Below are 140028 nucleotides of genomic sequence, written 5' to 3'. Positions count from 1 at the left end.
TGAGAGTAGGTAGGGAATAAACCCCGATGTGCAGCTCAGGCTCTGGAGCCGCGTCCCCGGCGGACATTGGGGTTTGGGAGAGCGGCTGTTACAGCTTCATCCATCCAGCAGAGAGGTGGAGCCTGTGCCACGCACGTCATCCCCACCTCCACAGTCCCACCTCCTGGGAAATGGCCCTTGGAGAGCAGGGATGGAAGCACCGACCTGGCTCTGGGCTGGACGTGCAGGGAGGGAAGAGCAGCAGAGCAGTGGCAGCGTTACAACCTCCCACGAGGGGCCTGGCGTGGCCGTGGCACCTGGGACATCACCATTCCCCTGGGATGTCATCTCCCACCACGTGCTCCAGGGCTGGAGAAAGCTGCTAAAACCCTGGGCCGTGTTCTCCCCACCTGGATCCCGCAATTCCTGTGCGCAGCTGCCGATGAACGAGAGTCCTACGACCACCACAGGCACGTGCTTCCCTCCTGGAATCCCCTCCAGAGCCTGGGGAGCTGGGGGCTGATGGCTGAGGTGACTCTGGGGTGGGTGGGGGAAGGATTGTGGGTTTGTTTTAGGAGTTGTCCCAACTGTCAGAAACTTTGCGCTGTGCGCAAAAACAAAAAAAAACCCTGCGGTTAAAAAACGATACTGGAACGTTCGTGCTGGAATTGTACAGGCTCTGCAGCCAAACCCTGTGTAAGTAGTTAGTACCATGGAAGTACGGTATCAATTAAAAAATCTATCCAACAACCAGCGTGGCTCTTTGTTCTCTTTATTATCCTGCCTGTTCCAGAGTCCCCTCTCCCATTCCAAACACACACACACAGAGTCTTTGCTGGGAGCATCTCTTCCAGGTCTTGATAAATCACTGGTATTTAATTATTATCCATTTTTCCCTGTGAGATCCTTGAGCAAGACTTTGCACCCCATTTCCTTCTGCTTGGAACGCCACGTGGCCATGGTCACCCCTGTCTGCAGGAACTGGAAAGGTGAAAGATTTGTCCAAAAGAAGAGCATCTGCAGAAGATGCCTGTGGGATACGGGGAGGTGCGGGACAAGGGGATGGCCCTTCTTTGCCACCTGAGGTAGCTCTCAAGAAGTTCTTGGGTTCACTCCCTTTTTCATTGAAGTGTGACACCAGAGGGTGATCCACGGTTCACGGGGACTGAGGAGCAGAGCTGAAGTGGGAGAGAGGTGTCCTAAAAATCACCATGGGCTCAGTGCCATGGCCAGTGCTGGAAACTCCAGAGTTACAACCCAGTCCCTCCTCTGTTGAGTTCAGGATTCTGCCAGGCAAAGTGGGATAGGGAAAAAGATGAGATCCAGCTGAATTCAAAGAGGAGCTGCTTGGATATCCCTTTTGGATGTTAGGTTTTTTGGGAACTGGTGCCCAGACTACAAGTGTGCTTCGTCTGGAAAATGTGCTCCCCTTGCCAGGCTTGGCTCTGGGTTTGGGAGCAATCCTACTACCAACACTACACTGGAGTAGTTTACTAAAGTTGACACCCAGTCTGAAAAAAGGATTTTGAACAAGTGCCAGCTGGAAATCTGGCCTGGGCCTGACTTACAAACGGGGTAATTTCCATGATTTTAGCAAACACATAAAAAGCAGCAGAACAAAGCAGAGGGGATTCCGTGGGCGGGGAGCATGCCTGGAGTCACGAGCACTTTGGAACTACTTACAAGCGGTCAGTGGAGCAGAACTTGTCAGCTCTGGCAAAGCAGCACAGGCTCCATTGCAGCAGGGATGTCACAGCCTCTGCCATACAACAAACCCAGAGCTTCCCGCCCTGGTCTAACAGCAGAATTCCACCCTGGCCAACGTTTCTGCCTTTTCCCCCCTTCCAATCCCAGCTGCTCAGCTCAACTGATCTACACTGAAGGACAGAAAACGAATTTTACTCTGCTTAACCCTCAGAAAAGGTAAGTTTGCGTAGGGATTTCCAGGGTGATTCCTGGGCAGCAGGGGATCATTTAGGATGAATGCAGACTATTTATACTGGTGATTAATTACCACAAGAGAGAATTAGGATTAACCGGGCAAAGTGGGTGTTTTCTGTCCATCCCTCTAGATGGTGCTGCTACAGCACCGGAGAACTGTCACAGTTACAAAAACTACAACCATTTTACTCGGCTGCCATCCTTCTGTGAGGGCTTTGCATCCTATTTATTTCTCCTGCCTGCCAGCATGAGGCTGCCTTCCTTTCCGGAGTTTCCCAGGAAAAGGTGGATCCCGTACCCTGTCCTGCTGCCGTGCCAGCTGCTGCAGGACATGGCTCTGCAGGTTCCTCCTGCCGCTGTGTACTCCAGGAGCAAACCTGCTGTGCCAGGCAGGTGGAAGGAGCTGAGCGTTTTGACACTTGATAAATGAGAGGGACGCAGGGGATTCTCATACTTACGTCATCCTGCTTCCCAGCAGGAATAATTCAGGATCCGGATTCTCAATCCCCTCCAGAAGAAAGTGTGAACGTGGCACAGGGACCTGTCCTCACTACACATTTCTAGTGCATTACAGTCTTCACCCTATTCTGCTTGTGCATGGACAGCCCCAAATCCAGAGTGATTTCATTCATTAATTAAATTCTTCCTGTTTGAACACCAGTGAAACTGCTTGGGCCACAGTATGTGGTGGAATAACCCCCTAAGAGAACCTCATTTGCAGTCCTGCAGCTCAGAGCAGCGTGCCATACATACCCTTGACCTCTGCAATGGAGAAGTAGCGTATTTAGCAAATAAAGGTGGTGGTGAGAGCAGCTGAGAAGTGACAGGTAACATTTACAAAGCCATTGAGGTGATGATGGAACCGAAACTGGGGAAGGAGCCGTGCTGCCCACACCCCTGTGCCATTTGCTCAGCGTGCTTCCACGGAGGAGTCCTTCAGCACGCGGGCTGGCACTCGGGATGGGGTCATGGGGCCAAAGTCAAGGCTGTACAGAGTCCAAGGCAAATGGAAGAGAATTTACACTTCCCTGTGTTCCTCCCGACGGCGCAGAGCTCCCCCTCAAACCTGGCTGGCGTGGCATGGTCCTTCTGTCTTCAGAGCCCCTGCAAGGGAGACAATTCCTCTTGGAGCTCACTGGAGTGAGGATTGCAACAGAGTTAGCACAGGAACTGATGGGAGGTGAACGAGAGAGTAAAAGATCCAGGTTTTAATCTTTAGCACACAAACTCCTTCCTAGATGTTTGCTTTGGAGACAGAGCCCTGACAGTCCTCATGGGCACAGCTGCCCTTGTGCAGGGGAAAATGAAGATTCCCAACTCCACAGCAATGGGCAAAGGAGGCATAAATACATCATGGCCCGTGCTGGTTTGGGGGTTCAAGCGATACAAGTACACCCCACACCTAAAGACACCTGTATTGCTTCTAAGGTCACCGGGGAAGCTCCAGAGGAGCGCAGCCACAGCCCAGGAGTTTCCAGCCCCACCACAGGGAGGCTGAGGGGTGGACAGACACGAGCAGTGACCATTTTCTCATCACCCACCTTGGTGCCGTTCGCTCCGCTGACTCCTCTCTGCTACTCCTCCACAGGCACAGCACAGTTTTCCTTGTTTTCTGATGGAATTGCTAGATAGTCTGTCCTGTAGTTGGAGGGAAGGAGGAGAGCACTCAGTGTAAACCCCAGTTTGGGTAAACTCACTTTTGCTGAATGCCTGGCAGCACCTCTGAGGTAACAAACGTCACCTGTAGAAGATGCTCACAGTAGGAGCTCCTTGGCAGGAGCAAGCACCGACTCTACCCTGCTCTGAAATCCTACGCACCCAGCCATCCTATGTACAAAGAGTGCTCTAATCCAAGGCAAGTGCTTGGAAAGATGGGAATGGGCCAGGATGAAACCAGACCTTCCAGGAGAGCATCTCCACAGGGTCCAAACCGGGCCACCCTGGAACACCGTGCACTCCCTCCCTGGTGTGTGGCGCAAGGGGGCACAATCTTGGTGTTCCTAAACACTGCGAGGACTTTGGGCAGAGCAAACACCAACCAGACCGTGCCATAGCAAAGTTCAGTCTTCCTGCAGTCTGCTCTGGGAAATGTGAAGAGCTCTTGCAGGTCAGATCTCATCTCCAGGGGTTCCACACTTACGCGTTTTCCTGGGCAGCCTCCTCTGCCTTGGAGACCTTCCTGTAGCAATAGACCATTTCAATCAGCAGCCACAGCGTGAGGAAGACCAGCAGAATATACATCATGATTTCTGAGATGACGGAGGTGAAGTCTTCTCCAGCTGTTGATACAATGAAAATATTAAATAACCCCATCTCATTTTCATGCAGCTCCACAGACGCTTTCCACCCTTGTGTCATCCCTCCTAACCCGCCTTGCCAGAGATCTCCAGGTGCCTTTAGGCTGTGAGGGGGCAAAAGAGAGGGAACTGCAACAGGCAGGGATCCCAGTGCGTGTCTGCAGCGGGATCCAACATGCACAGCCCTGTCTGTGCCACCCCCACATCCTCACGGATTGCTCACCTCTCTTCACGCTCTGTTTCCTCCCCGTGTCCCACTCGCTGGCGTTACTCGGCTCAGTTGTGCCGCCAGCGATTTGTAAGGGGTCAAAACACCGAGGTGCTTGTGGGGGAGAGGGAGGGGAACAGGGCACACAAAAGGGCTAAAAGCTCGCGCCCCTCTCTGAAGAGAGCAGCAGAATTCCCAGTGCTCTGTAACATGCCGGGATTTCAGCACTGAACCCAGCAACACCAAGAGGAACAGAAAGACTCGGGAGCACTCCAGAGGGAAGCAGGAGAAGCAGGAGACTGGTATCAAAATGGAGAATGAGTCGTTGTTCCAGGAGGGAGGGGGCGGCAGCAAGGAAACGCTGCGGCTCCCTGGGAAAGGCGTTGCTGTAGCATCCCAGAGCCGCCACGGGAGGAGCTGGAAACCTCTGCTCGCGCCTGCCCAGCTGTGCCCAGCTGTGCCCAGCTCATCGTGCCTTCCCGCAGTCGCACACAACCAGCCCGTGCCTAAAAAGAGCCTCCAGCCGTCAAACAAGGGACAGGTTTTTCCTCCTGAGCCCCGCGTTTGTTGCTGACAAACTCAGAACCCTCTCCTGCGGTGCTGTGACAAACCCTATCCCCGGGTGACAACACCCACGGCCAGTGACAGCACAAAACACTTTCTGGCAGCCCTTCCTACCCTCCTCCACCACGGTGAGGTGGATCACCCTGGAGCTCTGGAAGAGGGGCCGGTGGATCTCAAACTCAAACTCGCGGGTGATGTTGCAGGTGTAGATGCCTGAATCATTCAGGGTCACGTTTAGCACAGTGATGGACACGTCCTGCATGTCTTTGCTCCCATTCCACTGTATCCGGCCACTGAAGCGGCTTGGAAATTCGTGGTTCATCTTCCTGTGCTCGTAGATCTGTGAGGAAATGGGAAAGGGTGCTCTGGTTAATCGCTGCCTCGGACAACACCGTGGCATGAGCCAGGGACAGCATCCCCCTCTAGCTACACTCAGGGATGTGCTGAGCTCCCTTGGTAACAGCAGCTATTCATATTCCATCATCCTTTGCCTCAAAATATCAGGTGACTTCACAAAAGACAGGAAAATGAGTTATCAGGAATCCAATATCTCCATCGGAGAGGGAGAAAAACTGAGGCACAGCAAAACACAGCCACACGTGGACAATGACACAAAAAATCAGCCACGGAACTAAGAACTGGGATTCTGTAGTTGTCGTGGCCAGCAAAGTGCCTGTCGGTCAGTGCAAAGAACCACAGGATATACCCAGTGAAGACAAACAGCCCTTTTTGGGAAGCCCTGGGATGTTCAGCTGAGATGGAAGTGCTGCAGGACAAACATGACCGTGTGACGTTCTGGCTGAGCACCGTCCCCATCGTGGCCCTGCCCGCCCCAGCTCACTTTGGTTGGTGTTCTTTGGGTTGCCACTGGCAAATAGATCACCCAGGGCACTGGAAGTGAATTCCCATCTCATTCCTTAGCCTGGCCCCTTTAGTTCTCAGACAGAAGGAGAATATTTGTCATCCTGCCCAGCCCTGCTCAATCACATACACTGATTTAATGCTTCAGACCCCAGATAAAATAGCTAAAGAAATGTGAGCTCAGCCTTTATCTTGTTCTCCATTTTACCATTCTCTCTTGAATTCCAGCTGCCCCTTATCTGTCCAATTTCCATTTTGATTCACTCTGAAAATCAATTTTACCTTTTCCTGTCAGGGAGCCAGAGCAACTCCCAGAGATCCTCCCACAGTCGGGATAACGCTGCTTTCTCTGAGGCAAAAAGAAGTAAATCCTGTCCTGCAGATTTATTGGAGGCCAATTTGACCTCCAAAAGAACAGCTTTGGGGTTCAGAACTGATTCAGACAAGGGTACCAAGTGTCAGTCATATCTGACATCCTTAGATACTGAGCTTGAGGTACTGAAGGAATGGGACTGGAAATTGGTGTTGCTGAATCTACAGCCCAAATGTTTGAGCTCAAGAACTGATTCTTTTCCTGCCAGGAGTTCACGCTGTGGCCAGGTGTGGAAATGGGATAAGCAAGGAAAGAAATGGAAAGGGCTTGGGTGCCAGACATACATACAGGCTCATCCTTTCCCCCATTGGGCCTGTAGAACCATTCCACCACCGTGGTGGCCGTCACCTCTTCCCTCTTCATGCAGGAGATGCAGAGCAGCTTCATGTCAGTCCCTTGGACAGCCTCTGTCTCAGATGGGACTTCCACACACACTGAGGAACAAAATCCAGCTGGGGGAGAGGAGCAGCAGAGAAAGAAACATTAAGACAGAATTAGAGAAACATCAGTTATTCACATCTTGGCATTAATGTCCCCAGTGGAAATGGTTTGATTTATTACTAGCACTGCCTGATAACAGATTAAGTCTCAAATGTCAGATTTTACCAAGCTTCCTTCTCTGAGATATTAATAATTCATAATAATTAACAGAGGGTGAACACTTCACACAGACTCACCTCTCCCAGCATCTGCTTTGCCATAACTTTCATCTTTCCCTGGTAATTAATGCCACTTTAAAGGCATTGTTCATTCCCTCCCATGCATGCTGGGCATGCTCTTGTTAGAGCAGCAATTACAGTCTGGGATGAGGGGCAGCCCAGAATTCCAGAGTGGAGGAACAGCTCACTCTTTGTGCTAAGCTGGAAGGTCTGGATGCTTTAATTCAGCAAAAGCTGGGAGGGTCCAGCTCCCTTCCTGTCCCTGGGCTCCATGGGCACTACTGGGAACCAAGGGGCTTGGACAGGAGTAAATTTGGCAGCGGGAGGAGTTATTGATTTCCCAGGCATTCCTGCTCAAAACGCTTCCAATCAAAGCTGTGCTAACGCTGGCAACTCTCAAATCCTGCTCTTGCAAAGAGGGCAGAAATCGTTGCATGTGAAGCCACACGCTCGAGCAGAAAGGGATCGTTTGAGTACGACATCTCCAACCAAATCCCTGCTGACATTTGTCCCCTGGGCTAAACAATCCCAGGCTCTGTCTGTCCAAGGCTGTCTCCAGAGCCCAGACGCTGACTTTGCTGGCTGCTCCCTCCTCCCCAGCCTCTGAGGCACCATTAACCCACTCTCTCAAGCAACATATTATCCCGGGACTATTCCTGGAAGCAGCCTGGTTCCAGGTCTCCTGTACTACCAGCTCCACGGGCAGCAGCAGCTTTCAGGGAAAAATAAGGAAAAAGCTCCTGGATCCTGCTTTACTCTGAGAAAGGAAATCTGTACACACAGACGGGCACCCACACACAGGGCTGAAGGCACACGCGCATTAAATGTGGCAAAACCGCCCAACCTTTTCCCATGGCAGGAATCAAACTGCAGTTGCAATCGATTGATTAACTCCAGTTTACACAGACTGCACGGAAAACCGGCACTAAACCAGCGCTTAGCGGGCTGCACACCCTCCCCGAGGCAGCTCGATGTTAAATCCCGCTGCAAACCCCAGACCACCAGCAATCAGTAAGGGACCAGCACATGCTTCGTGCCGTGACTCTGCTCGGCACTGAGGTGTTTTCTCCGCTCGCGTTCACTCCCTCACACTCACACTAACTCTGCACGAGCGTAATTCCCTTCTCACGGCAACAAAAAAAGCCACTCGGAGGGCAGGCGTGAAGGGAGCATTCTCCCTTCTTTACGGCAGCATCCCGAGAGCCGCAAGCCCCAGGGGTGCCGGGGTGGAGGCGACAGGGAACGGCAGCACCTACCCCAGAGCAGCAGGGCGAGCGCGGCCGCGCAGAGCAGCCGCGGCAGCGCAGCCATTGTTCCGAGCCGGGCCGGCGCTCAGGCTCCTCGGCAGGATGCTCTTCCCCCGCTCGCCGTGCTCCCGGCGCAACAGGATGCCGGGCGAGGAGCGGCCGGGCCGGGCGCGGTCCGGGGGCTGCGCTCGGCCGCGGGGGCGGCAGCACCACGGACAGAGCCCGGGCCCGGACAGCTCCGCCGGCTCCGGGGCTCCGCGGGCGCGGCCGGCGCTGCGCAGGGCGCGGGCGGAGCAGCAGCGGCGGCGGTGGATCAGCGGCGGTGGATCAGCGGCAGCGGCGGTGGATCAGCAGCAGCAGCAGCAGCAGCAGCAGCAGCAGCAGCAGCAGCAGGTGCCCCGCGCCGGGAGCGGCTCCGCGGGGCGCGGCCGCGGCGCTGCTGTTCCGCGGGCTGCGGGGCGCAGCGCCCGGCGGGGAGGATGCCGAGGATGCTGGAGCAGCCCGGGCGGGGGGCACGGCCGGCACATGCGCGGCCGCCTCCCCCGGCCCCGGGCGCGCCGGGCTCCTCCCGGCTCAGCTCGAGCAGCCTGGGGCTCCGGGGGTCCCGCGGGCAGCGCCCAGCTTGGCTGGAGACATATCACACAGAGGCTATCGCACAATCGTGGGGTGTTAAGGCGTTGGAATGGACCTTAAAGCTCATCCAGTCCCACCCCCTGCTGTGTGCAGGGACAACTCCCACCAAGCCACATCCAACCTTCCAACACGTCCAGGGATGGGGCAGCCAGAACCTCCCCGGTCACCCTGTCAACATCCTCACAAAACAGCGTTTCTTCCCAAAATCTGAATTTCCCCTCTTTCCATTTGTAGCCCTCACTCCTTGTCCTGTCTCTAGAGATCAACACCACAGATCAGCATCACTGTCCTGCCTCCAAAAAAAGCCAAGGGGGGGGAAATGGGGGGAGTTATCCCTGCAGGGTCACAGAAAGGCCTCTGCTGCTAGTAAGTTTAATACTAACATTTGCACAGCTCTGAAGGTCAGAGTTGGAAATACTGGGAAATCCTCTCGCCTCATGTTCCTGTCTGATTCCAGGGAATTTAATGCCAGCAGCAGGCTGGGCTTTCTCTCCTTGGATGGGGGCCACCATGCCCTGGAGAGCTTCTGCAGCTTTGAAGGTCACAGTGGACAGAGAGGGGGAAATGAAGCGTTTGTTCCGTGTGCTCCTTTTAAAGCACCTGCAGCTCGATACACAGCACAATCTATGGAGTTAAACCTGGCCAGCCCCACCAGAGAGTGACACTGGAGCAACTGCCAGTGCCAGAGCTCAGCGTGCAGGTGGCCAGACCCACCCAGAGACGTTTGCAGCCAGCAGAAAGCATCAGCTTCAGCTGCACCCAGGCTCTCGGCTGCGCACACGCCGCTGGTGGTGGCCACTGCCACAGCTCCGTGGCCTCCCAGGGGTGGACGCAGGGGTTTGGTGCTGAAGGCACACACGTGAGATCAGATCCCCACACTGCTCGAGTGGGCACAGAACAAAGCCAACACTTTTTCTAGACATCATCTATTTGTGTTTGTGTCAGCAGGCTGCATTCATCATCTGCCAATAGCCACATGCAGCAGCTGCCTGCACGTCACCCTTCACAGGCTCTGGTGACTGCTCCAAGTAATTCCCAGCTAAGGACACCCTCCTGAGCCCTTGTTCTGCCTCACGGTGCTGACTGCACCGGTTGCTCTGCCCTGTTCCAGCCCACGGCAGACTGGGATTCCTGAAACCTTTGCAGCCTGAAGTATTCCAGCAGGGGCTGACCAAAGCCACATGCTGGCTGTCAGGTTGTCCTCGCTGTCCCCTCTGCTCCCAGGCTTCTTTGGGTTCCTGTGCACTCTTCCAGCAACCCACCAAAAAAACCTCAAACCTATTTAATGTACCTCCAGCAGCCAGATGTGACCAGGGAGACCAACAGCTTGCAAGCTGCTGATGCCAGCACCACAATTCCAATCCCCCCTTAGAAGTCCATCATGGATACAGAGATCTTAAAATCTGACTTTTCTCCCTGGGAAGACAGAACAGCAAACATGATACCCAGAGCTGCACGAAGGACACTGAGCCATTTCTTTTGTCCCATTGCCCCTTGTTATCATCACAACACCACGAAGGGAAGGGCAGGTTAAGCCACGAGGATTTGCTCCTAACCCTTCTGGAACAATCCATCCCATGCACGGCAGATGAGTGCTGGGGGTGGGTTTTTTATGGGCACAGAAGCTTCTGGACAACGTCCCCGGCTCTCTCCTTTGACAACCACCTGTTCCACAAAGCGCCATGGAAATCACAGCTATTCCCAGGCAGCCAGGTGCTCTGCCAGAATGCAGAGCAGGGATCAGCAGGGCTGCACTGTTTGTGCTGCTGCAGCTCTAATTACATCTATTACGGAGACTTCTGCCAGGGATGAGACACAGGGGCCAAGAGGATTAAGAGGAAGCAGCAGCTCTACCACACTGAGTCAGTCAGAGCCACTGAGTGACCCCCCAGCCCTGTCTGCTCCTGCCTGCTGCTCCCCAGGTAGAAACAGAAGCCTTTTCTCCCCTAACCCCAGGCACTCCAGAACCCGCCTGCCAAGCAATTCAAATTACAGTGGCAAACATCCTGAAAAAGTCATGAGCTTTCCCTCAGAATCACTCATGTACCAGCCTCAATTACTTCATTCCAGACCAGCGTTGTAGCTGCTATTTAAAGAAGGGAAATGGGGCCCTGAGGTGAAGAAAACTTCAGGTGAAACTGGCCTTGGATTTGGGTGGATTTTGAGATGAAAAGTTACAGGACAGGGAGGTCACAGCCTCTTCTGCTGCTCTGGAGAGGTTTTTTCTTCACCTGTGATTCTTCACCTTGAGCCTGCTTCTTGTACCACAGACAAGATCCAAGGTGACTTGGAACAAATACCTGTAGCCCATCCAGTTTCCTAACCTGCCACAGCCTGTGCTGGGTTTTGTTTTCAAAGCAAACTTCCCTGGGCTCGCTCAGAGGGACTGAATGAAAGGATAAGATCATTTCACTCTTGCTACAATCTGGGAACCACTCCAATGTCACCCCGTGCCTGTTTAGGACAAGCAACGAGCACCTCCCTGCCCTCTTCAGGGAGACTTGCAAATGAATGGGGTGTCACACTGCAAGCCTGTTTTAATTTTGAGCACTGCACAAGCGATGGAGAGCAGAGATTCTTCCAACCCCATCCCACGCCAGCATGATGCACAAGCTGCTCCTCCCTGCTGCCCCAGCCCTGGTGCCTCCGGTGAGCTGGCCAGAGGGCAGGGGTGGCCTTTAGGGCACCACAGAGGGCACTGGCACTCCAGGGGAAATGGGGAAGGGGATGCAACGTTGAGAGAGAGAAATCTTGACTGTTGAGGGAGAAATCTCTGCAAGAAGCAGCCCAAGTTATCATGCGGGAGTTGCTATGGCAACCCACCCAGTTAATGCTTCACAGGAGGAAAAAAAAGAAAAAAAAAGGCTGAAAAGGCTGGCACTTGTGCACAGGCACAACAAGACGAGGAGATAAAAATAATTTCAGCACCCTGCCCCCACTAATCCCTCACTGTCATGGTCCCTGAGGCTGGGATAGGGCAGTGGGAACGGAGCCCTGCGTGTCTGGGCTCCCTGGCACGGCCACGTCGGCAGCTCCCTCTGCCATCCCCATCACATCGGCTCGGTCCCTCCTGGCTGCCGGGGGCCAGAGCACGGCCACCGCCGGCATCAGCTGCTCCCAGACCGCCGGCCCAGCCCTCCAGGGCTCCCACACCCAGCCCTGCAACCCCCGAGCCTCAAAACCGAGAGACCTCCTTTGTACTTCTCACTGCTGCTCCCCCCCATCAGCCTCCAGCCAGGGTGAAATGAGCAGGGGTTTGCAGAGGAGCCTTACAGGATAATGAATGCCAATTTAGAGATGTTGGATTTAATAGATGTAGGCACCCTTCCCACGCACTCCAACATCCGTGCCACACAAATCCATGGCAAGGGAGGGCTGCTCTGGTTGCCTTCACGGGGTGCCCCGGGGGGTTGGAAAGGCTCATTCAGTTTTCTCTCCACACCCTAAGGTTTAAAACCATGTACCTGCCAACACCTGGATCCTCTGAATGTTCTAAACGAGAGGCAGCTCCAGCTTTGCTCTTCACACACCTTTACACCTGCATTTCCAGCTGATGCACAGATCCGATGCTGGGGACTTGATCTGCAGTTTCCAGCCCCTTCCCACCCCATATTCCAGAGGGTAGGTCCTCATTAATGCCTTAAGATGCAGGTGCCCAGGGTGCCTCTGCTGCCCAGCGTGCTCTCCCCACACAAATACCCGCCTGCATTTGTGTTGCACCTTTTTTTTTTTGCCAGATCTACCTCCCCGTGGAACGTGGCAGGGTGTGAATATCCCCACGATTCCTGAAAACTCTGCTCCATCCTGAGCAGCCTCTGTGTTTTCTGTCACAAGCACACCGCAGGACCTCTCTCCATTCGATACAGACCATGCTTGTTCTTGATTTACTGCTCTCCCTTCCTGCTTCCCCCGAGGGCCCACAAGTCACGGTGCCTTTGCCATCCCTCTCTCCCAGAGAAAACCCAGAGGCGTGTTCAACCTCCTCTATTTATCCTTGGCTCTGGGGATTGTTTTTCCATCAGGACAAAGAACGAGAAGGGCTGGATTTCTGCGAGCCCTCCCCTCTGTGAGCAAGAAGTGGCTGCCCCTGTGAGCAGCCTGCCCTGCCTGTGAGCATTCCCTGAGCGTTCCCTGCCTCCCAGAGCCAGGGAAATGCTTCCTCAGATGAGGAGCAGCCTCACGTCAGGCAGAGCCTGCGCATGCACGGAGGCCTGGCAGGGTCAGGGATTCCTTGGAACAGCAGCCACGCTCCACAGGCTGAGCTCAGAATTCCCCCCTCCATGTCCAAGACAAGCACAGAGCACATTCCTGCACGCTGCAAACAGGTTGTGGTCATCAATTAAATAATTCTTTTCTCTCCCCCCAGAGCTTTAATACAGGCCGTATTTAGAGGAGTGTTGTTGTATACATCCTGGAAATTCTAAGCCCTGGTGTCCCTCCAGGTGCTTTTGGGCATTGTTTTCTGGGACTGGATGCCAAGAAAATCAAGCAGTGCCTGTGCAGGTAGAGAAGCCTTTGTGTCCATGTCCAAGACAAGCACAGAGCACATTCCTGCACGCTGCTAACACATTGTGGTCATCAATTAAATAAACACTTTTTTTCTCTCCCCTCAGAGCTTTAATACAGGCCGTACTTAGAGGAGTGTTGTTGTATACATCCTGGAAATTCTAAGCCCTGGTGTCCCTCCAGGTGCTTTTTGGGCATTGTTTTCTGGGACTGGATGCCAAGAAAATCAAGCAGTGCCTGTGCAGGTAGGGGAGCCTGTGTGTGCTGGCACCGAAGGGCTGCTTTACCCATCCCAGCCTAATGAGGTGGCACTTGCACGGATTTGCTTTTAGGCCTCTCCTCAGCTCGTTCACCTCAGCACTGGTTGGAAACCCATTAGCGTGTCAGGTTGCCACACGTATTCATTCACATCTGCTCATTTAATTTCGGGATTCTCGCTGCTTGTAAAACACTCAAGAGCCTCAATTAGTTCAGCTCCGTGTGACGATTGCATTTTTGTGGAGAAAAGCTTGTTCAGGAAATGTCACTGTCTTACCTTGGCTGCTGCTTTTCCTTAAACAAGATTAAAGCTGAATCTCCTCCCAGCTGTCAGTAAACATGGACATAAATCATCTTCAAATCCCTTAAGAGACCAGGAGAATTTGCAATGGAGACTTTTGGTTGGATGCCCCTTATTGCTTTGCACAATCAGCTCTCCCATTGTGAAACAGAAACTTTTTGGGTTTTGGCTGCGTTCTGCACCCTCCATCTGTGGGCTTCCAGCTTTGTCTTCCTCGTAGCACATTGTCAGCATCTTTCATCTAAAATGACAAACACATTTGCAGTAAATTAGACACCACAGAAGAGAGGGAGGGCGAGGGAGGGCGAGGGAGGGCGAGGGAGGGCGAGGGAGGGCGAGGGAGGGCGAGGGAGGGCGAGGGAGGGCGAGGGAGGGCGAGGGAGGGCGAGGGAGGGCGAGGGAGGGCAGTTTTCCAGCTTAAGCACAACAGAATCGAAAGGTTTTTTGTTTTCTGTCAGTGAGGAACATCTCCCTGGTCATATTTAAAGGCACTGTGTAAAACAGCAGAAGCTACCCAGAGCCTTGAACCTCTAAAATATCATTTTCTTCCCCCGAAACACGGATTTTCCAAAGGGAATTCCTTGCTGGCACTTCAGTGTCTAAGCAGGCACCTCCTCCTGGCTGGGTATTCTGCTATAGTTTGCTTATTTTAGTGGTGTTTTATTAACTTTAAACGAAGAAACAATTAGAAAAAAACAACAACAAGCAATTTAAAGCCATCGTAGGTTTCCATCCCGAGCCCAAATAATCCGAGGGAAGGAGAGATTCGATGGAGAAATGCCTGGGTGGGGTTACGTGGGACGGGAAGGAGCACACCCGTGTGTGTGTGTGTGTGTACATCCATGTCCCGCTGCGGGCGCAGGGAAGCGTTCCCGGAGCTGTGCGGTGCCGGAGAGCCCCGGCAGCATTCCCGCATCCCCGGCAGCATTCCCGCATCCCCGGCAGATAGCGCTGTGCCTCCGGGGCCAGCCGGGCTGCGCTCCCAGCCCCGACACACCTCAGAGCCCTGTGTCCCTGCCCTCCTCCTCCTCCTCCTCCCGGCCGCACCTGCTGGCACTCCTGTCCATTACCCAGCGCAGAGAGTCCCCGCCGCCCACAAGATGCTGCACAAAGCCCGGACTAAGGGCTCGGTGCAGCCTTTCTAAATCCCAGGATTTAGCGACTGAGATCTTCAGCTGGAAATCACTTCTCTAGGAAAACTCTTTAATTTGCCTACAAACAGCTGAGGTGTCTGCATCACACTTTTTCCCCAGCTGCTGTGAAACGCTACAGAAATACATTAATTCTCTTCAAAAAAGCGCCCAAATTGCGGGTGCAAATCTACATTGAAGTGTCACATGGCAACTAATCAGCCGCAGTAATTAATATGTGGTGAGCAAATGCAAATTGTCCCTTTCCAGACCAAAGATTTGGGCTTCTTGATTTAGCAAAGCCAAGAAATGTCTGCAACAGAACAGCTCTGACACATTCTAAAAGCATCTGGCCATAAAGGACTTAAGTGATGCATCATCTCCGAACAACCTTCAGGACTGCATTTCCACGGCACAATAAAAGCAAGAGGGATGCAGAAATTCCTCTCCAGCCTGAGCCCTGGCATCCAGGACCAACCCTGCTCCACTCCACGTGCTTGCCTCGCCGTCCTCTCCTTGCTCCTCCTGCTTCCCCTCGCTCTCCCGCAGGAATGGTTTTCTTGGGAAGGCGCAGGGAATAACTCAATTCCAGCAGCAGAGCATCCCCAAAGTAGAGCCAGCTGCCAGGAGTCACGGAATTGCCTGGAGGCTGCTGTTCCAAGGGCAGCTGGAACGAGGTCAGCAGCTCAGGCCGCTGTTTTGGCAAGGATTAAAATTGGTGCCAGCTGCCAGCGATGTGTGGAGGATGGATCAAGGGATCCAGGAGCGTTCCTGGCCCTAATGGGGCCGTGATTGCCTGTCCTCCCTCAAAATTAACACCACCAAAGTCACCTTTTTGGGTGGTACTTTGGAAAAACAGAAGGAAAAACTTTTCCTTCTGGTGCTGGAGATGCTCCAGGACAAAGGGACACTGTGATGGTCAGTCCTGATCACCCTCACTCACAGAGAAATGCAGACTATCAGCACCATGCTCCCAGAAGGCTGTTATTGTGAGCACAACTTCCCACTAAGGGGAAAAATACAGGTTTTTGTTTTTGCTCTCCTGAGAGAATGAAATTTTATGGGCTACTTTCATAACATTTTCTTTATCTTAATGCATACATTTGAATTATCAAAATGGAAACCACTTGGGCTCTAATCTCTTTTTCTTCCCTGCTTGTGTAGATTCAGCACCAAAGGATCCATGTCCAGGTGCAATCAGGCAGTGATAACAGCCGAGCTGTGACCGGGAGCCACACTGATGATGGCACAGAGAGAACACAATGCAATGTATTCACACTGATAAAACCTTTTATATAAAAGTGGCTATCTCGGGAGTATCCACAGGGCCATAAATGCCCAGGAAGAACGAAGAGAAAGGTCACTGGTGTGACCCACTAAGCACAGCCATTCCCATTCCAATGGCACTACGCAGCACCAGCCCCAACAGGACAGGAGTTATTAAATTCTGACCATTCCTGCACTAAGGGTGCTCACAGCACGTCCACAGCACCTAATTCAGACTCACCTCATGCAGTGCAAACGATCCTCGATTACAAACATTTCTGGAAGTACAGTTTTCATTGGAAAACCCCAGATCTTTTATATTATCAAGGCTTTTCTGCACAGGATCAGCAGAGCAATACTGGGAGGCTGAGGAAGGCAGAGCTCAGAACCCTCAGGGATGGTGAGCAAACCACGGGGAGATGTCCACTTTTTGTCAGAATTGTGTTTGAACAAAGCCTTTGGGGGGAGAGGAAAAAATTACCTTTTTCTATAAAACATAGAAGCTTTGTGCCAGAAATTTCATTACAAAAAGAGCCAAGCAATGAACTATAAAGAGCCCTGAGAGACGTGCTCAGTCAGCAGCACTAAATGGGATCTGTTTCTTTGGCAAGGATCAGGTTCTCATCTCCTGCACGGAACCCTTGTCCGTGTGCTCCACCACGGAGGGCAACTCCCTGTCCCCGGCCAAAAGTCCTTCCTCCTCCTCCCTCCCATCCCGATGCAAATCAGACAAGGAATGGCACTTCTCTAGAAAGGAGGTGTTCCACAAAAAGCCTTTTTCTCACATACCACAGGCACCACCACCCTTTCCCAGCACCTCAGGGCAACAACACACAAATAAATACCAAGTGTCTGTTTCTGCGAGAACCGAGCAATGAAGCACATTAGTGCACGCTCTGAAGGCACAGGCGTGAAGCCGTTTCTGAGGCAGCTGCAATAAAACTTCACACATCCTCGAGAAAAGCTGGAAGCTCATTTCAATTTAGAGAGAAATGTGCTCTCTCTAAAATGCCAGAGAGCTCCTCAGCTGGAATGAAGAGTATTAAGTATTAAGAGTATTAAGGATGATTTTCTTTTCCCAGCTCCTGTGGGGTCTATAAATACTGAATTTGAAAGATGGAGACAACACAGACAAGGAGAGTCAATGCTGCACCTCCTTCTGGGTTCTGCGGGCACTGGCTGTACATCCACCAATAAAATAATAAAGTCCTTTATCTCCTGAACCCACGGGGTGTCAAACCCTCCCTCCCAGGAGGAAGAGTGGAAACAGGGGTAAAGCAAGATGAGGTGATTTGCTCAAGGCCACACATTAAACCTGGGCTTGGGGTGAGGGCCCTGCACTTCCCGTTTCCTGCTGTAATGACCAGTTTATGGCACCTCCGCCCCCTCAGTGACCCCCATTCCTTCATTGCTGCCCCATGACCACACCAGGGCTGCTTTAGCAATGTCAGTCTCTCCCCTTCCCTTATTCATCTTGCTCAGCAAAAACCTCCTCACCTCATTTCCCTTTCTAGGCAGAGCTTTACAGGCACTTCCCCACCTCATAACGCGCTCCTGGAGCAGACAGGAGCCAACGCACAGCAGGGAGCACTATAGTGCTTTAAAGTACTGAAAACTTTTGTCTTTTTAACTCCAGAGAGTTCTTCACTGACTGGGTTCCAGCACTAAAATCAGCTTTCCTCTTGGCAATATGTTTCATGGTGGTTTTTGTCCTCTTCCCACACATTTCTCCTTCTTGAGGCATCAAATCACCTGCATTTCATGATTTACAAGGTATTAAACACGCAAATAGCCACAATTCCCTAGAAGCTGACTCCATGTCCTGCTAATTTAGTGTTTTCCAGCTAAAAATGCTCACCAGGCAGCTTGAAAGGCATCCCACAACTCGCACTCAGCACGGAATGGAGCAAGGCTGACCCCAAGTCTAGGAATCCATGGCGTGATTCCAAACACAGGCTGAGGTTTTCAGGAAGATCTACTGGAGCCAGGAGCACTTCCAGCAGGGTATAGATCCTCCTGTGGGTTATTTTAGTCTCAAAGCCAAAATGCTGCCTCAGGAGGTTCATACAGGACAGACAAAGCTCTGAGGAGGAGCTGCCTCATTGGCTTGTCCTGGTTTTACTCCAAGTATTGGCATCGTCACCAAAGGGATCTGCTCATGCTGACAATGGCATTTCCTGATCCCATGGAAGCTCTATCCCAGAAAATGACAGAGCTCAGCTCACTTGGAAGGGTCCAACCCAAACCCCAGCCCTGTCTGGCCCAGCAGATCTCAGGTTTAGCCATGGAAAGAACCTGCCTTTAATCAGAGCAGGAAAAGTCCCCAGGTGCAGGATAACATTGCTAGTTCATAATTCCTTATCTCCAGCTGTTCTAAAGCTAATTTAAAACCACTTCCTTAGAAAAATAATAATTTGTGCTGATCCCCCCCTCACCAATGTAATTATTAAAAATTTGAAAAACATCATGCAGTTTAAATTCCACCAACTCGTATTTCATGGGGTGGCTCTAAATTCCTCAAAAATCTCCCTGAACACCAAAATGCAAATTCCTTTCAGCTCCAAATGTAATAAAATGGCAGTGCCACCAGACTGGATGTGCCAAACTGCATCCAAGAGCTGAGCAGCTGCTGAGAGGAAACTTCAGAAGGGAAAAAAAGCAGGAGAGAGAGACGTGACTAAAGCGGGCTGTGGGAGAAGCCAAAATTCCTGCTCACGAGAAATGCCTGGAGGCATGGAACAGTAGACCCCAACACTCACCTCGGCAGCAAGAAAGGTTTCTTGGGAAAGGAGCTGTTTTGTTGCCTCTAATGAGGTCAAGCCAGCCTTGGCTTCCACTGGAATTTCCTCCTGCAACCCCAACAAAGCTCCCCAGCCTTTGCCCGGAGCCGCTCACATGTGCTGGAGGTTCTTGTTTGTGGTGCAGCTGTCGGAAGTGGGGAGGAAGCAGCATTCCCACAATCCCATCTCCATCAGCAGCTGCCTGTGCCTTATCAGCCACCTGCCTCACATGGCTGGAAATACTTTCCATGAGGAGGCAGCCGGCAAACAGCTCTGAAATAGGGCACAGAGATGAGCAGCAGGGCAGAGATGGCAGAAACCCCGCTGCCAGTCAGGATTCCAAACACAGAACCTACCTGCTCTGGTCCCGTGGGGATGTTTAACCCTTCCCACACCTCCAGTTCTGCAGGGAAATTGATAATTTGCTTTTTCTTCCAGCAAATTCTCCAGGGGCAACCTGACACCCCCAAGTCCAAGCCACTCTCACCATCCTTGCTGAGCTGCTCATTTTTCCCTTTCCCATTTTCCCATGTCTCCCTCACTGCTTGTAGGCAGGGATTTTTCCAAGTCCTGGATTTGCAATCCACCTCTTTGTCCTTGGGGTTTAACAACCTGCACAGCCCAAGGTTTCGTCCAGAGGGAGACAAATTAGTCTAATGGGAATAGCTAGGTGTGCCAGGATTTATGGCACTGAGACAGTGACCAGACCATGGAGCACATCCCCACAGGGTCACAAGAGATCCCTGCAGGCAGCAGAGTATTCCCAGGGGAGCAAACACCTCAGAACTGGGATGAATTTCTGGTAGGGAAGGAAGGAAGACACGGAGAAGCAAAGAATCAGGCACGGAATTCAAAAATTAGGAGGCAGCACCATGGTCTGGGACAAGCTTCAAGGCAGCCCTGACATGCTCCAGGTTACTGCTGGAATCAGTGCCCAAATCAGCACCCAAATCTCATCTCTCCCCAGGAAACAGGCTCAGAAAAACCCGTGGAACCCATTTTAACCAGCAAGAGAGTCCTGAATCAGGACTGTTCACTGCCCTGAGCCTCAGTGCAGGTGCTGGCAGCCCTGGCAAGCCCCGGGGAAGGGATGATGCCACTGCCAGACATGCACGGACTGGGAGGCCAAATTTTGCTGTTTATTGACTTATAAAGCAAGAACTGAAAGTAGGTCAGCAGGCAGGACACCCCAAAGGTGGAACCATCCTCCAGTCCCTCCTTCCAGGAGGGTTCTGCCTGAGGGTTCTGATTGATGGTTCTGCATAAGCAGAGCTGGTTTTTAATGGAAAACCAGAAATGGTTTGAGCCCAAGGCTGCAGTTTTCTCCTCCAGGCAAGTCAGCACTCAGGAAAAAAAAGGAAAATGTTCACACCCCACTTCCTGGGGGCCCCAGGCAGAGGCATGTAACCAAGCCTGCATCAAAACTGAATCAAAAATCCACCCCATGTGCAGCAAAGCAGAGAATATAACATCAGATCTAGCCCAGCACACAGAGCTTTAAGCTATTCTTCCTGAGTGTCCTACATAACAAACCCAAACAAATTAAGGAATGAGTAATGAAAAGGTAGGAGGTGGCAAGGCTTGTTTTGGTTCAGGAAAGGATTCCCATCCCTTGCTTGGAATCTAAATTAGATTCTACTTAGATTAGAGTGAGGCAAGGCCAAATTCCCCTGATGAATGAGCTGCTGCAGTAAATCACTCAGATTTTGCAGCCATTCTTCAACAAATGTGTTTTTCTTTTTCCTTCTTCTCCTTTTGTATCTGAGCTTGTCAGCCCCATGCCACGGCCCTGTTCCCCTGGGTTAGGATATCCCTTTTTATCTCCCTCAGAAAGGGAAGAACTAATTTGTTGTCTGGTAGGGAGAGAAGGTGTTCTTGGCCTGATGAGTGGATTATCTCCCTAAACAAGCTCTGTAATGCAACAAACTCCACACACTCACAAAACCAAAGGAATCCTTCACAACCAGGGATCTGACATCCAAAAGTGAAAGTTCCCTCTCCTGCACAGCATGCTCAGTGCCATGGCCAGGCTTTGGCTAGAGCAAAAATCCAGGGAAAATGCACAAAATTAAATCCATATTCAGGCTTTCCATAGCTGCAAATGGATCTCTGAACACATAGCAGCATGTGTAGGCTCGCAGCACCTGCATGTGATTTCTCGTCCAGCTGAAGAGTGTTGAACAGTCTAGAAACTGAAAAAGAGAAATGATATCAGGAGTGCAGCATGAGAACATCCCAAAACCAGATGGGAATTGGGCAAGTGGAGTCATCTACCCCCAGGAACTGGGCACTGCTCAGCCTTTGTCCATTTGCTGCAGTCCAGGCTTGGGATTTTTCCTCTGCTGCCGCCCTGCACCCCACAGATTATCACTGGAGATGTCAGTGATATCAGCTGCGATATCCAGTCCCTCTCAGGAGGAACCAACGACGTGTAGCAACTTAAAATAGATACTGGGCTGAAACTCTTTAGCCTCTGACTCACCCCAGAGGAAGCCAAGCAGGTGTAAACCAGCAGCTGATCCAGAACCTGGGACCTGACAGACCTTCAGGTGCCACCTGCTGCCGCAGAACAGGGACTCATTCATTTAATAGTTGCCAGGCACTGATTTACAGCTTGTTCTCCCTGGCTGGTAGGGCTTGTGTGAACCCAAAGCCGTTGCTGACATGTCCTGCAGGTGGCTGGAGAGCTGGAAAGCTCCTGGCTCCTAATTTGAATCCACAATCAGGTGCCTGAGGTAGCTGAGATGATTTGGTGTAAGCCAGGGACTTCTCCAGGGATAATCTCTCTCTCTGATGGATCAAAATGAAGCTGCTTTATTTCCCTGGCCCAGCTTCCTCTGGAACCACCCTAATTTCTCTTAGAGAAGCCAATTTCACAAAGGGCAGCTGCAGAAACACGGAGCTTTCATTTTTAGTGCTTACCTTGTGCTTAAACACACTCCCTTAGGCAGAACCAGCCCATTCATCACCCTGATGAGAAGAAATACTCAGAATTACCTCTCAGAGTACAAGACAATTCCCACAGGACTGGTAATTCATTAAGCCTGATTTTCTTTATGATGCAATTTTCCTTTTCTGAACGTTGCAGAACTGTTTCACTGCTGTGTTCCAGCCTTTGTTTCCTGCCAGCATTGCATATAATTCCTCCTTTCTGCTGGTTGGTTCCACGTGCATTCACTTGGTGATAAAATGATGCTCATTTTGTAGTATCACTTCAGCAGCTGAATAAAATCCTTCAGGGTGATACTGCAAGACAGCAATATCTGAATGCAATGCTGATTTTGTGCAATAACCTGATAAAACCAGACATTGTTCCAAGGAGCTGTTCTCTTGAACGGATGCCCAGAAACTTCTGAAATTATTAATCTTAAAATATGTTATGTTAAAGAGTAATCTGCTTCCAAATGATGCAGCAGCAGCCTAAACTCCTACATGTTGGGAAGCCAGTGCCAAGAAGTGTAAATTTTCAGGGTTCTGGAACAGCTAAAATGAAAGTATTATTCTATGCACATGAAATATCAAAGTATCTGACTTCCCTTGCAAGGAGGAAAACGCTACCTCATGTATTTTAATTTGCTGTGATTACAGTTTTCATAGGAGAGAGGAATAATAATAATAATAATACACATTTTGGATCTTTTTTAGTCATCCCACTGCACTCTCTGTGCTGGACTGCAATTTGAAACAATCACAAGGAGATAAAGATGGAGTTTGTTATTGCTGAGGAGCACGTGGTTCACATCCAGTAAATCCCTGGGTCGGTCCCTGAGCTGTGCACATCCCCAGATTTAAATGGATGTTGGCACCAAGGGTGAAAACTCCAGCACTGCAACCCTCACGACACGGGAGCTCACATGGAATTAACCACAGGCTGTTTCCATGGCTCTTAGGGCACTTTGTGGAATCAGGATCCCAAAATACTGCACATTTCTCTCCTCAGAGTTTCCTAAGCTCAGCTGCTTTCCCAGCCCATCCACACTTTGGAAGGGGGATGAGCCCGTCCAGACAGACCCCACTGCAGATATTTGATCCAATCCCATATTTTACACTCATCCCAAGCGCCTGCCTGCCTCATTAGCAGCGAGGGCAAGCTCCAGAGGCAGGCTGGGAGCCAGCCTATTTATCATTCGCGTTTAAGCAATGCTTTCATATTTGCAAAGTGCTGTGCAAACACCAATTACTGCCGGGAGCTGATTAACCCCGGCACGGCGCTGGTGGGACCGTGCTGCTCGCAGCTCCGGAACCAGCTGCAGCTCCATCCCTGCCAGTACCCAGCTGGCCATGCCCTGCCTCCTCTTGTGACACCCCCAGCATCCTCACACTGCCCTGGGAAGTGGCTGCACTCAGAGCCTCTCAATGATCATCGAAATCAGCATCCAAAAAGCACCAAGGTTGGACACTCTGCAGCACCCCGGGGCTGGTGCTGCACGGGAGCTCTCCAGGACAGGCTGCAAAGCAGCCAGGGAAACGTAACAGAGCTCGTTGGACAGGATAACTCAGTTACCCCCTGCTGTTTCCATATTTTCCCAGGGTTATCAGGAACATAAACATCTTTTGCACCTCACAGTCCTTCACCTTATTAAGCTCAGAGCATCTTCTGTAACTCAGCTCTCTTTTGACTCCTCTCTTCCACTTCCAAAGCCACGGAGCACCTGGCATTTGTCCCAGGAGAGGAACAACCTCCTGCACACTGGGAACCACCCGGCTCAGACCCACCACCAAAAGGACTCTGTTTTGTTTTCCCTCTTGTCCAAAAGCCTTAAGCTGAAGGAGATCAGGTTTAGATTGGATATTCAGGAAGAAATTCCTCCTTGTGAGGGTGGGGAGACCCTGGCACAGGGTGCCCAGAGAAGCTGTGGAGATAATTCCCATCCCTGGAAGTGTCCAAGGCCAGGTTGGACAGGGCTTGGAGCAGCCTGGGACAGTGGAAGGGGGTGGGATGAGATGATTTTTAAGGTCCTTTCCATCCCAAACATGTGATTCTATTTTGGCTCTTAACTCCCAACAGAGTCACTTACTCATCACAAAACTTTGCACGCTGAGATGGATTTGGTGACACACGGGGAACCTTTCATTCATCCTTAGCTTTTCCACAAACCATCTCACCCCAGATGCATTCAAAATATTTGACTCTTGGAGCAAAACTTGATGGGATTTGCCAGATCCTCTTTCAGTAAAAGTCAGCATTAACTGCAAGTATTTCTGCAGCAAATCAGTGTGACCAGCACAAGCTCAAGTCCCAGAAAATGTGTTCCCAGGAAGCCCAAGAACACGCATGCTCCCATCTGGGGCTGGCTCAGACACGTCTGTGCGCAAAAGCCAAATCAAAGCCGGTTTTAGTATTGAAATGGTGTCATCTGGACTCATCCCTATGCATTTGTTCCTCAGGACAGGAGTCATCTGCCGGCCCTGAAAGCAGCTCTTTCATCTGGAGTGTTCTCCCTTTATCCAGGCAGAGGACAGGATGCCTCCGCAGGGTAATTATCATCTCATCTCTGCCTGCCACGGTGAGAAACCGCTGTCTGGAGGTGCTGCTTTCTTCCTCCTGGCTACAAAGACAAGCTGAGCGATGAGTGCAGAGTTAAATGAGATGAGCTGCATCCGTCCCAGGCAATTTGGCACTCGTGTTTTGCAGCTATTTAGCAAATTAAGCAGGCAAGGGGCACACACAGATCAGGCAAGGAGAAGAGTCAGGGCTCATCCTTTCGCTGGGACCCTCCTGCCGAGGGTCACACAATTCTCAACCAGATTTCCTGGCTGATCCTGCTCAGGTTGCTGCCTCTCCATGACTCCCTTTCTCCATCTGCAGAGTGGAGATGATGCTCCCAGCCTCCTCTGCCAATTCCTCTTCGATCTACTGATGCAAAGATCCCCAATCCTAACATAGATGTTACTTCACACTCACTAAGGGCATTTAAAAATGCCTCTTTTTAACCATGATAATAAAAACCTGCGACCTTCCCCGAGCTGAGCACAGCAAAAACAGATACCACAGACACGACTTATAAAACAAAGAGCTGCAGGGGAAAAATTCTAAACCCAGCTAACCTTTTCTATTTAACACTTCAGGGCTGCTCAACACAAAATGCTTCACTAAAACAAGGCTAGGAAACACTGAACACATCTCGCAGCTAAAAATTTTGCATTCTTTGTGGGTAGAAGAGCTTTACAAAACATTATCCGCCTATCCTGAGCCACTTCCAAAGCCAGGCAGACTGAAAATGAGGGAATTCATTGCTAGCCAAGCCCCAAGCCTGTAACCTGATGTATTTCTTACTTAACTGACTTTATTCCAGTGTGCATGGAGCGGGTGGTTGGACTGGTTCTCAGCAGCACTCAAACAAGATCCTGTGTAAATCACAGACAAGGGCATTTTCCCAGGAGGAAAGGAGGGGAAAGGTGAGGCTGGATTTTCCTGCAGCATGAGGGGCCCCAAGACTGAAAACAGGAGGTGAAAATGGCCCACGGATGGGGACAAGTTCAGGTTGGCACTGCTGGGCAGAGCTGGAGGCTCTTCCTCTCTTCACAGCCACAGCAAACACCCGGCTGTGGCACCTCTGCCACCTTCCAAGGGGCTGGGAGGGAACTGGCACTCCAAGGGAAGGGCATTCCAAGGGAATGTCAGCGTTAATCCCTTCAGCTCCACGTGTGGGGACCTACAGCACCTACAACTTCTCCTTCCCTCAGTGCCAGGGGAGCTGTTCCATGGTGATTTCTGCACCATGGCAGAAGTTGGAATGCCCAGCCAAAATGTTTGGCCTTCTAGAGACAGGGGAGGATTTTCACTGTGAATTTCTCATGCTCAACCTCACGGCACCAGCATTTTGTCCACATCCTCATTTTACCTTTAATTCCTCAAGTCCCACGCCAGGCTGTGGCACCTGAGCAAGGCACTGGGTTAAAGGATGCTGTGGCACCTTTAGATGCCCTGGCAGGCAGCATGGAGATGTGCCCAGCCCCTCCACGTGGCTTTGACAAACACGAAACAAGTTTTTCTTGACCCAAAGTATTTTCTGCAGCAGGCTGAGTGCAAGTGCAGGTAGGATTAAACACCGAGCTGTGCAACAAACCCATGTGACCCTCAAATTCCACAGGGAAAATGCTGTTTGCAGCCTCGGATCACAGACCAGTTGTGCAACACCTTGAACTAATTCAAAGCCATTTTCTCTGACCCCAGGAGCCTTCTGTGAATTTTACTCAAGAGCACAAACGTGACCATTACAGTGCTAATGTAACTTCTGGAGGATGGAATTTCTGGAGGATGGAATTTCAGGAGGAGATACAAATGAAAAATAAAATCCATATAGGTTGTCTGAAATACCTTCCCAGAAGGTATGAGGAGCTGAGTGGAGAATGTTTTCCTTCCTTTCCCTGGAAGCAGCCAGCAGAATTCCACTGTGATGATACTGCATGGAAATGGAAAAAGAAATTTAAAAAAAAAATCAGGAAAATTAAAGAAAAGGGGAAGCAGCCTTCTCTTTAAATGCTTCCATAGATGCCTTCCACTCTGCCTGCTCTGGGAGCAGCTCCACAGAACCCACCCACTTTTCTGGGAATGCAAAAACGCAAAAATAGCTTTAAACCAGGCATTTCTAAACGTGGCTCACCTCCTTCTCCCACTGAGCCACCCAAGCCCACAGCTCTCCACACCCTTTGCAACTCTTGGCATTTTAATTTTGCTTCCTCCTGCAAACCTGGCAGTGCCAGGGCTGGGGATGGCAGAGGCGAGGCTGTGCCAGCACTGGCAGCTCCTGTGAGCTGTGAGCCACCCCTGGGCCAGTCCCAGCCTCTGCAAGCCGTGACTAAAGGCCCTGCCTGGCTCTGCCAGCACCTGTTGCAAGCTGTGAGCCAGGATTTTGGCATTCCCAGCTGAAACCCTGGGCACTTGTGCCCTCACCAAGTGACAAGTTCAGCGGGGTGACACCGTGGGGTGGAAGGGGATCGTGCTGGGGTGACCCACATCCAACCTACTGAGTCAGGTGTAATCCCTTTCCAGGTCATCCAGCTGGTAAACAGCTGGCTGTGGCACCCCAGCCACCTTCCAGGGGGAATTATCCTGCCAGGCAACCTCTTGTCCTGCTGCAGCCGTTGCCAATTGTTTGTGCAGTCACATTGCTGCAGTGACCTGCTTTTCATCACAAAAATGCCCCCGAAATGCCCCAGAACCAAAATTTTCTAAGCAAGTCTTTGCCAGATAGTGCTCAGTCTGGTTCCACATGAAATTAGGAAGTAATTCTTGCCCACTCCAAGTGGTTTTTGGCAGATAATGGATGTGAGTCTTGCAGAAGCTGGATATGGAAACTCTGCTGACTGCACACAGCTGTTTCTAGACAGCAGCACAGGCTTGGAGCACCCTGGGACAGCAGGAGGTGTCCCTGCACATGGCAGGGGTGGAATGGGATGAGCTTTAAGGTCCCTTTACCCCAAACCATTCCAGGATTCCGTGAAGCTGTGATTGCTCAGAACACATCACACATACCAGGGCTTTTACAAGCCTGGCCACTTCCTCACCTGGATTTGCAGAGGTGCTTTGGTGTCAACACACCCCTGCAAAAACCCATTTTCTCTTCCTGTGTGTCCAGATTCAGCTACACAGAAGCCCAAGCTCACATCCCTCTTTGAACCATCCCGTTCTCCTGACTGCATCCCGAAGAATTCCTGCCTCTGCCACTCTCCAGGCTGCGATGTCCATCAGGAATGAGGCTGGGTGTGTTCTAGAGGAGCAGATTCCTCTAGAATGCAAACCACAGCCTGGCTCTGTGAGTTCCTTACCCAGCACATCAGATAACATTTTGAAAGGAAAAATGCTTTTTTTTTTTACCTGAGAATGATCAAAGCATCAAGACAGCAGCTGTTTGAAAGACTGGAATTTACAAATCCCTATAAATCATGAAATGTTGGGAATATCACCATGCTTAAAGAACGTTCTGCTGTGGTTTTGCACCAGTTTCCAGCCCTGACTGCTCCTGAGAGCTCCAGGAAGTTACAAAGAGGAAAATCAATTTTCCTTACTGTATTTTTAAACCAATATGAATCCAGTAAGGGTTCATATTTAGGAGCATGAGGAAGCAGGAAGATAAAATATTAAGAAGAGTCAGATAGTCCGGGATGCTGTGACTCACTTGTGACTTGCTTTTCTTCCCCACAGACAGAAAATGTCAACAGAAAATTGATTCTCAATAATACTGCCTGTAACAAGAAACGTGCAAATTCTGATTTTTGAACTTTCTTTGGGCAGGCAGCGGCGAGCTCAGCACACCCTGATCTATAAATTAAAGACAGCCATGGCTTTTTGATGGCCCACATGAAAATGTTTGGAATGAGCACCTTTCCACATCAAAAAGTGACCAATATTGTTGTAGAAACCCAAAAAAAACCTTCAGCAAACGAGAACTAGAGATGAAAAACCAGTCCCTTTCCCCAGGATTCACCAGCTCTTTTTCAAGTGGTGAGAAGAAATAAAGGATACGTTGAAATGTAGAGATATGAAATGATGAATTCATCTCTTTGTGGTATTCAGAATCCACCTCAGCAGCGTCTCAGCTTCAAAAGGCTGAGGGAAAGGCCAGATCCTTCTGTAAAATCCAAACCTTGCCCCGAAATGACCTAAAGCTGAGGTGGCCGTGCCAGGTCTGTAGGGACACCAAGCCATCATGGCATTTATAATGAGGCTATAATATACTCCAGCATTTAAAATGCCAGCCTAAAAGCTGGGAATTAACCCCTTTGCTCCTCAGCATTTCCTGCTCCTCTCTGATTTACAAGAATGGGAAAAATTAAGGGGGAAAAAAGCACAGAAATTTCGGTTTTCCCGAGCTCCATGAGCACCACGAAAGCAGAATGTGCAATTCCCCCTCTCGGGAGGTGGATGCTCAGACAAGGAGTGGTTTACAGCCAATGCCTAAATTACCACTGTCCTAATACCACTTAAGCTTTGTCTTAATTTGGCTCCTGGGAGGTTTTTACAGGTGCTTGGCTCATCACTTGTGGCCTCTGAATTACGGTTTAACATCTTTGGGCTAAATTGGGGAGAAAAACAGATAAGATTTAGCACTTGGTACTCCGAGGAAAGAGGAGTTTCTGCTCTCCACTGAGCAGAGAAACAAGGCATCCTCACAACTTCCCTCCTGGGTAAAGGACAGACCCAGAATAAATTCTCAGCCCCTTCCACTTGTCTGTCTCTGGAGAGTTCAGGGGCTGTTTTACCCTTGGCCTTGAGGGAGGGAACAAACAAAAAAACAACCCCCCCCAAAACCCAACAAATCCTTTCTCTGTAGAATCACAGAACCCCAGACAGGTTTGGGTTGGGAGGGACCTTAAAGCCCATCCAGTGCCACCCCTGCCATGGGCAGGGACACCTCCCACTGTCCCAGGCTGCTCCAAGCCCCGTCCAACCTGGCCTTGGACACTTCCAGGGATCCACGGGCAGCCACAGCTGCTCTGGGCAACCTCAGGGCCTCCCCACCCTCACAGGGAAGAATTTCTTCCCAATATCCCATCTGAATCTTCTCCCTTTCAGCTGGAATCCATTCCTCCTTGTCCTGTCACTCCAGGGTCTTGTAGAAATTCCCTTGTAGCTCCTTCAGGCACTGGAAGGTCACAGTGAGGTCACCCCTGGTCTCTTCTCCGGAAAGGCAGAATAATCCCAATTTTCTCAGCCTTTCCTCCCGGCAGAGCTGCTCCATCCCTCTGCTTATCCCGGAGCCTCCTCTGGCCTCGCTCCCACAGCTCCACGTCCCTCCCGTGCTGCGGCAGCACTCAGGGCTGGTGACAGGGCTGTGCCGGGACACCAAGGCAGACACGCGCTCATTCCTGGCGAATTCAGGGAATTTTCAGGAATTGGCGAGGGAATCGCTGAGCGCACAGGGCCGTGCGCCCTCTCCCGGCCTGCCCGGGAAGTGCAGCCAGAGAGCACCACCCCTGCCAGAAGCAAATTTAAGCAAATTTTAAACAAATTGTAGCAAATGTACGCAAACTTTAGCAAAATTTGGCATCGTTTTACCGCCCTCTCTGCGGCTTCAGGTCCCTCCACCGCTCATGCTCGTCCGGCTTCATCCAAGACATGTAAATAACACGGCAAATCTCATCAGGCAGAGACATTGCATTCTCCTTAGCCCCAAATCCTTTGCAAACATTCACACTTTTACTTTGAAACCTGAAGGAATTTGACAGTCTGAGCACTGGGATCAGCCCCTACGAGCTAAGAAATGCGGCCTCCCTGTGCTAAATAACATCCAAACATTCTCCTGGCTGTCTTTTTTCACATAGGAACTACCTCGGATCCAAAGAGGTGAAGAAATGTGAGACACAACGATCCAGAAGAGCCACGTTGTTTTTCTAGACTGATGTTTAGAATCAGCACAATACTAACTCATTTTCCCCTCTCAGCAGGGCCCAGCTGTGGCTGTTGTGACATGCCAGGAGCACACGTGACAATGCCAGCCCTCAGGTATGTTCCTCTCAGGACATGCCACGTCTTGCCAAGCCAGGGCATGGGGCAGGATTTGGTTGTGCAGCAGCCTTCACCCAGAACTGCAGCCCAGGTTCACATCTGGGTTCTGTTCCTGGGACTTTTTTGGCAGAGCCAAGTGACAAAACACAAATGTTGTCAGTGGCAAGGGACCCCAGCTAACAAGGAGGATTCCAGCTGTGCAACCATCTTATGCTGGCTCATGAAAAACAAGAGAGTTGTCTTTTTACAGTGCTCCTCATCCTTGCTGTGTAACTCACAGAAAAAAGCCCTTCAGCTGACAGACTTAATGGAATTTTGGCCACGGAATTCTAACATCAAATTTGCCCTTTGAACTTGGCAGCTCCACACAGGCGGTTTGGCAGCAGCAAAGCCAGCTCGATCCTGTGTAAATCCTGAGCCACGGAACTGTCCACAGAGACTTTCCCAGCTCAGTCCCTTGGCTGGAGAGCACATCCTTCAGCAGACAGATGTGTCAGGTAAATATCCTGCAGGGTTACCAGGTGCTTTGTTGCCAAACACTTCTCTCATTTGCATTTCTAACATTCGTCCCCAGGCAAAAGCCAGCACGGTTTATAGAAGGCAAATACAAAATCTGCCCAAATGACCCAGATAAAGGTCCTGAATCACAAACCATTGCTAAAACGCACACGCTGGTTGCTTTGATGGATCTGGGAATTGTAGCATGCCCATTCTTGTTTTCCATCCAGCACCAGATTAGAGCTCTCAGTTCCAGTTAAGAGCTGTCAATGAACAGGGGGAGATGTGCTGGGTTTCACATTTTGCAGCCCACTGCTTTTACCCACAGACCTGATGGCATGCGAGCACATTCCTGGAAGGCATTTCCCCATCTCCAAGTCCATTTCCCTTCTCATACCCCCAGATTCCAGCCAGAGCAGTCCAGCTGGACGTCAAATCAGCTCCTCTCCATTACCCTGCTCTGGATCTTTCCCAGAACAGAGGGGAGGATCTCGGTGCTATCACACAGATTCCCTGGATACAGCCAATACATCCGAGCTCCTCCTCACGCTGGGAAACCTCCAGCACTTACAGACGTAGGGGAAGGTTGATATTCCAGGGCAAAACCCAGCTCTGAGTACATCAAGGAGCAGAAACTGAACATGAAACCTTTCCAGACCCACTCCTGTGCCTTGCGCAACGTCCCGGGATTAAAGAATGCCGTGGAAAAAGACCAACACACAGAAACTGCGAAGTGGGAACAGCTTAAGGAGGTCTGATACTCAAATTCCTGGGAACTTGAATTGAATATGAATTATTCCTGTTCCTGTTGAGGTAATAAATGATGTGCCTTGGATTTTCCTCTCCGTTAACAGCTTCTATCTATGATTTGATGAAGTCAGCATTGGTTATCTCCATTAACATGTCATATCTCTGACCACAATTTGAGTCACTTGCTGGTGGCATCACACGGTATCTCAAATTAATTTAAAGTTTATGGATTATATAGGATTAAAGACTATATATAATATTAAAGACTTAAGATCACATAGTGTTAAAGAGCAAATGCTGGTCAGCAAGGTCAGGCGGACGAAAGACAAGTCTTTCCCCAAAAAATGTTAAACTGCAGAAAACCATTCCCCATGTTTCACTCAGTGTTTCATCAGCTCAGTCTCAGAGGTGAAGAAGTCAGCTTCACTCCTAAGTGATGAGAGAAGCCAGGTACCAAAAGTGTCACAAAGCTCATTATCACTCCTGCCTGGAAGCTGGTAATTGGTGCCAGACAAACCAAGAGCTGCTCAGGTGAGTGCCCTGCTGAAAAAGCACCAGGAAGTTCACTTCTCCCAGCTCAGCACCAAGGTGAAAAACACACGAAATGCAAGGCAAGGATTCAGAGTGAAGTCCAAGCTATGAAGCTCCAGAGAGCAGCACTCCACTAAATCCCTGCTAGCACCTAAACGGGGAAGGGATTCGACTTGAGGGACCTCAGGCAAAGAGAACATCACCTGGGCAGGTGAGACAAAATGTGCAGAGCTCTCCTTTAGCCCAGGACAGCGGGGATCCTGAGGGGAGCCCAGAGCTGGAAAGTCTCCGGAGGAAACTCCTTGCTTCCAGCAAGATGAATAATACACCTGTTCCCTACTTGTGAGCAAACACTACAAAGGAATAATTAGAACCTATCTGACCTGAAACCCACATGCCCATTACTGTGGTATTTTTCCACCTACTCCAGGTGAAACAGAAGATGGGCTGGACTTGGAAGGGGAGGGGTGGAGTGGCAGCACAAGATGCTGATTTATAAAGCAGCTGCAAGCAGAGCTCTTTCTCCACAGGCTTGGGACAGGGAGCTTGTCCTGCCTGGAGGATGCCGAGGTGGGAGCAGCATTCCAGCTAACACCTGCTGGCCACAGGAGAGGGACCCACCACCTCGGGGAGCTTCTGCACTCCAGGACTGCTCTGAGGCACCTCAGTCCCCAGCTGGGCTTGGGCTTTTCATCCAGAGGCTTGGGCTTTTCATCCAGAGATTTTGGCTTGGCTGCTTCCCTCCATCAGGAAAAGAATAAATTCACCAAGATGGTCAAGGTGGGTACAATGCCCAGGGAACTGCCCCTTGGGTTTCTCCTTAAGTTTTAATTTGTAAATCTGTACTATAAGTACAGGCTAAGTGAAAAATTGAATTAATACCAGACATTGCTGGGCATGAACAGTTTGGATTGGGAAGAATTCTTGGACTGGCTGAGCCAAAAATCTGAGCCAAAATGTGAGATTTTATGAAACTCTGAAGGTTAAAGGTTAACATAGGCCATGCTTACAAGTAAGCAATGAATTTTACTAACTTCACCAATTTTCTTTATTTTCTCCTCCATCTGCTAAGTTCTCCCAGCAGAGAGCTCTTGCCTTTCTCTCCTGGTTTCTCTCCTTTATAGGGATTTGAAAAGCTGAACAGATTTTTGGGTGGGAAAGTTAAAGAGAAGAGGAGGAGGAGGAGGAAGGTGAAGAAAAAAATCCCAATAGATAAAACAGATTGTGAATCTTCAGCACAGCAGAAAAAAAAAATAAAAAGAACAGGCATGTCCTGTCTCTGGGATGAGCATCACAAAGAAAAATCAAGGGTTTAGGAATAGAATTTCAGTCTTTTAAGCCCTCAAACTGCTCAGCAGCTCTTTGCTTTCCCCTTCATCAACAGACAAGATTTAAATATTCCTTTAGTTTAAGGGCAGCTAAAGATAAGATGCCAGTTTTGAGTTCCGAACAGTGTTAAATATTAAGATATCCAAATTATTTTTGTTTTTTTTCTTGTTGTTTCCATTATTTGAGCTCTCTTTATGTCACGGAGAGCTCTTCCTTCATTGCTTTGAGCCCTCACAGGAGGCCAAGCCCTGGCAGAGCTCGGGGCACTGTCAGCTCTGCTGTCCCACCAGGAAACATCCAGGGGGCTCTCCTAAACCTCCGGGGTTTAATCCATAAGGAAACCTCTGGAATGGGGTCAGCCAATGGCTCTGCCAAGGCCTGGCCTGTGGTTTCCAGGATAATTGGGAGCTGGAACGTTATGATTACGCAGCTGCTGCATCAGCGGCACGGGAAGGTTGCCCTGCACTCTGCAGAGTTAACTGAGGGTTTGGAAACAGCACAGCTCCCAGGTTATCACTGAAAGCAAAACATTCCCTGAGATCCAGCAGCCTCCCTGGGTCAACAGCTTCCTGTGCCTGGTATTCCACTGGCAAAAATCAGTGAATTGTTGGTGAAATCCCTGCCAGTTCTGAGCTCTGTGTGAGCAGAAACAGAGCAGCTCCTCCTTGGCATTCAGTCTGCTGCTTGCCTCCATTCCTCACTTTGATTTGGTGCAAATATAAATTTGTAAATGTTAATTTTAATTTAAAAAAGTAAATCTTGGAGTTATGGATCTGAAAAGCTCCAGGAATAAGCAAGTTCTCAATGGATAACTTTTCCCTCCCCTTTCCTTTCACAAATATTTTGCTTTTCCACTGATCTCTTCTTGGACCTGATAAATAAATTAATCATTTTCACTGCTGAGGTCCTGGGCAGTATTTTCCTACAGTTGTTTTAGATCATAAACTGCTGGAAGTGTTGCACGTCCCTAAAGGAATCCCTGTAATTTGCACCTGATGAAGTCCTGAAAGTTCTGACCACAATCACAGTAACAGAAACTGGATGGATCTGTGGATAAGACAGGAAAAACACCTCAAGTAACCAGGAGAAAGGGATAGTAGCAACTTGTAGCTTGCTAAAGCTGCTAAAAAATGTAGATCTGCCAAAGTTTTGACTTTTTTGTGGTCTTTTACAGAAAAAGTCCGATGTTTACTCGGTTGAGATCTATGGGACAAAAGATCTGCACAAAAGAGAGATCGAAGATGAAGAAGAGAAGTACAAAGACTTAAAAGGCAACAAGAAAAAAAAGAAGGCAGAAGATCTTAAGAAAGAACTGGACCTGGTGAGTGTTGCTGAGCTTCCATTACACATTCCATGAAATCCAGGGAATGTCCTGCACTGAACATCGTGGCACAAGGATTTGCTTCCTCACACTCCTGGAGTGTGTCGGAAAAATGCTGTGCAAGATTGATACCTACAATGAGAGGATGATTCTGATATAGTTAAGCCACCAATGGTACAGAACATTGTACCATGCCCAAAAAGGAGTCATTCCCCAGATGGAATCACTGCCTTCAGTATTTCCTGACAACTTGCACAGCCAGCCAGGAATCAGAGGGGAAGGCAGAACCATGGCGTTGTGCTCCAGAGATTCCAGAGCTGAGAGAATTTCTCAGCTTTAAACCCAGGGTTTTTTACCCAAACCAACTGCTCTGGCCTTGAAGAAATCTGTGTTTTCCTCCTGGCTCTCCACTGACCTGCTGGCTGCTCTTGGAAATGTTGCTTCCTCTCCACACATTCCAGTTTCCCAATCTGAAACATGAGGGTAATTATGCTGACCTCTTTTCGGGATTGCTGTGAGAGCAGCTCAGAGGAGAGGCTATTTACGGGCTGAATGGCATTTCAAAGCTCTAGAACCCCAAAATAAGATATTGATTCCATGATTCTCTGATCAACTCACCCATCACGTTTCCAAGATCTGCCCAGCAGCAGGTAAATATTTCTCAGCCCATGTTGTCTTTGCCACCAGGGGATGTAACTCCACTCCCGTGTTTCTAAAGAGAAACCAAAGCACAGACAGGAGAATTGACTCACCCCAGTACCCATGAATCACTCTGAGAAAACAATTGGGAGATCTCTCAAATTCTTGGCTTCTAAATCCCAGTTCAACACAAGATATAATTAGGCCAGTGATACCACAAAGGTGTCACTGCAGGCCAAGGAGAAGAGCTTTGAGATTTCCCTCTCCCACACCCTTTTTCACTGTGGTTAGAACCTGTTGCCTCTTTCCACCAGACTGTGGACCCTACCCTGGCAATCAAGGGCAGAGGTTGTTGTCACACATGCTCTGAGCCCTGCAGCATGCAGAGAGAAATTTTTTATCCGAAAGAAGCACAGAGCCTCGTGGCAAGCAGCAGAAACATGAACACACCATCCTGTTGGTGTGACAGATTTGCTGGAGGAGGAAGCTATTTACAAAAGTACTCTGCAAATCAAAGGGAAAAAAAAAAATCATCTTCCAGTGGAAGATACTTTGCTTATCAATGTGCGGGTTTGTCTAATTAATGAAAGTGGGGTGTCATACAAGCAGCTGCATCCATAGTCCCAGATCCAGGCAGTTTGGAAATAAAAATTTCAACAGTCTGATGTTCTGCTCACTGTAATTTTCCCTCTCTCGGAATGCAGGATGACCACAGGCTCAGCACCTCGGAACTGGAGAAGAAGTACGGTACCAGCATTGACAAAGTAAGTCCATGGGGCATCGTTAAGGAGCTGCCTCAATCAGTCGCCTCTGGCCTCCCCAGAGCTCCCCAGGAGCAGGAATTTTGTTATTAGATGTGTGGTGTGCCTGCTTTGGTGCTCCCAGTACAGCCTAAACCAGCAAGCCAATGTGCACTGACCTGGACTTAAAGTGGAGTTTCTCTTGAGTCTGAAGAACGCTGAGCTACTGCTTTGAAATCAAAAACGGGACCTCAGGGTTTTGCACCAGGACCTCATTTTTTTTAAAGCTTTTATCTGATGTTTTGGTTTCACCACAATTCACTTCTCACTGTAGCAATTTATAGCCAAAGACTGCATGGGATGAGCTGATTCTGAAGGAAAATCTAGATTTGAGAAACAACACCTGAGCCCTTTTGACACCTGACATTTGAATACCAAAGCACTGAATGTGGCCAGAGCACAGACAAGAATTTCAAGAACCCCCTGAGCTACAAACATCTTGTGGAAATGCAGAAACAGCAGCAAAAGAATGTCAGTTTTCCCCTGGCTTTCCAAACACTTAGTCCAGGTATATTTGACTGACAACCAACAGAATGGAAACTCCTGGTGCTCCAGTAAAGAAACAGCTGTTTCTCCATAGCAGATAATTCATAGCAACCTCTCTGAAACCAGGAGGTTTGGAAATCAGAGTTGCAGCTCCCTTGTAACACAAACAACCTTTAAAGAAACAGCAGCACGTGAATTTTGTTCTGAGCTGGGGTAAAAATCTCTGTTTCTGTGATTTCATTCTAAACGTGCCACCTCCTTTTGCAGGGTCTCTCGAGTGCAAGAGCAGCAGAGATTTTGGCTCGGGATGGCCCCAACGCGCTCACTCCTCCCAAAGCCACCCCTGAAATCGTGAAGTTCCTCAAGCAGATGATCGGGGGGTTCTCCATCCTGCTGTGGATCGGAGCTGCCTTCTCCTGGATCTCCTTCGGCATCCAGCTGGCGCAGGGAGTGGACTCGGCCTTTGACAACGTGAGTAGATGAGTAACCACAGAGCGAGTGTTTGACCCCGTGACCATCTGGGTGATTTAAACACTGCACAGTTACTCAGTAACTACAAGGAGGCCTCTTGTTCTCACAGGACTCTCCTCCTGCTGCTGAACATTTCTGATAGAAGCCCAAACACTGCGCACACCACTTGTCTAAAGAGTGCCCGTGCAAAGGTTTTATAACCACCGGGCATAATCACAATTCTTGAGAGCAGCAAAAAAGTCTGAAGAACCCCAGAGTCTTTGATTAATTCCCTTTTGAGTCATATTCTGCTTTATTTTTTTTTTTAATTGTTTGTTACACTCTAATTTGGTCAGGTTTGAGTCAGTTTAGAGAAGGATTTTAGATAGATGGGAAAATCACCATTAAAAACCTTTTTTATACGCACCAAAAAAGCTTTGACTGATCACTTGCAGGCCAACACCGGAACGTCCTGTTCTTAACCTTTTAACCTGACCAACACTTCATTTTAGAAGCCTGCTGAAACATCACAGAACTGATTTATTCTAGTAGAGGAATTGCTGAAAACTTGTCCTAAATTAACCAGATTATGTCTTTTATTGATCAGCTCTACCTCGGAGTAGTCCTGGCTCTGGTTGTCATCCTCACTGGGATCTTTGCTTATTATCAAGAAGCCAAAAGCACAAACATCATGGCCAGCTTCAGCAAGATGATCCCACAGGTGAGAACCACCAGTGCCTTTCAACTGAGGCAAAAATCCATCCTAGCAATGCATGAAGGGAGCCCAGCAAGCCCAACTTGAATTTATCTCTTGGCAAATGACCCAGATAAAGGTCCTGAATCACAAACCATTGCTAAAACGCACACGCTGGTTGCTTTGATGGATCTGGGAATTGTAGCATGCCCATTCTTGTTTTCCATCCAGCACTGGATTAGAGCTCTCAGTTCCAGTTAAGAGCTGTCAATGAACAGGGGGAGATGTGCTGGGTTTCACATTTTGCAGCCCACTGCTTTTACCCACAGACCTGATGGCATGCAAGCACATTCCTGGAAAGCATTTCCCCATCTCCAAGTCCATTTCCCTTCTCATATCCCCCAAATTCCAGTCCGAGCAGTCCAGCTGGATGTCAAATCAGCTCACTGTGCCTCTCCATTATCCCGCTCTGGATCCAGAACAGAGAGGAGGATTTCAGTTTAAAGAGTGGCACAAGGCTAATTATTGTCCCATTTCTGTCTTTCAGCAAGCTCTTGTCCTCAGGGATGCTGAGAAGAAGGAGCTGCCAGCAGACCAGCTGGTGGTTGGGGACATCGTGGAGATCAAGGGTGGGGACAGGATCCCTGCAGACATTCGCCTCATCTTCACTCAGGGTTGCAAGGTAAACAGGGCTTGGAAGAGCACAGGGAAAGAGGGAGAACAGAGGCTGGAGGGTTTATTACATAGAAAGAATGTCTGCCCAGCCAGTATGGGTTATTAGAGCTTTGACTGGACACAATAATGTAATCAGAGAGCAGAAGCCTTAGTGTGATGCTGAGCTCATCTAGGACTGAGACCTCTGTCCCTGAACATCCAAAGCCATTAGATCCTGGCCAGGTTCTGGCACTGCCCTTTGCCAGGACAGGGCAGTTGCACCAATACAGGATTGAGAGTTTCCACTGGAGGCAGATCCTAACAACTGTGGGGTTTTCTCAGGCTGCTGCTGAAAATCCCACCAGCAGACACACAGCACTGGCTGAGCTGAATTCCCACAGAAATAGGTTCTGCCAGGGACAGCAGCAGCTCAGAGAAAAGGCACTGAGAGCATTTGATGTCACTGATTGTTAAACAAGCTGCCACCTCGCCTCCTGGGCTGGGCACCACTGCGTACTGCTGACTTTAATATGGGCATGTCTCCCTTTCATTAAAGGTGGACAATTCTTCACTCACAGGGGAATCGGAACCACAGTCCCGCTCCTGTGACTTCACCCATGAGAACCCCCTGGAGACCAGGAACATTGCCTTCTACTCCACCACCTGTGTGGAAGGTGAGCTGATCCTGAAACTGGGCGTGGAAATCCCACTGTATCCCCTTAATCCATTTCTCCACTGGCTCTGGCCATGTTTATCATCCTGTGTGCATGCCCTTACACCCTTTTATCTTTTTTCCTAGTTAGTCTTCAAGCTCTATTCAGCAGCTTCAGGGGAACTGAAAACTTCTTATTTCTGTTATTTATCAGCATACAGAGAGAAGGGCTCCCAAAAAGGCACCTGAACAAGAGCTGCCTACCCTGCTAACTTATTTTAGCAATTCTGCTTCGAGGAACTTCAGAGGTGTTTAATTGCTCACAAGAATTTTGTCCTGAGCAGATTAAAATAAAGTGAGACCTTGGGGGGGGGTCGGGTCACACTCAGCATTTGTTCGAACACCCAGCGTGGTTATGGCTGCACCAATCAATGAATTGATTTGAATTTGAACTGACCGCGGTTTCCTTGCGGTTTTTCCATCAATACCTGTTGGAATGTCAGGCTGCAGCTGCCTCTGAGTGTTTGTGTGCCCTGGAGGTGACAGTTTTTGTCCCTGCAGGCACTGCCACCGGCATTGTCATCAATACTGGAGACCGCACCATCATCGGCCGCATCGCCTCGCTCGCCTCGGGCGTGGGCAACGAGAAAACGCCCATCGCCATCGAGATCGAGCACTTCGTGTACCTGGTGGCAGGAGTGGCCATCTCCATCGGGGTCCTCTTCTTCATCATCTCCATCTCCATGCGCTACAAGATCCTGGATTCCATCATCTTCCTCATCGGCATCATTGTGGCGAACGTGCCGGAGGGGCTGCTGGCCACGGTGACGGTGAGTCTGTGCTCGGGTTCTCTGCTTGCCACTCCAGCTCTGGTCTGGGTTGTGTTTGGATAGGGGTGGGGGCTCTTATTCCAAGGATAAACCCTTCATTTGGGAATTCTGGTGTCACTGAGTCATTAATCTTCAATCCAGTTTGGATTTAAGTTCAAGTGCCGCTCTGCCTCGGTTGCGGCCGAGTGCAATGACGTGGCTCATTTCCCCACAGCCCGTTCCCACTTGGAAGCGGGGACATTGTACCCTGAAAGTCACATAAAAACCCTGCTCATTACCACATATCCAACACTAAAATCCCTGGCTGGGGAGCAGTGTACCTGCTGAGCACTGCTGGCTCTACAGCACCGCAGCAGCAAACAACCGGCAGGATAATGAAGGGAATCATTGCAGGATTCATGGAGCTGGTGACCAGCAGCTCCCTGCCCGTTGCAGGTCCTTCCATCTCAAACAGCCTCTAGACTGATAAGATACCTTTATGTCTATCAGGTCCCTGTCAGCAGCAAATCTACTCGTGCTACTTACAACCAAACCTCAGATTTTAGTTAAAACAATGAAAAAAAAATGCACTGCAGCCAACAAAAAGCAAAACCATTACAATATTCTCTTAAAAAACCCCCAAACAAACACGAAAGATCTACCAGGAGCGTGTAACCTCGTTACATCTCTGTGTAATCACACCTTGCTGACAGCCAGACCCCTTCCCTCCTGCCAGGTGAGCCTGTCCCTCACAGCCAAGCGCATGGCCAAGAAGAACTGCTTGGTGAAGAACCTGGAGGCTGTGGAAACCCTCGGCTCCACCTCCATCATCTGCTCTGACAAGACAGGGACCCTCACCCAGAACAGGATGACTGTTGCCCACCTCTGGTTTGACAACCAGATCTACTCAGCCGACACCAGTGAAGATCAAACAAGTAAATGGGAAAATGGGGGTGTGGGAAGGGGCAGACGCCTGGATGAATGCTGGGATGTTCACTGGGAATATCTTTTGATGGATAAATCAGACATATGTTCCTTCTATGCATCTATGCATCTTTCACATCTCCTTAGCCATGTAGAGATGTGAAAAGAAGAATTAATATTTGAACTCCACTCCCAGGAATTAAATCTGGAGGCGGTTCTACTCCAGAGCCTTTTGCCAAGAGAACATTTAGTAGGGAATGAAGCAGAGAAACATCATACCAATCCCTTTGCCAGCACTGATAGAGGGAAAATTGATATCAAAAATTTTTTTCCATAAAAGAACCTGTCAAAAGAATAATTTTTTTCTTCAAATAAGTCAGTTCACAGTTTTTTCACTCAAGCTTCTACTTATATCATGCAATGTGCTAAAGGATGAAATGTGTGTTTTGCTTCTCTCAGCCCAGCCCTTTGATCAAAGTTCCCCCACATGGACAGCGTTATCAAAAATTGTCACTCTCTGCAACCGGGCGGAATTCCGGCCAGGACAGGAAAATCTCCCCATCATGAAGGTACTGCTGACTTCACATCAGCTTATTTCTCTTCCTCTGAAAGAGCAATTGGCTCTGCTTGGCTTTAGCCATCTCCGTTTTACCGTGCCAGCCTTCCAAATTCCTACTGGCCGTGGTTTTACTGCTGTACCCTCACACAAAATTTAACACAGGATAAAAAAACCCCACACAGCCAAGAGCATGGAAACACAGATTATCCTGCATTGGAAGGGATCCACAATCCCAGCTCCTGGCCCTGCACAGCACAGCCCCAGGAATCCCTGTGCCCGAGAGCATTGTCCAAACCCAACTGTGCCTGCCAGGAAAAAGGCAACACGAGTAGCAGGAATAGTAATTACTGCACTGTTAATTTATTATAGCATAGGTAAACATGCCTTAATTAATGTCTTTCCACATGACTGCTGGAAGGTAGTTAATTCCAGTGACTGGGCTACCAGAACAAATCTGCTGTTTACTCATCAATGCCATCCTCAAATTAATTTGGGTTTGTGCCTCTGCTCACCTGTAGTGACCTGAGTGTGACCCTAAATCTGCTTTACAGCATCAAATGCTCTTTGCGTCTCCTTGCTGTGGCTCAGGTCCAACTCCAAGAGCAATGCAGATATCCCAAAATTCTATTTTAATATTTTTCCAGGACAACTTGAATATAAAAATGTAGATTCCCTGTTGCTTAAGCGTGCAGCACATAATGGAATTGTGGGAATTCAAAAGTGAAATGTTTTCTTCCTTTGTGCCCACAGAGGGTTGTGGTAGGAGACGCCTCTGAAACTGCTCTGCTGAAATTTTCCGAGGTCATTTTGGGGGATGTGATGAGCATTAGAGCACAGAACAAGAAAGTGGCTGAAATCCCTTTCAACTCTACCAACAAATTTCAGGTGTGTTTCATTTTTTTGGAAATCGTGCCACATTGTTTCTCTCACTGGGCCTAATGCAGCAATGGGTGACCTGGAAGCCTTAGTGGGGTAATTCCACAACAGAGGAAATTGACATTATGATAAATGCAGCTCATTCCATTGATGGAATATAGGATGCCTGCATGGAAAAGAGCATTAATCCCACAAAAAACTAGAAGCAAATGAAGACAACTGAAACTCTTCCCACCCATTTCCTGTTTGTGGCACAGCTTTCCATCCACGAGACCGACGACCCCCACGACAAACGCTTCCTGCTGGTGATGAAAGGTGCCCCAGAGAGGATCTTGGAGAGGTGCAGCACCATCATGATCAACGGCAAGGAGGAGCCTCTGGACAGTGAGAAGGCAGAAGCCTTCCAGACAGCCTACATGGAGCTGGGGGGCATGGGGGAGAGAGTGCTGGGTGAGTGCAGCTGTGGGGACTGCCTGAGAAAATGGGGTAAAATCCAGCTGTAAAATCTGTGAAATGGGGTTTAAAGTCTTGGCACATCCAGCATGCCTGGAAAAATGGTTAAATGCACTGGAGTTCTATGGACAAGAGCAAACCCTGATGTTTTACCAAGCTCTCCTCTTTCTCCCACATTTTCCTGTCCGTCACATCAACCTAAATCTCTTCTCAGGTTTCTGCCACTTGTACCTGCCTGAAAACGAGTTCCCAGACACCTTCCAGTTTGACACAGATTCCATGAACTTCCCCACCTCCAACCTGTGCTTTGTTGGGCTCCTGTCCATGATCGACCCACCTCGTTCCACAGTGCCTGACGCTGTCTCCAAGTGCCGCAGTGCTGGCATCAAGGTAGGGATTTTACAGCGAAAACCATGGTGGTTCCCCTACAGAAAGACTTATTATAATTATTTTAGGTATTTAAAATTTAAGATCTTCCGCCACATTGTGTTTTAAATTTAAAATTTAAATTTAATATTTAATTGTCTTAAATTTAAAATTTAAGATCTTCCACCACTAATTATCTTTCTAGCAACAACTACCAAAAATCTAAACGTTAGCTAACACCGTTCTATAATTGCAATTTAAGGAAAAAACTTGATGGTGCCCAGAGGCAAACCAGTGGGAATCAGACTATAGAAACTGCACAGAATTTTAGAACTGGAAATCCAAATTTGCAAAAGCTCAGGTGCTCTCTCATCAGATCCATTTCTAGAATACAGAGCCCACACCAGCTGTAATTACTTGCCCGGAAACAGAGTAAGGTGACAGAAAAAGTTCTAGAGAAGGCATCAGGATACAGGGTTATGAACATTTATGCAAAGGAATCACTAATCCCAAAACTACTCAGGTTGAACCTGAAGCTGTAATTCCACTAATTTCACTCCCTGGGGACCCACAAGTAAAATTCCAGCTCTAAGCAGAGGTGAAATCTACCTAAATCAAGGAAAATCATATTTGGAATTACAGATCTCAGATGAGACGAATCCCAAGCCCTAACCCTGACGAAATTTTCTGTAGCCTGAAGAGAAATCTGGCAACTCTTCTTCAAGAAAGGCAAGAAAAGGCTGTGCCTTATCTGTCAGGACAGCTTAGTCACAAGGATCCGTTTTAAGATGCAATATTCTAACAAACCCTCCCCACTGCACATACCTAATATAGATCCTTATATAAAGGCTCCTTTATTCTGCATTATTCTAATCTGGCTGCCTGTGACGAGTTCTTCCCTCAGAGCCCTGATAAAGCAGCCCCAGCAAGGAGAGGCAGAGCCCAGATGTCGATACAGAGCCGGGCAATTACTGCGCCTAATCTCCCTTTGCTGTGTACACAGCACCGCTCTGATCCTAAACTGCTTCCTGCTCCTCAGCAACAGACATTCCCCCTCATCTCCATGGCTTTTCCATTTGTCACTCACTTGTCCCTTGCTCAGGTCATTATGGTCACTGGCGACCATCCCATCACAGCCAAGGCCATCGCCAAGAGCGTGGGCATCATTTCGGCCACCAGCGAGACCGTGGAGGACATTGCCAAGCGCCTCAACATCCCTGTGGAGCAGGTCAACAGGAGGTGAGAGCCAGCAGAGCCTGGGCAGCACCTGGGGCTTCATTTCCCTGCTCCCTCCACAGTGTTTTTATTACCACATCCCAGCTGCTTTCTGCTTTTTTGTGACACACTCCCACTCTTGAGTCATCTCCACCTAAGTGTGTCCACTCAGTGGTTTTCATCTTTGCTCCCCATGAAGAAAATCTAGCAAATTGTGCTTTGCAGATCATGTGAAAGGCGCTGTCACTGCCCGCTTGACAAAACACACACACACAGAAAGCAAAATGTAGCATCACATGACCCAGTTTGGACCATCAGCCCAAATTCTTCCTTCACCCCTTAAATGTGGAAAAAATAACATCACAAGGGAAGGATAAAAAGAGCTCTTTGCAGAGGAGATGTCTTCCACTGTCCCTCCCAGGGAGAGGCCTCTTTAAAATGCATTTTCTGAAGCTTCAATGAGCCCCCTCTGTATGCAGGTGACTGATCCACTCTGGATTTCTGCAGCGCCTTTCATTCAGCTCCAGCTGATTAACAGCAAACGCCTCTGCAATTAACTCAGTTTGCTGCTTTCCCTCCATCCAGCTGCACCCCCATCCCACGAGTGCACCATTTTTACCCTTTTAATCTGAAAATTCACCCTGCTTTGCCCGTGGCTCTTCCAGGGAAGCCACAGCAGCCGTGGTGAACGGGATGGAGCTGAAGGACATGAGCTCAGAGCAGCTGGACGAGATCCTGTGTGACCACTCCGAGATCGTCTTTGCTCGGACATCGCCCCAGCAGAAGCTGATTATTGTGGAGGGCTGTCAGAGGCAGGTGAGTGACAGGTGGCAAAGGTCACACACAGACACCAGCCCAGGCTGAGAGGCTGGAAGCCGATTCCCAGTGCTCCCGAAGCTCTGTTTGTACTCTTTCCCCCGTGTCAGGACATTATCTAACAGATTGCCATAAACACTGCCTGGACTCAATCCAAACCACTCAAATTCCTGCTACAGACTCAGCTCCTGGTGACAAAATGAGCTTTCCCTGAATTTGGAGCTGTAGCCAGGGCCTGGCTTGTCCCTGTCATTTTGAGAAGTACGTAAAGCCTCCTGTGCCCTGTTTGGGAAGGAGAATTCCCTCGGGAATTCTTTAAATCCAGATAAAAGCAAGGTGCTGCCACATCCTCTCCTCTTATCTCTTGTGGCTGCTCAAAGCCGTGTCCTCCTGCCCACAGGAATGTTTGGCAGTGGAATAGTGTAGTGGCAATGTTAGCAGGCGAACTCACAGCTCTTTTCCAGCCTAAACCATTTATGGTTCCGAGGTATGAGCCCCACAAAATGCCAGAGCATGATTTATGGACCACCAAGCCTTATCCGTGCTACTTCCCAGGGCCATAAACCAGGCAGCAGGATTTAAAGAGAGTTTGCCCCATCCATGGGCAATATTATGTAAAACAGCCTGGAGCAAAGCCAGCACAGGAGGGGGGAAAAAAGACATTTACAGAGCTCTGTAAAAGATGAAAATTGCCATCAAAAGACTCTCCGCTCAAAAATGACATCTTCCAAGTAGATTTTGTGAATTAAAGCCACACTAGTGCTGTGCCTGGACTTTGTAGAGAAGAAGAGGCGGCACAAGATATTATTTTATTTTTGTAGTTGTGCCAGCACTAAGCTTCCCAATCAGCATCACCAGCTGGTTGGGTTTAAGCCTGGAGTGCTCTCCAGAGAGTAAAAAGAAAGAAATAAAGTCTTTCAGTTTCATGTGGTTTTTATTTTTTGAATGGTCTCTGCCAGGCACACGGTGGGTAAACGTGTTCTGCACTGCTCAGACTCCCACAAACTTGGCAGATTTGGCTCTGTAGAGGATGAAAAGGAACATCCTCCCCCAGCCAGTCTCCAGCTATGTTTAGTACTCAGAGCTTATAAGCCCTTCTGTACATGGCATTATTTATAGGTAGTGACACTGTGCTCAATCCCCGCAGGCACAGGAAATTCAGCATTTTATTAATCAGTTTGCCAGGCTCTGACCCCACTCTGAACACCCTGCCTTGCATCAAGCCACGAACTTCTACACCAGCTAGAGCAGAGCCTGGAGCTGCAGGAGATGTTCAGGAAGATAACAAAGAAGCTGAGTTGGATAATCAGAGTTTTCCATCTTTTGAATTAGTAGAGAAATTCTAGCACAGACTGAGGATAGCCAGAAGTTGTTGGGATGAGGATGGGCTCTAACTCAACAGTTACATAATTCACAATTCTGATGAAACCTGGCTGATTCTGTAGCACTTCATAAAAAAATAAAGGATGTTTTGTGTTAATCAAACCTCCCCCAGTTGTCAGATGTGAACCTGGCTCTGACAGGGATCATCCTCCTTATATCCAACTATCAGATTAATTGCATTTGGAATGCATCTAATTGGGGTGCCCACTCTTTATGATGCAGTGAATCACATCCCTGAACTTCCCAGGTTTCTGCTCTAAAGGGAACCACACAAAACTCTGAGGTCACTCTCCCAACCCTGCCCACCACCCCCTGGTCCCTGGCTGTGTTTGACACGGGTACAAAGAGGATTCAGAACTTCCTATCAGCATCTTTCTGCTAGAAATGTAAAGATTGATGATGGCAGGATTCACCTTCTCCTCCCAAATCCACATCTGGATGCTTTTGTGTGTTCCAGGGAGCAGTGGTTGCCGTGACTGGAGATGGAGTCAATGACTCCCCCGCCCTAAAAAAAGCAGATATTGGGATTGCTATGGGGATTGCTGGCTCTGACGCAGCCAAAAATGCAGCTGATATGGTCCTGCTGGATGATAACTTTGCTTCCATTGTCACAGGAGTGGAGGAAGGTAAAGATAATGTTGTTTCCTGCTTTTTGAGCTGGAAGCTTCTGGCAGGGCCTCCTGATCCTCCCCTCCTCTCTTCTTTTTCTGGATTTGTGGATTTGATATTTGGGAAAGCTGGGAATTAATTCCATTTCTACACGTGACAATCAGAGAATAAGGAAATCATCTCCCTCTCACACAGAGTAACGATTTGCTGTCTCTGTTTGATCAAGCTTCGGATAAAAGCACTTCCTGACTTGTTGCAATGCTGCTTGAAGCCTCACAAAGATACAAATTGTTTTCTCTACCTCTTCCCTCTATTATTTTCTCACACATCACCTTCACTGTGCTCCACCTGTGACAGGAACATTCACCCCACTCTTCTTTCACTGTAAAGAGCTTGTGGTTTCCATTACAGCCCCAGCATTTTGTGGAATGGGACTTTCCCCCTCAAACTTCCTCATTGAAAGAAATGTTTTACTACACTTGAGTTTTCAGAAGGATGTAAGGGCAGGTAGTTTAAAAAATAACCAAAACAAACTAAAAAATACATGAGGAAACCCATGAGGAAAGTAGAAATAAGCAGTAAATGTTTTCATTTCATTTAGTTAAATTTGAACTTTTTTTCTGGAAAACACTGATAAAAATTCCCTCTGACAGAAGTATTTCCTCTTCCTCAGGCCGCCTGATCTTTGACAACCTGAAGAAAACCATTGCCTATACCCTGACCAAGAACATTGCTGAGCTCTGCCCCTTCCTCATCTACATTATCGCCAGCATTCCAATGCCCATTGGCACCATCACCATCCTGTTCATTGACCTGGGCACGGACATTGTGAGTTGGGAGCTTTAAAGTAATTTCCTGCTGGAATATTCTGTCAGGGGAAGAGGGGCTGGGGGCAAAGGCACATCCAGAACGGGGGGATTTTGTGGCCTTACCCTACAGCTGAGTAAGGCAGCGAAAAAGGGGATTAAAAGCAGCCAGGTACAGAGAAAGTAATGTAGAAAATAACAACAAACTGCAGAGGGTGAGCAGCAAGCAAAAAAGACATCTGACCCAGGCTAAAATCAGCAGTGAGCAATTATCAGTGTGTTTTAACCAAGAGATCAGAGGGATTTCTGCAGTTACACCTGACCTTCCATCCAGCCCAGCCCAAGGGATCTGAAGGACCTTCTAATGTTCCCCAGATCCATGAAAGTTTCAGATTTCCCCCAAATCCTTTACATGTTAAGAGGAATCCACACAGATCCTTCTCTCCTCTGAGTCCTGCCAAAATCCAACAGAACCACTTGGGAACTGCAAATTGCTGCTAAACCTCTGAGAATCAGGCAAATGCTGCTCCCCCAGCCCCTGATGGTTTGTTTCTGTTGCAGATCCCCTCGGTGGCATTGGCCTACGAGAAAGCTGAGAGCGACATCATGAACAGGAGACCTCGGAACAAGAGGAGAGACCGGCTGGTGAACGAGCAGCTGGCTGTGTACTCCTACCTGCAGATCGGTAGGTGGGCCTCCCAAACCCTCCCTTGTGACAGAGTTCAGCTGATTCATTTTTCAAAACAAAATTTGGGAGCTGAAATTCAACCCCTTCCTCTGCAACCTCACCAGCCCCCTCCTGCAGCTGGTTATTCCACAATAAAGTGAGGTTTTATCTACGGAGGGCAAGAAATTTACAGCGCCAAGAGCTCTCAAACTGCCTTTAGCACATTTCATACACCCAGCACATCCCCCCAGTGCTCCTTAATTTCGGTTTTTCCTCATTCCTGCCCCTTTGTTTCTGCAGGAATCATGCAGTCAGTGGGGGCCTTTGTCACCTATTTCACCGTCTACGCTGAGCAAGGGTTCCTCCCTTCCACGCTGCTGGGAGTGAGAGTGGACTGGGAGAGCAATGCCATCAATGACTTCGAGGATTCCTACGGACAGCAATGGGTAAAGCAGCCCTGAAAATTCCCTGCCTTGTCTCTCGCCCATGTGCTGCTTAAAAATTCCCTACTCTCCCCCAAAATAAAGGCACAAGGAATGCAAATGAGGTTTAAATGCAAATAGGATTCATTTTCGTCCAATGTTGCCTCTGGAGAGGCTCTTTAAGGCTTCCTGCCACACAGATCTTTCATTCAGCCTCTGCTTTTTTCATTCATTCTTCGACAATTTGCCACCTTCTCACTCCCATCCTCTGCAGATGCACCTTCCTCTCTGGACTTTATGTTTGAACCCACCAAAATCAGTCATCACCATCCTCTCCCTGCCCTGCTAATGAACAGCACCTCTGCCAAGTCCTTTGCAGCCTCCCCCTCTCACTCTTCACTCCCCCTCCCTCATCCTGCAGAATCACAAGGCTCAGGAGGCATTAATAAATCCATACAAACACCCCTCACACCCAGCTCGTGCTGCAGCCTCGTGACTCAGTCACGGCAACTCACGGACTCTAAAACTGGCCCAAATCCCATCATTCTGTGTCTAAATGTGGAATGACTCTGCATTCGCACCTTGGGAACTGAAATAAAGCCTCCCAGCGAGGTTTGCAGTCGCCTGTGGGGGATGTGAGGGTCTGATTTAAAAACGTTTTGGTGTTTCCTTGGCTCTGCAGACCAGATACCAGCGCACGTACCTGCAGTGGACTGGCTACACGGCCTTCTTTGTCAGCATCACCATTCAGCAGGTGGCTGATCTGATCATCAGGAAAACCCGGAGAAATTCCATTTTCCGGCAGGGCCTTTTCAGGTGGGTTTTGCAGACACACAATCCCAGATTGGTTTGGGTTTGAAGAGACCTCAAAGCTCACCTCATCCCACCCCCTGCCAAGGCAGGGATAACCTCCACCATCCCAGGGTGCTCCAAGCCCCATCCAACCTGGCCTTGGACACTTCCAGGGATCCAGGGGCAGCCACAGCTTCTCTGGGCACCCTGTGCCAGGGCCTCACCTGGGAAGAATTTCCCTCAGAGGGAAGGGTTTTTTCCTATCTAATCTAAACCTACAGTTCAAGTTCGCCTCCTGCTCCGTTCAGAAGCAGGTGAGCTCAGTGATTTGGCCCTCTCACTTTCAGTCTTTGCACAAAGATTAAGTCTGGCCTTAAGCAATCACAAATCTCAGGCAAATATTTTATTACACCTCCCCTCAGCCCCTTTTCTACTTCAGGATAGGGATTTTCTTTAAAGACATTGTGCTGGTTATTCTGAAAATGCATCAGCTTAAAACCAACTCTCCATTCATTTAAATGTTTACTATAAAAAAAACGAGAGTTTCTCTTCCAGATTACTTTCTGAACTCCTTATCAAGAGATAGCATGTCTGGACTTCTCTGAGATAACTTGAGGCTCTGAGATAACTTGAGGCCAAACGCCCCAAGACAGTGCTGGCCACCCTCTGCAAACGACCCTGCACCCTCCAGTCCCAGGGGAGCTCCAAATATCAGCTGGGACAGAGGCCACCAGGAAAGCTGGAAATCACTCCCGGGGTTTCTGATAGCAAAGCAATTTGTTTTCCATCCTTTATCTGCGGGTACAGGGCCTACACCTATGTGTGCTTCCTCCTTGCATTAACACCTGAGTCACCCCGAGCACATTCCCAGTGCAACACAAGCCTTGAGTAACTCGTGTTGGGTGTCTCCTGCAGCTGGATTTGGGCTGGGAATGCTGCCAGGAAAGGCAGGAGCATCTGGAAAACAAGACAGAGCTGCCCAGCCCATGCCCTGTGTGCAGAGCTCACCTGGAGAAGGGAATTGCAGGGAATGCAGAGGGTTCCTGCGGGCACAGAGGGCTTTAACTCTTCCTCTCTGCTTCTCCTGCAGGAACAAAGTCATCTGGGTGGGGATATTTTCCCAAATAGGAATTGCTTTGATTCTCACCTACGGCCTTGGTCACGTTACAGCCCTGAATTTCACTCCGCTCAGGTGAGTTCTGGTGCCACTGAGCTTCCCCTGCCCTCCTCGTGGACACACAATGGGAGCAGGGAGCCCGTGCAGCACCACTCCAGGATAAATATTTAAAAACATTCATTATATTCATCACTATTTCTTGGCCAGAAAGGACATTAATACCACCATTTCCACATTATCCTACTAGATTTCCTCCTGAGGACCCAAAAACCCACTTGTGCAAAACCAACATTTAAATATTTCTTCCAGCATCTCCAGCGTTCTGGGGAGAACAGACAGCGTTTAACTTTTATTTTATATAGATCACAGTCAGGTGATTTATTGCTGTGATACCACCAGGCAACGTTTCCCTCTGAATAGGACCTGGAATAAATTAATCCAGTAATTATTTAGGATTGGGAGGCTTTACCTGCACATCATCAATTTGAGTGATTAATTAAGAAAAAGAAAAGAGGCCCAAGGAGGCAGATTTGTTTTAGTGACATTGGATAGCACCGACAGAAACCCCAGAACTGCAGCTGAGCTGTTTTTCAATGTTTCTGAATGAGACTCTGTGTTCCCACTCCCAGGTTCCAGTACTGGTTTGTGGCTGTACCTTTTGCCATCCTGATCTGGGTGTATGATGAAATCCGAAAGCTGCTCATCAGGAAATACCCAGGAAGTGAGTGCACTGTTCTAATTAAATTTTAATTTAATATTTTCATTTCATGTGTCTTCTCCTACCCTTTCCCTCCCACCCTCCCCTCAGCTGCCACTCACATGTGACTGGTTCATTTTTCAGCATTTTTCCCCACTGATCACTTCTCCTTTATGAGGAAAAATAACCAATTTTTCTTTTTTTTTTTTATTCCCTCCCTTCTCTTACAGGTTGGTGGGACAAGAACATGTATTATTGACCAGTCCTGAGCACAGGAGAGCTCCTTCCCCACCTGACCCAGCCTCTGCTGCTTTCAAGTCCTGCCTGTGCAATATCAAGCGTGGATCCATCCCGTGCTGGGGTGGAGAGATTTCATGAATTGAATGAAGAAATAAGGACTTTAGAGGCTGAGAAATTACCTCCCACTGTACTGTAAAGCCTAGAAATTGAAATACTGCCTATTTTTGTAACAACTCCGATTTTCCCTCCTTCAAAGATGGAGTTGGAGAGCACTCTGAGAGGAAAACAAACCAAAGACAGGAATTCCCCACAATCCAAGGCATTAATTTGCACTGAAGGCGTTGTTTGCTGATTTTTGTGCTGGTAGAACTGAATTCCAAGTGAGTGCAGACCTAGATCTGTTTTACCTTGCGAAGGGTAATTGTGCTGTATAGGAATAATTTGATAATAAAAGGGGTTTTTTTCCCAGAAAACTGTTCTCTGTCTTATTTTTTTATAAAGATTAAGAGAAAATGAGTGGAACAGGGTCACAGAGGAAAGAAGTGCACCCCTGCTTTTTTAACCCCCATTAACAGACCAAACACTTGGTCCATTCTGATAAAAGTGTCTTGAAAATCAAGACACAGCCAGTGCATTCGAACATTTTGAGCTCCCAAATTCAGTGCTCACTTCCCAAAGGCGACAATCTCCAAGGCAAAATAGACATCAGAGTCATTAGTTTTAGGATTAGTTAGGTATTTAGGATTAGTTGGTACAGGTAAAGTTCTTTTCGAAACCAGGCCTTTAACATGGTCACTTTAGCAAGACCCAGTAGATCCCACAGCTTGTTTAGACAAAATACTTACCAATTTTAAAGCATAAAAATAAATATTTTATGTTGATATTTCACTTTTAAATACAAGTTTAGACGAGTTTTACAAAAGAAACAGGGGCAGAAGGAGAACTCCTGTTGCAGCACACATCAAGAGGGATTACCAAGAAAAGAGAAACCAAGGGAAGAGCCGAGGGAGGGGAAAGAGAGCAACGTTTTCCAATCTAAAGCTGTTCCCAAAAGTCCACGCCCTTCCCTGCTAGGAGACGCTTCGCATTTCGTGGCCTTCTTTCCCTAAAACCCCTCACTTTAATGCCTGGCTGGGCATTAATTACTCCGAGTACCAATTATCCCGGCTATCAGTGTTTTTCCCAGCGAGACACGAAGAAGAGGAATTACCAAGGAAAGGAGGAAGAGCGGCAGAAAAGGAGCCCGTAAACAGCGGGCGGGTCCAAATTGCAGATAAATGCGCTGCTTATCGCTGGTGATGCAATCCTGGAGCACTCCAGCAGCAGGGCTGAGGTACCCAACTGATTCATTTCACACCTTGGCGCTCGCCAGGAGCCAGCATTGATTTATTTTATCTCCTGTTTAAAAGATAGCAAAGATACGAGGGAAGCTGCAACACCACCTGCTCTCCAGCACCTGTGGATGGGCCAAAATTCCTGTTCAAGCAGAGGCAGGAAGAGGAAAGGAAAAGAGGAAATTCAGTGTGAGGGAGCATTTGCTGCTCTGAGCCAGGAGAGAGTACAGCTGCTTTTGGTTTACTTCAAAAACAAAACACATTTTCTTGAAACAACTCATGGGAAAAATGCCTGGAGAGGTTTTATGGAATACCTCTGGAGAGGTTTTATGGAATACCCCTGGAGAGGTTTTATGGAATAGCCCTGGAGAGGGATATCCGAGACTAAAAGCACAGCGCCTGCTCTGCAAAACCATCTCTAGAGTAAGAATCTGTTCTTTCCCCTGGCTGAATACCAAATCCACAAAGAATTCGTACAAATGGGACTTTTTCTTCTTGTGCTCCTTCTCCTGGCAGTTACCACCTCATAAACACATCCCTGGGGAAGGACAGTGGCGTTTTGTCTCCCGGTTTTCTTCCTTTTTTGTTACCTGGATAAAACCTCAGCACCGCTGGCTGCAGCCACAGCCAACAGATTTTGCTGCCAAAACTAAAAAAATAAACAACTCGGGAGGTTCTACCTACAGATTTTGAGGAACTCCCAACACAGCAGGACAAAACCACAGAGCCACAGGAGAGGAATTTCCCAGGATTTCAAGGCCAAGGGACGGGATTGCAGCTGTAACACTGGAAATAATCTGGCTTCATCATTATATTTCCAGGAATATTCGTTTAAATACCACAAACCATTCAGGCTCTGGGAAATGCAGCGTCAGAGGGCGCTTTGGTTGCTCTGGGCCAAGAAGAGTCAAATAAAGGAATAGGAAGAAACAAAGCAACGCAAGCTGGAAAAAACTCAGCAGCAGAAGAGAGAGAAAAAAGGAAATTTTGAGAGGAAAACTTAAAAGATGGATGTGATTCATCCGTTTTAACACCAACATATGCTCCTGAGAGGAGAGCAGAAAGAATTCTGTCTCCTGTCATGGCAACTGGGAACTGCCAAAGGAGTGCCTGCATGTCCCCTCTGTGCAAGGGTGATGGGGAGGAACTGCAGCCTCACATTTCCCACGTCAATAATCATTCTAGAGGGGGAAAAGCCACTTATAAGATCAGTAACAGCAAACATAAATAAAAATAAAATACATCATAGAAAGGGAGCTGATGATCTGTAGCAAACACCTCAAACCCGGCAAATGCTTCTGAAATAGTTTGTACCTATGGGGTCAGTTTTGTTTTTAACAAGAATTGACGACAGATGCTTTGTGTTTCAAATGTTTCTTGGTCTGAGCTCTCCTCAGAGGCTGAGAGAGGTTTGTATTCACCCCGAGGGCTCTGTGTGCACCCCGAGGGCTCTAAATGCACCCTGAGGGCTCTGTGTGCACCCCGAGGGCTCTAAATGCACCCTGAGGGCTCTAAATGCACCCTGAGGGCTCTGTATTCACCTTGAGGGCTCTGTGTGCACCCTGAGAGCTCTGTGTGCACCCTGATGGCTCTGTATTCACTTTGAGGGCTCTGTGTGCACCCCGAGGGCTCTAAATGCACCCTGAGAGCTCTAAATGCACACTGAGAGCTCTAAAGGCACCCTGAGGGCTCTGTGTGCACCCCGAGGGCTCTGTGTGCACCCCCAGGCCTCTGTGTGCACCCTGATGGCTCTAAATGCACCCTGAAAGCTCTGTGTACACTCTGAGGGCTCTAAATGCACCCTGAGACCTCTGTGTGCACCCTGAGAGCTCTGTATTCACCTTGAGGGCTCTGTGTGCACTCTGAGGGCTCTAAATGCACCCCGAGGGCTCTAGAGCTTGGCTGTGTGTGACTCAATCACACCGCCATCTCCCTGAGATGACAAAATGTTCTTTGCAATCTGTTTTACCATATCTGTGCCTGAGCAGACAGTTCCTATCAGAGGTTTGCAAAGGGAACAGAATATTTACATGATTTTCGACAAGGGCAGAGCCCATGGACGCCCAAAGACAGATTGGCTGTTTCTAAATCTCAGAGACTTCCCAGAGTTACAAAAGGAGAATGGACAAAAAGGAACTTTCCAGAGTTACAAAAGGAAACCAGGCCAGAGGTGTGGGAAGAATGAACTCTGCCCATGGGGTTGGTTGGAACCAGCAGGGCTGGGAATTATTACCCAGGACAGGACAGGTCATTCCATGACAGCATGAACAGGGAACAGCAGCAGGACCTCCCTGCCCACTGTTGACACCTGATGAGGGCAGGAGGTTGTGGGACCTGAGGCAAGAGAACATAGAACTGAACCCAATTTTAACCCCATAAACTCAGGGAACACTGCAGTGTTCGGGTGAATCACAAGGAGAAGAACAGAGAGGGACACACAGAGAAGAACTGAACCAAATTTTAACCCCATAAACTCAGGGAACATTGCAGTGTTCGGGTGAATCGCAAGGAGAAGCACAGAGAAGGGGACACAGTCCAGCTGCAAACTCACACACAAAGGCACCTTCCCCCCGGCCTCAGAATGGGTTTTTAAGTGGCAGCATCACAAATCAATTCTCACACTTAGTGCTGCATCATTTATTCCCTTTAGTCTGCTTTGCCTCGCGTTTGTGAGCAGGTTAAAGATGCTCAGCGTGGCATCTTCACGTCCTGGTGGCTCCCAGATCAGAAATCTTACAGAGGTTTTGTTAAATTCCAAATCCGGGCAGGATAGACACACTATAATCCAAAATCTGGAAAAACTGAGCTGGCAAGCTCCTTATGTGATAGCTGGGAACGAAGATAATTTGTTTTTCAGGTCTAGTTTATGTTTGGCTTTTTCATTCAGCCTCACACAGAACCCTCAACCTTAGATGGTTTTTTTACTACTAGATACATTATTATTATTATTGCTATTATCACCATCATCATTTGAAGGGTGGGAAAGCATGTATGAACAAATGAATCATGAGAAATACTTCCGTGCTAAAGAATAAACTGAAAAGAAAATATAATTCCTCCACTGAGCTCTTACTTGTAAATTCCTCAAGTCAGTTCTGCAGCCTCAGCAGGAGCAGGCATTGCTCTCAGCCAGGTAAAAGCAATAATTTCTCATTAAGATGTGCAATGGAGAGAAGCAGATTTTGAACCCTTCAAGCAGGGTGGTTTTTTTCTGCTACAACCACACTGCAAGCAAGCCAAGAGTTAACTCCCCACCTCATAAACTGAGAAATCTCTGCTGAACACAGAACTCTTTCTTACTCCAGCCTCAGCCAGACTGGGCAGGTCTGATGGCCCTGCTGATTGCCCTGAGCTTCTGAGCTTTCCTTCACCTCCTTTTGCTGCACAGCAGCTTCGTGGCACAGCTGCCTCCAGTCTGAACCAGCTCTCACCATCTTCCCCTCCCAGCTCCAAAAACATCCGAGCACTTTCCCCTTTCACCCTGTCACTGACAATTCCTGCAGGCTGGTGAAGAGCGAGGCAGGAGAAAAGGGAGAGTTGGCTCAGGCCAAAGGGTTGCTCTGCAGCAAGAGGGAAAGGGAGAATTTAAGGCCACAACTTTGTGCAATGCAGATGTAAAAGTCTGTGTACGGTGGTGAATTGTGCTGGCTTCTCTGTCACGGGGTCTGTGTCTTGACCCTCAAAAATTTATCCATAACAAGGCTTCATGCTGGAGTTAGTGGGATTTTAGGTCCTCCTTCCTAATACAGAGATTTTGAATGAGTCAGGGTTGCTGAGCCATTTATCCTGGAGTGAGTCCAGCTTCAGGATGGCAACACAAAATAATTCCTGCCTTCGGTCAGAGCTGTGCAAGGGCTGAAGTCCCATGTGTGGCAGGGCTGGGTTTCCCCCTGCGATCAAACCCCAAACCGATGCTGGCAGCAGCAGCAGAGTGTGGTATCTCAGTGTGGTGTGGAGACTTTAGGGTGGCATCTGCAGAGCACATTCACCTCCCTGGAAATCAGCCTTGCAGCCCTTGTGTGAGACACTGAAAGTGACTAAAAACCAGGAATTCCCTGGTTTACATCTTTAACCACAGAATATGATTCAAGAGATGAAGAATTGAGGGAATTTTGTGATGTTGAGACTTCAGTGAGGGCGACAGGGACACAGTGAGCGTTTGTGTTCTATAAAGTGAGAAAGTCTTCATGAACTTGTAGGGAGGAGTTCACCTTTTCAAATAAAAACTGAGCCAAATTATACAGAGAAAACTCTTCTCTTTTCTGATGCATCTCCTCTAGTGCAAGAAATCTCTTTGGCACACAGCAGGGCACTCCTCACCATATTTATCTCTGCCAAAAGAGGAAGGAAAACACAGAAATTCACATTCTTGCACAAACACTTGCAGACAGCTGTTCTCACTACGGTGCCAACACCCACTGGAAATAGAACTGGTCACAGGTATGCTGAGAACTCACAGCCTGGATTTATTCCTGCCTTTCAAGAGGTTACTGGGATGCTCCTGAGGGCAGCCCCTGCTCTGAGGGTCTGTGGTGCAGCAGAGTAAACTCACACCAGCATGGAGGCAAACCATGAGGAGAGAGACAATATTCCCTGGAAAAAATGGGATTATTTTGCCACTCTTGGGCCTTCACATATTGTCAGGAGTTTCTTTAGCTTTACAGAGACCCCACTGAGCTGTGCCAGCCCCATCCCTTACAGCTTCCTCTAACCTGGCTGCATTAATTTCTCCTGATTCCAGAGCATTTCTCTGGGGGAAAACCCCCTCCTCCCAAGCCATGCCCTGTTGCACCAGCTCTAACTAGGCCAGTTTGTGAACTTTCCCCAAAACATTATTTTGCAATGGCTGAAAAACTGGTCCAGACCCAGCAGCAGGAAGGGCCTCCCCAGGAACAGGTATTTTCTGGCAGCTCTGCACCCCATAATCGCCCAACCCATCAAATTCCAGGCAGCAGCAATAGCAGCTTTGCATTTCTAATGCCACGCAATTCCTTGCTCAGACCATGACTGAGCTGCCTTCAACTCCACAACGTGAAATTCATTTCCAAGCTGAGAGTTTTAATTTGAAGGTGCAAAATATGAGGCCATGAATGAAACCCACATGAACACAGAAATTCCAGATATTTACCCCCAGCAGGTTCCCTGGGTTGACCACAATCCTCAGAGCAGCACAGTTACGTTCTGTAACCTGGGAGATGCAATCTTCCAAACTCATTTGGCAGCATTTAAATGCTCACATTTCTGAAATGCTATTTAGGAAACAGAGCTCAGCTGGAATCACTTCCAGCTGGTTTGGTGCTGCTGAAAACCCTTGGGATGTTTGCCTAGGAATTTCAAGGAGAATACCCAGGAGAGCAATAAAATATGTTGCGCTTAAGGACAAACATGATTTTATCCTAGAAGACCCATACAAAACCAGCAAAAAACCTCTTCTAGAACTGTCTTTTATTTAACAACCTACTCTAAAACACCAATATTTCTTTTTAACTAACACCCCTTTAACTGGAAAATGAATTGCAGCAGGTGATGACTCTGAAAAGATTTGGAAGACTGATTCCTTCTGTGTTTCACGAAAACTCCAAGCAAAAATCTAAAATGAACAAGAAAAAAAATTGGGTTTTTTTTCTAAAAGAACCGTAATGGTCTTGAAAAATAACCAGGTATCTATGAGAGGGGATTTAGGGGCATAGCTGCTGAAGGTTTAAGAAGCTGTGCCCAGTTTGGGTGGCCTGTCCTGCCCATCCCAGCCAGGAGGTACCTGTGTCTTCCAGCCCCTCACTCTGACAAGCCCCTGTGCCTCGTTTCCCTAAATGAACACCCTTTGGAACAGACATATTTCAGTATTTATCCTCCTAAACCCTCCAGATTAACTGGAAATTTCATACCAGATACAAAAACCTTCGCGGGAGGAGGGGGCAGAACACCAAAGCCATCCCCAAAGAGCAGCAAGGGCTGCAGAGATGGGCAGTGAGCAAATTCAGCCTCTAATTCTGTTTAACTCCCTGCTAGAACACAACCCCTGCAGCTGCCTGCAAGCCCAAAATCAGAATTCTGGCAACAGCAAGACTCAGCAGCCCTAAAGGAGAAGTTTTTCCTGTTGCCAGGGGGAATGGAATAAATATTCTTCAGGACAAGGAAGGTGTAGTGAGGTGCAAAATAGGCAGAAAAGATAAAAAAATATAAAAATGGTAACAGATTTCCCTGCCAAAGGAAGTGGCCTGGAAAGCTGTGAAATCTCTGCCCTGCAGGGCACCAAGCCCTGGTGCTGGCACCACACCTGGGGTCTGTCCAGCTGAACTGGACACACAAAAAACCCAAAAAACCCAGAGTTTATAACAGCTCTGATAGAAATAGTAGGGCCTTCAGCTCCACACACAGCTCAGTTTATTGCTGAGCCACTGTCCCTCCAAATTTCACCCCAAAAACCCTATAACTGGCCCTTTCATATATCACAGTGGAACCCCACTGTTAGATCAAGAACCCAATCCCATTCCAGGCTCAAGGGGATAAAATAAAAAGTATTTTATCAGTCACCTGCTGCCAGCAGGCAAGAAACGTCCTAATCTTAAACTATCTTGACAATAAAAATATTGGAAGTGGTTGCATTATTTATTTTTCCAAGCTCTGATTTCTTCAGCCATTCCAGCCCTGCATGTTCTCCATGCTTCTCCAGCCACCGCTCTTGTAAAACTGGAAAAAAAGACAACTTTTGGGGCTGTGCAACAGAGAAACTACAGGAAAAACCACATTGTTCTGTGCAAGTCTTGCTCCTAAAGCAGAAATTGCTAGTCTGGCCAGGCCTGGAGTCCTGTGAGGCTGCTCTCCTCTCCCAGAGTAGGATTTCTGGTGGAGCAGTGAAACCTATCCAGGTGTAAAGTCACAATCTCAATGATTTCCTGAGAGGTTTGTAAATCGGAGTGAGCACTTAAACAGCAACAGTCCTGACGTGTGAATCCTAAATAAAGCATAAAATGCATTCAGCATCATCCTGGCAGCTCTGGGATGGGGAGAAAGGGGGACAGAGGGAGGAATCCAGAGGGGTGTGAGCACATGGGCTGTGTGGAACAGGTCAGCAGAAGTTCTGCGCAAATAAAAACCAGAATATGTTGAGTAAGGGAGTAACTTAGATCCACAACAGGGAATTCCCCTGAAGCAGAAAGCCCAATAGCTTCAAGAAGCTGCTCTTACTTCTCCTGGGGGGAAAAAGTGGTGCCAGGGAGGCAGGGAAGGGGGAGAGTTAAAGCTGAGACCACTCCCAGCAGAGCTCTGCGGAGGATTCTGAGCTGGGTTCTGCTCCCTGCCTGCAGGGAGGGCTGGCAGGAGCGAGCAGCCAGGCAGAAGCTCTGGTTATGTGACAGAAAGGGGAAGAAAAACACACAGACTGCTATTTTTAAAGATGCCTGCAGCACTGGTTCCCTGCAGCCTTCTCTTTTCTTGCAGGAAAGGCTGGTTAGTGAGAATTTCAGTGTGTGAGACAAGAAATGTGAGCACAAGACTGACCAGGGCGGGAGCCAAAGCAGTGGCAGGCTGGGCCAAGAGGTGCAGGGCACCAGGACACAGAGATCACATCAAAACCTTGCAGAAAACAACCTGGAGACAGCAAAAGCTTTTGCAAACTCTCCTGGTCACAAGGAGTACGAGAGTCAGGTCACTGCTTTAACCAAAAACCACTAAAACAGCACAAAAAGGGCAGCACAGGGGCAGCCTTTCACATTATTCCAGTCTAAAGCTGCCAATTCCTACATTTCAGCCATTTAGGTGCTTCCCTTGCATCTAATTTGATAGTTTCCACCATCTTCACTGTCCCTGGCAAACCAAATCCATCCAGTAAAACCATCTTTTCCCCCATGTTTTCCCAACAAATAAAGTAATCCCAAATGAGAGACTCAAGGGCAAAGCACACTTTAAATGTCATTTCCTATGGGGTTGTAAGTGGTGATAACTGAAGTCCAGACAGGGATTTTACAGCAGGAAGATTGATCCGTGTCTGCCTGGTACATAAAGGAGGCACCTGTGACCTGGAAGGGATAAAACAGCTTTTGTATGAGTTCTGAGAGTTACAACGCTGTCAGAGAGTCACTGGATGTGCTGGCAGGGACACTGATGACCCTGAGGAGCTCGTGTTTTCCAGCGCTGAATCCCTGCCAGCTTTGGAGCCACGGTGACGTAATGCTGTCAGCTGGCTCCATTCACCTAAAAACCAGGTGTGGAGAGAGCCCAGACCTGTGCCAGCAGTCCAAACAACCTCAGCTCCCATTTTCCACCAGTTCCAGATGCTCCCAAAGCCCAAACATGGACAGCTTTAGCAGCAGAACCAGAGAGAGCAGCACCTTGGAGCAGCTTCCCTCTTCCCAGGTGCAGGTCCCGGGGTGAGGTCAGAGGTGCGATGATGTTAAGTCATTATTACATTTCAGGTGTCCAGCTCAGTCATTCTGGGAAGGATAGAGAGCTCTCTGTGCTTTAAATCTTGGCCAAGCTGGGAGCAGCACAGCCCTGGCCAGAACCAGTCTCTTCCCAGTGGCTGAAAGGAATTTGGCTCTAAATTCCCAAGGGTCCAAACCAGCTCTGCCAGGTTAGGTTTGAATGACCCCGTGCTTCTGTCACCTCTGAGCGGCTTTGGAGGAGAGTTCATTCCCTCCTGAGCACACAGAATGTTCCCAAGACAGATCTCCTAGTTCCCAGCTGCAACTGGGATTTCTTGACAGTTTTCTTTCCTTCCCCCCAGCACCACCTGGAGAGGTTGAAGAATAACTAAGGGGAAAGAGCTGCTGGCTCCAGCTCGTTGCTGAGATTAAACCCCTCCACAAGGTGAATTTCTCCTTGAGTGCAGGATCTCCACAACCCAGCCTCAAATTTCTCCCCAGTGCAGAAGGTGAATGTGTCAGGAAGTAAAAAATAAAAAAGGCCACAAAAGAATAAAACGCAAGAGAGGTGATTCCCTGCACATATACTTTATTTCTGAGCTCAGCTGAGGGGTTTGAAGCTGCAGTTTGCTGAGAACAGCTGGAGAAGCCAAGGTAAGGAAAGGATTTATAACACTACGAAATGTTCCTGGTTCGTAGTTACTGGTGACCTACAAAACACAGGTAGATACGCTGCAGTGAAGCTCCTCAGGGTGGTAAATCATTGATGGGAAACATTTGCTGATGGACTTACTCTGGATCCAATAACATCTACATCTTAAATTTAAAATTATTTCCCCAGGAAAGAGATCAAGGAGTGTTTACAGAGCTTGCAACCCTCCTTTGGCTACAGGAGAAAAAAAAACTCTGGCTCCTCTGACATGACCAAAAAAAAAGAAACCCCAAAGGTCCTGACCTCATTTATAGCAACATATATCAAAATTTCCTGCACGTGGAGTAAACCCAGCTTCCCAGCAGCGCTTGATAAGAGTGAGCCATGTCTTTTTTCAGCTCCAGTTCCCAACTTCTGCCCCTTTTCCTCATGATCCCTACCCTGGCGTCTTCGCTGAGCCCATGCCCCTCTGTCAGCCCAGGTTATCGAGGGCTGTGGCCATTCACCCTTCCTGCCCTTCACCTCACACCTGGATCCTGGAGAGCTCAGTGCTCCAGGCTTTTGGAAAACAATTTAGTTACTCAAAAGGGCCTGACCAGAGCTCCAGGAAGCCTTTGACCCACACACCACACGTGGACTTCCTTGTTGACCACAGCCCCATTATCAGCTCACACCTCCCTGGCGCTGCTTGCAAAGGCCAGACTCAACTCTTTGGGCTCTCCAGGGGAATTCAGGAAGAGCTGGGCACATGGAAAACCTTCTCCACCTTATCTGTGTTTGCCTTGCCAAGAAATGGGTTTAGTGGCAGCTTTTCTGCCAGTCTGGCTCCTGCAGGTGTGGGTTGGGAAGGACGGGAGGAAGGCTTGTTTGCTCTGTGGCTCTGGAGGTGGAGAAGTGATGGGCTGCAGCAGATTTCTCCCAGGGAGCAGTGCAGATTTTGTGGTATTTTTGGGCTTTGATTTGTCAGAACTTGCACTGGCTGACAGATGGGCAAGGGGGAGATTGGGGATCAAGGCCTGTTGCTTGTGGTGGATAAAAGTGGAATTTCCAGACCTCACTTTTTCAGGGTCTAATGCTCCCAACCAGCACAAGGCAACAAGGAAAACCAAGTTTCTCCTTCCTCAATTTGTGTTTCTTCCGGTCCTTCTAATGACTGGACTGAAAACCTGACTTAAGAAAGATTTTGTCCTGCTTAATTTCTTCTCCTTGTATAAAATATGGACACCACTTTCCCAGGACATGAACAGCTAAAAACTTCCACAATTGTCACGTAATTTTCACGTAAACAAACACAGGGAATCTTCACTCTATGGCCACAAGCATGGGGATCTTACTGGGAAATCCCTACAGCCCTTTGCTTATTTGGGTACCACAATTAAAAAATACATTTTGGAGATGTTTTTGTTCAATTCAAAATTGAACAAAATGCAGCAACAAAAGAGCTGCAGAAAACTCAGTTCTGTGACTTTAAAATTGTGAATATTTCTGAGATCAGTGAACACCTGGGTGATGTAGACAGAAAATCTATGCCCTCAGTAATTAGGTTTTACAGCTTGTTTTATTTTTTCAGGAAAAGCCTTGAGGAAGAAAGGTTTATCTATAGGTTTTGCATGATGATGTGCATTTTTACACACAGTTGTACACATGTTCCTAATGCTGGTGGATATTCAAGTGCCCAGCACAGCAAATCAGCAGGACTGATGAATCAACAGGTCTGTGAGAGCTGGGCCAGGGTCCATCCCATGAAGATAGGAGCTATCTCAGGAGTTATAAAGTGAATTGGAGAAACTGGTGAGGTAAAAGATAAAAGCACTATGAACTTGTTAATTGAACACTTCAGCGATCCCAGAAATAGAACTGCCGTGTTAAAGGTAAGCCAAACTGGGGCTGCAGCTGCCAGTGTTCGTGATTCACCAGACAAGCCCCATGTCTGTGAGGATCAAGGTGAATTTACCAGGAATATTCCTACCTCCAGACTGGTTTCCTGCTGCACTGGGTCAGTGAGATCATTATCTCAGAACTGAGGCATTGGCTGTCTCAGGGTTCTGCCAACAGCCCAGTAAATTCAGTGTATCACCACAGCATAACCCAACAAGCCTCCAAGCTCAGTTCCAAGCACTCCTTCCATCTGGCATTATCAGTGTTTCCCAGTTCCTTTGGAAGTGGATCCCAGAGTTTTATTCTTGCTGCCTTTATTCTTGCTGCCTTGTGGTTGACTCTTTTTACCTGTGAGAGAAACACAAAACACTCACGGGCAGGTGCTGGGGAAGAAAACGGAAGCACTGATTTCACTGAGGTCAGGAGCTCACCTGCTGTGGATGGAGCTTCCAAAAGCAAGTTGGCTTTTTTGCCGTAGTTTCTGGTTTTCCCTCTGGCCAGTGACACTTTGGAATCCTCTGACTTCCCCAGTTTAGCTGCAGGGAGAAGAGAAAGAGTAGCTGAAAGGGGAAATCCAGTGTAATTCTTGTGTTTCTGTGGTTCACACCATGCCACCCACAGCTCCAGGACTTCACACACAATGGGGAGGCATTAAGAAGCATTTTCTTCTTAACTCAGTTTTTAATTCTGGAAATAAAGATTTCTCCTTTTGGCTATAAATTAGAAGTGTCTTTACTTCAGCCTTTTATTCCTCCCACAGGAGCACAACTAACAGGCTGTTCCCTCCCCTCATGTTTGAGAACAAGGTTATGGAAACATTTATTTCAGACTCATACCCAGGAATTTTGGGGTGACAATGCTCTGGTTTTTCAGCAGTGGTGTAAAAACAGCTTCTTGGGAACCTTCTTGTCCTGTGAGGGATAAAAACACAGTGTTAAAGCCAGAAACTTTCAAAACAACTTTTCCTGGTGGTGGAAGTGGGACTATCAGGAGATTTCTGCCCTGGGTGGAGGCAATCTTGACTTCTACCAGAGCATTTTCAAACCCAGCCTTGATTTCAGAGCTCAGGTTCTGGTGCTGGCTCTTTCTTCAGGAAGTGTTCAACAGCATCAGGTCCTGAGTGGAGCTAAGGATGCTCAGGGCCTCAGATTGGGAACCCAGGACACAAATCCTCTTCAGTAACTTCCCACCTTCCCCTCTGTGGGGGCATTTCTTTATTTACAAAGGCAATAAAAGTGTTTTCAGTGCAGAGATTGGCATGTTGACCTACGTGTGACTTTGAGGAGGACACAGAGCTCCCTCTCCTGCAGGAGCTGCCACCCGTAGTGCTCCTGGTGCTGGAGCAAATTCTTCACCTGGCCATGCTCATCTGCCAGCTCGATTTCGTCTGCAAAACCCACAAAGCCGGGTCAGGGTGCTCCGAAGTAACACAGTGAGATGTGTCTCAGCCATACAGAGTGACTGACCCACGTCTGAAAAACGCCCAAACTCTGGCAGCATTTTCATTGACCACCTCAATATCCTCACTGGAAGTTCTCTTCAGAGGGACACTTTCATTAGGTGTTTTTATTGAACTTTTTCTTCTCACAGCCTTTAAAACTCTTTATCTGGAATACCCAGGGGGAGCCTCTAAGTGACACAAGCACCACTGGGAGCACTCCCTGGCAGAGGTGACACTCTGGGAGGTTGGACAACATCTTCAGAGTGAGCACAGAACCAGCAGCAGCTCATTTCACACCCCAGAGCTCCCTCCCCAGGGAACCCAGCCCTACCTCCCTCCTCACAGCCACAGCAGTGCTTGATGCTGTCCAGGAGAGGCTGAACTTTGCAGTTGATGTTGAAAAGGGCCTTTTCATTCTCTGTCAAGAGAGGCACAACTCAAAGAAACCAAAGGAAAACCCGTGACCCTTCTCCAAATGCCAAATTAATTGACCCTGCACTCGATCTCTCTTATCAGCAGTCCCAGGGAACGCTCCTGATCTGAGGGAATTTCACTGCTACTCCAGACTCTGCTGGGCCTTCAGGAGGTTCCAGAACACTGGAAAATGAGCTGTCAGCAGCAAATACTTCACAAGTGCAATAAACCCAATGGTTGCACCACTCCTCTCTTTATTAGTTCTTTTCAAGGAACTGTTAACAGTAACTCTGGGAAACTCTGGTTTCTGCATTGATATCCTTTGGGTTTTTGAGGAAAAACCCCACCCAAAATATTTTGAGACTCTGAATTTTTTACTTACAACTGAAGTTAAGAAAACCACATTGGGGAAAAAAGGAAATTTCAAGCAAAATTCCACATGCCTATCTTTGGTTTGATTTAAAACAAACCAATTTACTCATTGAAATATTGCTACAACAAAAGTTTGACATAATTTATTTACAGCTGCCTTCCACCCTGCCTTTTACAAATAGGATCTGGAGCCACAACTCACAGAGATAACTTTGTCACCGTTGGCGACCAGGTTTCCCTGTGGATATCAGGGAGATTCTTACCTCCATGGAGGACTGTTACGAACATATCTGCTGAAAACCTAAAAAACAAAGCAATGATGGTTTTTTCACTGCCACATTCCCCAACAGGCAACCACAGAGACCTGCAGGGGTTTTGCAGTGTTTGCCTGCCCGTTCCCATATCCACAAAATCCCTTTGAGCTGCCAGGAAGCCCCGAAATTCTCCCAGGGTGGATCTGCAAAGGAAGTTGAACAAACCTTTTGGTTCTGGGAGCAAGCTCGAAAAATGTGGAACCAACAACGGGAGTGGCAAAATCCTGCAGTTCCTCTGGATCCAGCAGCGGAAGCAACGCTGAGAGCTCCTGTCCCGGCTCCTGGGCACCCCAGTCTCACTCTCTGAGCACCCACAGGGGTTATGCAAGGAGCAAACACAGCTTTGTGCCTAGGAACCGGGAAGGAGTGGGCTCACCAAGCTCTGCACATGTAAACAAATCAGTAAATACCACAATGAGAGGAGAATTGGCTTTGCTGCTGGCTGGAGCCTCCCTGGAGGGGTTGCCAAGGGACTGTGCTGGCTCAAATCTTGTGTTGCTGCCCTTTCCCTGGAGATCAGGAATGCTGTGCGGGGGATTCTGCTCCTGTTCCATGGAAACCTTTCCCTCCTCACAGCCCTGCTCTCACACAGACAGGACAAGGGAAGCAGAATGGCAGGGGGGATGTTTAAAAATTGAAAATCAGGCTCCCAGAGCACTGGACACCAGCAGCTATCCCTGCAGGAATAGTTCAGTGTATCTTTGCTCAGAAAAATCACATTTGTAGAGACCTTTGAGGTCTCTGCCAGCAGAACTTACTGGGTGTATTTAAAACATGCACAGGCCATGTCGGGGTGCTGGGCAAGGCTTGAAAGGATGGCTCTAAAATGCTTGAAAAACTCACAAATATCCTTCACATCAGAGATCAGAAAGGCTGTACAGAGCACATTGGTAAATCGAGGTTCTTATGCCACCTGTGGTCTTTCTGTTTATTGCTTTATTGACTTAACAACTAAAACATGAAATTAGCAACACCAAGGACTTCAGCCTCCAAATTATTGATAATCCACGGCAAATGTGAAAATATTTCAAGGTTAAGCAAAAAGAATATGGATTACTCATCCCATATTTGACCAAATACATCCTTAATTAAATAAATGTCTGTTCTGATACCTCAGGTAAAGCTGCTCTGTCCCAGACACCCCCTCCCTCCCCAGTCCAACTTTATCCATTGCCCAGGAGAAGTTCAGCTCCTCCAGGAAGTGAGTTGGTGGCTATTTTACAGTGCAGAACATGAGATATTCCTGCTTCTGTCCCTCCAATGCTCTGAGCAATGCAGCTCCTCTTTATTCCAGCAGCAGAGCTTCATCCCAGGAATCCAGCAGTCAGAACAAGGCTGAGCTCCCCAGGCTGGTTTGGTGTTTGCTGTCTGTTGGAGAAATTCAGAATAAAAGCACAAATTCAGAGGAGACCAAGAGCCACCACTGCAGCCAAATCTGATGGGAATAACCCAGGACAGGCCCTACAGCCAGCCCTGAGCACTGCCCAGGCGCTGCAGGATCCAGGCAGATCCAGGCCTTTGCAAATCCACTGCATCTGAATTGCAAAATAATGCAAATGATCCTCCCATAATTACACCAAACCCACACCGTTATTAATTTCAAACTCTGAGCGTCACAGCCTAAAAAATTCAGCAGCTGCTGGAGGAAAATCTTCATTTCAGAAGAAATCCTGCTTGTTTTAACTCCTGGTTTATTTACTGCTCTAAACCAGCACACAAGAGGGAAAAACAGATGAATTACCAAGGGCTGAGGGTTGCTGGAGATTCATCAAAGCTTCCTTGATCTCACACAGGGTCTTGGCAAGGGGGGAAGCTGCCACCAGGCCCTCCACCTCCAGCTCAGTCAGATAAACCAACTGGAGATCCAAACCTGGAACAAACAGGGGCACTTTTAAGCCTAAAGGAAGAGGCTCTTCACGGCTGCGAGAAGGAACTATTGTCCTGGGCAGAGGGAAGGCTGTGAGGATCACAGAATGATGGTATAGAATCTTCCTGGCCTCCCCATTTCAGCATTCAATTATTGTAATGGCACCCAGACTCTTCCCTACAGGTGTCACTTAATATAAAGGTGTGCAGGGTCTGAAGGGATGGAAATTCCCTGACTTCTCTCCTACAGAGAAGGATGGAAAGGGATGGAAACTCCTTGACAGAGGGATAGAAGAAGCAGAAGTGGCTGTCCTGAGCTGCCACCTCAGCAAAAGAAAAAAATCATGTGGAAGTAAAAAATAGCGTAAATAGGGAAAAGTAATTCTGCATTTGCTCTGTTAGCAAACACAGACACCCCTTTTTACCCTCTTAGCACACACTCAGCCTCCTACTGCCACCTCTGGAAGCACCTCCCAGCTGTGGCACTGCCCTCACCATGCTCTTCATGCCCAGGCAGGCTGGAAAAAGCATCTTTTGTGCTGAAGAGCTTCCAAAGCTGAGGCAGCTCAGGATCCTGTGGGATAAAATGGACCCAAAGTTAAAGAAATGGAAAAACTCCCAGAAAGGTGAGAGAAGGCCCCAAAGCAGACACCTGTAGCTCACCTGCCCTTCTGATTTATTTTCACTGGTCAGGCTGTGCAGGGAGGGTACAGCTCCCACTGCAGCCTGTGCTTGGATCTCGAGCTCCGTCTCTGGATTCGCAGCTCTGTTCCTGTCAGGAGTGTTCCCAAGCAGCCCTTCCAGAGCCCTCATTAACTCTGTCACCTCCTGCCATGGGGCACCTAATGAACCCAGCAACAAATTCCAATGGGATTCCCCAGAACCACTTGGAAAACTGTGACTAAACCCAGAACAGCACCAAGAGCAGGGGCCTTTCTTTGGAAATTTCTCAGGATGCCTCATTTCGAACAACATTTCCAGATAACTCCGTGCTCACCCCTCCCGGAGCTGCCAGACCTCTCCTCTCGCTGAGCTCAGGTGCAGACAGGCTGTCAGCTCTTGCAGAACAAGCTTGGGAGACACAATTTTCTGGATTCTCTCGTAGGTATGAGTCAGGTCTTTTTTTAGCCCCTTCACTGCTGCTGCTGCCCTCACAGTGCACTTGTCCCTGGCTCTGCACCCCGGGCCTCTCACCTGTTAAATTCCCATGTCCGTCCCACAGCTCAGCACCGACTGCTGCCCAGCTCTGCTCTGCAGGTTTCTGCCCACAGTTCCCTTGCCTGGAAAAGGTTTTCAGGGCTTCCCAGTCCAGAGCTTGCACTGTGTCCTGTTCACAGAAAGCAGCAGTGTTATATTTTGCAAACCCCAGAATCTACCCACTCCACATTCAGCCCCTCATATAAAACCATATAAAAAAAAGTTATTTTATGCCAAAATAAAGTACTGAAAGCAGTAATACCCATCCCTCAACAAACTTCAACTTCAGGGCAACCATTTATCTGACAATTTCATGGTTCCAAGCCTTGCTTCCCTCAAATGCCCCTTCCCACTGACCATGAGGCTCTGGATCCGCTGGCTGATCCCGTTATGGAACACCAGCACGTCCATCCTGTGCTTTGCCAGCTGAGAGGCCAGGTGCAAATTCTGATCCTCCAGCTTGTCATAGAGGGTACGAACACTGAAATCCTCCAGGAGCCGGGGTGTAAAGCTGTGTTCTGAAACACAGGGGAAGGCTCACACTCAAACACTGGACACGAGGTTATCTGGGTCTATTTCCCACCCAAGACGCTGCCTGTCCATAGGAATTTTGTGGTTTGTGAGGAAGCAAAACGGATGAGGCAGGAGATGTGAGAGGAGGTCTCGTTCCCTGGCGAGGGGGAGGATGGCAGAGCGTTACTATCAGCTCCTAAATTGTCCAGAAAAGCGCTGGGATGCTCCCGGAGCTGTGCCCGGAGCTGTGCCCAGCATCACTACCTGCTGCCATCTGCTGGGCTCGGGCTCTGCCGCTGCCTGTGACCACCCCGAAATTCCCGAGCTGAGCTCATTCCCAGGAAGCAAATGAAGCCCGGGAGTCACGTGCCTTCAGGGAACAGAACAACCGGCAGGGGAAGCCAAGGAAAACAATTGTAAATCTTTATTTTCTTCACCCATCACCTGAACTCGCTGCTGTTCTAAAGGGCTTGTCAAGGCTGGGAATTTACTCTCTTAATTCCTCAGGGAGGAAACTTCAACCCATCCCAATGACAGGGGGTTAAAGTCCCTGGAATAAACCCAGGGTGGAAGTGTGTGTGCCTGTGGAAATGTGCACAGCAAAGTGCCTGAGCGGCCTCCTGTGTGTGCAGGAAATTCTGGTGTCAAAATATCGCACCTGAGAATTAACCCAAGACAACAAAATGGGGAGGAAGTGGGGAAAAACCAATGGGAGAACACCTGGGGCTGGCCCAGCACTTCACCTGCATTGGGCACTGCCCCTTTCTCTGCAGAGCCAGCATCTTCTCCAGACCCACGAGGACCAAGCATCTGATAGAACTTGAGGCTAGAGGGGATGGCAAAGAGGGTGAAGAGCATCTCATTCTCCTCAGTAGGATCAGACCCAGCCCAGCTCAAGCAGAGGATGGATTTCTTGGGTAGATTTTTTGTATGACCACGCAGAAGCTGGTCTTTACCTGTCCTTGAGGAGGATGTACTCTGGTGGGATGTGTGGCTCTCCCAGGCTCCTCCATCGTGGCTTCCAGCTCTTCAGGGGGCTGATTTTGGGGCCAGCAGGCTGGAGCACGATGGCCAGGGTAGTCAGCACCAGCACGAGGAAGCCAAGGACAAAAAGGATTGCTGGGGAAGCCAGGAGGGAGGGAGGGCAAGAAGTGAGAAACACAAAAAACCACTCAGCACCTTTCCTATTCATTTCACTTCTGCTTCTCCCCCTGTTGGCTGGTGCAGGTGGATGAGGAGCGAAGTGTTCTCAGCACTGAAGGTGGCAGAGCCAGGGTCGTGTCTGCAAGCCACACTTTCATTTCTGTTGTTTCCTGGCCTCCCACTGAAGGACTGAGGTGTGCACAGTGCTCCCACCCGCACCTGGCTTGGAGCAAAGATCTTACCTGACCTTGTGTTTAGCCCTTGGTCAACTCTGAAATGCTGTATTTAATTTCAGCTCAGTTTATCATGGAAATACACTCCAGCCAAGGAAAACAAAGCCCTCAGTTAGCTCTGAACTCTTCAAACAGGGTGTGGGGAGAAGCACGGCTGCTCCTTCCCTCTCTCACCACCTCAGCTCCTGCACAGGCAGGTTCTTGGCTACAGAGCAGTGGATTTTGGGAAGCTCCACAGGAGAAAGGGATTAAAGCTGACAAAGCAGTGCTTTGGTAGCATTTCCAAAGAAAATGCTTGTTTAAACACACTTAGAGAAGGACAAGAAAGGTCATGGGTTGGAATGGAGGCTGAAGGTGGCTGTCCCGGAGTTTTGGCTGTACCTGTGATAGCAGCCCAGTTGGGAGCCAGGTTCAGATCCTGCTGCTTCAAAATGCCGTGTCTGGCCAGCTGGAACAGGGAGGAGGGCTGGAAGGACAAGTCCCCGGGGTCACAGCTCACGTTTGCTTCGTTCACTGTCACAATCAGGAAGTGTTCCTGAACGGAGCTGTCCCTGAAAACGTATGTCCCAGGCTCCAGGAAAACATGGGCAAACCTGGAAGAGGAAAAATAAGGAAGGTGCTGGCTGATCCAAGCTTCTTTCAGCCTCCATCTGTGAGGATGGTTAAAGACAGGGACTTGAACACAGCAAAATTTGGTGTTTTCACCACTAAGGATCTGCTGATTCTGCCAGAAACCCACTGTCAGGTCCTGCCCACAACACTGTTATCCCACGGCAGGTATTACCAGGAGATGTTGAGCTGAGTCTCCTGGATCAGGTGGTCCAGCCTTCGGAAAGGTCCAAAATCCCAGCCTGGGTTGTTGTTATAGAGATGCTGCTTCTGGTAAACGGGGTAATGGCTGGAGGCCCGGTCTGGAGATGGGGCAGCACAGGATCAGCAGCTCTGAGCCACCTCAGCTGGGAGAGCTGGCACTGGGCTGGCAAAGAACTGTGGAACTGCTTTTACAGGGCCAGGCAGTGTCAGCTCATTTAATTGAGTTTAATTACTGCCCCACAAGGATTTGTGCTGTCTAACACAGGACCAATTTTATCTCAATCTACAGAAATCCAGTTAAAAATTGCAAACTACCAGGTAAGCCCCTGGCAGAGCCCAGACTGCAGCTCTGGGATCCAGGAGGTGAAGGGATGGATCCATGCAGGGTGCCCAGTGTGGAGCCACTGCTCTGCACGTGTCTGGACACACAAATGTGCTCAGCCCCAGCCACACTCACCCTGAGAACTGATGCTAAGCTGGAAGAGGATCGTGTCCCCTGCTTCCAGGCACACCACTGGATTAGGGATGAGGGGCAAGGCCTGGCTGTCTTTGGGGGAACTCCTCTGGGCTCTGTGCCCTTTCTGCAGCAGCTGATCTGAGGAAAAATCTCCTGCCACAGGCAAGAGAACAAAGCAGAATGAACCGTGTGAAGTGAGCAGCGTGGGACAACACCCGACCCTTGGCAAGGAAGAATTGTTTGTTTTGTATTTGTGGGCAATTACAGCTCACAAAGCCAAATCCACGCACCTGCCGACAGATTTGCCTCCAAATGCAGTTTCCTTCTAGTTTGCTGGAAATCCAAAACCCTGCAGTCTTTGTCTGACCATGTTAACCATGCAGTTAACCATGCAGTCAGTGAATTCCCCACTGTTTACTCCCAGACACAACAAGGTATTTCCCTGCTTTCTAAATAGTTTGGAGCATCTAATAATGAATTCCCTCTGTGCCAACTTGCTGTGCCAACATGGAAGGAAATGGATGGCTTGGTGTGGCTGGAATTTGGGTTCACTCTCAAGCCTTACCTGTGAGAAATGCATCCAGCACTTCTGTGCTGGAGACAATGAAACCCAGCACTCCCCACGGGCTGAACAGCACCAAATGCACCCTCTGGCTGCTCTGCACGTGCTCATCTGGGCCCAGAACGTTTGACACCTCCTATGGAAAGCAGAGGGAAACATTGATCACTGATACAACCAATCCTGGATGCAGACCCTGATTTGTGGGTCACTGCAGCTATCAAAGGCTGCTCCAGGAGGTTTTTTCCCCTATAATTCAGGAATTGTTGTTTCTCTGTAATGCATCAACCCTTAACCTCACCTCCCTGGAGTCCCTGTGATTTCTGGGCTCTCCCAGCCCTGCACATTTAGAAAGCAATCCCTCCCTCCACACCTACCCTCACTTCCCCCTCGTTCATCCTGAGCAGCAGCTCTCTGTGGGTGCCAAAGCCCAGGGAGATCCGTGGGGCTCTCAGCAGGCACAGCTGGTCACAGAGCTCCTCAGCAGAGACGTACTGCTTGCAGTGACATCTGACCAGGGGACAAATCCTCGATCAGTCCTGATCCCTGAGCAAACAGCCACAACAGGCCAGCCCCAGCCTCTCCCAACCCACAGGGTGGATGATCCTACTCTGTACCCATGGAAAAAAGGATGGAGCAAACTCCCTGCCCATCTCTTCAGCACCGTGCCTGCTCTTCAAGGCCACAATGTGACACCCCACTGACAGTGCTTGGTTGGTGTCTGACAGAGACCACCTCAGTCCTGTAGCAGAGCATTACACACCCCTCCCCAAAGCTCAGCTCCAGGAAAATGGTTGAAAGAATCAAAAGTATGATTTTGACGCAACCGATTTCTGTGCAATCCATGCCAGGGGGAGATTTTGCAACACAGAAATTCATTCACAATGAGAAAAAAGTGATATCATGTGACAAGAACTCGTTCCAGTGTCTCCCTGCCCACGGCAAGGGGTTGGAACTAGATGGTCTTTAAGGTCCCTCCCAACCCAAACCAATAAGGATGTGGAGGGTGGGACAAGGATTGATTTCCATTTGGAATTAAATGATTTTTAAGGTCCCTGCCAACCCAAACCATTTCATGATGATTAAAGATGTGTGGGGAGCAACAAGGATTGATTTTTCTCATTTCTGGCCTAAATTTAACAGAGTGATCATCCACTTTAGAGGGACTCAACCTGAGGCAGGTGGAAAAGTCACATAGCTCAGAAAATGTGAGCTTGGTCCACACTCGCCTCGTCACTGGGTGATTCTGGTGTCACCAACCAAGACACAAAATCACCAGGTAATGTTGGAAACACAGGAAATACTCTCCAGGAAGATGATGAGGGCCAATGACTGAGGACTGAAGGCAGGACCTCCCCAGAAAGGAACTCCACCGATGGAAAATTTCCCAAAAAACACCTCCCACAGCCCAACCCTGGCATGACCTCATGGGCTCAGTAGCTCAGGGCTTATTGAGAAGTGTTTTCGAGGAGAGGCAGTGCTGGGTGGGACTCACATGCCCAGCTGTGCGTGGAGCTCCCCTCCCGCCGGCCCGCAGGCGGGAGCGCAGTCGTGGCGCTCGGGGACGACGCAGCGGCGCGTGGACGCCAGCCGGACCTCGCCGGGGGCACACAGCTCGTCCACCTGCAGAGAAACCCACCCAGACAAGCTCCAGAGCTTCAACTGAGCTGCAGCATCCCTAAAATTCTCCTTCAGACATTCGACATAAAGGCAATCCAACAAGGGAAGCGGGGAAGAAAGAACACAACAATTTCACCTCCCAGCCCCTCATGAGGTTCTGATGAAGAAGTTCAGCTGTAAGAAAGTGGTTGAAGGAATCAGAGTAGAATTTGGACATTCTACATTGCTGTGCAACCCATGCCAGGAGCGGGTTTTGCACTACAGAATTCATTCACAAAGAGGAAAAAAAGTGACATCATGCAAGATACAAACAAGAGCTGGTTTTAGTGTCTCCCTGCCCCTGGCAGTTCTGATGAAGGACTTCACATTAATAACGAGGCTTATATTCCTGCATCTGTCATCCATGTGAGACACTGTGCTGCTCCCATTGCCCTGGCATGGAAGGATCCTTTACCTCCATCCCTAATGAATTTAAATTTTACCTCACAAGATCCTGGCAAAGAAAAAACCCTACAAGAAAAGGCCAATCAAACAAAGATTTGTTTGGCTTCGCTTAAGGCCTGAACGCTCTTCCTCTCCTGCACATCACACAACAATTTTGGTTTGGAGCCTGATTTTACCTGAGGTCGACAATCCTGATCACTGTTGCCATCAGGGTCTTTCTTGCCTCTCTCATCGTAATAAACATAACCTGCCTGGCAGATGCAGGAGGCATCTGAGTGCTGGAAAGCCCTGTTCAGCCCATGGCAGGTACAGCTGGTGGCACCTGGGAGAAAAGCTGGGTTTGGGATGGGGAATACAGCCTGGAACATCCGTTCTGGCTGGAAAGGAGCAGCTCCCGTGCTCAGCACCCTTTATCAAACCCCACTGCTCATTTCAGTGACACTGCTGGTGCCTGTGCCCCTCTCCCAGGGCAGAGCGGAGCCACAGGACCAGCCAGCTGAGGCAGCTGGGGCCAGCCTGCCTCTGCTGCACCAACACAGCATTAGAGCATCTCCTGCAGCACCCATTCAGCCAGAGATGCAGAAAAGCCCAGCTGCTCCTTGGCAGCAGGGTTTTGACAAGCCCTCCATTAATGTGTGGGTGGGGCAAGGACCCAGCCAGGCAAGGCTGCCAAGCCCCTCTCTCAACAGCCTCAACCCCACCTGATTTGAAATGCTGGGGCAGTGTGCACATACACTGGGGCAAGGAATAGGCACTCTTTACTTTCCCAGTTTCCAGCCTCACCCCACTTTATCGTGCCCTCGGTGCCAAATTTTGGCTCAAAAGCACACCTAGATTTAACACAATGCCCCCAAATCATGGCTGAAGTAATGCTGGTGAAACTCCACCGCTTTCAAAGCCATGACAGAGCAAGAATTAGAGTAGAGCTGCTCAGCTCTTCCTTCCTTTAAGGAGATAAATCCCCTTGGATAACAGTGTCAGAGGGAAAAAAACCTTTGAAAATGGAATCCTCCTCCTGGGTGGGACAGAGGAAGAGCAGCTGGGCATGGGCAGCATCCCCAGCGCCAGGAGGATCCCAGGGCTTGTGGAACATCAGGAAACACCTCAACAGAGGGGAAATTCCACTCACACACAAAAACTCACCTGGCTGAGAGGAAGAAGAGCTGCCACAGGAGAAGCAGGCAGCCTGGGCAGGGAGGTGGTTGAAGGTGCCAGCAGGACAGGCCTGGCAGTCCCCTGGGTGCTTGGCAAAGTGGCTGCTCCTGTGGGTGCCCGGGGGACAGGGCAGCGGGGCCGGGGCCAGAGCAGGGCAGTAGTGGCCACGGGGACAAGGCTGCTGGTGGTAGCTGTCACTGCCTGGAGAAAGGGGTGACATTAGGGACCCCAGCAGTGCTGAGAGAGAGGCAGAGAGCACTTGCTTGTCCCAGTGATACATCTACACACGTCTGTCTATATATAGACACGGGGCTATATAAATGCACACGTGTACACATCAGCGTTTTCCAGTCTAATTCATATTTAAATTTAAATCTCAGTTTTTCTTTCTCCCAGCTCTTCCACCGGCTAAATCTAGTGGCAAACCCACGTGACAGCCCACACCAGGGTTTTATAACTGCAGAGGATTGAGAGCTTTGCCCACACAGAACTCCAAACTCTCTGCTTCCAATTTAAGCTGCTATTTCTTGCCCCACTCCCCCGTGGCAGCTGAATTTACCTGGTGGGCAGGTGAAGCCAGCTGGGCAGGGCTGGCAGGGTGCTGAGATCAGGGGGTCACTGCGGAAGGTCCCTGCAGCACAAACCCTGCAGGATTTCTCAGCTGAGCCCCTCAGGCCAGGCAGGCTGAGGGCCATGTGCCCTCCTTCACAGGGCACTGGGTAGGCACTGCCCAGGGGGCAGTAGTATGGGAACACACACCTGGGAGGACAAACAGGGCAGGGAAAGAGAAGAAAATCTCTGAAAATTATTTCTGGATTCAACGATCAGTGAAGACACAGGGTCAAAATTAAAAGTGGTTCTCATCTGATTCCAATCTAAGTAGAAACCATAAATCCCCCTGTTCAGTCTCAGCAGTCACCAAACCTGCGACTGCAGCCACAAAGATTCCTTTGCTTTTGCACAATGCACAAAGGCCATGGTTTAGGTTGGATCCCAAGCACAATTCCCAATATTCAGCGTTTTTAGGAACTGGAGGCTGGCTGTACCAACCCCCAGGTACTCACAGCTGCTCGGGGCTGTTGTAAGTCCAGGATCCCTCAGGACAGTGGTACCCAGCAGGACACAGGGGAGGCTCTCCTGTCAGGGCACCGCAGTAAAAGCCAGGCCTGCAGGGCTTGGGATTTATTGACCCTGGGAGAGAAAAGGTGTTTATGTGTTTATGTGACATTCCCAGAGCAGGAGAAACTGTGTTTGGGAGGCAGAGAGAAGGAGGCTTTTCCATAAACACTCTGCTTTTCCTACTGCTCCCAAGAGGGCACAGAACTGTTGGGACCCAGTTTATTATTCAGCATGGAATGCTGGCACCTCAATGCCCTGCATGAAAATATCTCCTTCTCTAAGCTCAGACCACTTTGGCAACCTCAACTGAAAAAAACCAGGGAAGGCTGAGAGGGATCATGTTCTGGGGGAATGGGACAAGAGTCACCACTAAAATCCCTGCTGATCCATCATCCAGGCTCAGAAATAAGGAAAACAAAGGTCTTGTCACCTGCTGGGCACTCATAGCCAGGTTTGCAAGGTATTCCCTGGGTGTTAGGGAGCCCTGTCTGAGCTGGGTCTGGGCAGTAGTATCCAGGCGAGCAGGGATCACACTCTTCCAAGGATTTTGCACCAGGCTGGATCCTGGAAGTGCCAGCTGGACAGAGGAAAGTGTCCCCTTTGCCAGGGCACCAGTATCCAGGGGGGCAGGGATAATCCTCAAACCTGGTCAGGCCTGTGGGGAAGAGAAGGGAGTGAGGAAAGGGAGGCTGGAGGGACAGGGGGAACTTTGGAGGAAGGCTCTCAGGTCGCTGTGAGCAGGAATTCTCTCTCCCTTTCTCTATCTCATCTTTGGGAATTTTGTCACCCAGAGGCGAGAAAGGGAGGGAATTTTGTCACCCAGAGGCGGGAAAGGGCCGGCTTTCCCCTGGGACTCACCTGATAAGGGACAGTGATAGCCCGGAGGGCAGGGCTGGCATTCCGCCAAGCTCCGGGCTCCCGGATGCCCACGGAACGTCTGTGGAGGGCACTCCTGAGGGGCCAGGACACTGCTGTGGTCACTGCCGTTGCCCCCAAAGCAGTAGTGTCCCAAAGGGCAGGGATGGGCCTCCGAATCCCCTAAAAAACAGAGAGAGGCTTCAAGGGGTGTCTCCAGTGCCACTGGAACACCTTTGCTCTGTGTCCTCCTGCACCCTCCACCTCCACCATCCCAGCCCCTCTCCTGCCAGTGGCACACAGGGATATTTGGAGACTGGCTGTGATCTCAGCTCTCCCACGTTTCCAATGTGGATTGACAGTTCAATGCCTCTTTTCTCTGCAGAACTGCTCACTGCCAGGACTGCCCCACAATTCCACATCTGACATCCAAGCCATCCTCTGGGATGGGGGAAAATGGGGCTGGAATGGTGGAAAATGGGATGGGATTGGGAAAAACAGGAGAAAAAGGGGCTGAGATGGGGAAAATGTGTCAAAATGGGGGGAAATTTGGGAAAACAGGGCTGGAATGTGGGGAAATGGGGCTGGGATTGGCAAATCAGGGATAAAAAGGGGCTGGGAAGGGTGAAAAATTGGGAAAAATGGAGAAAAATGGCTCTGTAATGGGGGAAAATGGGGCTGGAATTGGGAAATCAGGGATACACAAAACTCTCCTGAAAAGCAGCTCCCCTCCCCTCAGTGTTTAGCCCCCAACCTGCTTTGCACCAGCGGCCCGGTGGGCAGGGCAGGCAATCCTCCCTCTTCCCAGCCCCTGGAAGAGCTCTGAGAGTGTTGGCAGGACACGGTGTGGGCACCTCAGACCCCTCCAGGCAGTAGAAACCTACGGAAAGGGGTGGGAAGGAGATAAAAGTCAAACATGCAAATCCTCCAGTGGCAAAAAGGACCGAGCCAGGGTCTGCTGCTGCTGTGGAATGAACTTTCACACAGCTGGTGGGAGGCCAAGCCAGGAGCCTTCAGACTCTTCTGGACTGGCAGCTCAGCACCATCAATTCCAGGCAGCCTTTTGAGCCTGGCACACTTTGGTTCAAAAGATGCAAAACCAGGGAAATCAGTGAGCAATGGTAATTTTAAAGAAGGGCTGGCAATATATTTCGCAGTATATGATATAATCCACTTGGTTAGCAGCGAGTCAATATTCTGTACTGCAAGCATGACCGAGATCCTCACCTACCTGCAGGACACAGCCCTGCACACACCTGGCCCCAGCGGCACCCGGCCAGGAAGCGCCAGGAGAAGGGGAGGCCTTGGGGAGCAGCCCGAGAGCTCCCAGCCAGGCAGAAATATCCAGCAGCACATTTCCCCTCCAGCCTTCCATGCCTGGAGCAGAGAGGAAAACAACGATTTGTGTACTCTGAGTTGCTGCTGCTGCTGGTTTGGTGCAAAACCAGAGCAAGTACTGACACAGTGAATACTGCAAAGTTTGCAATAAAAATAATTTCTGATGTGAGAGAGAAAATAGACACATTTTTCCACTTATAAAAACACGTAGATGATTGAAGTGAGCCAGTTCAAATTCCATGAACGTGGAAAATTGCTGTAGATGAAGTTGTGGGTGACTTTCCACTGGGCTGGACTTTCTGCATTACTCCTGTGATTTCATAAATGCCACCTATACCTCTGTCAGGTGCTTCTTTGTGCCACAACAATGATGCCAGACTGGTTTTGCCTCCCCAAATCCACAGATCCAATGCCCCTGTACCCAACCGTGTGTCTAAACTTATATTTCTTCTCACTGAGTGAGAGAAATGCAGGAGAGAAGCTGGGAAGAACTTCAGCAGCACGAAACAAGGATGCCAAACTGCTCCAGAGAAAGGGAAATGATGCCAGGCTGAACTGAATCCTAACCTGCAGTAGTGGCCAGGCAGGCAAGGCAGGCATTCCCTCTCATTCCAGAGGCCCGTCACGTTTTCAGGAGTGAAGGTGCCTTCAGGACAGGTGAGAGGAACTCGTGTCCCTAAAAGGGAGGCCACAGAGACAACGATAAAGCTCAGTATGAGTGTTGGGGTCTGACAAGGCTCTCGAGCTGCAGCGGAGCATAACAAGTGACTCTCAGGTGGCCACTGTGCCACACCGGCTCATTGCCACCTCCTGGCCTGAGGGAGACACACAGGGCTGCACATCTGTAGGGTCACAGCGAGGCACACGACACCTGAGCCCTTGGCAAGTGCCAGAGTACCTGTGGGACAGTAGGAATGAGGTGGGCAGCGCCTGGCATCCCCTGCCACCAGCTCCTGGCAGTAGAATCCTCTCTGGCACGGGATGCAGGAGGCAGAGCCTGCGGCTGGCTGGTACTGCCCAGCAGGGCAGGGCCTCGGGAGGGCTGTCCCTGACCTGCAGAAGTGACCCTGGCAAGGACAGAGGCGGGAGAGGATTTCAGTGCCAAACTTCGGGGCTGTGTAAATCGCAGAATCACCCAAACCTCTGTGGGGATGTAACCAGTGTTTCTGTCAGCTGTGGGCGACCCTTTGCCACTGCCCAGAGCTGAGAACTCCCTCTCCCAGCCCTGAGCAGTACCTTGGGGCACAGGAACGCCGTGGGGCTGGCAGAGCTGAAGTTTGCTGGGCAGTAAAATCCCTCAGAACAAGGTCCTGTCGGAGAACTCAGCCCAGCACTGGCACAGAAAGCCCCGGGGTAGCAGGGCACACAGCTGGCCTGGGAGCTGCCTCCTGAGGGGACACAAATACCAGGGGACACAGGAGATGGGGGAACACCCAGTGCACTCCCAGCATCAGCAGCACTTGTTTGAACTGGTAACATGTGGCCACCATCACTGGTAACACGTGGCCACTGACCTTAGGGGCAGCTGGTCACCACTGAAGCCACCACAGCACAAACCCATGGGTGAAATCGCACTCACCAGTGGCATTGTTGAGGGTCCCAACTGGGCAGGCAACTGGGAAAGGAGTTCCCTCTGGACAGTAGTGCCCCAGAGGGCAGGGCCCGCTGAGAGGGAACCCAGGTGTCCCACGTGGGGTGGCATCGGTGGCTCCCCCTTCACAGAAGTACCCGGCCGAGCACAGACCTGAGCAACACAGAGGGAGGCAGCCACCGCCCACAGCACCTCCTCAAACCCTCACAAACAGCAGATAACTCTGGAGAGAGGCCAAAGCCCATCCTTGTCCTGGATTATCACTGCTGATAGCCTGGGCTGGTCACCTTTGCTTTGCCTTTCCTTCTTCTCATTAACCCTTGGCCTCCATCGCTTTCTTTACTTGCTCTGACCTCACCTAGCGTTTGCTCACTTTATCTCCTCTCTAACTGCTTCCCTACATTTTGTTTCCTGTGGGAAGAGTTCTGCATCTCTTCTTTCCAGGTATCCAACCCTGGAGTTTTGGCCCAGGCACGGTTAAATGGGAGGGGCAGGATTTAGGAGGACAGAAAGAGCAGTGATGAAAGTGTTAAAGGAAGAGAAAGCAGAAAAAAGGGAGAGAAGGAAAAGCAATGCAGTAACAGAAATAGCATCCAAAATAAATATTCAGTGAAAAGAAGGAAGCAGAGGAAAAGAAGAGGCTGGTAAGCCCAGACACAGGTGAAGGGTGTCCTGCAGTAGCCTTTACCCCGTTCATGAAGATGTTTCCCATTTCCCCACATCCTCCAGCCCCAATCCCCAGCCCCTGTGCTGGGGCAGGGCTGTTCTTACCCAAACTCACCATCAGGCTCCCAGTTGGCCTCTCCCCTGCAGTATCTCCCCACGGGGCACTGCCTGCAGGCTGTGGGTGCCAGTGCCCCGTCCAAGGGGTTCAGTGTCCCCTCGGGGCACGGCAGGGGGACAGCAGTGTGGCCTGGACAGTAGTACCCTGGGCACAGAGAGGAGACACTGCTCAGAGCCAGGGGGAAGGGGCAATGCTGGGCTCGCTCCGAGCAGCGCCAAATCCCCCATTCCCTGAGTGCAGAGAGGAATCCCCCACTCCTCCTCCCACCCAAGTTCGGGGTGTGCAGCACCCCTGTGCTCACCTCTGGGGCAGCTGAGGGGCTGCACGGTGCCAGCACTGCCACAGGACGTGCCAGCCGGGCAGGGCAGGCAGGCGCTGGCCCCGGGCACAGGGCTGAAGGTGCCAGGCTCACACGGCAGCTCCAGCCCCGAGCCCGCGGGGCAGTAGGAGCCACGGGGACATCTGTATCCACGGATCCCATCCGAAGGGCAGGGAGCAGAGTTTCCTTCCAGGCAAACATAGCTGGAGAGACAGAGAATCCAGGCCTGGAACAAGGAGCTCCCAGCCCTGCTCACAGGTGAGGATGGGGGAGGCACACGAGGAGCCGTCCCTGGAAAACGCAGCTTGGTTCAGCTGTGCTGGCAACTTCCCCCCACTTCATGCCCTGAAAATCCTGGGAAAAGGCTTTTTTACACCAGGCTGCCTGGAAACTGTTCTCATTCTGGAAGGAAGCGCCTTTGAAACTAAAATATTTTTGCTTCAAAACACAGGGCCCAGGTGTTCAGTCCCTGCTGCCTTTGCTGAGCCTCTTTTTATCCCCAGGGCTCTCTTCCCTCCAGCATTTCCCTCCCAGCCCCTCACAACGAGCAAAGATGAACAAATACAGAAACCATGATTGTTCTAAGAGCTGAGCAACAAGGAAATGAGAGCTGTGATCCCATCACAGACAAGGATTCAAGCGATGGAGTTTCTGGAGGAGAAAAAATTCCCACTCCTGAAGGCAAACGACTGAGTGTGAAAGGAACAGCACTGAATGAAACACCAGAAAAGCAGCTTTTTTTTCTGCCTGGAAGCAAGACCAATTCCAGCTGAGCAAAGGTGCTGAAAAGCAGCAAACTGCTCCCTGTTGAGGGACAAGAACTTCACGGATTTTGGAAGTCGAGGGTCATTTATAATTTATAATTTACATTTCGTCACCATCCAGCACGGAAAATCTTAATGATTACTGTTACAACCAGGTTGTAATAACTTTTAGGGTAAAAGGAAATTTTGGGAAGGCTTGAAGTTCATCTAAGACAGGTCAAATCCCGTGTATTCCCAAGAATAAGTCTTTTCAGTCCTCAATGTAACCCTCATTGTACTCCCAGCTTAGCCTCAAACTCTAAACAAATCTCATTGTGATTTTCTCTGCTCAAGTCAAGAGCCAGCTGCTCCCAGAAATCCTTCCCCATGAAATCTCATTACACTGCACTGAAATCACTTCTGAGACTCTCTTACACTTACAAAATAAATCAAATTTCTGTAGCCTCTTGCCCTGAGGCTCCTGGCACGGACAGACACTGCTCAGGGCACTTTACACAGGCTGGGAATGGTGCCTTGTCCCTGGTTCTTGCACCACCTTGTGGGAGAAGAGGACTTAGAAGGGGAAAAAAAGGTTAAATTCCCAGTAAATGTGATTATGGGGCTAAATAAGGGATCTGCAACAGCAATTTATTTATAATAATAATTTTTTTTTTCACTGAAAACAGAGGAAAAAAAGATGTATAAGAATGTCAGGCAAACGTGAAGGGAACAGGAATGTCTCTGAAACATCCACATCCCAACCAAAGGGCTGAGAACAAGGCCAGGATCTGGAAATTCAGATGTCCCTTGATTATAACTGCCAGCAAGGCTGCGTTTTGTCACTGACCAGTGACAGTGACACTCACCCTGGGTCACACAGAGACGTCTGGGCCAGCTCAGCCAGCCCTGGGCCACTGCAGACCCTCCCAGCTGGGCAGGGCTGGCACTGCTCCTCTGCCCCCAGGCCCACGGCGCTGGACAAGGATCCAGGGGGACACGGCCTGGGGTGCCTGGTGCCACGGGGGCAGAAGTGGCCCACGGGGCAGATGTCATTGCCAGGCAGGGCAGGGCTGGAGGATTCCACCTGGATGAGGAAAATACAGGGGAAAAGTGTTGTCAGGAGGAGATTTGGCACAGTGTGCACAGAGAGAGGTGCTGGGCAGGGCACACAGGGGCTGAGTCCTACAAATCTGCTGCCTCTGAAACTAAACAAAGACCACTGGCATAAAAAGGGTGCAGGCCTCTGAAAGGTGCTTATCCTGTCCCTGATGGCATCTTTTAGAGGAGATGTTACACCCCACGCTCCAGTGCAATGTAGAAATGAAGGTTTGGTTGGAATTTATCCATGGGCAGCCAGCTATTCCAGCAGACATCAGGAACAGCAGGTCCCTGCAGCTGAGGGAGAAGAAATGCTTGGAAAGCATCCCACCAGAAGCAAGGAGATTGTGACAGGCCAGTCCTGGTCCCCAGATCACTGTGCTGCTGCTGCTGCCTGGCACTCACCCTATGCTTGAAGGGGGCTGGGCTGATGGCTCCCTTGGCACAGTGATAACCTGGGTAACAAAATCCAGAGGGCTGGGATAGACCTGGAGCTGAGCAATACATCCCTGAAACGAACAGAGATCCATGTCAGGGGGGAGAGCTGCACAGAACAGCAGTGGAGGGGTCAATAATGTGAAAGGAGAACTCTTCTGCACCTTTGCCCTCCCCCGTGCCCAGTCCCTTCTCACCTGCTGGGCAGGGCTCGCAGTCAGACTCGCTGGTGGCACCAGTCCTGGGGCCAAAGGTGCCCTTGGGACACGGGTGCTCTGTGCTGAAGTTGGTCCCTGGCAGACAGAAGTGCCCAGCAGGGCACAGCTCAGGAGTTTGTGCTCCAGGACCTGGGATACAAGGGAAGAACCTTGCTCAGGAGGGATTGTGCCAGGTGATGGCATCGTCTATCAACAGAACCAGCCTCCCTCCCTGATTAGTCCAGCCAGACACAGGGCACAGGGAAAGCAGATCTCAGGGGGCAAGAGGATCCCCGTGGATAGCAGTGGGGTCTGGCAGGTGATGAGCAGCAGAAGCCTGCAGATCATGATCCTTCAGAAGGGATTTTGCCCAGATCAGAGACAATGGAAACCCAAAATAATGGTCTCCTCCATCATACACCTCTACCAAGCATCAGGAAGTACCAATTCTCTGAAGTTCAGCCTGAGACAGAGAACACCTCATCACACAGGTGAGTCAGTCCTGAGTTAAATGCCTGGGGAAAACCAAGGTTCCCCATGAAAAAGCTCAGCTGGGATTCTGAGGCTCTCAGTAGTGGTTTCAGCTCTGCTGAAACTCATGTTAGCTCAGCCAAGTAATTCCTTCCCTGTTGCTTCAGCTGCTCACCTGAGAAAGGAAAAGCCTGGAAGGTGATGGATGAATTTGTTACTGTCAGAGTGACCACAAAGATCTCAGGGCTGGGGGAGCAGACAAACATCTTGTGCAGGCAGATGGTGAGAAGCTCTGAGGAGGGGCAGCTCTGGCTCATGGCCAGACCAAGAGCTCCCTGCCAGGAATATTTGTTTCCCTGCGAGGCCAGAGCCATGTCAGACGTGCACAAGAGGTGCAGAGGAGTTTTAACAGCAAACAAGGAGTTCTGGGTGACCTGAGGCTGCTCCCGAGAACCCAGCAGCAGTTTTGGAATTGAAATGATTCTTAGTGCTAGAAACCATCGCCGACTAAAAATGATGTGGGGCACTCAGTTTGTTCTTGCTGTACCCAAGGCTGTCAGAAGTGAAGCTGTACTGGGTGATTTTCTTCCCTCACTCTGTAACCCCAGCATATCCTCACCGCTGCAGGAGTGCCCAGCGGGGCACAGCTCACAGTCTGCTGCCTGCCCTTTCCCACTGACAGGGCTGAAGCTTCCTGGGCTGCAGGGGATTGGGAATTCAGAGCCTTCAGGGCAGTAGGAGCCAGCGGGGCAGAGCCTGTGGTCTGGCTGTGTGGAGCCAGGGTCACAGAAATACCCAGCCTGACACGGTCCTGCAAGAGAAAAGCTTCAGCATTAGGTTTGGAACCAGAAAATGTAAAAAATATCCAAACTGGGAGAGAAGAAGGATGTTGGATGCATGCGGTACACACCAGATACAGCAGCCAGGCCTTCTCCTTGGCAGAACTTCCCTGCAGGACAGGGCAGGCAGGAATTACGGGAACCCATCCCGGATTGGGGCAGGAAGGTGCTGCTGGGACAGGGCTGTGGCTCAGGGCTCCCTGGAGGGCAGAAATGCCCTGCTGGGCATAGACCCCCTGTCCCATCACTGACAGGGTTGGGCACACGGGCCTGGGAAGTGCAGAAATGCCCAGGCCAGCACGGACCACTTGGGGCTGAGAGTCCTAAAGGCAACGGGCACCAAGTCAGACGAGCCAGAGGCATCCCCTAAATCACAGCTCTGGGACTAGACCATCCAGACAAGCCTGGCCACCACGATGACCCCAGAGCCTCCCGGCCAGGCAAGAGCTCTGTTAGTTAAAAGCTCGATCTGTACTCTCAATATTTATCCTCACAACTGATGAGCAGAGAGATAAAAGCCCAAATGGTTTCCTAAATCACCCTTTTAGAGGAGGGACGATAATTACAGGGCTTTCCACTAAGAGACAAACCCAAATGAGTCCTAGGCCCCAGGCTGCCTGACTGCTGGTTTCATAACCTTTGTAGAACAAAACCACATTGATCTGCCTTTAATTTAACTTTCAAAAGATGGTTTGCAAAAAACCTTTCAAATCTACTCAAGGGCTCCCAGAAATGGCTGCAAACGCTGCATAAAATTTAGATGAACTGCGCAGAACCCTTCATTCGCTCCCAGACCCAAAGCAGATGAGGATTTTGTTTAATCCACACACAACTCCCACCTGCCCTGGCACAGAACGTGCCCCCAGGACAAGGCCTGCAGTCCCTGGGGTTTGCCAGGCCGGGCTGGTGGCTGTAGGTGCCCTCTGGACACGGGTACTGGTTGGCAGCCCTTGTTCCTGGAGGGCAGTAATGTCCTGCTGGGCATTCCAGGGCTTTGGCCACACCGTGGATATTCTCTTGGACATCACCTGGGTGCTCTTGTGGGGCACAGAACCTGCCAAAAGATCCCAGTGCTTGTGCTCTCCCCCTGTTCTGGCAGGGGTAAAAAACTTTGTGCACAGCAGTGACTACACCATGAAAGGAAGGAGATTCCTTGGAAAAACCAACAGAGAGCTCAGGTGTGACCTGGCAGGATCACCCTGCTCACCCCAGCAGGCAGAACATCCATCCACATCCACATCCCATCCACGTCCATCCACAGGCTGGATTCCCTGTGGTACAAGAACTTTGGTGGCACAGAAAATCACACAATGAAGGGAAAGGTGATGTGAAAAAAGAAACAGGAAAACTAGACTTGTACATCAAAGTGTGTCTTGTACATCACACAGAGCAGCCTGAGGCAGAGGGAAACACCTGATAATTCCTAAGAAAGCAACGAGAGGAAGGAGCAAATCCATGTCACTCACATTCCTGCTGGGCATGTTTCACACTGGCCCTTCCCAGCCTGCTCCTGGTATTCTCCAGGAGGACAGGGCACGGGCTCCGGGCTGCCAGGGGGGCAGTAGTGACCCACAGGACACAAATAATCTGAGAGCAAAAAAAGAAATGCCTCTCTAACATCACTGCTGTGGTGAAAATATTTGTATTTTTTCAGCTTTCTTTTGCTTGATAAGATCCCCTATTTTTGCTACTTCCTACTATTACCCAATAATTTACCCTGTGTTACTTGGAATAATTTTTGGAAAACTTTTTTAACCCCAACAGTCATTTCTAAACTGTAACCAAAGCCAGATTTTAAACTGATCTTGCTGCTGAAACTCCTGTAGGTAAAGAATGATCCCAAAGAATTCCTACCTGAGTGCTGGTCTGACGCAGAGCCTGCAGGGCAAAACCATCCTTCCTTACACAAGCCCTCTGGGGAGCTCTGGCCATGCTGGGGGCAGAACCAGCCCGGGGAGCAGGGCTGGCAGTCCTGTGCTGAGTGGCCACCAGGATGAGGCAAGAAGGAGCCTGGCAATAAAACCCCACCAAAATCCCATTATTGCATCCTCACATCCCCGGCTGGAAGTGGTTGTGGGGGAATTACCAGGATCCCAAAGCAGCAGCTCGCACGGGAACTTTCTGGCTGCACTTGTCCCAGAAGATGCAGAAGGATGCTGGTTTAGGAAGGAATTCTCCAAATCCCAGCAGTCCCTGGGATGAGAGCTTCCTATCAGAGGGTCTTGACTGCTGGCTGAGGTGAATTCCTGTTTATTTCTGGACTGAGCAGTGCAATCCCTTGCTAATACAACTGTAGATTTAATCCAGGAAAGAAACAAACGTTCCACAGCCTCTCGTTTAATTTAACCCTTTGCCTCATTAGTGATGCTGTTAATGATACTCTCTCCCTCAGCAGGGGGGTGCAGAGGCTCTCACATGTCCTGGCTGTGTGAGCTGTCCTTCAGGAGGGCTCAGCAGGAGCTTCCCTCCCCACCAGCAGCTCTGGGGGCAGTTCAGCAGCTCCTGTCTGATTTAGGGCTCATGTCCCAGTGCAGCAGCACTGGATTAGTGGCTGAATTTCCATGCTGAGAGCAGCTTTTCCTTGGGGAATAGAGGAGAACTTCAGCACAGCCTGACAAGGGCTGCAGAGCAAGGGCACAGCCTCAGCTGGGCTCTGGGAAGGGAAATGCCAGCAGCGACCAGCTGCCACCAAACCTACCTGAGGGACACGGAGATGGGGAATAACTCCCTGCAGGACAGAAGTGGCCTTGGGGACAGAGGTTTCCCCCTGCTCCATCCCTGGGGTTTGGGATTGTGGAGCCTCCCGTGCAGTAGAACCCAGCCTCGCAGGGACCCGACGGAGCTGCCAGCTCTGGGCTGGCACAGAACCAACCTGGAGCACGGGGCAGAAGCAGGAGCAGCTTTTGGAGACAGCAGGAGCAGTCCCAGCACGAGGCTGGGGTTGCCTGTGGATCTTGGCACAAGGGGAAAGAGGACACAGGTACAAAAACCCAGCCCAACAAATTTGTGCAGGAAAAAAGACTCAGCTCCTACCTGGAGGGCAAGGAAGAGGAAGGGATGACCCAGCAGGACAGAAAGTTCCTGCCTGGCACAACCCAACAGATCCTGGAGCTGGAGCTGCCTTTCCTGTGAGTGGGAAAGACACAGCGTGAGTTGAAACATGAGAATTGCACTAGCCCAGGAAGAAAAGAGCTAGAGCACTGAATTAAGGGGGAAAAAGGGAAAGAAATCCATCCTGAACCTGTCTGGTGACCCTAATATTCCCCTAATATCCTTTAGGTGACCCCAATATCCCCCTCAACAACCCCCACCATCACACTTTACTGTTCTCCTCCCTACCAGAGTAATTTCCAGGAAACACTGGCTTGCTTGATGTGGATCCAGGTGGACAAAACCACCCAGGCATGCAGAGTCCATCTGGCCTGGCCAAGCCTGGCCTGGAACAGACCCTTCCAGGAGGACACAGCTGGCACTTGGAAGCATCCCAGAGATTCAGGGCTTCGCTGTAGGTGCCGGCGGGACAAGGATGCTGCGTGGCAAATTCTGTGTTCCTGGGGCAGTAGTGACCTAAAAAGAAAAGGTGGTTTCGTAATGGTTAGGACAGGCTGGGAACAGCCTGGGAAGGATTCCCAGCCTGCACACGAGGCATTCCCTTCATCTCTCTGTGGGAAGGACTGATCCCAAGCCACGATGATGGGTCTATCCTGCAATTTATCACTGCTCTGACAGATACATCATATCAGTAGTATGAGATGAGCTGAGGGACAGCAAGATGCCCCTGGGTGGGGCACAGACCCACCTTGAGGACAATCTGTGTAGTTGGTGGAGGCAGAGGTGCAGTAAAAGCCCTCTGGGCACTCCAGGCACCGTGTCCCGCTCCAGGACGGGCTGTAGGTCCCTGCAGGGCACGGCTGGGCTCTGCTGCTGCCCACCTCGCAGTAATGGCCAGGGGGGCACGGACCTCCACTGCCTGTTGGCTTGGAAGGAAAGCACCGCAGTTACAGCCTAAAAACTCCTCGTGTGCAACAACATCTGAGTCAGATTCTGAAGGTGAAGAGAAGCAGACATTGACCGTGAAATGCTGCTCTCACCCCTCAGTCCTGAAGGCTGCACAAAGCCAGTGCTGAGTCTTATCATCATCTCTAAAATTCCTGCTGAATTTTGCCTCAGAGGAGGGCTGGCAGATGCAGCATTCTAATCAAACTCATGAACTATTAACCTCTGGAATTTTAATCTGATGTGGCATTCCATGCTGCTTTGCAGCATCAACATGCAAAGACAGAGCTATTGCTTAGATTTTAAATGTAAAGCTCAAGGAAAGACAGATGTATTTTGTTATCTCTGTTCCCCTTTCACTACCAATCAACCAGATGCACCTGACAAAGAGGGTAATGTTGAAAGGGAGAGTTTAATCCAGGGCAGGAGAACTCAGGTGACCTTGTGGCCCTCAGTTCCACAGATATTTTATATATTTTACACCATTTCCACCACAGCACATCTTACCCTGGGAGGTTTGGGAGATAGGCTCCCTCCACTGCAGTAGAACCCAGCCTCACACAATCCAGTGGGAGACACAAGTCCAGTGCCATTGCAGAAATATCCTGAAATTAAATTAAGAGGCACCACGGAAGGACAGTAACCATGTTGGTCACTCCAGACAGACAACAGCAAATTTGGGATGAGGAAATGTTCATCCTGTTTGATTCACCTACAGCTGCTCTGCTGAAAAGAGCCACAGAGAACAAGCAGCACTTGTGTCACCTCTGAATGCGAGAGCACCCAGAGAAAGGGTGGGAAGGGAACCTCTCTGTCTAAACTTCACTGTGAGCATCCTCTGAGGTGGAAAAGTGGCAGATTTGGTCTCTGTCCTCTGCCTAACACCTCTCCCCAAAAAAGCTCTGCCTAACACCTCTCTCCAGGACAGCAGTTGTGCAGGATTGCCTGCTCCAGAGCCACAGGAGCCCTAGAAACAGCTGAAAGCTCATTAATCAGGATTTTTCAGTGCTTTACCTGCATCACACAGGAGGCAGTCCTGGATCCCAGTGTTCCCAGCTGAGCTGCTGTACTGGCCAGGAGGGCAGGGCAGTGGGGAGGCAGAGCCCAGAGGGCAGTAGGCTCCCTGGGGGCACCTGTTCCCCACCAGGCCATCGCTGGGGGTTGGACTGGGAGCTCCTCCAGTGCAGTAGAACCCGGCCAGGCAGGGTCCTGTCACCTGGGACTGCCCAGGGAGTGCACAGAAGTGCCCTGAGAGAGCAAACAAGGCCATCAGCACTGGCAGAAAACCCTGGAAAGACATTTCAGGGAGCAAAACACCCTCTGAACCTCAAGGGCACTCAGTACCCACTGTCACCACACTGAGAGAGGCTCCTCTGCCTCACCTGGCTCACAGGGGCTGCAGTGGGACCTCAGGCTGCTGCTAGCTTGGGGGTTGTAAGTCCCTTTAGGACATGGGAACTGAGCTGCAGAGGCAGTGCCTGCAGGGCAGTAGTGGCCAGGGGGACATTCATTCTCCAGAAAGGAAGAGGAATTCTTGGGGCAGAAGAACCTGGGCCAAAGAGAGAATAAAAAAAATGAGGATTTTGGCTCCTGTGCTGGATTGACCAGAAAAGAGACCTAATTCACTGCACTCTGAGCTGATTGCCCAAATGCCAAATTGATGGCATAATTGCAAAAGCCACAGAGACATAATTTTCTTAACTTGAATCCCAACACATCCAGGCTGTGATTCATCAACTTGTAAAAGTTAATCAAGTTCAAATCCAGGCAGTAATTGGAGATAAATCCCCCAAGGAAAAGGCAGGCTCAGCATCAGGTGATTTTCAAGATCCTCTTCCCCTTCAGCAGGCCAGTGCCAGCCTGTTGCCAAGGAAACCAGCTTTTACTCCAGACATGGAACAAGTTTATGGTGCCAATGGTTTCTGTGCTCTGAACAGCCTAAATTCCCTTCCAGTGGGGCTGTATGTGGGGTTGGGGCTTTTCCTGGTCCCATAATCACTGGGTGGTGGTGTGAAACAGCTCAGCAGCTGCTCTGCTGCCTGACAGCACTTCCTCAAGTGCTTTCCAGTGGTAAAATAACTCATTTTCCCCCCACACACTGCTCCACGATGCCTGGATAAGCAATTATTTCCAGCAGTCCCTAAGCTCACTGTGTCTCACCCTTCAGGACACAGCAGGCAGCTGGTTTGGCTCTGTGAAGGGTTATAGGATCCTGCTGGGCAAGCAATTGGAAGAGCTGTGCCCTGGGGACAGAAGTACCCTGGAAGAGAAGGAGCAGATCGGAATCAGCAGAGTTTGGAGAGTCAAAGACAAACCAGGCATTTGTGTGTGACTTTAACTCACCCTGGGGACACGGCGCTGCCTCCTCACCAGACACACAGTACTGACCCTCTGGGCAAGCCTGGCACTGCTCCCCATGGGAATGGGGCACGTGGGAGCCAGGGGGACACGGGACTGGGCTCCTGGAGGCCCGGGGACAGAAGTGACCGACTGGACACGGAGCTCCTGAGAGGCCATCGGTGGGAGTCGGGGTCTGGGCGCCGCTGGCACAGTAGAACCTGCAGCCAGGACACACCTCTGGGTTTCAAACAGCTAAAACCCCCTTGGAGACCATCCCTGCTCCAGCAGGGCACGGAAATGGCATCGTTCTGCTACTCACCCAGGGCTGCACTGCCCCGAGGGTGCCCTCTGCCCAGAGCCATTGCAGAAGTGTCCCCCAGGACAGGGCTGGCATTCCTGCACGTTCCTCCTGCCCTCCCGGCCTGACCACGTGCCAGGAGGGCACTGCAGTGGCACTGGGGCACCTGGCGAGATCGGTGACAGCAGGGTGAGGAAATGGCTCCCAGCATTGCTAGGAATGAAGGAAAATGCTGCTCCAAAGCTCCCCTACCTTCAGGACAGTAGTGACCAGCAGGGCACATCAGCCCTGACTCTCCATCCTGGGGGTTTCTCACCCGGGCACCGCTTTTACACCAAAAGCCCTCAGCACAATCTCCTAGAAAAACAGAATAATGAGGAAAGAAAAACCACACAAATACAGATTTCAGACACAGCCGTTTGCCATCTAGGAGTCCCTGATGGAATGGTCAGCACAGGAGCTGCTGTACCTGCCAGGAGGGCAGGGCCGGTGGCAGATGCCACGGTGGCAGAGACAGAGGAGCCCTTCACAGCCTGAGCACTGCCTCCACATTCCAATAAATATCCCACATTCCAATAAATATCCCACATTCCAATGAGGATTCCAGCACACATTTCCCTTCAGAATCATAATCAGCACATCCTTAAGCAGAGACTGAAACATTAAGAATGCTATCAAAGTGCTCTGCTGAATTAGGGCCTTTCAGGACAAGGACCAACAAAAAATCATCAGACGTGGAAAAAAACCCAATCCTGAGAAAAAAATAGAGAGATGTCATTGCTGGGTATTTTGCCCTCTGTTTCTCTGCTAAACCTAATCATGTGCACATCAATTACAAGGAAGGATTAGTTCTTTGGGAACCAGGCTAAAAACCCAAACTAAGTCTAAATAAAATGCCAGACAGGTTTGACACCGGAAAACTCCACACTGGATTTTTTAAAAGAGGTATCACACATAGAATTCTGGCTCCTGCAGTCCTCTCACTCCTTGCTTAGAAAAATGAATCTTTTTCTTTCTCAAGCAGTTTTTGACAAGTAAAATGGGACATTTCACCTCAGCTGAGGTGAGAACCCTGGGGCCCAGCTCCAAGCCCTGCACTGATTATCAGCCACTGATGATCCCAGCAGGATGCTCAGAGGAGCAGCAATGCACCTGTTGGGGCAGCAAGGCCAGGGAGTTCACAGTATTTTCCTGCTGGGCATCTTTGACATTCCTGGACAGATTTCAGTTTTTGCCTCGGCCCAAAGGTCCCTGCAGGGCAGCTGTGCTGAGAGCTCCTGCTGGTCCCTGCTGGGCAGTAAAAGCCTTGTGGGCAGGGGTAGAGGGTGACATCAGTGACTGGTCCTTGCTGGCTGTCACAGTAAAAACCTGCAGGGACAGAGGGAAGAGCTGAATTAGACACAGAGAAGCTGCTCATTAGGGAAGAACAGCTTCTCCAGGCACACAAAGCATCTCACTGGCCCCTCACAAACCTGCTGCTGGCATTAAATAACTATTGATCTGACCCTCTGCTGCTGCACAAACACACTGCACTCTTAGCAGGAAATTTAACACCCAGCAGTCCCCAAAAAACAGGAGAAAACCTACAGGTGACACAGGAAAACACTTCATTACCCAACATTGATCTCTCTGTTCCCTTCAGTCACTGAAACCCTTCAAGTAAAGTTTTCCCACTGAACATCAGAGTTTTTCCATGTCAGTGTTCAAATTGCTCCGAAAACACAGATGTTGCTAATTCTGCTTTCACATCTGAGCTGCTTTGACCTCTAATGGCCTTTTCAGAGAGAGACAGAAAATGTTCTCCTCCAGTGCAGAGAAGAAAAACAGTGGGCAGCAGATCTTTGGTCATAGAAGGCTCAAAAGGCAACAACAAGCTGTCATCTCTTGTCTGAGGGAAGCACAGAACAACACTTGGATCCTGTGAAACACAGCTCCTGTTTTCTGCACGTGCAGCACCTCTGGCTCCTGTCAGATCTCCCAGCAGGGAAATGGCTTTTCCACTCTTGAAAAATGGCTTTTCCACCCACAGAAAGACATTTATTTTGAATTTGTCACTCACAGTCCTTTGAGCACATCCCCAGAGACCGTGACAGCCTGAAGGGCACTTTATTCCCCTCTTACCTTCCCAGCACTCCCCAGTTGGGGCACTGAGGCCAGGTTCCTCACAGTAGAAGCCAGAGGGGCAAGGCTGGCATTCAGAAAGTGCTCTCCTCCCTGGCAGGCTGGAGAAGGTGCCTGCTGGGCAGGGCTGGGGCGCTGCTGATGCTGCAGCTGCGAGAGGAGAAGCAAGACAGAAACGAAAAATGAAAGAATGAGTGAGAGGGCTGCACTCAGGGCTTGGATGAACACAAAACAGCAGCAGGGAAGCCTTATTTTCCACTCATAGATCCACCAGTGCTGCATGGGAAGGGACAGACATTGTTGGCTTCATTTTACCCACAGGTGAAGCCAATTAAAGTTCAGCTATTGAGACAAAGATGTCACCTCCCACTTTTAAAGGAAAGGGGAAGAATCAGGGGAAGAATCTGGGACTTTGGCACCATGGACAGACCCCAGCCAGTTGGCTGCCACACCCTGTCAGTGTTTCAAGTGTTCTGTGCCGTGAACTTTTCAGTGCTGGATACCCACTGCAGTAAGAGCCCACAGGGCAAATGTTCCCAGTCACACCATCCGTGGGTTTAGGGCCAGCAGCTTCCCCTGCACAGTAAAACCCAGCAGCACATTCCCCGCTGGGGACAGGCAGCCCTGCAAGACAGAGAGGATGGTGGCACTCAGAGCACTGAGACAAAGGGGGAAAAGCTGGAAAAACAACTGCTCACAGCCTCCCTCTGGAAGGCACCATGGGCGTCTTGCAGGCACTGCTACATGTCCATGGAAATACCAGGAATATCCCCTCAAAACTCCTGTTCCCCACAGACACCAACCTGAGGCATTGCAGAAGAGCCCCAGGGGGCAAGGAAGAGGCTCTGGGCTTCCCTGGGGACAATAAAAGCCAGCTGTGCACTTCCCCCCGGTGGCAGTGGCCGGGCACAGGCAGTTGGCATTGGTGTAGTTGTCCAGGTCAAAGGGCTGGGAGGTCCAGGCTGCTGAGATGCAAAACCAGCCTGGGAACAGGAAACGGGACTGAGCAGCTCTGGTAATGACAGAGCCCCCAAAACATCACAAATAAACCAGCTGGGATGGCTTTGGGTGTAATGTGGGCACAGCAGAGGGTGTGGGACAGGTTCATCCCACCGAAGTTGAACACCACCAGGCCGTAATTTCCCACGCAATAGCACATGCAATTCAATATTATAAAATAATACCATGTTTTAATATTAATGAAGATGGGAAGAGATCTTGCAACACTAAATTCAGGACTTTTGCTTTATGGCCACAGGGCTCAGCTCAGCTGCCTGAGCAGCTCAGAAGGCAGAGACTGCTCGTGGCTCAGAGCCGACCAGCAGAGGTGTGTTCAATCCTGCTAAATACCTACAGTTCAGCAAGAGGATCCAGCAAACCGACTGGAAGGGCTGTGGTAAAGCTGCACGGTGAAAGCACCACCCTCCCAAACACCCTGTCCCAAGGGCTGGGCACTGCCCCACCCAGCAGCCCCACACTCACCTGGGTCACACCTGCCTGAGGGAGCTGTCAGCCCCTCCTTCCCGCAGTAGTGCCCAGGTGGGCAGGGCAGGCAGCTGTCCAAGCTCTGGGTCATGGGGTCGGGGTTGTAGTAACCCCTGGGACAGGGAAACTCAGTGGCAAACTTGGTGCCTGTGGAATAGAGAGAGCAGGAACCTTTCATGGAATATAAACACGATCCTGGCTCTGAATCCGCTGCATCACTTCGTGCACTCTTTGCCAGTCTGTCCCACTGCTGATCCCCTTCATGGCCAAAACTGGCTTTGGGTGCTGTGTAATTTGTGAGGCTGTTAAGCAATGGTCATAGCTATAGTTTAAAGTATTGTTTTGGGGCAGTTTTCTGTGAAGAACCAGGCTGACACAAACACTTTGTTCACAAAGAACTTCTTGCATTTAAAGGAGGATGTTTCAGCCTGGTTCCCTGGGCCCATGTCTCACCTTTGGGGCAGTAAAATCCAGCTGGGCAGGGGTTTGAGCTGTAGCTGGTGGTGTTTTCTGGGCAGAAGTAGCCCGCAGCACAGGGGAAGCAGGCAGCTTGTCGGGAGAGGTTGTTGTAAGTCCCTGCATGGCAGGGCAGGGGAGAGCTGCTCCCTTCAGGGCAGAAGTGGCTCACAGGGCAAGGGCCTCCTTTCTCCCACACACCTGGGACACAGACAGGAGAAGAGGCAGAGAGTTGGAACTCTTCCCTGGCAATGATTATTCCCGAGACACAATAAATGACAATGGCTGTGCCCACTGCAGGCAGACACCCGTGACCGCCCCAGTGCTCAGTGCTCACTTGGTAACACTGGCATGTGTGGCACAAACCCCTCAAACAAAATTCACACAGGGATTTGGATGACTGACAGGAGGCAGGAGCAGGAATACTGGGAGAAAAGGTGGCATTTTTTAAAGCATTCTGTTGCCCAAACCCCGGTTCACCCAGCGCCGCTCACCAGGCGGTGACGGTGAGGAAGCCCCAGGCTGGCAGAAGTACCCAGGTGAGCAGGGTCCTGAGGGGGCTTTGAGGCCCGGGGAGCCACAGAAGTGGCCAGGTGGACACTCAGTGCAGCTGGAATCCTGCCAGTTGTGGAGCCTGAGAGGGACAGAAGCAGGGTTTCAGCTGGCCAGGGTGAAAGCTCGGCAGGGGGGCCACTGATGCTTCAGCTCTGGCAAAGTGAAAGCAACCACAAAACTTCTCTGATCAATGCAAGGACATCTAATGAACCTCGCTGAGCTGCACTTCATAGTTTAGAGGACTAAGAGACAAACAAAAAGGAAAAGAAAATCAAAATTAGCATCAGCAGATCCACAGAGCTTCACCTGTCTGAGTAAGTGCCCACAGGGCATCGCTGGGGGATACTGGTGCCAGCTGGGCAGAAGTGTCCAGGTGGGCAGGGGCCACCACTGCTCGTGTTTGTGGCTCCACTGGGGTTTGGGACACTTGCTCCTGCACGAGGAAGATAAAGCAAAAGTATCCTGAGTGATTTGGGTTGTTTCTCACTGGCCAGTTTGCTCCCCATGGCTAAAGAACCATTTCCATGGGTGAAAGAAGAGAGGAGCTGATTGTAGCTCATGATGATAAAGCCAGAAATCCATGGCAGAATGGAATAAATAACAGCAAGGACCATAAGGGCCACAGCTCCCCACCTTTTCACTCTTTCTGCTCTCTGAATCCCAAATTCTGTACCTGCTGTGCAGAAGAATCCTGGCCAGCAGGGACCACTGGGAGAGGATAATCCCCATTCTCCACAGAACATCCCTGGAAGACCACAGAGGGAAAAGGGAATCAGTTAACTGGGAGAAAAAAGCAGGAGAGCTGCTCTGCTGCATGCACTGGAAGGCCAAAGGAAGACTTGGAGAAACCAAATCCCTCAACATTGGCACAACTGGGACAAAACCCCATCCTAACTGAGCTCATGCTCCTCTGGGGAACCCTGAGTGTGAACCAAACCCTCCTGTAGAGCCTCCAAAAACCTGTGGGGACACCACCAGTGGGACCAAGATCCTCTTTTGACTGTGGATTTTTAAGTTTGCATTTCCTAGGGGCAAAAACGCATCAGAAGATCGGGAAGAGAGAGCTGCAGAGAGATCATCACCCTCTGAGACAGGTCCCAACAGAGCATTCCCTCACCTGCAGGGCACCGCTGGCACCTCTCAGCACGGCTCAGGCCATAGGAAGGGTTGTAAGTCCCAGGAGGACAAGGATAAAATCCGATCCCAGTTTTCTGAGGGCAGTAGAACCCAGGAGGGCAGCGGCGCCTGAGCCCTTTTGAGCAGTGAAACCCAGCAGGACAAGGAAAGCATCTGTCTTGACCTGTGAGGGAAAAATGGGAATTAAAAGGAAGCACGGAACGAAATGGAAGGAAAATACCACGTGCACAACTTCCCTCTGCCTGGTTGTGCACTTAAAGAAGCCGAAATTGAAATAAAGCTATTTTTTTTAGCTCCTCTGCAGTAAACGGCCTCAAATACAGATTTCTCCTAGGAGCACTGGGTTCAGCAAATTCCACTCCACCAGCCTGAGTCACCTCCACGTCTCCCCGTTAGGTGGCAGGAGGAACAGAGGGAAAGCTGGAAACTGCTGCCAGCCCTCGGTGCACTGAGTGTCACTGCCACCAACCTAGAACACATGAGCTCTGCAGGGGGAAATACATTCCTCATGTGACACCAGGGGAGGAAACAACCAAACATCTCTGCTCGAGCCTTCCTCTACCGCAAAACATTGAATATTCCCGATGCCAGCAGCTCTCAAGACCTTCTTGGATACGGACAAAAACTGCCCTCAGTGTTTCAGTCTCCCCTGAGTCACAGCGGAGTTGCAAAGCTGCAGCTCCTGAGCTGCTCCAATGCTGCAGCTCCTGACCTGTGGCATTTCTGTACTCCCTGACCTGTGGCACTGCTGTATTCCCCACTGGGGCAGGGGGAAGGTGCTGCTGAGCCTGCAGGGCAGAAATGTCCCCGAGGACAGAGATCTCCGGTGACACCATCCTCTGGCGTTGCAGTCGTTGTCCTTCCCGTGCAGTAATAGCCTTAAAACAGAAGACATTGGAGCTCTTCTCCCAAGTCAAAACCCATTTCTAAGCAGCTGCACAGGTTCTGCCTTTGTCTCACCTTGTGCACAAAGTCCCACAGGAGCATCTTGGCCAGACATGTTGCAGAAAAACCCAGGGGCACAAGGCAGACACCAAGTGACATCCTGGGCTCCTCTCTGGCCATTCCAGGTGCCAGCAGGACACGGCATCTCCTTGGGGTGCCCGGTGCCAGCAGGGCAATAATGTCCTCGTGGGCAAAGATCTCCAAATGGAAGCCCTACCTGAAGCCAGGGAATTGAAATGAATTTATTATGGTTTATGAAACTTCTGTAGGGCCAGAGGGTCCTGAGCAACGCGAGATGTTCAGCACTCACGGGTGAGGAGGTGCTGGAGCCCTGACTGCAGTAATGGCCCGGCTGGCAATGTCCCTCTGGCTCAGGCAGCCCAGCCCTGCTGCAGAACATCCCTGCAGGGCAGGGCTTGCAGGAACCTGCCCTCTCCACATCCGTGTACGTTCCCTGCACAGAGAGAGCCGCTGGATGCCCCTGCCAAGGGATGCGAAGCCTCCTGAAAATTGCTGCTTGGAAAACAAATCCGTATTTGACTCTTACCACCGGACATGGGAGAGGCAAGGAGCTGCCAGCCAGGCAGAAATGCCCTTTGGGACAGTCCTGGGGGGCAGCCAGGCCTGGCTCACTGCAGAAAGTACCCTCAGGGCAGTCCCTACAGAGAGACTGAGCACGGCCCTGAAAGAGAATGAAGAGCCTGGCGGGTGGGGTTGTGCTGCTTACCATGAGAATAAAACCCCCAGGGACTCTCTGCTGCAAAATAAACACTGAAGGGAATGACCTGCAGTCCAAAAGCAACAAATTTGGAGTTTGTGAACAGCACCTTGCAGCCCTGATCAAATACAGAACTGAGGGACATGCACAAGTTAATTCACCCCTGCCAGGCCAAAGACTCAGCAGCTCTTCCAAATCTGTGCAAGGAAACTTAATAAAAATGGCCAAGTGAGCTGTAGGCAACAGCCCTGGACTGATGGATCTCATGTCTTCACCCAAAGGTTTTTGGTTCTTCTTCCATTGTGGGGTAAAAGCAAAGCAGGTGGTGATTACCCAAATTAGCAGAAATCCCCAAACCCTCTTTTTTTCAAGCTGACCACTTATAAACACCTCAGGAATTTCTACTCACACATTTTTACAGTTTCCAAGGGCTCTGCTGACCCTCAGGTTGGAGCCCCAAGGTACTCACAGGCTGGAAGGTGCCAAGGGGACACGGCTCTTGTTTGAAAGCTCCTGCTAAGGAATAATGTCCCTTCACCACCACGTGCTGGAGAGCACTTTTGGCCCCTCCTGTGCAGAAGTATCCAGGTTCACAAGGTCCTGAGGGAGCTTGGTTGTTTGTCCCAGCACAATACAAGCTAAATTGGGAAAACAAAAACCCCTTGGATAGCAATAATGCATTTTTTTTCCCACTGGACAGCACAGCCCCAATATAAAAAAGTCCCTGGAATTTTAGGGACCTGGTTCCTGTTTGCTTCCAGACCTGGGTGACACTCACCCAGGTGGGCAATCCAAGCACTCCTGGAGGCTCCTCAGCCCACTGATGTTGCTGAAAGTCCCTGGAGGGCAGGGGATGGGGAAGGCAGAGCCAGGTGGGCAGTAGGAGCCAGCAGGACACACAGCTCCTGTCACACCATCCGTGGGCCACTGCGAATGGAAAAAGATCATTAAAAAAGGGGGGAAGATGAGGTTAAAATATTTAAGGCATTAAACTGATGTGAGGAATAAAGAAAAAAAAACATCAGGGGCACACTCTTGTGCAGAGAACAGACAACACTGACTTAAGGAAATTCAAAGAGAATAAATAGGGATGAAATTTTACACTGATTCACATCCACTGGTGACCTTTTAGTTAACAGCGTGTCAGTGTTGAGAGGGGAAAGACATGACATGGCCACACTCCCCTTGAGGGTCCTCGTGCCATAAACTTGAGTGTGAGCAGCACACAATTGTGACTCCCCAAGCCACTGGGTTAAAAAAAATGGCACCACAGTGGGGAAAATAGAACAACACAGTGGAGCACAATCAGAAAAGGAGCAGCAAAACTCATCAGTGGGACTTACTGGAGTCAGAGCCCTGCTCTGACAGTAAAATCCAGCCTCACAAGGCCCACTTGGCCCGGTCTGTCCTGGGGCAGCACAGTAGGAACCCCGAGCACAGGGGCTGCACCCCGAGGGTCCAGACAACCCCTGCCTGTCACTGAATGTCCCCTCTGGGCAGGGCTCAGGCTTGGAGCTGCCTTCAGCGCAGTAAAAACCCTGCAAAACAAAGCCAGATTGATACATTTAAGGCTTTTCTATTAAAGAATCCCACAGAGGAGCTTCTTCCATGGAACCAAGGAAAACCACTCACTGCTGGGCAGGGCTTGGGCTCCGTCAGGGCAGGGGAGTCACAGAAGTGCCCGGCTGGGCTGGGCTTGCAAACACCTTCTCCCTCTGTGCTGGAGTTATCCCAGAAGCTGCCTGGCATGCAGGGGAAGGAGAAGGGGAATCCAGTCCCTGGAGGGCACAGGTAGCCAGCTGGGCAATCCCCTGTCTGCAAACAAAGCACACACCCAGACTTGGTTGTTTTCTGTCCAGAGGAAGGGAATCTGGTCAGCTTCACCTGCAGCTTGAATAACCTGGTGTTTCTTCACCGCAAGGAAATGGGGTAGGAAAGAAGAGAAGAAAGGGAATTTAGGGCCTTACCAGTAAAATTCTGACCATGTGGGATAATTATGGTAGGCAAGGTGGCCTTAGGGTAAAATCTTGGCATTGAGAGAAGCCCTACAAGTTTTGCCTGTAGAGTTGTGGGGGGAGATGCTCTTCTTCCACACTTAGAGAAGAGCTGGAACTGGGACAGAGTTACCACCTTGCTCTTCAATAAAACCATGGATTCATCCGTGTGGAAGAGAATCCATCAGCATTTTTTTATACCCTTAATTGAGGCTGCTTTTTTTTTTTTTTTTTTTTAACAGCTATTAATCTTTGACGAGTTCATTCTTCCCTGAGACAAAACAGTTGCAACAAAAATCCCAAAACTCATTAGATGAGGAGCAGCAGCAATTCCTCACCTTTGAACTCTCTTTCCTAGCCTCCATTGACAGGCAGAAGGCAAAATAAAGACAGAAAACATGCACAAAGCACAGCGTTGGCTTCACTAGCAGATGCAGCCTGGGGTAAAATATTTGGGCTGAAAATTTAGGAGACGCTGGGCTGTACTTACAGGGTGAGGAATTCCTGGAGGCTCCATCCCATCTGTGTAGCAGAACTTCCCTGCAGGGCAGGGTGAGCATCCAGCAGCACTGCTCAGTCCCCTCTGCTCACCATAGGTGCCATTGGGGCAAGGCTGAGCCTGGAAGTGAAATGGAAAAAGGGGTCTTTGACACCCTAAAATGACTCCTGCAGCCCACAAGGCCAAGGTATAGCAGCTAAAGCCATGAAAGCAATTCAGGATAGTTGTGTACAGCACCTCAGAAAATGTTTTCCTGATATTATTATTATATTACTATATATCATTACATCATGAACAGTTTTATGTGGGGCAAATACTGCTAAGATCTGTGAACACACACGGAGTACAGAAATCAGTAACAAAAAGCTGTTAGGAAAGGTTTTCCACAGCAATGATCCCAGTCAGAGAGAACAGTGAGTCCCCCAGGGCAGAGTCACTCACAGCATCTCCCTGGGGACAGAAGTGTCCCTGTGGGCAGGCGTTGGCAGTGGCATCTGGGACATCTGCCTGTCCCCCCGGGCACAGGAGCCCTGCTGGGCACACCATGGCCAGCAGCATCACCTCCAGGCTGGTGCTCTCACTGGCACAGTAGTGCCCAACTCTGCAGGGCAAGCAGGAGGCTGAGCCCGGCTCCTGAAATGGGAAAGGATCCTGGTGTCACTGCTGGAGCACTGAACAACCCCTCTGCACCTGTGGCAAGTCCTGGTGAGGCCCAAACCCGAGGCTGTGAGTGCAGCCAGTTTTATAAAACATTCCCTGTTGTGCTCAGGAATGCCACAGGCAACACAAAGATTCCCATTTCCAAACTGCCCCCGAGCTCTGACAGCAGCCAGGGTGCAACTCAGAGCCTCCACCCTGTGAAAAGGAAGCCCGTGCTCCACAGATCAGCCTTGTCATGCCTGTGGATTATCCACACAAACCCAGAACAGGGAATCCAACACCCTCTGCCAGCAGGAGCAGGGGAAATACAAATTCCCTCATCTTTCCTTGTTACACCCAACTCCAATTGCAAATGAGGAATAATCTGGGTCTATTTGCCACATATAAATCTCCATTTGTGGTTTATTCCCTCTCCAGTCTCAGTGGCGGGTTCCAATGGTAGCTCCCAAATTTGTGCAGGGATGAAAACTGGTCAGGACAGAGGTGCTGGGGTCCTTTGACAGGAGTCTGTCATCAACAGGGAAACATGGCAATTATCAGTAGCCAACTATTAATTACAGGTCTGGGGTAGATAAATATGAATCAAACCTTAGCACCTCTTTGTGGGAATAGTTGTGCCATCACTGTCCCCTTTTGTGGCTCTGCCTTGCTGCTTTCCCTCCCCAAGCCACCTGAGAGTTTAATCCCAGTGCCATCCAACACTTCCTCTCGAGCAGGAAGGAGACACAGAGAGTGTCTGCTCCCTGCCAGGGCCAAATGTGCCATGGAACCCTGAGGTTTGAACCCAGCAGACACAGGACAGGTGAACTGGGATGGTGTTTGGGGTGGGAACAGCAGCAGGAGCAGGACTGCACCCCTGGGAGATGCTTCTGGCATCGTGTCTGGAGCAGCTCCAGACCTGAGTGTGCAGGAACATTCCCAAGCTCTGGAATAGCAGTTTAACTCCGTGTAGGGCCAGCACAGGTGGCCAGTGGTGTTCAAAGCTCCGCACACAACCACCCCAAGTTCTCAGGAAGGAGGTGGGCTCATCCCAGTGCCTCCCTTGGGGCACTCACAGCCTCAGCCTCCCCTGGCAGCTCCCCTTCTGAAATCCAGGCTTATGCTGAAGGGAAGACAGGATCAAAGGATTGCTACATACCGAGAAGTTACCAGCCCCACAAGCTCGAGGGGTGACGGTGCCCAGCTCGGGGCAGTGATGTCCCCCAGGACAGGGGGTGCAGTCTGCAGCCGCCTCCGCTGCCGGGGCCGAGCGAAAGGATCCTCTGAGGAGGAAACACAGCACAGGGGGGACTCCAAGACAGCAGCCAAGCAAAAAAAGGAAATACAGTGCACCTCTAGCCTGAATTCCTGGTGTTTTGGTTAGAGGGAATGTGCTGTTTCTGCAGCAAAACTCACCCAATTCAGACAGAACTTGCCTGGAACACCCTCAAGGTGAAAAGCACCTCTAACACTCCAAGTGCAGAAAAATAATAATAAAACCAGGAGAGCCCTGAAATGCCATAAGGAGACATTGTCTCTTGTACCTGCACAGCCCCACAGCGTTGTCCTGCACTTACACTGGGCACAGCACTGGTTTGGAGGTGCCAGGGGGGCAGAAGGCTCCGGCAGGGCAGGCAGAGCAATCCTCCAGCCTGCCCCTGCCCAGCCGCGTGCTGTAGGTTCCTGCAGGGCAGGGGAACTGGGTGCTCCTCCAGGCGCCTTTCCAAGAAAAAGAGAGCAGAGAGCCACCCCAAATCTTCATACAGCTTCGAACACAGAAGGCAGGAAGGTTTTTTTGTGGCTATTAAGTGTTTACATGATTTACTCGTAAATTCATGTTAAAAAATCCGTGCTCACAGCTCTGATAACAACAACAAAAAAATCAGCATTTAGCAGCAACTGCAGAATCTTTGCAGGAAGATTCAAATTTAGAATGGTTGCTTGTACCAGGTGCTTGATTGAGCATTTTAATTCTTTGCAAATTAAGGGGGATGGGGGGAGGAAGTAACGGGACAAACCTGCTCAGTTCAAACAGTATAAAGTAGTGACTGTACAGAAGGGACAGTTTGCTATCCACGGTGCAAAAAATACACTGGAAGTGTGGGGCTTTATCAGAGTTCACAAAGCTGAAAATTAATTAAATCTCCTTCATTCCCCTGCAAAGCTTCCTACCTGGAGGGCAGTAGTGCCCTGAGCTGCATCTCCCAGTAGGGACACGGGCTCCTCCCAGGCAAAACCAGCCCGCAGGGCATGGAGAACACTCCTGAGCCGAGGCCAGGCTGGTCCTGTTGCTCCAGGTGCCCGGGGCACACCGGAGCTGGGCCGGGGGCCTGGTGCCAGGCGGGCAGTAGTGACCAACTGGACATGGGCTGGGAGGCTTCTGCTTCCCCCCTGTTCCTGTGGAAACACCAGGAGGAATTTAAGAGCAGCACAGGGCAGCGTGTTGGCTTCACAACACCCAATTCCCAGGGTTTTCAGCTGTTTGTGAACAGCCCTGCGTTAAATCTCCCCCTCATTTTGTGCCTTTTCCCCGGTTTAAAATGGGATAACAATGATTGTTGTCTCTGCTGATGAGAGGAGAGGCTCTACCCCAGAGCTGGTTACTAAAGCAGTTATTCACCAACTCCAGTGCCCTGCGTGGTGCCCCTGCCCAAAGCTGGCATAGAGATGAAGAGGCCACAAATAAGCTAAAAACTTGGAAGGCTGTAAAAACTGGCTGCCTCAAGGTCAGGAAGTTAAAACAGCAACCAGGGATGGCACAAACAGAAAACTTCAGAGCAAAATTACCTCGCCCAGCGGGCACAGAGGGTACCAAAGGGAAACTGTTTTCCCATTTCCCACTGCTGTGATACCTCACTGACCCACTTCTGGTGGGCTCTGCGATACTGGTGACCAAAACAACCAGCTCATTTTTGTGCTAAAGCCACGTACCTCTGGCACAGACAAATCCTGCAGGGCAGGGCTCACACTGGGACTTGTCAAAGAGGTTGAAGTGGTTGCCAAGTGTTCCTGGAGGACAGGCATTGCTGGGGGCATGAGGGCTGGCTGACCCCGCGGGGCACACGTACCTGAAAGCACAGGAGGGCAGGGGTTGGATGCCAGGGGGAGGCAAACTCTGTGCCCTACAAAAATATTGGGGTGAAGGAGCTGGGGAAAAGCTGACGTGGCTGACAGCAACGTGACTGAGCACCAATAATGCAGAATTAAAATGAAACTGTGAATGGGCTGCTTGTGTGAGGTGTTTTAAACCAAAAGTGGGTTATTCAGCCAGGTCACGTTGTTCATAACCATGGGATGTGTGGCCTGGCTTCCTTCTTGGCTGTTTTTACCTATTTTGTGGAAGCTTCCACCAGGACAGCCTGTGTCACACTGATTTACCAGAAACTGCCATGAAATCTTGGCACAGGGGACGAAGACACCTGCACCTGAGAGGTGATTTCATGGTGCTCTTCTGAAATCTGTGCCAAACATTCCACTCTCAGGGGCTCTTTTAGTTGTCCTTGCAGGTGGCCCTAATTCTCTTCACTCCATTCCATCAGCTGGGAATGGGGAGGAATCTTCCCCAGATTTCTAAGGGGTGAAGCTGCTGTGGGTTCCTGGGGGCTGCTTTGTCCTGGGGGATTTGAGAACTCCTCTGCTGGCAACAAAAACAACCCTTGGAGGCAGCAGCAGCACAAAACTGCCCTTCAGGAGGAGCTAAGGGAGGAAAACAGGAGGGCAAAACGATTCCCTTTGCAAGCAGACCCATCAGCAGGACCTGAAGGAGGTTTTGGAGGCCACCACCCGAGGGAAAACAGCTCTGAAGGCTGCAAAAATATTCCTGGTGCAAAGAGACAGCAACACCTCCGTGCTGTGTGAGCTGAGGGAAAGGCGAGCAGGGAAAACCAGAAACACCTGCACAAAGCAAAAACTGCGGAGGTGAAATTCATGCACAGACACAGAGTGGGCAGAAAATAACCCAGGCTTACCCTGCTGAGCACTCTGTGTCAGGCTGGGCCAGGCCAGCCTGGGTGCAAGCCCTCCCTGCTGGGCAGGCTCTGCAGTCAGCAGCCTCATCCTGTCCTGGCAGAGGGTTGTGTGTGCCCGGCTGGCAGGGCACTGGGAACCTGGCTCCAGCGGGGCAGAAATACCCAGCAGGGCACCTCGAGCACAAGCCACTTCCTAAAGAGAGACATACTTAAGGTCACAAAGGGATTATGAGCTGCTGAGGTCAGAGCATCCTGCAAAATATTTCACCTCCTCTTCCACCTGCAGCAAGGGAATTTGATGGGAGGTTCACCCACGCCAGGAATAAAGCTGCAGCAAAGCCAGGAGGTGGTGGTGTTGGATTAGCTGAATTTAGTGCAGCTGAGTGGCTCCTGGAAGTACCAAACCCCTCTGCTCTGAGCTCCGATAAGAACCGAGGTGTTAAAACACAAACAAACCCATCAGCCCGAACGCAGCCTCTGCTGCAGGCACAGCTAACAATCACCGTGCCTGGGGCTCTGCTGGGACAGAGCCTGGGCTTTCCAAGAAAACGCGGCTGTTTCCGTGTTTGCACTCTGAATGCAGGGAGATGAAGGGGCTTTGCAGGCTGGAGATGCACTCAGTGCAAACCTGCTCGAAGGACAGCCAGCCTGAGCTGTGATCATCCCTAAAATCCCGCGTGTTAAACAGAAGGTAGCTCGTGTTGCAACCCAAAGGAACATCAGCAAGATCGATACATGATAAAACAACGATCCCTCGCTGCTGTCAGCGTGTTTAGAAAGCGCATTTCATTACAAAACGTTCCCACGTATTCCACGTGGTGAAAAGGGAACACGAGTTCAGCCCAGGAGTGGCTGCTCTCCTCCTGAGCCAGGCCTTTCAAAAGCAAATACAGCAATTCCAGGGGAAGGGGGAATGCTGGCTGAGGATGGAGGTTCCCTGGAGAATTCCAGGTTGGACCCCTGCTGCCTTCCAAGTATTTGTGAAGACAAGACTCAGTCGTACCCTGGTGTGTGTGTGTGCCTCTGCAGGCTGCAGTAGAGCCTTACAGCCCCCCAAAATATCAGGATTCATTCAAATCCAGGCTTCCCCCTCCACAGACTGAAGGCACAGGTCCAGGCTGGGATTCCTCAGGGTGCAAAGTGAGTTTAGGGGTCGTCTCCCCCTCTGCCTCCCACCCACTTGCTCATTGTCACCCCTCAGAGAAATCTCCTTATTTCCTCTTTACATTTACACCACACAGCCCAGAGGAGCGCAAGGCTGGAAAGCCTCAGCAGGATGAAATCGGAATTTCTCCAGGCTACAAAATTCCCCAGCACTGAGCACAACTGAACTAACATCTCTGAAGGGGCTGCAAACTCATGGAGCTGTGGGACCCACTCAGAACTCAGCCTGAAGCTGACAAAAGCTTCCTGACATGGATCTGCACCCCCAGCAAATCCAGCAGGACAGTGAATTTACACAACCTGAATCCAGGCCACTTGGGTACAGGGGCAGAAACATCCCATTTTTTGCCTGAATTTCTGAAAATGATGGAGCTCAGAACAGATTTAATACTGTGACTTCATATGGGATCAGTGAGGGAGCAGATTTACAGCAGAGAATCCCAGATTCCCAGGATTGTATGGGCTGGAAAGGATCCTAAAGCTCATCCCTTCCCACCCCTGCCATGAGCAGGGACACTTCCAGCATCCCAGGCTGCTCCAGCCTGGCCTGGGACACTCCCAAGGATGGGGCAGCCACAGCTGCTCTGGCCAATCTCAGCATGTTACCCCTGAGCTAAGCTTTCCTCTGGTCTGCAGGACCAGGCTGGACCTGCTGCTGTGCGATAAATAGGACACAAAACATTTGGTTTCACTGGAAAATGAGGTTGTCACACTTGACACACACCAGTGCAGGGGGTGGGCAGAGCCTAAGACCATCAGGGCGGAGTATTTAACACATTCTGTGGTTTCTCAGAGTTCATCCCTCATCCTGTTGCATCAGGAATTTTCCTGCCTGTGCCAAGTGTTCCTTAGGAGAGATGACACCATCATTGTATGAAGCAGCACGGGCACAGCACAACAGCTTACATTATTAAACCCAAGGAGTTTCTCAACTCTAATTTACTTTGCAGCTCCTACAATGATTTTTTTTTTTTTTTTCAGATGCCACTGGCCCTGTCTGTTGAATTTGGCTGTCTTGATGAGATGTGAGGGTTGCTCCTTGCTGCACCACGGAAATGCACGTCTGGTTTTAATTCCAGGAGTGGGCGGGAGGCAGCAATTTCCTGGACTTGGCTTTTGAGTAAAGAAAAATCGTTCAACAGTCAAGACACTTTTACAGCTGAGTCATTTGCTGGAGAAGAAATGATCAGCTAGACAAAGGTATGGCTTGATTTGAAGGAGATAATTATTTTCTTAGCACATGAGGGGAAGAACCCAAGAGATGCAAAGGGAGACTGAGCACCTGAACTCCAGGTTTGTGCTCCAGGCTGGGATTTGTGACCCTGGATAAAACATTCTGGGCTTGGGCCAAGGTTTACTTTGGTGGATTGAGCTCGTTCCCTGAATCTCCCTCTATTTTCCTGTTTGCACAGCCCTGTTAAGGACAGAGAGGCATTTTCATACCCTTGTGAGAGGCACTGAGATGATCTGAAATGCCCAAACCCAGGCAGAACAAGCCTCAGCCACGTGTGATTATTGTAACAGCCAGCCAGGGCTCCCTTTCTCTACCTAAGCAAAGATTTAATACCAGAAAAGACTAACAAACCTCTATTATTCTGCCTTTTAAACTTATTTTCACCACAGCTGAACTCAAATCTCGTCGCTTTCCACGCGTTTCCCAGTCATTAGGGTGACTCAGTCCTGTGTGTACAAAACAAAGTTCTACTGGCTTAGAAAACCAAACCAAAAATATTTAGAAGGAAGCATCACAGCTGGAAATCTGTGGAAGCTTTGTGCTGCTGCCTCACAGCACTCAGAGCATTACAAACTCCTTCATCTGCCTGGCTTTTGTGAATTTAAGAGCAGGGCCTCTGCAGCTTCTGAAGGCAGAAATTCCAGTGCTTTCTCTGCTGTTGTAACATAAAGGTTTTCCCTGATCTCTAACCTCATTTCCCCTGGCTGCAAGGAGAGGCTGAGGACTCTTGTGAGTGATTCAAACATGAATAAAGAACCCCTTTCCCAAAGGAAAAGGGGATGGTCACCTTTCATTGTGCTCATGCACAATTATTCCCACTCATGAGAGAGCTTGGAAAGGAGTCTGAGTGAGGAAACTGTGCTGGGAAAGTTCACTGAGAGTGTTAAAAAAGAGCCTCCCATGCAAAAGTGCTGTCAAATAAATTTAAAACCAGAAAGTTTCTGAGTTTTTTCTTACAACTGACCTGCTGGGTGAGCTCAGCAGGCCCAAAATTAAAATGTTTGAGGACACAGACCTGGCAAGCTTGAGGAGCTGCTGCTGGCTCTGGGAACTCCCTCCTTGGGCTTGAAGCTCCCAGCTGGGCATGGACGGACTTCGAGGCCATCAGGACAGAAGTGACCTGGAGAGAATTAAAAAAAACCCAAAATGATGTTGTTCAGAAAAGACATTCTGGGCAGCTCAGGCTCTACCTGCCTAAAAATGTTTCTTCCTTTTGTAAAGCTGAGGAAATTCAAACATCTAACACAAAATGATATTTTTAAATTCAAAACACACAATGAAATTTCTGGCTAAATTAGTTTTATGAGCATGGTTAGAGTTAATGGTTCTCTCTTTCTACTCCAATTCTTCTGTTCTCTCCAAGATCATGGAGATTACAGATCAAGCTGAGGTATTCCTAGTATTTTTCCACATTCCTCTCCCCAGTTTCTTTCCCCAATTTTTCACTTAAAATCCTGCTGCCAGTTGTACACTGAGTGATGAAATGCTGACATCCACTTAGAATTAATTGCTCTCCCCAAGTAAGGCTTTGCAGAACTTGATAATCAAATGGTTTCCTAAACTCCAGATGGATTTTGAAGAGCAGAAAGAGAAAGAAAGCAGGATTAACTGAACCACTGCTCTGCTGAAATCCATCGCTGTGCACTTGTCTCACGCAGGCAGTGCTAAATACACAGATTATGTGTCATTAAAATCAGTCAAAGCACGAAAAAGAACATGGGAATCTCAGGCTGGTGATGCAATTCCAACTCCTTATCACCTCAGGGCTTTGGGATTGGTCTGGGCGGCTTAGATTTCAGAAAGCTGAATTCCAGCAATGGGATACTCTGTGTTGGTACCTAACCCCAGGCACTGGAAATAACAGGAATCCTGTTCCTATTCCCTCCCCCATGTTTTGTAACTGGATCTGAACTACTGAGACCCTGATCTCTTTAGCTCTTCCATTCACCCTTCTCCTGGGCAGCAGGTGAGGCAGCCAGAGCACAGGAATTCGTTATTTAATAGGAGGGGTTCTAATTACAGACGTCAGAATTGAGTTACTGAGCTGGGTTACTCTGCAGGAGGCACCTGGAGCTGCTGATGGAATCCTCTCCTGTGGCAATTCAGGGCTTGGAGGAGAGGGAGAATCATGGAAGGGCCTCAGATTGCCCTGCTCCTCTGACAAGCTGACAGCTACACCCCACTCTCCATCAGGCCTTTTTCCAAGGGTTCAGTGGGGCTGGGAAACGGGGATTAAATCAGAGGGGGTGTGGGGGAATGATCAGTGATACTGCTGCTCCCTGCAGTCCCAAACTTCCCTCGCCAGGGGCTACACTGAAGGATAGGACAGGATTTGGAGGAGGGCTTGGAGGGATAACAGAGGAAACAAGCACAAAGAATAAGCTAATCTTGGACTACCAAATCCTCACTGGGCTTATGCTCATTGTCTGGGTGCAAAAGGGATTTTAATCCTGCAGAAAACTCTCTTTTTTATGGGGAAACTGTGGCCTGTGGCCATTCAATACTGGAAGGCCTCTCCTGCCCTCTCACTGAAGACACAGAATTTCAAAAGGCAATGGTTTTGTAGCAAAACCTTCTCAGTCTATTCCCCTGCTGCCTCATTCTGCATCTCAGCGACACCCTCAACAACACACTGCAATTTCCTAAACACGGGCTTGTTTGGATTTCTTCGAGAGTGTCGAGCAGAAAGGGAAATTAGGTGAGAAAATCAGCATTCCCCTGTTTGGTTCCTAATGCCTACAGCTCTCCTTAGAAATGGTACTTGTGATAGCCAGTGAATCAAATCCTGGAGAGGAGGGAGCTCTGGCTGTACGTAGATCAATTTTACAGATGATCAGTTAAGAATCAGAGAGTGAGAGCTCTGCTTTCTGCGTGAGAAGGGAACCCAAAAGCTTCCCTCGTTGCTCAGCAACATTGGCACACTCTGCTTTCCATCCCAGGGCTGCCTCAGCTGCACCCCTCCCATAAACTCTCAAAACCAGCTGTGGTCCTTGGGGTTCTCTCACTTTCATTTCTGCCCTTCATGAGCTCTTTGGAGCAGCAGCTGCTTTTTCTCAGGAATTAATTTCAACCTCCAGTTTTACTGTAAAACAAGGAGCATCTCTCTATTCCACTAAGTCAGAGAAGTGTTACCAGAGCAAAATGCCACTCCAGTCTCCTCAAATTCTGTGTTTTAATGAGCACAGAAGATGCTTGTGAGATGTATTTACCTGCTGGGCAGGGTTGGCAGGGCCCAGTGTCCTCAGCTGAGAGGGAGGCAGGAGTGCAGGTGACACAGAGGGTGCGAGTGGGGTTTGGCTGCTGACCTGCCAAACAGTGCTGAGGGGAAAAACACAAATTCACAGCAGAAAAACCTCTAATTTGGGCCCAAAAGCAGTGTCCCAGGGAGGTCTGAGTCAGGAAAACCCCATTTCTGAATTCTTTTTTCTCTGCCCTGCACTGCTTCAACTTTATTCTCCAATGACAATTTCTAGATGCAAAAATGGTACCTCAGCCTCCAAGTTTGAGTGCTCAGCTGAGGGTTTTCATGGTGGCAGACCGGCAGATAAGCTGAGCTCTAACACTGCCAGAATTTAGATGAAAAGTACTTGCTCCTTTTAATAGAAGAATATTTGTGCCAGGAAAAGGTTCTTCCCCAGAGGCTGCTGGGCACTGCCCAGGCTCCCCAGGGAATGGGCACGGCCCCAAGGCTGCCAGAGCTCCAGGAGTGTTTCGACACCACTCCCAGGGATGCCCAGGGTGGGATTGTTGGGGTGTCTGTGAGGGCCAGGAGCTGGACCAATGATCCTGATGGGTCTACTCCAACTCAGGATATTCCGTGCCTCTATGAGTCTTGGATCTACACCTTTAAAGTGCTCTGAATGCTTTTCTTTGATGAATCAAGATCCACATCCTACTATTAAACCAGGGAATTCTGTTTCCTGACAAGACCTTCCTGCTCAAGCCCTGCTTGTCCAGAGGAGTGAAAATGTGTCCTTGGAGAAGACATTTCTCACCCTGTACCTGTGTGCTCCGTCCATCGGGGCACACGTGTCTCTCTGGGCACTCTCTGCAGTCCAGCTCTCCCTCTGGTGAGTGCTGACCAGGCCCACAGCTCCTCTGGATGCCCGTGCCTGGATCACAGGAATATCCCTCGGGACACGCTCGACAGCCGGCCCTGCTCTCCAGGCTGAGGTAGCCACGGGGACAAACCTGCAGGGAGAGCACGGGAGCAGCACAGCCACAAAAACACAGAATTTTTACACCACTAATGCAAACCAGCAGCTCCAGAGATCCCCAGCTCCGGTGCCAGAAGGGATCTTGGACCATTTTCAGCCTCTGTGCATTCCTGAGTTCCCCACAGGAGCTGTTTCCTTCTGCACGGAGGCAGAGCTCCTTGCTGGATACCTGGAGGGACAACCTGCTTCCTCTGAGCCCAAGAGTGCAGGGATTTCCTGAAAAACTTCAAAGCAGACTGGAAAAATCTGGATCAAAACACAGGGGAATAGAGGGAAAAAGAACTTCACCTGCTTGCTCTCTTCAGCTCACCTGGCAAGCTGAGAGGTTTCCCTGAGCAGTCAGTTCATTGGCAGTTCCCACAGGGCATTTCCTTGGAGCTGCTTGGCCTCCAGGGCAGCTGGATCAAAAATAATGAAGTTATACAATTAAATTCTTTATTTCCTTTTAGGTTCCATCCCCAACCAGCCAGCATGGGCGTTGTGTAAACACAGGAACATCTCCCTTTGCACACTGCTCAATAAAAAGTTTGTGGCCACAGAACCACGGATTTTGACCCAAAAATAGTGGGTTTCCTGCTCAGCTGATTATTCAGGTATAAAAAAATGACATTTTGTGGGGGTTTTTTGTGCCTCACCTCCAGCCCTGCATTATAACCCTCAGAATATCCTGAATGTCAAATGCCCCAAGTGTTTAACTCTCTTATTTCAGGGGACTTACTAGAACCCTGCTGGGCACTCCAGGCAGTTGCCAGCTGTGTAATAATGCCCCTGCCTGCAGTCTATGAGGCAGTGGCTCTGGCAGTCCATGCTGCAGCCAGCTGAGAGGGAAGAGACCCCTGAAGGAAAAGAAAATCAAATAAATTTAGGTTTTTTATTTACTTATATTTAATAAATATTCAAGACTCCAAGCTAAACAGCCACTTATTATTACACCATGATGCAATATCACTATTTCCATGTTATCACACTCATCCTGAAGTGTTGATGGCTAAAATGAAGAAAAGTTGCAAATCTGCTCCCTTAAGATTTCTAAGTAAATATTCTGAGCACAAAATCCTGGGAGAAATCCCCATTTCAGATGCTTTATCCGATGAAACCATCTACCTCTTGTAGGCAGCAGGGAGCCTTTTCCATGCCTTTCTCAGCTTTAGGAAAGGTCTTGTTTTGTTTGCCAGAAAGTTGAAAAGTTCAGTTTGCAGGAGAGTGCAAACAGCACAGATGGAGAGAGCCAAGGGATGAAGGAGGTGCTGTGTGTTGTGTAAATCCATCATTTTATAGTTTCAATTTTTACCCATCCCTCTTCAAGAGATCTCTCGACATCACATTCCATGAGGGGAGGGAGATAAATTCTTCACAAAGAGCAAGACACCTGAAAGCTGAACTTAAAGAATTGAAGAGACCCTTCACTATCTCCCTTTCTGCATTTCTTACTGTCAGATTTCGATTCTGTCATGCCTCTGTCCTAATGAATTACTTGGGGTTTTAAAAGAGGGCTTTGCTGTGGTAACCATGAGGATTTCAGAGGAAGTTCCTCACAAGGAACCAAACCTGAGTGTGCAGGGTGAGGAGGAGAATTCCAGGCTTTTCTTCCCTCTGTTTCACACCCAAATAAACTCTTTGGGATTATTGTTATCACAGCACACTGACATTTTCATGGTTTTTTTTCCTCTGTTTAGGGAATTAAAGCCTCTTGGTGAATGGATCCCTCACCTGCTCTGTCTTCTCTCCTGAATGAATTCCTAAAAAGATTGTGCAGCCACACTTTATGACCAAAATGAGCTGAACAACTGCCATCCCTAATGCTGTATAGCTTTGGGGAGGTAACAGCATCAGCAACAATTAAAAACAAAACCAAAACAGAAACCAAAACAAAAACCCACAACAACAAAAACAAACCAACCAAACAAAAACCCCCAACCAAACAAACCACAAAAAAACAACCAACCAAACAGAAACCGACACAAAAAACCAACAAGACAAATCAAAAATGAAGTTTGCCTGTGCAAGAAAGTCACCCACTCACCTCTGGGGAAGGTCCTCAGGCTCCACAACAAAATCAGCCAACTCAAAGCCTGAGCCATGGGAGCTTGTGAGCAGTTCCTAAAAAAATAAAAGCTCAGAGATTATGATTAAAATGTTTCTTGAGCATCTGGCACTGCCTTTGTTGAGGCTCAGTGTAACCCAACCCTTTCCAGGTTACACTTTCCAACTCAGCCCAAAGTGAAATGGAAACCGAGCAGCAGAAAGAGGAGATGGACAAAGAGTTCATCCCAGAGGAACTCCCTGCAGCACTGCTGAGGCTAAAATGTGAGCAAACGCCTCTAAACGGGAGGTAATGAATGCCCTTCAAGCAGCCACAAGGAAAATTGAAAGTACACTTGTCACCATCTCGCTGATCTCTCTGGCTGCCCAAGATCACCCCCAGGAAAGGGCCCTGCAGGGTCGTCTTCTCCTTCAACACCCAGGTGGAACACTCCCTGTGTGCCAGCTGTTTGCTCTGCAATTTTAGGTTTTTGCTGGACGCTGAAGACCCCGATGAACTCCCACTAAAGCAGGATTCTCCTCTTTAATGTCCAGTATCCCCTCATTTTTCCCTTTCCAAGGTACCTCTTTGATGATGCTGGGCACTATGGGGGGAAAAACCTCTTCCAACTTTCACAGAATCCCAGAACGGTTTGGGTTGGAAGGGAAATTAAAGATCAGTGCCACCCCCTGCCCTGGGCAGGGACTCCTTCCACTATCCCAGGGTGCTCCAAGCCCTGTCCGACCTGGTCTTGGACACTTCCAGAGATGAAGCAGCCACAGCTTCTCTGGGAATTCCATCCCAGCCCCTCACCACGTTCCCAGGGAGGAATTCCTTCCCAATATCCCATCTAAACCTTCTCTCTTGCAGTCTGAAGCCATTGCCCCTTGTCTGCTCACTTCTGGAAGGGAGCTGAGGACAACTTCAGTGACAGCAAAAAGCTGGGAAGGGCAGCCCTGCCACACACACAGAAGGAATTTCACTCCAGGGCTGCCCGACTTCACTTTCTGGAAAAAGACCTTTAGAATTTGGACCAAAACCCGAATCGTACGTTATCCTTGAATTGTCCAAGCCCCCTCATGCAGGTGATGGAGAACATCTCCAGGCAGGAGGGAGGAGAAGCTCTGACCATCACATCATGTCCACAGAGAGGCCTCACACCTCTCTTCCCACCCAGCAAAGCACCGTCTGTTGCACTTTTTTAAAAGCCTTTAATTAAACTCCTCCAGTAGGACTCAGATGTGTCTTTTCTTCCTATTCTACAACTATTCCTGGAAATCTCTGCAATTATCTTATATTACAGGCAAGAATTGCCAATTAAAACCTAATCAACACAGCGTAAAGGCAGGCACCAGGCCAAGTGCTTCTCATTTTCTTCCCATTTTCGACCTTCTTGTCCCTTGTACTTGAGGAAGTTCAGAAAAGATGAAAGATGCAATAAGAAGCAGAAAAGATAAGAAGAAGGGTTTGATTCACTTTGGTTTCCAGTTCCCTAATTAATTAGGGGATACTCAGATTTATGCAGAGATAGCTCGCGGGTCAAATTCCCTCTCAGATTCACGCAGAGAGAATCCTCAGGTCGAATTCCCTCCCGTGGCACGTGCTGGAGCATGGGGAAGGGTCGGCTGTTTAACTGTGGTCTCATTTGAGGGATGAAATGCTGACCTTGTCCTTCCTCTGATCAGCCCCTGGAGCTCTGCGGGGCTGTGACTCGCTGGATGCCACACCCATATCCGGGATAGCACCCCTGAGAATTCCCAATTCCCAACACAAAACCTCTCAAAGCAGGTCCTGATCCGCTGCATCCACGCCCATTTTGAACCTTCCCACTTCCACTGTGTGCTGGAGACAGCAACCAGGAAAATCTGCCCTGATTGCTTCTGCTCAAGCACAGAATCCAAGCACTGTGAGGCAGCAGCGACCTCGCACTCACTCCAGGATTTTGGGATTTGCTTTCACACAGCAGCAGCATCATTCATCCCAAACATCCCCAAACCCCTCCACTTCCCACTGAACTCTCTCTTCCTGGCTATAAAGAAAACCTGCTATGATTTCATCCTCTTCTGTTGGCAAACAAATGGACAGGGATTGAATTATAAATCGATCCACGGGGATGGGAATGTGGCTGCAGCGAGGAAGATAAATAGGAATATCTTCTTCTCCACGCAGGTGTTGGAGGCTGACCAAGAATCAGCATATTCATCCCTCTGGGATACAAACAGCTCAGCTTCCAGCACTGACACACTCATCTCTCCTCTCGATATTGCTCCTGCAGCCCTGCCTGTGCTTGGGAAAGCTCTGACTTTTCCTGAACTGTTTGATCAATCCTAAAGAAACCAGTCAGCCCTGAAATATTTAGAGCCCTTCACCATTTTTCTTGATTTGACCCCCAAAACCTCATTATGTTCAGCTCAGTGGCACCTGCCAGCTGTGGAATCAGCTGCTACAAGGACAGGAATTCCCCAGGGCAGGAAATTTGGGTGTGAATGGACTGAAAGGGACAGGAATGACCTGGAACCTCGAAGGGAGCTACAATCACTCATCCTGAAATTGGTTTCTATTTCCACACAGGCAATTTTCCTCAGCCATCAAACCTGATAAAATATCCCTTTCCTAAATGAAAAATATGCAAATGCCCCAAATTGCACATCTCATTTCACCCACAGCGAGTGTGGAGGTGAAAAGGGGAAGTGAGGAAAGGACACAGAGACAGCTCAAAGCCGAGGGAAAAGCAGGAGCTGGAAATCACATTGGGAATTATTTCGTTACTTATTTGTATAGACAGAAATTTCAGTAGCACCAACAGCTCTCAGAGGTTACAAAACAAAAGGAAAAATCTGTGATTTTGAATCCAAAACTTCCTGTACAGCACCAGGAAGGACATTTCAACTCCAAGCCACAACTTTGATAAAATGGCAGAGATGGCAGGGATGGGTGAGGGTGGAGCCTCCTCTCACATGCTTCCCTCTCCCTTTTCCTCCTTTTAAAATTATTTTTATTACACAGACAGAGTTCTGTGGATTAATACATTAAAATTCCCCTTTTAAAGCTGCAAAGTCAGGGCTGCATCCTTCCTGCAGGCACTTGTATAAATACACCCCCCCCCCCCCCCCCCATATAAAAATAACTGCACACATTCCTTCCAATGCCACTCATAAAGCACATCCATAATCCACTGGGGGGTTTTGGGCAGCTCCAGTGCTTCCCACGGGTGCATCCCAATGACCTGGAGAGAAAAAAAAAGACCAAATATCACAAAATAACACCACTTACCAATACAAAACCCTCCAGATTTACTGGGAGGTGCTGCAGTGATACAGAGGCCACTTTCCTGTTGGGCAGTCCTAGAGCAAGATGGGAAAAGAGAACAAAAAATAACAGATTTAATATGAAAATTTAAAAAAGGAAGATCAGGGATAATTTGGGTTGGAAAGGACCTAAAAGATCACTTGGTTTCAAGCCCTTGCCTCGGGGGTGGCATGACCAGGATGCCAACACACACCCAAGCTGTAACTGGAAGTTTTTCTCCTTCTGGAATAAAGGGCAGCCGTGTAAAATCACAGCACAGCTTTGTTATTCATGCTGAGCTCCATCCCTACTGAGCTTACACAGTTAAATACCGAATTTACAAAGGCAATAAACAGTGTAGAGGAAAAATTAAATGGTGTAACACAGAAAATCAGACAAATCAGAGCTTCAGGAAGATTTGGATGAAGTGCAGTTCTCCCAGACATCTCCAGCAGCACATGGAAAGCTGACAGAATTGGGGAGTGAAAGGCAAAAAAACAAGGGGGAATTGTAGAGAAACCAACAGCAAAACATTCCTAGGTTTCCACAGGGCTAAGATTTGACAACACTGCTATGACCTAAATCAGCTGTATTCACATGAAACTCAGCTTTGACAGACAGCGGTGGAACACACGACAAATAACAAAAACTTGCTGTACCTACAAACCCTCGGGGCCCTGAAATGCAGGGTGGCAGAGGCAGCACAGACAGACCAAGGCACCCACTCCGAGGTGGGGCTGGGAGGAGCTGTCTGACCCCAGGTGCTCACAGCTCGAGTGACAAATGCTGCTAAAAGCACTCATTAATCCCTCCCAGCCCCACACGATTCCCTCGGTTTGCTTTACGCCTGTTGATGGATCAATTGTGCCCCACTGCAGACCAAACTTCGTTAAACACTTTGTTAAGTGCTGTTCATGGTATCAGAGCATTTATCCCACTTGTCTCTGAGCAGGGTGAGCAGTAAATTCTTCTTTTCTGAGATGGGCAGGACCAGACTGACCCTTCCCAGAACTTTTGATTTTCCTCTGCTAAAGCTGAAACACAGCCCAGGGCTGTCCTGGGATGTTCTCACAGGGCAGGCAACACTCCCAAAATTTCATAAATCCCACTTCAACACAGGATTATTTCTGATGGTGCCTCCTGCACCCAGAGAAGATTCAAGCAACGTTCGTTAAACTGATCACCTAATTATACTGCAATTAATGAAAACTACACTGAGACACTGCTGAAAATCTCGTATTTCTTTGTATTGACCTTCATGGGGAGGGCAGGAAAAGCTCTGTCCCTTTTGAGCTCTGTTGGCCATAACGGTTCACATCCAGCTGTGCCCAGCAGCAATTATAATTCTCAGTGTCTTCCAGCTCCTGAATCTGATTAACATCCCCTGATTTGCTGTCAAAAAGCACATCTGAAATCACCCCCAGCAGCTGATGCTGCCCTCAGCTCCCACTGCTGGAAGGCTCAGGGGGAAGCAGCTTCACAAATGTGGTTTGTGCATCACTGACAAGTAAATAAATAGGCAAAAATGGGATCACCCTGGAAAACTGCTACGTGTTATGTCTGTAAATCCATCTCTTCTGTACAGGACTAGAAACCAGGTACAGGAGAAGATAATCCAGGGAAATGTTGCTACTTCACAGGAATATCCAAGAATGGAATAGGGATGGAGCAGGAACACCAGGGTCAGCATATGTCAGCCAGGGTGTTCTTTCTCCTCCCTACATGTGAGTAGGAGAAGATTCATACCTGGACTTCACACCCTTCAGGAGGGTCTGAAGTCTGTAAATACCGATAGGAACACGCAGCTTTGATGCTGTACCTTTGATTTAACCACAGAATCATTCAGGTTAGAAAAGACCCTCCCAGAGCATCGAGTCCAACCTTTAACAACACAAAAATCCTCACAAGAACCAGAACTGGAGTCCAGGTAACCCAGCCCTTTCCATACACTGATAAATCAGCACACAGTGCAGAAAGGATCACGAGTTCAAAGGCTCCAACCAGCACCAGATCTGCTTTTGAGAGACCTTGCTCTGCATTTTATTGGCAAACCAAACTGCTGCCACAGCAGAACAGCAGAGGTAGCTGCTGACTCCAATAAAATTGCAGTTTAGCTTCAAAGTGCCCCCCGCCACTGCCATTATTTATTTGCCTCTATTCTTAATTAATAAAATCATAGGAGAAGGTGACAAAACAAAGGCATCAGCATAACCACCACAGGTTTAAATATTGCTATGAGTGTGGTGACTGCCCCTTCAAAAAAGCCTCCTCTTGCAGGGCACAGAGAGGTTTAAAGCCTCGTACATCCTCTCAAAACCAGAATCAATTCTGTCAGCCAGCAGCAGCTGAAGTAACTCTTTTTAAGCCGTGCCAAGACCTTGCAGAAGATTTTAGCAGGGAAATTGGTCTGTGGCAAAAGTCTCCAAGGCCAAGCTGGCAGCTTAAGAGCCAGAGTCTAGAAAGAGAAAAAGCCTGAAGTGAGTGCCAGCAATAGAATATGGGATGATTGAAAGGAGTTCTGGACAAGAGGAAGAAAAGGCTTTCAAAACATCAGGCTGGTAATTTATCAAAAGCTGCAAGTGTTCTATTGAGGGACCTCACATCACCCATCAGAGGCACTTAATGATCTCTCCCTCTCTTCAGCCTGAAGTCCCGACTTCAGTGGAATACTCAGATCCAGATTAAAGCACTGAGTGGCTCCGACAGGACAGGAGAGATGAAACCAACGTGTCCATCCAGGAGGAAAAACTTCAGGCCAGCTGGATCCCATCAGGAATTCATTTGAAAGCTGAAAATATTAAATATTCACACAATGTCTAACTACAACTAAAGGGCATTTATTAAAACGGAATTCCTGTCAGGAAACACTGTCTTTAGCTTCTTTTAGCCAACATGATCCCAATTTCAGGGTTTTATGGCCCAGACTCATTTTGCAGCCCTGAACAAAGCTGCTTGGATGTTTATTTATCCCTGGAAGTTTTATAGAGCCAGCATTGTACAAGTAAAGCTTAAATGAGAGGTGCCTTGCATCCACTAGAAATAATAAGAGCAGGGAAAAAAAAGTGTTAAATCCACATTCCTGATTTATTCTCCACAGCGTGCCCAAAAATGATTATTTCTCATTTCCAAGCTTAAACACTTGAACAGCCACTTTATCTCACTTTTAGCTGCTCCAAGAGTGTCAGGAAGCTTTAGCAATTATGAAAAAAGCACTTGAAGACCTGAAGGTTGGCCCAGTCGTGCTGACTCCATTCTTCCAAGCATCTTTCAGATCCCTTTTCCGCTGCAATATCTTCTGTCAGCTGAGTGTCTGGAACTCACCCCTATTTCCAGGGGGAATTTTAGCACAGGCACCAGAGCTGCATCCGGGGAACTGAAGAGATGAAACTTCTTCCCTTGCTGTAGAGAAATCTCTAAAGCTATTGTTAAAATCACCTGTTCCTTGGAACAAAGGCCATTCTCCATTTAATGGGGTTTTTTCTGCTGGTGAGTCACTGTTGCTCAGCAAGCAGCATTAAAAAGTTCATTTAAACTCTGCCTGAAAGTTCATTTAAGTTTTTTCCCCTCAAAGATCCACTTTACAGGCTTAAAAAAAGGAAAGAGATTTAAACAGAGGACACATCTCTGATTGGCAGCACTTCCAATGGAGAAAGTGGCTCTGGAAAATTCTGCCAAGTGAAACATGAAAAAAAGAAAATCTCAGTTTCTAAACGCTGGTGCTTCTCACAGAACATTTCTTACTTCATTTCAAGAGAAGAAAAACCAACATCAGAGGGCAGGGCACAGTGGATTCTCAGAGCTGTTATTTTTATTTACACATTCTCTCCTGTCACCCAATCTATTTCCCACAGGAAAGTCCTTGGGAGTCAGGGCACCAAATGTATTTTACACCTGGGATACTGAGGCACATTTGATGTAAATACATGAAGGAAGAACTTTTTGGGGGGTTCTATCCTGTGCTAACCAAGGTACACCCCAACCCTTCAGGCACCTGCAATGTACTGTGTAATTAGACAAGTTTCCTACTGGTTTGACTGGATTTGGCTTAAACAGAGAAAAACAACCTGGTTTGAGTGGTTTTTGAGTGGTTTCTGCTCCACTGGATGCCCAGTTAGCTTCTGGGAGTGGCAGTGCCTTAGGATGAAACGTTAAAAGCTTTTCCAGACCCTCCTTTTAGTGCCTTGCCTAAGGCCAAAAAGAATTTAAAGCACAGCAGGAACCAGAGCCCCAGAATTCCCAAATTTAAGAGCCTCCTCTTCTACCTGAACTTTACATTTTCTGCAAGCACCCAGTTCAGCTGCTGTTTCGCCACAGAACCTGAGATTCGAGCACAAATTTCCCCGTTAACTCCTCCAGGAAAAGCCATTCCCATCCATTCAGTAAGTTTGGATGGACTGTTGGTTATCCCCATCCAGCAAACCTGGGAATAGCCCCAAAGTCACCACTCCCCGTGGACATTTAATCCACACAGATGATGCATTTCAGATCCTCGTCCATGTGCTCCTTCAGGTCAGTGCAAATTACAAAGAAAACCTTTCAGCCGCAGGTCACAACACTCTGCAGGATAAGGGAGCTTGGTTTTAAACATCTGGACCCTGGATTCCATCCTTATCTGCAAGGGACTGGTAAATCCTCCCATTCACCCCCTCTGGATGCTCTGCCATTATCCCTCCTTTCCCACCCACTCAAGTTGCAGATGTACCCCAAAAACTACTGCAGGAAAAGCTTAATAAATTTATAATCAGTAGTAGTATATTCCAGCTGTCCCGTAGATCTTCACTTGGGTCAGGCCACCCCAAAAGAGGTCTCGTTGGCAGGCCAGATTTGTCCTCACACCTGGAGAGAACCGCCTGCCTTGCTCCTTTCTAAACCCAAGGTTTGGCTTGTGAAGCAGCCCGGGGAGGTTTTTTTAATCCCTGTTTAGCCTAGCATGAAATTGTTTTGCAGGTAGCGATGGATTCTGCGGTGGCTTCTCCCCTTGTTGGGTAATTTGCTGTGCTGGAGAGGCCCGTGCTGAACCAGGGCGTCCCCTTATCAGCAGTGTCACAACAGCTGTGTCCAACGAGCCCTTTGGCATCTCCTGTCACTGCCTCTCTCCTGCTCCCGGGCTCTGAGGCACTGCTTTCACTTCTCCTAAACAGAACAGACAGCTCCTCACACGGAGGGATGGTTGGCAGCTCCCTGATTGTTCAAGACAAAAGGTTTTGCTGCAAAAGGCTTTTTGGTTTCGTTGTTCATCATCTCGGGTTTGCCAGACAGTGCAAAGAAGGAGCTGCTTCTTGCTAGTCTGCATTCTTGCCATTTTAAACTGCGTTTTTCCTTAGAAAAACAGAACCAGGCACCTTTTAGAACAATTCATCTCCTTTACCGGGTGAACTAAATGTGGGGGGTTTTATAAAGTGAAGGATCTGTGTTTAATTTTGTACCTCTCAGTGCTGGGGCATTCTTTAACTCCCAGCTAAGATCAGTTACTTCATTCTACTGCAGCTCCAATCTCTAAGTTTCCCCCACACTTTTCTCTTTGCCTCCACTCCTCATTTATCCTCATTTATCCTCGTTTAGCTCCTTCCTCTTTACAGCACTGCCATTCCTGTCTTCCCCCTTTTCCCCTGAGCCTGTCGTGCCTCTGATCCTTGCTCCTTCCAGCCACCACCTCTGTGCTCTCATTTTCCTACTGAGCTGCCACGACTGGAAAAATTTAAGGGGGTTTTGTCTGATTGGAGAAGGACTTTACAGGAATCCCATCTCCCTCCTAGGAGATCACACAGCTGACTTCCAATTTGTTGATCATAATTTCTGCTGGACAGAGGCAGCAATGAATTTATTTCCTACACTTCAGGGTCACTTGGAGCTGTTCTTACCCATGGAAATTTTCTTTAAATGTTGGCAACTGTATTCTGGGCCAGGAATCCAATTTTACTCATTCTTCATCATGAGTAAGAATAGCAGAATTGAGCACTTAAAGTCCTCTACATTAAGATATTTTTCATCAAAATAACCCCAAAATTTACAGATGTGAATTTTCCCTCACCACATATCCCTTGACCTTAACTTCTCTGGAAATCTGAGCCCTGGAAGACTTACAAGTGTTACAAATCTGCAGACAGCCAAGCTCTTAGAGGAAGAAATGTCAGTCTCTAATAGCTGAACCCACTTCAAATCATCCAGCTTGCCTGGAAAGACTGTTCGACCAATTTCCAAGAATACCAATCACATGTTAGATTCTCTTACTGGAAATTCAAGGAGGAAAAAAGTTTGCTTGGTGAAATGTCACTGAGTGAGAAGCATTTGGTAGAGAGAAAAAGCACTGGAACTTGTTTTCTCTTGATGTTTAGCCATTTTGTTTACATCTGGAAAAATGAATGTCAGTTCCACTTCAAAATCAAAGCGTTTTGTATTTATGGTTCTTGTACTCTGTTTTCCTTTAGAGCCACAAGGATATTCACAAAGAATTTTCTGTGAAAACAATGGTTTTCACTTCCATTGTTCTCCCTTCCCCATTGCAGCAGAAAAGAGAGACAATTTCAAAGCCAGCTCTAAACAGAATCCATATTCAGAGCATTTATTGCTTTACTTATTGTTTGCATATGAAATTTGGGACAGCAGCCCTCTTAGGGGACAGCTGCACTCACCAGCTGAGCAGCTGCCTGGGGGAGAAGGCCCAGGGGTTCTCTCCTCAGCTCATTCCACAGAAACTCCCACCCAACACTCCTGAAATCAGGTCTGGGACTGATCCTGCTTCTCCCTGGGATGCAGTGGATGTGTCCATCCCGCACAATCAGGGATCCAAACTCAAATTTAACGGGAAGGATGAGATTGTGCAGATAAAATCCAAGGCTCAGCTGGGCTGGATCACACAGAGGAGCTTCTTTAGCAGCAGCTGGAGATTTTTGCAGCATGTTTTTTGTGGTTCTGCAGGGCCAGCAAAGATTTGCCTCCTCACCCCTTGGCTTGAGGTTCCATCCTCATTTAAGAGAGCAAAGCTTGCCCACACTCAGTGAAGCGGGTCAGGCACCACCTGTCTCCGAGTCTTCCCATTGCTCAAACCCTCTGTCGCGGGTTCGGTTTAAACCGGGCGGAAACACCAATTTAGTGTAGTGGTTTGGTCCAAAATACTCATTACTGTTTATCTGCTGTGAGATAAGAATTAGGAGAAATGCAAAACAGGCACCAAACTTGAAAGAATATAAAGAAGTTTATTAACAGACCTAAAAGAAGAAAAAAAAATTATACCACCTTCAGAACTCTCCTCCTCCCCCCACCTTCCTCCCTTCTCCCACTGACAATGTTCAAAGACAACCCTTAAGATGTTCAGTCTGTTTACCACTTCCATAATAGCCTTGTTCAGTCCCTAGAGATGAACCAGATGAGGACTTTTGCTCCAAATGGGAAAGGAGAAAACCTCAGTCCCTAGAGATGCTCCCAGAGATAGTCCTAACGATGAAGATGATGAAGACCCTTTGCTCCCAGGGAAGGAGAAGGGCCTGTGTTTTTGTTTCTGAACGGCTCAACCTTAAAATTGTACCCCAAAAAACTTCAAGAGTGGACCCTCGAAAGCAGTTGCGGGAAAAGCTGCAAGTCGGGGGAAGGGACTCACATGCAGGCAGAGAGACTCCTCTTCCTAAATGGACTGAACAATATTTGGAAGTGGGCGGCTGGCTCGTTGTGATACTGTTTTCATAGCACGAGCAAGAAGAGACTTCTCTTCCTAAATGGACTGAACAAGGTTATTATGGCAGTGGTAAACAGACTGAACATCTTAAGGGTTGTCTTTTTACATTGTCAGTGGGAGAAGGGAGGAAGGTGGGTAGAGGAGGAGAGTTCTGAAGGTGGTATAATTTTTTTTTCTTCTTTTAGGTCTGTTAATAAACTTCTTTATATTCTTTCAAGTTTGGTGCCTGTTTTGCATTTCTCCTAATTCTTATCTCACAGCAGATAAACAGTAATGAGTATTTTGGACCAAACCACTACACCCTCACAAATAATTCAGCAGAGATTTCACACCACGAGACCAGAGCCAAAGCGCTTTGCACCACCAGCAGCTGCTGTGGCTTTTGTTGTGGAAACCAGTTTGGCTTGGAACCCAACTTTCCCCCGTGTGACCCTTGGATGACAGCTGGCACTTCCCAGCCCCAGCAGCCCCCGAGGGGCACTGCCAGCTGTACCCCTGTGACAAGGCAAACACACAGGGCTGCCACCAGCAGCATCAGGTCACTGCATCAGCAGTTGACACTTGGAAGAAAAGATGCCAAAAAAGTGAAAGCAGCTTAAAATAAAGAGAAAAATCAGGTGATTTTGCAGGTGATTTGCAGGCACAGGTTATTTTCCCAAAAGCTGCATTAGCTACATCATTATCAATGCCTCAGACACCTGTAAAAGCTGAAGTGGGTGAAATGTTGGAGGAGTGATGCTTGAACAAGTGGGAAGTGTTTTCCCAGTGCCAGTTTGCAGAGCTGTCCTGCTGCTTGGCTGAGCTGCCATGGCAATCCCAGTGCTGGTTTTCATATTCTGCTTCCCTTTTGACATTGCAATCGTGGCAAGGTCAGGGATGGAGACCCTTCAGGAAATTGAACTGCAGCTAATTGTCAGCTCAGAGAGACAAAGGCAGAAAAACACCGGTTTGAGAGCTGGATCTGGGAAATCTTGGCAGGGAAAGGACCCTGAGAGAACAAGTTGTATTCATGAGGAGTACAAGAGAATCATTTTCAAAGCAGGGGGTTTCATTTTCTTCTTCATTCTGGGCTTTCATTTCCTCCTTCAATCTCTACTTTTGAGCACCAAGATGTGCCACCGGCTCCAAAGCCATTTCAGCACCAAATAACCTCAGAACAGGAAAATTACAGCTCCAGCTCCCACCAAACTGGGAGCAATACAAGCTCAGACGAAAGGTGCTTTATTTTTGGGATGGCACAGCAGGTGTGGAAACCCATCTGGCTTTAAGACAATCAGAACCATTATTAATCACCGAAAGAACACAGTGGTTGGGGAAAGAACAGCAGCAAGGGGCCTAAAGGGAATTCAAGTCTCCTTTTGGGAAGTGCTCTGCATTTTAGCTGATACAGAATGAAACACACGAGGTCATTGTACAGCAGTGAAACTTAGGGAAATTGAACCTTGCAGGCCTTCTCTAGGGGAGAATTAAAGGTATTGATGAATCCTCACCCTCCCTGGGTATGAAGGCACAAGAAAAATCCCAGCAGATCAACTCAAAGTGCTCCACTGTGTTGGACTTCAACAATTCAACACTTGCACAGTTCCACTTCAGCGCTGAGCTCACTCCAAGGATAATCCTGGAGGCTGAGGGAAAAAGAATGAGAATATCCCTAAAATTAGATTCCCTCCTGCAGATCCAGGGCAGAGGAACTTGTCCCTGGGCTCAATAATCTGATTCACAGGACAGGAAGAGGGGACAACATCAGGCCAAGCTGGCTGGGGAGGGGGAACACTTCTTCAGAATTATTCAATCAAAATTTCCCTCTCAGTCCCTGAAACTTCTCCATGTGGCAGCCAGGAGCCCAAACCCTCCCGATGGGATTTCAGCACCATTATTTCAGAATAAATCCTTGCTTAGGATGGCTCTAGACCAGACTCCAGACAAGAATTTCCAGACCCCTCAGAAGCCAAGGGAAACAGTAAATACCTGTCCTGAAGAAGGCTCTTGCTTCTCACCACTGCTGGGAAAACCCCAGCAAAGTCATCTTGTGATGAATGAATGGTTTTGTACAGCAACACAGAAAACAGAAGTGAGAAAATACAGGCACCCAGAGCAAGGTTTGAATTTAAACAGCTTCCAAACCCAGCTACAAACGAACCAGTAACCAGCCAAGAGAGACTAAAGGAGGCAGAACACAACACAATCCCTCAGACAAACCATTGCAATAATCAATCCCCTCAGCAGCAAAGGCCTGAGCTAAGCACTCTGCTTTGCTAGCATTTATTCCTCAGATATTGTGTCAGCAAAGGAAAAGCAAGCTGGGGTCTGTTACTTATCTACAAATACTTGCTCTGTGCAAATGCACATTTGTAAGTTGTTGGGGCTTTTTTCCAAATAAACACCGTGGTAGAGGCAGCTGCAGAACAACAACAACAAAAGAACAGTGAAATAATCGATCTCACAGAAGAAATGGTTTCCCAGATGGAAGAGAAACAAAACCTCTATTACATCTCCTGCCCCTGATGCCTTTCCGTGGTCTTAAAATCAAGAGTCAAACATGATTAGAAGGGAAAAAGGGATTTTACCTTGGGATTTATTTTAAGGATCCTTAGGTGCACATGTCCAGGTCAAATGCACTGAAATGCACCCCACAAAATGCACCCCCAAAAGATCTGATATATCATTATGGATGTTACTAATTAGCACATCTATCAAAAATTCCCCAATGAGAGGCTCGAGTGAGCCCCCCTCCCCAAGGAACCTTCCCTGGATGGTTCTGTCTTGGTTTACAGAATGTGTTCTGGAGAGGACCTTGGGCTCTGGGGCACACTGATCCCCAGCTATGAAGCTTCTAAAATGTTTGGTCTCTCAGCTTAACAAACAAGTCCAAGAATGTAGGCAAAAAGCACTGGGAATACAGAAGTTGTAAAAAAAAAGGTGTAACGGGTATAAAAGAAAAGGCAAAAAATCTTCATGGCATCACCCCTGCCAAGCCTTTCCAAGCATTGACAAATGAAGAGTTGTTTTGGAATTAGGAATTCCTGCTTAACTGCCCCCCGTTAGAACAACTTCCCACTCTCACTCCTGAGCTCTTGACCACAAGCAGATTTTCTCAGTATTTTCTGCCAGCAGTGTGTACTGCCTCAGCTGCCTGATTTTCCAAGGGTGTGTGAAGTATTCCTGAAAATTCCACATTCTTGGATGTGAACACAGGAACACGGTGCTATTTAGGGGAGCCATGGATTTATTTACACAGGGACAAAGCACACACACACACACCCCCCACTCACCAGGGCTTACACAGTGCCTGGAAAATCTCTAAAATCGTGTTTCTTACACGAGCTTTGCATTCTCTTTTCCACAGCACAGAATTCTGACTGCAACCAAAGTTAAAAACCACCAGGCAGCTTCTCTCTCCTTCCTCCTTGTCCAGCATTCCCTCTGAAATATTAATCCAACTGAAAGCAATAAAAAATCAGAGTAAATCAGCACCTAAAGCAAGTGAATCAGACGAGCATCAATCAGCGTGTTTTCAGCACAGGTTTCTGTGTTTGCTGCAAGGGCAGCAGGGACCGAGCCTTGCCAGGGAAATGGCTCATCCAAAGATGTCACCTCAGCTGGGGACGAAGGACAAGCAGCCCTTCTTCCCTCTGTGCTGCAGGTGAACGCTACAGCCACCTGCAAGGTCAATAAAGCAGCAGAAAGACTCATCAGGGGAACTTTCATCGCTGGCAAGTACTTGGTTGTTCTGTGCCTGCTGAGCTGCTTCCCACAGCGATGGACTCTTCTTGATGACTTTTTTTTTTTGGTGAGAGTCAACAATTCAGAGTTTCTGAGGCATTAAACCCACATTTTTACCCTGGTGTGGGGTTTCTATCTGCCACATTTTTATTTTATGTGTGTTTCACCCCCCCCCCCCACTCAAAAATCAAGCAAAATCTACCTGGGACTGTATTACTGTATCCTGCAGCCGTAGGAAGGAGAGGAGAGAGATCCAGCAGGCAGGAACTGTGCAGCAAGATTGATTTATTTAATTATATTACAAACTCTTTTATAGATTTTTTTCTTCATAGTCTAATTGGACAAAGGCCACCCCTTGGGGTGATCGGCTAAAATCCTAAAACATCCACTGTCAAAATATTTTCCTACTGTACCAGAAACAAAGCTCGGCAAGGTCACAGGTGTTCATAGCTTATAGAACTCTGCTGATATCTTCCGTGAGGGAGAAAAATATCTCATGGGCTTAGAAAGAAGCAGGAAAATTTCTTGCTAACAGCATTTTTGTATCCACAGGACTGAGCTTTTTTTCCCCTCCTCTTTTTTTAAAGGATTATGAAGCAATTCCGGCTACCACTGAGCATTTCAATGCAGTGTGAAATCGTGGCACCTCTCCCTGCTTCTGCAGCCCATCTTTCCCCCTCATCCTTTTCAGGAGCAATGACAAAGCCCTGCTAATGGCTCTGCTTTCGTTGCAACCTTCAATTTAACAACCACCACCAAAAAACGTTCGCAAGAAGAGCTTAATGCTTTAATTGGTGCTCATTTTAAAGAGTTCATTAGACAGGCAGCACTTTGGGTCTGATTTTCCAGCCTATCCGACCTGCCACGGGCTGGGATCAAGCAGGGATATTAATTAACAAGCCCTGGGTCATCTCTGTCTCTGCAGACACATGAAGGTGCTGCTGCTGGGTCACAGGGGAGCAGAGGCAGCGTGTGGAGCACTTAAAATGCTTTTTGTCCCCTTCTTTCACCCCTGCCAAGGATGGATTACACAGGCCAACACCTGCAGCAAAGGGACTGGGAGAACAGCTTGGGGAAAAGGCTCTGAGAACAGAAGGATTTTTGCTTTCTGTTGCACAGGGGCATTCCAGCGCCATGGAGACTGCAGCAGGAAGGGAGCACTCGAGAGTTATCTGCTTTATGTTGCATCTCTCCACTGCAGAGCTCAAGTCAGGAGCAGTTCTACACAAATCTGTGAGTGTCCCCAGGGGAAAAATGGGGTGGCGCAGAGTCTGGAGTCGAGCACACGATCACCCTCAGTGGGGAGTGAATTAGTGCTCAGGTTTTTGGAGATCTGAGCCTCACCCCCAGGTCCAACATCCGCTCACGGCAAGAATTCAGGATGAAGTCAGGCTGACATCTCTGCCTCAGCCTCACACCAGTGGATTTTGGTCCCTTCTGGAGGTGTGCCACAGTCTGAACTCCAACCTCTGACCTTCTATGATGCCACTTTTTTCAGAGCAGCTTTACCTGAAATGTGAGTCCCTGGCAGAAACCCCACAGCAGGCTACAAATCCAGAAAAATTAAAGGAAATGCAACTATTTTGAAGCCTCGAGTCTCCCATCTCTCAGTCATATTTCCCTGAGGTGTTTTTGTGCTTCTTTGGATGATGTTTCAATTTTTAGTAGGAAAAAGACAAAAGCTTTGTATTAAAAGACTTTGTATTAAAAACTACCTTCAGACCCAGCACAAACCAGAGGCCAGATCTCAAACGAGCTGGGCTCTGAAGGGATCAGCAGACATTCAACATCTCCACTAAGTTCAAGAGTAAAAAAGGCTATTAGGCAAATAAAGCACGCAGGAAACAGCACTTTTGGAGCTGAGACAGAAAGGTTCAGCCTTGCCATAACCACTCAGTGTCAAAGGAGTCACGGGAGAAGCCAATTATCCCCAAAATGGTAGCAGGGGATCTCATCACTTAGAAAAACATGTAAGGAAACAATTTCCTCCGATGTAAACAGATTTTCTTGGGGAAAACCAAAGGAACTGTTAAGAGTTGCAGCTGTACAGTTCTGACTGTGCAGCAGAGAAGTATCAGGTGCTCAGGCACAATCTTGAAATTGTTAATTACCCAGTTCTTTGAGCTGTAGAAAATTATCCCTGTTGAAAAAAAAAAAAAACAACCAAACCAAAAACCATTCAACTACTTTTCCTGCCACTGGGCAAAAATTAGGGCATGTGAAGAGAGAGCACCTGAGCTTCCAACGTTCAGTTCACAAAGCCATAGTAAAATTAACATTTTACCTCTTATATTTCAACTCCAGAAGCTTTTGTTCTGAAGGAATATCCACTCCTCCACCCCCTCAGGAAGGCTCCAGGTCCGTGGCCTTAAAGGAAAATTAAGAGGTGCCTTCTCCAAGGTGTTGGCAGCACTATCAGAGCTCAACTCCTGCTGCATCACCTTCTCATTGTGTCTAATGGCCGGAATTGAGACCAAAATGAAGATTCCACAGGGCCATCTTTGCAGCTACGTTTTATAGCTCATTCTGAAGCCACGGGGGAAAGCTTGGGGATTTTTTTAAGGGCATTCCAACTTCTTTCCATTGGCACTGCCTGGTGTTTGCTTTCAGGAGGAGTCATTGTCCAGCAAGGTGCTCAGTTAGAAACTTCACCCTTTTTAACCTGAACTTTGAATGCCACCCCAAAGCTGTCTGGCTTCCCTGAGCAGATGAAGAAATAAGCACAATATCCTCTCTGAGCTATTAACAGCAAAGCAGAACCAAACCAGGGTTGTGACACAGCTTTTAAATGCGAAGGAAGAGGCGAGATTTAGCCAATAACCTGCTGAGTTATTTCCCTTCTTTCTCGTTACAGTGGGAGAAAATGAGGGGCTGTGTCCAAGGGAAGTGTGACAGCAGTGGGAAAGGACAGAAGGGGGGGAGCAGGTTCACATCTGAGTGATGCTGAGCAGAGGGTCCCTCCTGGATTCTCTCCCATCTCCATCCCCACCCTCCCTGGTGTCACTGCCCTCAATACCTCAACACCCTCATTTTTCAAGCTCATAATGGAAAGTGCGACAGCAGAAATTTCATCACACTTACGATGACATATCCCCACATTAATTTCCTGTCTAATCAATTATAATACTTCTCACAAAAGCAATTCTTTTTCCCAGGGAAATGCATAAAGCCAGAAAGATGTCCCTAAACAGTTTGAGCCATACATTTGGCAAGTTCAGTTCTTCAGTAACTGCTTGGGAAGAATGAAAGCGATGCTTCAATCTTAACTGGAAAAGGAGAACAAAATGCATATTGTGTGGAGATTTAATAGCAGTTGTGAGGCACCACAGACATCAGGCATTTGCAGGGTGATGTTCAAGCAGAAAACAGCTCCTTATTTCAGGGCAAATACACGTTCAGACCAGTCCTGAAAATCTCCACTCTAAGCACAAAAGATCCCTCCTGTTGAATTTTCAGAGCTAAGACTAAACCCTCACCTAACTACATCACTCATGAGTTAAGGTAGTGCCAATTTCAGGCTTTTACCAGCTGGAAATAATTCTGAGCACGGGAGTGGTGTTATTGGACACCCCACAGAGTGCATCTGCAGAACGTTGTTTGGAAATGATAAATTGGGACGTGCTGCCTCATGAATAATGCGGCTTCATCACAAAACGATGGCTCAGAAATAAATCCAAGTCCTTGGGCATTTCAGCAAACATTTTTGTGCCTTAAAGAGGGAGAAAGGGAAGAGATATATGAAGAGGAGGTGCAGAAACAGTTCCTAAGCTGCCACTGGTGGCTTTTCAGCCAACTCCTCAGTCGGGCCGATGAAGGTCCCGAACAACTTCACTGCAGTAACAACTGCCAGCAATTTTATGGCTCATTTTGGAGCCATTCAGCTAAACTCTCAATCTTGGGAGTTTTAGCAGCTATTAAACTGTGTTCTCACATATTTCCAGGGTACCCAATGACATCAGGCAAGACAACAGCTGCATATATGAAGGTTATAGGACATAGCTTGTGTTTAAGGCATCCTATATCTGAATGCTACCAGAGGAGAGGAAGCTGTGAATGTTACACAGAACAGCTCTGAGCTGCTTTACCAGGATCAGTTAAAACATATTCCAGACTTTTATTTAGTGTGATTTCGAAGCAGAAATCCTCTGTAAAATGTACACTTCACATGATCTCAAACAGGGAGATGCTTTGGTAAATGTTTTGGAAGCTTTGGTAAATGTTTTTTTATTCAGAGAATTTTGTCCAAGTGCTTTAGGTACCTGCAACACTTCTGAAATTTCAGCACAAAGAACATTCAGAGCACGTCCTGAAGCCATTTGCAGAAGCCAGCCAGAAGGCGAATTACCTGCTTTCTTCTGAGCTAAAATTCCTCAAGAAAACCCCGGGGCTGTAGGAGGTAAAACACAATGGCTGTGCAATTAGAGAGGTTTCTAATCAAAAGTTCCTTGCTGTGGTTATTCCAGGCTTTGATCATTCCCTTTTCTGCATTCACAGGAAACAGGATCCATTTAAAGTATCACACCCATCATGTTCATTACCAACCGCCAGGAAAAGCTGCAATCCTCTGAGGGATGCCTGCAAAGCTTCCTCCCGTTTCCCTCTTCGTTTCATTTTTATTTATGATACTTAATATTCAGCCCAGATGATAATTTCAGGAACTCTCCCCCAATTAATAACATGGAGATTTATGCAGTTCTCTAGTTTGCATACTTAATTTCCCCCCAGTTTGTCTGCTTTACTATAATTCCTCTGATGTTTACTTTGTCTTGATAATGTTGCAAGGTTAAAAAGGAACTATCACTTGAACATTCATTATTAATTCCTCCTAAGTATCTCCAATTAATTTCCTGAATAGATTGGTACTTTATGACATTTGTTATTGATTGTTTGGAAGCAAACTTCCAATTACCAACGGAGTTTTACCAGCATTCAAAACTTGGAATATTCTTCTGCTAAGCACAGCAGGCTTAAAGAGGCAACACCTCTTTTAGAGTCACAGCTGTAGCACAAATGATGAAACAGCCCCAAAATCCTCTGTTTTTTCAGCTGTATTTCAATTGACAGGCACAAATATAAATAAAGATAAATTCTTTTTGGCAAAGACAAACAAATTCTACAGTTGTAGCTTCATCAGCATTGTGGGATCCAAATTACAGCAACTCTGTGGCACAAACTCACCACAACAAAAAAAATATCAGGTAAACAAGAGACAGACACAAAACCTAGAGAACCAAAGTGATTTCTCATCCAACAGCCAAAGTCAAGGGAGAAAGAGACCAAAAATACTGCCCAAGAATTGAAGATTCTTAATTTCAGCACCAGTTTCTTCCTTCTCTTCCTCACAAGAGCAATTCCTGAATGCTGGCAGACAAACCGAAGGCCACTGTAGATTATCTGTGGTTTTTTCATCTCCCCCCCTATTTGAATGCTTTGTAAGGAATTTAGCTCAGAGCTCCAAAAGCAGCAAAAATCGAAATCAAGGATAGAAACAGGCCCAGCTCCCTCTGCTCTGTTCCCATCCAAGGCAAGAACAGCTCAGGTCAGGCGTTTTTTAAAGTCCCACAGAAGAATCATCCCGAAGTAACTTCCATCTCCCCATGGCCATTAAATCCTGCCCTTCAAATGAGGTTTAAGCATCTCTGTCCGCTCCATTTTTCTCACGGACACTGTGGATATGGGAAATAAGGATCTCAGAGCCCTTCAGAGCTCTTAATCAAGGCAACCCAAAACCTCTTTGTAGAAATACCATTATTGGGCTTGTGTCTCTCTCCTCTGCTTCATCAATACATCCTCGTTAGAAAACAAGGAGTACAGTGAAATAAAGTTGTTGTTCTCATCCAGCTGCCTGTGTCAGTCAAGAGCTAAAAGCTTCAAGGTTCTCCTCAGCCTCCTTTGCTTTCCTGCCCCTGCTGCTGCACAAAGCACATCAGGCAACATTTGGCTTCTGCAATCATCATTTTACCCAGGGAGCTCCGTGATTGGCACCGCCAGGAAAGAAAGGAAATGCAAATGGGAAAGGAGATGCAAGTGTGGGAACCTGCTCAATCTAACTGAAAAATAACTCATTTAGCAAAAATCGTTGGGAGAAATAAACGCTGTCAGAGCCAGGAGTCAAACAGTAAATAAGCCTTAGCCAATTTCAACGTGGAGCTGCTTAGAACCATTCCTCACTGTAATGTGCAGTTTAAGCACTTAGGAAAATTGCCAGGAGGTGTCAAAACAGCCAAAAGAAGTCTGAAAATAAAATTGCACATAAATAAATCCCCCTCAGCCCTGCCAGACATCTCGGGTTCACGAACTTCCACAAAGCTCTGCTACATTGAGGGGAGAGCTGTTTTCCAGCCATATGTGGTCAGAGGATGATCATTTCTCCTTTTCCATGCATAAACTGCCTTCTTCTGTACCCCTTAACCCAAAATTCCAGCCTCAGTTTTGTGATATTTGGCATCTTGGTACCTTTGCACTTAATTATCCTTCAAAACATCAGAAAGGATAAAGACAGGCGTGTTCTGCGGTTTATTACTGTTATTTGTCTAGATAGAAACACACATAGCCTCAAATATTCTTATTTCTCATCACTTCATCGGAAAAGCTGGGGCTAAACACTGCAGAGATAATCAAAACTCCACAGGGAAAGTCCCAGCCAGAGAACTGAACTTCAGAGTTACTAAATCAGAAGAAGTCTGTTGGTTTCCCGCTCCTCCTTCCCAATTATTCCCTTCTTTCCCCCTCCTTACTCCCCGGAGCAGGTGCACACACCCACCCTGCTCATTTCCCTTCAATAGCCAGCACTAATTAGTATTTCAAAACCAACCTTCCCTCCAAACCCCTGTTTCCATTGCAGATGGAGTTTAAAGGCGGCAGTACCAACACTGCACATCAGAGCTGCCTTTTTCATGCCCCAGCACTGCCCGAGATCTCCTGAGCTCAGCCTTACCCTGGATCAGTGCCTTCAGTGGGGGACTTGGAAAGCTCCCGTTGCTGCAGAAAGATCTACTGGCCAGAGAGGACAATAATCTGCATTTCAGCAGAGCCTCAGGAGAGGCAGCCCCGTCACCTGCCCTGCTTTCTGCTCTGGAGGTGGCAGCTCTTGCACTCAGCACAAACACTTTTTCTCCTGGCTGTAACCCGACACTGACACAAAACCCACTTTCACAACTGTCACCACACCAGATCTGCCCATAAATATATACCAGACATAGCTAAAAATTCGTGTTCCCTGCAAGTCTGAGTGCACCTGCTGTGGAGGTGTGCACAGGACACACTTTGTCCCCAGACACAGCATCATCCTCCAGCACAACACAGCAGCAGCCACCTGAGAGGCCAAAGAGCATGGAAACACCTTCCTCAGCTCAGCCACCACCTTCTCAGCAGCCATTTCGTGTCTATCGTGCCATTTTTACCTCTGGATTGGGAAATCCTACTCTGGAATCTTGCTTTGCAAGGGAACTTAGGCAATGCCTTCAAATGTTTTTTAGGTTTCCACATGAAACAAGACTGTAAATGCCGGCTACAAGAGAACAAGTGCAAAGCTCTTGTCAGAAAACTTCTGGGGGCTCAACAGCTGTGGCTGGAAAATCCCCCTAAGGGTATGAGAAGAGCTGCTTTTACCTATTCCTGCTGTGCCACCGCTCTCTCCTTATCCCACATTGTGCCAATGGCATCCAAAGCAGGGGAGTGGGATTAAATATTTAATAATACATCACACTCTGTGTGTCAATTTGCTTTGGATAAAGCTGCTGAACGTGGCCACTGAACATCAAACCCAATTTAAGGAGTCCACAGGAACAAGCTCCTGGCAGCACCCTCTCCTTGTCACTACAGGACCCAGGATTCCCTGGTTTGCAAGCCCATGGAATACTCTCCAGCTTTTCAGATGCTAAAGTTCCAGCATCTCAAGTTAAAAATGCAGATGGGACCTTCCCCAGGAAGTCAGGGTGTCCCCTCGAGGGTCTCAGCACTGCCATGCAAAGCAGGAGATCCCCTTTCTACCTCCCACTTGGAAAAGGCCCCTCCTTGTCCCTGTCCCTCCCCAGCTCCGTTAATGGATCACGGAGTGAGGAGAGAGGTGCTTTTGTTTTCCACGCAGGGAAGGGGAGGGAGCTGCCTCTGTAATTAGGATGACAGCGCTCAGCACAGCTCTCCTGAACAGATGGAGCCCCTTCCCCCTCAGGAAACGCTTCCCACTGCTCAGCCCAGGGCAGAGATATCCACACACCTGCCACAGCAGGAGAGTTTTCTTACCTGGAGCAAAAGAGGAGCAGTGACAGCGACTCCGCTCCCAGGGAAGCAGCCCAGGAGCTACAGAGGAGCCTTTGGTTTAGAATTCCCTGCTCCCTCCTGCCAAGGATCATCCAACCCACAAGAAACGAGCCAAAATGCTCCTACAAACCTCACCAGCCAAACTTTGTCCTACCTGTTGCTGCCGTGTCTGTCAGTGGTTCTACTTTGTAGGAGTTTTACAAATCCGTAACCCTTCACGTGGGTCTCCAATTTCACCAATGTGCACCTGTCATGTTCCCAGAAATCCCATTTAATTAAACAGCTGCCAGGTATTTAAATCCAGTGGGAGTTCCAATTTGCCAGGGGGTTCATTTTATACAGGACTGCTGTGACTGAGGTGAAAAATTCTGCTCAGCTGCACTGCGAGAATCTCTACCCCAAGTTTTGGGCATTTTTAGGCTGGCAGAAAATAGAACCCTGCAGGATTTTCTTTTCTTTTTTTCTTTAGCATCTGCAAAAAATTGTCGTGTTCAAAAATTTAACAGTGTTTTCACTACACTACCTACAACTGAAAGCTATTTCTCTATTGATATTCAGCCCAAAAAACCCTAAAAGTAAAACTGCACATAAGCTTCACACATTGTAAACAAGTTTTACACCCCCAAAATACCGAGCACAAGATACTCTGCATTTTATTTCACAAGGAAATCAACCAAAATACGACCTCTCTCCACTGCTGAGAACCGTTCCCATAAAAGTCTTGGAA

General features: G+C 48.9%; 4 protein-coding genes across 23 annotated transcripts; 1 reads left to right on the top strand and 3 right to left on the bottom strand.

The window, feature by feature from the left end:
- Positions 1 to 733: 733 nt before the first annotated feature.
- On the bottom strand, positions 734 to 14022 carry SCN3B (sodium voltage-gated channel beta subunit 3). Of its 2 annotated transcripts, none has more exons than XM_032133940.1 (6): positions 13804 to 14022; positions 6512 to 6675; positions 5104 to 5329; positions 4061 to 4199; positions 3462 to 3558; positions 734 to 3024 (listed from the first exon to the last, which is right to left on the bottom strand). In XM_032133940.1, the coding sequence occupies exons 2-5, from the start codon at positions 6608 to 6610 to the stop codon at positions 3495 to 3497; spliced, it is 528 nt and encodes a 175-aa protein (XP_031989831.1). In that variant the 5' UTR covers positions 6611 to 6675; positions 13804 to 14022; the 3' UTR covers positions 734 to 3024; positions 3462 to 3494. The 2 variants fall into 2 exon arrangements, with proteins under 2 accessions (XP_031989831.1, XP_031989830.1); XM_032133939.1 differs by lacking the exon at positions 13804 to 14022 and adding an exon at positions 8139 to 8380.
- An 18747-nt stretch (positions 14023 to 32769) lies between these two features.
- Positions 32770 to 52483, top strand: ATP12A (ATPase H+/K+ transporting non-gastric alpha2 subunit). The gene is made up of 23 exons (XM_032133891.1): positions 32770 to 33014; positions 34738 to 34884; positions 36228 to 36287; positions 37077 to 37280; positions 37867 to 37980; positions 38501 to 38635; positions 39164 to 39281; positions 39821 to 40089; positions 40805 to 41003; positions 41452 to 41561; positions 42302 to 42436; positions 42685 to 42877; positions 43095 to 43270; positions 44349 to 44485; positions 45127 to 45277; positions 47118 to 47286; positions 47943 to 48097; positions 48637 to 48760; positions 49043 to 49188; positions 49847 to 49980; positions 51047 to 51148; positions 51703 to 51794; positions 52001 to 52483. The coding sequence occupies exons 1-23, from the start codon at positions 33006 to 33008 to the stop codon at positions 52027 to 52029; spliced, it is 3108 nt and encodes a 1035-aa protein (XP_031989782.1). The 5' UTR covers positions 32770 to 33005; the 3' UTR covers positions 52030 to 52483.
- Positions 52484 to 63898: 11415 nt separating this feature from the next.
- On the bottom strand, positions 63899 to 67535 carry C25HXorf65 (chromosome 25 CXorf65 homolog). Of its 2 annotated transcripts, XM_032133941.1 has the most exons (7): positions 66944 to 67535; positions 66728 to 66765; positions 66010 to 66096; positions 65508 to 65624; positions 65074 to 65148; positions 64669 to 64773; positions 63899 to 64585 (listed from the first exon to the last, which is right to left on the bottom strand). In XM_032133941.1, exons 2-7 carry the CDS (start codon positions 66750 to 66752, stop codon positions 64497 to 64499), a joined length of 498 nt encoding a protein of 165 aa, XP_031989832.1. In that variant the 5' UTR covers positions 66753 to 66765; positions 66944 to 67535; the 3' UTR covers positions 63899 to 64496. The 2 variants fall into 2 exon arrangements, with proteins under 2 accessions (XP_031989832.1, XP_031989833.1); XM_032133942.1 differs by lacking the exon at positions 66010 to 66096.
- Positions 67536 to 67694: 159 nt separating this feature from the next.
- LOC116455698 (SCO-spondin-like) lies at positions 67695 to 138110 on the bottom strand. Of its 18 annotated transcripts, XM_032133861.1 has the most exons (80): positions 137977 to 138110; positions 119630 to 119700; positions 116357 to 116433; positions 115052 to 115169; positions 114644 to 114731; positions 114119 to 114307; positions 113326 to 113434; positions 111132 to 111236; positions 107719 to 107911; positions 106682 to 106818; positions 105923 to 106147; positions 105328 to 105469; positions 104910 to 105033; positions 103553 to 103744; positions 103103 to 103231; positions 102251 to 102433; positions 101962 to 102156; positions 101397 to 101545; positions 101088 to 101256; positions 100448 to 100582; positions 100211 to 100354; positions 99916 to 100117; positions 99693 to 99833; positions 98936 to 99118; positions 98492 to 98563; positions 98125 to 98251; positions 97758 to 97897; positions 97261 to 97464; positions 96805 to 96954; positions 96126 to 96305; positions 95830 to 95946; positions 95323 to 95472; positions 94354 to 94569; positions 93454 to 93558; positions 93223 to 93367; positions 92907 to 93121; positions 92724 to 92823; positions 91946 to 92112; positions 91578 to 91811; positions 91071 to 91168; positions 90367 to 90544; positions 89907 to 90134; positions 89601 to 89693; positions 89266 to 89439; positions 88422 to 88577; positions 88034 to 88154; positions 87407 to 87621; positions 86639 to 86890; positions 86348 to 86539; positions 85258 to 85407; positions 85031 to 85134; positions 84394 to 84611; positions 82767 to 82987; positions 82463 to 82609; positions 81670 to 81834; positions 81327 to 81478; positions 80989 to 81157; positions 80658 to 80766; positions 79984 to 80129; positions 79507 to 79632; positions 78756 to 78935; positions 78328 to 78552; positions 77843 to 77969; positions 77338 to 77537; positions 76767 to 76979; positions 75800 to 75945; positions 75055 to 75182; positions 73937 to 74069; positions 73566 to 73698; positions 73001 to 73153; positions 72515 to 72641; positions 72112 to 72323; positions 71311 to 71473; positions 71098 to 71180; positions 70199 to 70359; positions 69839 to 69971; positions 69308 to 69486; positions 69140 to 69218; positions 68520 to 68648; positions 67695 to 68146 (listed from the first exon to the last, which is right to left on the bottom strand). In XM_032133861.1, the coding sequence occupies exons 3-80, from the start codon at positions 116412 to 116414 to the stop codon at positions 68103 to 68105; spliced, it is 11994 nt and encodes a 3997-aa protein (XP_031989752.1). In that variant the 5' UTR covers positions 116415 to 116433; positions 119630 to 119700; positions 137977 to 138110; the 3' UTR covers positions 67695 to 68102. The 18 variants fall into 18 exon arrangements, 17 of the variants coding, with proteins under 17 accessions (XP_031989752.1, XP_031989756.1, XP_031989755.1 ...); XM_032133865.1 differs by lacking the exon at positions 78756 to 78935; XM_032133864.1 differs by lacking the exon at positions 89266 to 89439.
- Between the last annotated feature and the right edge of the window lie 1918 nt (positions 138111 to 140028).

Source organism: Corvus moneduloides, chromosome 25, assembly GCF_009650955.1.
Source record: "Corvus moneduloides isolate bCorMon1 chromosome 25, bCorMon1.pri, whole genome shotgun sequence".
In the NCBI taxonomy this organism is placed as follows: Eukaryota; Metazoa; Chordata; class Aves; order Passeriformes; family Corvidae; genus Corvus; species Corvus moneduloides.
This window is presented reverse-complemented; position numbering and strand designations above follow the sequence as displayed.

What these genes read in the sequence shown, in the direction of transcription:
- SCN3B (XM_032133939.1), bottom strand. Translation starts at nt 8,193, where the DNA reads ATGGCTGCGCTGCCGCGGCTGCTCTGCGCGGCCGCGCTCGCCCTGCTG. An exon ending in CCTCACCGTGGTGGAGGAGG is followed by an intron (nt 4,200 to 5,103) that starts GTAGGAAGGGCT and finishes TTGTATCAACAG; the next exon opens with CTGGAGAAGACTTCACCTCC. An exon ending in GAGGCTGCCCAGGAAAACGC is followed by an intron (nt 3,559 to 4,060) that starts GTAAGTGTGGAA and finishes CTCCAACTACAG; the next exon opens with GACAGACTATCTAGCAATTC.
- ATP12A (XM_032133891.1), top strand. An exon ending in CACCAGTGAAGATCAAACAA is followed by an intron (nt 41,004 to 41,451) that starts GTAAATGGGAAA and finishes TGCTTCTCTCAG; the next exon opens with CCCAGCCCTTTGATCAAAGT. An exon ending in CATGGGGGAGAGAGTGCTGG is followed by an intron (nt 42,878 to 43,094) that starts GTGAGTGCAGCT and finishes ATCTCTTCTCAG; the next exon opens with GTTTCTGCCACTTGTACCTG.
- C25HXorf65 (XM_032133941.1), bottom strand. Translation starts at nt 66,752, where the DNA reads ATGTTCGTAACAGTCCTCCATGGAG. An exon ending in CGTAACAGTCCTCCATGGAG is followed by an intron (nt 66,097 to 66,727) that starts GTAAGAATCTCC and finishes CTCTCTTGACAG; the next exon opens with AGAATGAAAAGGCCCTTTTC. An exon ending in TGTCACCCCAAAATTCCTGG is followed by an intron (nt 64,774 to 65,073) that starts GTATGAGTCTGA and finishes TTCTCCCTGCAG; the next exon opens with CTAAACTGGGGAAGTCAGAG.
- LOC116455698 (XM_032133861.1), bottom strand. Translation starts at nt 116,414, where the DNA reads ATGGCTCAGGCTTTGAGTTGGCTGATTTTGTTGTGGAGCCTGAGGACC. An exon ending in AGGGCACTACTGCCCTCCAG is followed by an intron (nt 105,470 to 105,922) that starts GTAGGAAGCTTT and finishes TTTCTTGGAAAG; the next exon opens with GCGCCTGGAGGAGCACCCAG. An exon ending in CTGCCTCCTGTGTGATGCAG is followed by an intron (nt 91,169 to 91,577) that starts GTAAAGCACTGA and finishes ATTTAATTTCAG; the next exon opens with GATATTTCTGCAATGGCACT.